The sequence below is a fragment of the Physcomitrium patens genome, chromosome 12 (assembly GCF_059467195.1).
Source record: "Physcomitrium patens ecotype Gransden chromosome 12, ASM5946719v1, whole genome shotgun sequence".
Taxonomy (NCBI): domain Eukaryota; kingdom Viridiplantae; phylum Streptophyta; class Bryopsida; order Funariales; family Funariaceae; genus Physcomitrium; species Physcomitrium patens.
The window spans coordinates 11,689,710-11,833,888 of record NC_143421.1 but is presented as its reverse complement, the minus strand read 5'-3'; the positions used below and the strand labels follow the sequence as shown (position 1 = coordinate 11,833,888).

At 36.0% G+C, this 144,179-nt stretch overlaps 12 protein-coding genes, 1 non-coding gene and 2 pseudogenes across 19 annotated transcripts; 6 read left to right on the top strand and 9 right to left on the bottom strand.

The window, feature by feature from the left end:
• The first annotated feature begins 26,298 nt into the window (after window positions 1–26,298).
• LOC149988036 (uncharacterized) lies at window positions 26,299–29,659 on the top strand. The gene is made up of 2 exons (XM_090254909.1): window positions 26,299–27,042; window positions 27,323–29,659. Exon 2 carries the CDS (start codon window positions 28,641–28,643, stop codon window positions 29,487–29,489), a length of 849 nt encoding a protein of 282 aa, XP_090111035.1. The 5' UTR covers window positions 26,299–27,042; window positions 27,323–28,640; the 3' UTR covers window positions 29,490–29,659.
• A 5,988-nt stretch (window positions 29,660–35,647) lies between these two features.
• LOC112289310 (putative inactive shikimate kinase like 2, chloroplastic) lies at window positions 35,648–39,649 on the bottom strand. The gene is made up of 9 exons (XM_073537513.2): window positions 39,563–39,649; window positions 38,778–39,025; window positions 38,224–38,432; window positions 37,874–38,068; window positions 37,381–37,442; window positions 37,110–37,176; window positions 36,792–36,910; window positions 36,376–36,552; window positions 35,648–36,156 (listed from the first exon to the last, which is right to left on the bottom strand). The coding sequence occupies exons 2-9, from the start codon at window positions 39,018–39,020 to the stop codon at window positions 36,041–36,043; spliced, it is 1,188 nt and encodes a 395-aa protein (XP_073393614.1). The 5' UTR covers window positions 39,021–39,025; window positions 39,563–39,649; the 3' UTR covers window positions 35,648–36,040.
• Window positions 39,650–41,536: 1,887 nt separating this feature from the next.
• On the bottom strand, window positions 41,537–48,072 carry LOC112289689 (uncharacterized). The gene is made up of 9 exons (XM_024535131.3): window positions 46,407–48,072; window positions 44,724–46,011; window positions 44,228–44,496; window positions 43,939–44,029; window positions 43,463–43,620; window positions 43,303–43,354; window positions 43,005–43,087; window positions 42,621–42,714; window positions 41,537–42,393 (listed from the first exon to the last, which is right to left on the bottom strand). Exons 1-9 carry the CDS (start codon window positions 46,797–46,799, stop codon window positions 41,570–41,572), a joined length of 3,252 nt encoding a protein of 1,083 aa, XP_024390899.1. The 5' UTR covers window positions 46,800–48,072; the 3' UTR covers window positions 41,537–41,569.
• A 10,082-nt stretch (window positions 48,073–58,154) lies between these two features.
• LOC112289193 (uncharacterized) lies at window positions 58,155–60,087 on the bottom strand. Its single transcript, XM_024534197.3, has 5 exons — window positions 59,904–60,087; window positions 59,544–59,568; window positions 59,281–59,355; window positions 58,885–58,989; window positions 58,155–58,714 (listed from the first exon to the last, which is right to left on the bottom strand). The coding sequence occupies exons 1-5, from the start codon at window positions 59,906–59,908 to the stop codon at window positions 58,598–58,600; spliced, it is 327 nt and encodes a 108-aa protein (XP_024389965.2). The 5' UTR covers window positions 59,909–60,087; the 3' UTR covers window positions 58,155–58,597.
• Window positions 60,088–62,008: 1,921 nt separating this feature from the next.
• LOC112289508 (1-aminocyclopropane-1-carboxylate synthase 6-like) lies at window positions 62,009–64,723 on the bottom strand (annotated as a pseudogene). Its single transcript, XR_016505812.1, has 7 exons — window positions 64,410–64,723; window positions 64,030–64,206; window positions 63,860–63,933; window positions 63,514–63,694; window positions 63,228–63,340; window positions 62,881–62,995; window positions 62,009–62,681 (listed from the first exon to the last, which is right to left on the bottom strand). The product of XR_016505812.1 is annotated as a 1-aminocyclopropane-1-carboxylate synthase 6-like (transcript).
• Window positions 64,724–65,374: 651 nt separating this feature from the next.
• LOC112289208 (uncharacterized) lies at window positions 65,375–68,473 on the top strand. Of its 2 annotated transcripts, XR_016505811.1 has the most exons (3): window positions 65,375–67,073; window positions 67,301–67,596; window positions 67,834–68,473. XR_016505811.1 is itself a non-coding variant. In XM_024534234.3 (2 exons), the coding sequence occupies exons 1-2, from the start codon at window positions 66,882–66,884 to the stop codon at window positions 67,430–67,432; spliced, it is 324 nt and encodes a 107-aa protein (XP_024390002.1). In that variant the 5' UTR covers window positions 65,375–66,881; the 3' UTR covers window positions 67,433–68,473. The 2 variants fall into 2 exon arrangements, 1 of the variants encoding a protein (XP_024390002.1); XM_024534234.3 differs by having other exon boundaries at window positions 67,301–68,473.
• Window positions 66,429–66,500, top strand: TRNAH-GUG (transfer RNA histidin (anticodon GUG)). Its single transcript has one exon. It is a non-coding gene; the product is annotated as a tRNA-His (tRNA).
• A 44-nt stretch (window positions 68,474–68,517) lies between the features above and the next one.
• On the bottom strand, window positions 68,518–69,909 carry LOC112289207 (uncharacterized). Its single transcript, XM_024534233.3, has one exon. It carries the CDS (start codon window positions 69,263–69,265, stop codon window positions 68,666–68,668), a length of 600 nt encoding a protein of 199 aa, XP_024390001.1. The 5' UTR covers window positions 69,266–69,909; the 3' UTR covers window positions 68,518–68,665.
• Window positions 69,910–71,493: 1,584 nt separating this feature from the next.
• On the bottom strand, window positions 71,494–72,677 carry LOC112289349 (putative small nuclear ribonucleoprotein F). The gene is made up of 5 exons (XM_024534503.3): window positions 72,555–72,677; window positions 72,226–72,313; window positions 72,022–72,059; window positions 71,844–71,908; window positions 71,494–71,714 (listed from the first exon to the last, which is right to left on the bottom strand). Exons 1-5 carry the CDS (start codon window positions 72,558–72,560, stop codon window positions 71,648–71,650), a joined length of 264 nt encoding a protein of 87 aa, XP_024390271.1. The 5' UTR covers window positions 72,561–72,677; the 3' UTR covers window positions 71,494–71,647.
• Window positions 72,678–75,427: 2,750 nt separating this feature from the next.
• On the bottom strand, window positions 75,428–77,695 carry LOC112289187 (putative histone H2A variant 3). Of its 4 annotated transcripts, none has more exons than XM_024534187.3 (3): window positions 77,293–77,695; window positions 76,737–76,888; window positions 75,428–76,075 (listed from the first exon to the last, which is right to left on the bottom strand). In XM_024534187.3, exons 2-3 carry the CDS (start codon window positions 76,872–76,874, stop codon window positions 75,776–75,778), a joined length of 438 nt encoding a protein of 145 aa, XP_024389955.1. In that variant the 5' UTR covers window positions 76,875–76,888; window positions 77,293–77,695; the 3' UTR covers window positions 75,428–75,775. The 4 variants fall into 4 exon arrangements, with proteins under 4 accessions (XP_024389955.1, XP_024389954.1, XP_024389953.1 ...); XM_024534186.3 differs by having other exon boundaries at window positions 77,135–77,692; XM_024534185.3 differs by having other exon boundaries at window positions 77,116–77,689.
• A 15,037-nt stretch (window positions 77,696–92,732) lies between these two features.
• On the top strand, window positions 92,733–96,034 carry LOC112289996 (sm-like protein LSM1B). Its single transcript, XM_024535825.3, has 5 exons — window positions 92,733–93,439; window positions 94,370–94,438; window positions 94,726–94,841; window positions 95,253–95,315; window positions 95,633–96,034. Exons 1-5 carry the CDS (start codon window positions 93,382–93,384, stop codon window positions 95,708–95,710), a joined length of 384 nt encoding a protein of 127 aa, XP_024391593.1. The 5' UTR covers window positions 92,733–93,381; the 3' UTR covers window positions 95,711–96,034.
• A 1,051-nt stretch (window positions 96,035–97,085) lies between these two features.
• LOC112289995 (mitochondrial import inner membrane translocase subunit TIM22-4) lies at window positions 97,086–99,151 on the bottom strand. Its single transcript, XM_024535824.3, has 4 exons — window positions 98,919–99,151; window positions 98,174–98,364; window positions 97,807–97,879; window positions 97,086–97,566 (listed from the first exon to the last, which is right to left on the bottom strand). Exons 1-4 carry the CDS (start codon window positions 99,049–99,051, stop codon window positions 97,481–97,483), a joined length of 483 nt encoding a protein of 160 aa, XP_024391592.1. The 5' UTR covers window positions 99,052–99,151; the 3' UTR covers window positions 97,086–97,480.
• A 2,763-nt stretch (window positions 99,152–101,914) lies between these two features.
• On the bottom strand, window positions 101,915–104,359 carry LOC112289544 (uncharacterized). Its single transcript, XM_090254908.1, has 4 exons — window positions 103,914–104,359; window positions 103,151–103,663; window positions 102,855–103,064; window positions 101,915–102,554 (listed from the first exon to the last, which is right to left on the bottom strand). Exons 1-4 carry the CDS (start codon window positions 104,109–104,111, stop codon window positions 102,111–102,113), a joined length of 1,365 nt encoding a protein of 454 aa, XP_090111034.1. The 5' UTR covers window positions 104,112–104,359; the 3' UTR covers window positions 101,915–102,110.
• An 8,932-nt stretch (window positions 104,360–113,291) lies between these two features.
• LOC141044454 (ABC transporter G family member 29-like) lies at window positions 113,292–115,361 on the top strand. Its single transcript, XM_073537569.2, has one exon. The coding sequence runs from the start codon at window positions 114,523–114,525 to the stop codon at window positions 114,940–114,942; it is 420 nt and encodes a 139-aa protein (XP_073393670.1). The 5' UTR covers window positions 113,292–114,522; the 3' UTR covers window positions 114,943–115,361.
• Window positions 115,362–115,854: 493 nt separating this feature from the next.
• On the top strand, window positions 115,855–121,193 carry LOC112289481 (ABC transporter G family member 36-like; annotated as a pseudogene). The gene is made up of 10 exons (XR_016505810.1): window positions 115,855–117,017; window positions 117,122–117,359; window positions 117,473–117,629; window positions 117,790–118,741; window positions 118,851–118,933; window positions 119,041–119,174; window positions 119,292–119,519; window positions 119,695–119,866; window positions 119,972–120,226; window positions 120,381–121,193. The product of XR_016505810.1 is annotated as an ABC transporter G family member 36-like (transcript).
• The last annotated feature ends 22,986 nt before the right edge of the window (window positions 121,194–144,179 follow it).

Below are 144,179 nucleotides of genomic sequence, written 5' to 3'. Positions count from 1 at the left end.
ATCGTGTTTTACAAGTATCTAAGAATCCTAATATGTATCACCTTTATATGAAGAATGCAATTTGAACTTTAATTCAAAAGTACTTAAATTGAATATAAAGTACTCAAAAATACTCTTCTTAGTAATCTCAACCATACATAAACTCCATTTGCCTTGTTACTTTCATAATTAGGCAATTTTGAATTTTCTTTGCAACCTTAACCCTAATCAGTAAACTTTAGAGAGCTGTAGCTCCTAATCTAACCATCCACTTAGAGCAAAATTTTTCACACAAATGCCACTATAAGTCTTTTATATGCTCAAAAATAACTCACTCCAATCCAACTTACAAATTGGGAGAAAACGCCCAAAAATTATACTGCTGTTACTTGGCTGTCAATGTGAAAGTTAATGCAAACGTTTTGGTAGCAATTTCTCCTTCTCCAACAATTAACTTCAATTCAAAATTGGTGTGCAGCTTAATCTTTAAGTCTTCTAATACCATGCCAAATTTCACCTTGATCCAACTAGTAGATCTTTAGATATCATAGAAATCCTATCCAACCTCAAACTACTAATTTTCGGTACCTTCTCATATCAAAACCCAGATATCTTCTAATTGTACTATTAGATTATGACAAAATTTTACATACACTTAGAAAACCTAATTAACTAAGCACTATCAAAATTTGAATTGTAGATGTTACACCAATTTTACGAACTAGTTGAGAGTACTAGCCTTAATTGTATTGTTTAAAACTCAAGTTATCAATACAAACCCTAACTTTCAACAACAATTGCCAAAAATGTACAAGTTCTACAAAAACCAGCCTTACATCTTTGAAATAAGCTCTAAGCTAGCTCTTCAATTCTAATCTTTGATCTTCAAATGAAATCCTATTTTGCCCTAGGCAATCGTTTTAGTTGCTAGATGTAGAATTTTGACCATGTCTCACAAACAGTCGACCCGTAGGTATCAATCTAATCTATCTTAGGGATTTTTTAGGCTAACTCTATCTTCAATTTAATCCTAATATCAACCATGTTAATTATTTATCTCTTCTAATTTGATTTTATTAATTTATGGTTTTTTTAAGATAGTAAAAGAGTCTCTATATCCTAGAAGGTAAAATTAGTAACCAACCTTCAATCTACTAACTATTAAGACAAGAAAAAAACTAAGAGGCTTTTATAAAAGCCATGTTTAAGTATCTTGAATTATTATTGAATCAAGATAATTAGATATTTAATTAGAAATTTAATTTTGATTATATTTTTACTATATAGTCGTACTACATCACGACAGCGTGCTTTGTTTCTTGATCTTAATTCCATTGAATATCTTTGAGAGCACCTCAAACACCAGCTCAACACTTGGAAGATAAAACCAAATGGAGTTTGGAAATTATGGAAAAGAATAGCTATGGAATAAAATAATTTTGAAGTAAATTTGTGCCAAAAGTTAATAGAAAGTATGCTTAGGAGGTTGAAAGTAGTTATTAAGGCCAAAGAAGATCCTATAAAGTACTGATATGTAATTAGATATTATATTCAAAAAAATATTTTAATATTATACAAAATTGAATTGGTCATAGTTCTACAATTAGATGATGGATTTTTTTTAACTTGAGCTCATTTAGTGGTTGTAAAAGAGTATTTTATTTGCTATACAAGCCACATGTCATTATTCACTATATTTTATCTATAATACATCATTCTTTCCAAAATATGTCAACATTGAAACAATTTTTTGAGTCATTGTATATGGAGATAAGAGTGAAGCTTTTTTCACTCTTATTAACACCTTCTAATCTTAAGTCTTGTTTCATGACTCTTTAATTTTCTTGTCTCGAGCAAGAGCTATTCTAATTCAATATATTACCATCTTTGAGTGATTTTTTAGTCTTTTTGAGTAACACAAAATGTATATTGAGATTTTTTTTTTTTGAGATTCATGTCCTTTACAATTTGATAAGAATACTAATTCATTGTTTTTTTCTTGTTTTAAAAGTGAATGGATTACCTCACTTCTATTGTTGTGTTTTGAAGATTGCGGACTATCCATCTTTAAACAAATAGTTTAATTTTCAAACACAGATTTTTCTGTAAAAAAAATGGATCACCTTTTTTTGTAAAATTTTTTATTTCACATTAGAAGTTATGGATTATCCTCCTATAATTTGACTTGTAGATTTACTAAGTTCTTTGAAATAAAAGAAAAAAATCATGGATGCTATACTTGGGAGAAATGAGAATAGATTTATAACTATTGCAGATCTTTATAAGCTTGTCATTACTTTTAGGATAGAAATTTCACACATCACCAATGTCAACCATAGAAGCACTATTCTTACACCTATAGAAGAAGTCTAAATTCTACATCAAGAAGTTGTGCAGTTGAGAGAAGCAAGTAGATCAGCCTCACAACTAAATTCAAAAAATCTTGCTTCTACAAGCATAAAAAAAATAAGGATTAGTATGCTTGAGAAGTTTGATGGAATAAGATCAAAATTTTGAGGATTTTTGCAATAAGTTAAGGTCTATTTAAGGTTGCATCTTTTTCAATACTTTCATGGATTTACTCAAGTTGGATTCACAAGCGTATTTTTTTTGGATTTGTTTTTTTTATTTATACCTTTAATGGAAAAAGATTCACCAATCATTTATAATTTGAATTTATTCTTAGAAGTATTTATAGCCAAATTTGAAGAAAGTAATTAAAAAAATAAATAAAGACCAAGCTCTTATCTTTACGACAAGAATCACAATATCATATTGTATAAAGTTTGCTTGAGAATGCACTAAACACCTCACTATGGAAGAAAAAATGGAGCTTGTAACAAGATGATTATAAAAATTCTAATAAAATCCTAAATAAATTTTAATTTTATTATAATAATATTGATTAATCTTTATTTAAATCCAATTTTTTTAAAAAATTTATAAAAAAAACATAAGAAATCTTAAAAAAATATAAAAAATAAAAATCTTATTTAAATCCTAATTAAATCCTAATATAATCTTCAACAAACCTCAATGAAATCTTAAATAAATCCTATTAAAATTCTAATCAAATCCTAATCAAATCCTAAATTCCAACTCTAGATTAAATTCTAATCAAATCCTAAATAAATTCTAATAAAATCTTAATAAAATATTAATAAAATTATAAATCCTAAATCAAATCTTAAAAAAATCTTAATCAAATCCTAAATCCTAATTCTAAACCAAACCTTAATCAAATCCAAATGAAATCTTAGATGAATTTTAATCAAATCCTAGTCAAATCCTAAAAAAATTATAAATCCTAACCACATCCTAATCAAATCTTAGATCCTAAATAAAACTTAATTAATCTTTAATCAAATCCTAAATTTTAACTCTAAACAAAACCTCAATGAAATCCTAAATCCCAATCAAAATCTATTAAATCTTAAACTAACCTAAAAAAATCCCAAATAAATTTTAATCAATTACTATAGCTATTTGAAACCTTAATAAATATTAATTGAATAGTAGATCTTAATTAAAATTTCACCAACATTTTAATCAATAAGCAATTAATAAACATACAAAATTTGAAAAGAATTGGACTTACCAATTGCAAGAAAAGCTTCCAAAACCTCTCGGTCATTGTCAACCCTCTTTCTCTAATTAAAATGTTGATCTCTCAACACCAATTTCTCCTAGTTGAACCATTTAATTGCTCTAAAAATTAGATTTTGTGTAGGTATTTAAGTCTTAAATACTTTTATTAAATTTTATTTTAATCTAATTAGCTAGTATTCCTAGATCTTGGAATCACTAACTAATCTTAAATCTCAAATTTTTGAGATCATAATCCACAAAAACCTTCATGTACTTCAAATTTCTCATACACATTTATAACAAGCATAACAATCAGCTTTCAAAATTTCATCCATAAATAAGCTTCAAAATTCACAAAGTCTTGAAATTTTTAAGCTTATTTTATTTTTCAAAATCTAAATCTATTAAGTACATCACCAACTTTGAAAATCCTTCAAAATCTCAATACTTATTTCGATGATATAAAATCAACTCTCAAAAAATTCTTCTTTCTAGTCTTCTCTTAAATCCAACTCTCCAATTGACAAAAGAATCTCCAAAATTAATGTAGGTACTCAATTTTATGCCTTGAGATTTAATTTTGATCCATATTAGCAACCAATCCTATCCAGGTATCAATTCTTACCTTCTTGAGATAATTTTTACTTATATCAACTCCTAACTTCTTTCTATTTATGCCTATATCTTTTATTTTTTTAATCTATCTTATTTTGTCTTATTCATGGTTCTATAAAGTAAATAGAATCTATTTTCATCAAAGGCAATTCTAATACTAATAGACTTTACTACGTACCTTTTATTTATCTATATTTTATTACTATATATTTTTAATTAGGCTCTTCTATAATAAAATACTTTTCTTCTTCTTTCATCTAATGGTTATGTTATTACATGACAACAATCAGCCACCATATATGTTGCTGAATTCCAAAACCTTGCTTGTCACATGGATTAGAATGATAAAGCCCTTATAAATCAATTTTAATATGGATTGAAAGATAATATCAAAGATTTTTTTATTAACAATGCCAAAAGCAGATTCTTTGAAACAATCTATTACTCAAGCCATTATATGTGACAATTGAATATTTGAAAGGAATCAAGAATAAAGATTTGGCTAAAAAAAAATAATTCAAGTAATGATGATAGCTCCTAAGCTTTCATAAACCTATTCATCAAGGTTAAAACCAATGCAAATTGATACAATATGTTTTAAACCTTTTATTAAGCAAGAAAAGACTTAACGTCATCAAAAGGATTTATACTTATATTATAGAGAAGCTAAGTATATTATTTAATATTGTCCAAAGAAGCAACACAATTATAAAATAAAGAACATGATTGCCAAAGAAGACAATGTGTCAAAAAACAAGTTTTTCTAGCTATAATAAGAACCATGCGGCTAGAATCATGTACATTACCTAACAGAGGTCTTATTCTCTCTTAAGATCTCTCATCTTGTTTTATAGTAGATATATGTTTAGGACCTAAAAATCATAATGTATTTGCCTTATTAGATTCAAGAGCCTTAGCTTATTTTATAAATGAATACTTTGTAAAAAACAAGAGATATTATTAGTCAAGAAAATTAAATCTATGCATATAAAAGCCATAGATGGTTATTTTTTGTCTTATGGAGATGTGTCAAGGACATGAACTGAAAGATGATGTATAAACCAATGAAATCTGTGTCAAAGAAGGAGTGACAAAATAGAAATAAGGAAGTATGTATATTAAAAGGAACTTGAATGGCTATTGCCAAAAGACAAGAAACTAGAGACTCTTGAAACTAGAATAGAAGCAAGAAAGGAGTTGACAAGAGTGAAGAAGGCTTCATTCTTGTCTCTATATATATTATCTAACTAGGGGCTATATGGCAATGTTCTATAGGACCTCCAATATGTGTTGACTTTATAAGACACATGCCTTGACTTACAAACCAAGTTTTTTTACGTGTGGGCCACATAATTAGCTTGATCTTCAAGCTAACAATATGTGTGGCACATGGCCAACATGTTGACCACATTTTTAATGCAAAAAGTTAATTATAGATACCTATAAAGTCAAAGCAATATCTATGAAGCTTCTAAAAAGTTTTTATGGAAGATATTATAGAATTAACTTTACTTTTATGTACTTCTACTTACTTCTATCTATTTATATAAATAAATGCTTGCTTATATGTGTGTGTCCATGACATTATCCCCCCTTCTAGAGACGAGTTCCACGAGGAGCAATCATCATATGTTGAAAAAATCTATCATGCAATGAATTGTATTTGCCACATATTCAGATCTTTGTTCTTTTCGAAGATGGTTGATAGGGCCTTTCAACCATTTATAATATCCCATACCAATGTGGAAAGACCACCTTGTTATTTGATCATTATTGAGGCCTTTATAACTTCCTTCAAATAAAATATTTGGAACATCGTCAGAAGTTGTTCCTACCTCTAATAGAATTATCAAACATCGGGAGTCTCTTCTAACGTTGTGATACTAAATGCATTGTATCTCGTCATCTATTCGAGAAAAAATATGTTGTTCTTGAAGATCTTCATCTCGATTGCGTCATCTTGAAGGTTGTGACAATTGCAATGTCTCATCCGGCAAATCTGCAAACAAAGGCTCTTCAGTCGAATCCGTTGATTGTTGGTTCTTCATCTCTTTAGCATCACAAATACAAAGAAGCCACAAACAAAGATTGAAAGTAGAATGTTATCTTACCTAGATTTTGTTTCTTTTGTAAGAAAGATCTTCATCTTGATTTTCATGGATGTCGTCGATGAAAAGCCTCCACTACCTTTGCTGCATTTGCAAGATTCTTTACTGGCTCCCATGTATGTCCACTAATATCATATCCACAAAAATGGACAAGATATTCTAATTTATTTCAGCGCCGCCTTGAATCTAGAACTTTTTCCACTTCGAACTCTTCATTATTGTTTACTTCTATAGGAAGAGGTGGAGTTTGTCTTCTTCTTGATATGTCTACTGTCTTGTATGATTCAAGAAGAAATATGTAGAATACTGGATGGATTTTCATTGACTCTGGTAAGTGTAAACGATATGCAATTGGATTGATTTGTACAAAATAGGAAATGGTTCAAGCCTACGATAGTCCAACTTGTCACAAGGACAAGTGGTCTTGATATTGCGATGAAGTAACCATACCTTGTCACCCTTGTGGAGTAGTGGTTGTTCCTTTCGATAGACATCTGCATTAATCTTTTGTTGTTCTTGAGCTTCTTTTAATTGCGCCTTCATTGTTGTATGTAGCTCTGACAAATGATTTGCCAAATCTTCCATCGTAGGATTATCAACTTTTGAAAAGTCAAAAGTATCAAGTCATGGATGATAATCATAATTGATAAAGAAAGGTGTGTATTTTGTAGAAGAATGTACTATGTTATTATAAGCAAACTTTGCTAGTGGCAAAAGAGTTGTCCAATCATCTTGTTGGTAGTTGATGATACATCTTAAATATTGCTCTAAAACTTGATTAACACGCTCCGTTTGTCCATTAGTTTGAGGATGGAATGTCGAAGATAGTTTTATATCCACTTCTAGAATCATGAAAAGAATCCGCCAAAATCTTGAAATAAATTGAATTCTCCTATCCGATATAATATCCTTGGATAATCTATGATAGCAATAGATGTTATCAAGAAAGAACTTAGTTGTTTCTTCACATGTGATGGATTTTGTACATAGTACAAAATATGCCATCTTGGTAAAATGATCTAGTATCACGAATATAGAGTCATAAGAACCTGAGGTTGGAAGATCTGTGATGAAATCCATAGAAACAAAAGACCATGGTTGTTCTAGAATGGGTAATGGTTGAAGAAGTCTGTAAGGTCGATGATGGAGAGTTTTTGATCTTGAACAAATGTCGCATGACTGAAGAAAGTCTTTCACACCCTTCTACATTTGTGGCCACCAAAAATCTCTAGATATAAGCTCCAAAGACTTGTTGTATCCAAAATGTCCTGCTGTTGGAAAGTCATGACATGCTTGAAGAACACGTAATCATGCTTTTCCTTTTGGAACATATAATCAACCTTCAAAATAGAGTAGGTTATTTTTGAATTCAAACTTAGAAGTATCTTAGGACTTAGAAGAATGATTCTTGATATTGTGAACAAGAAGATCAGAAGACATACTTGATTGGATTTGTTTCACAAGGGTTGAATGAACAATCAATATTGATTTTATTATTCGAAGATGAAAATACTCTAGCTTCAAGAGAATTGTTCTTTATTGATCAAAAGATGCATTTCCTTCTTTTGGTGCAAGATAAGAACGTCTAAAAAGGGTGTGTGATAAACCTTATTATTTTTTGGATTAATATATAATCTTGATAAAGACATGCTCCAATGGACTTGGCAATGGTTCAAAGTATGTGCTGACATGAAGTACTTGAGATTCTTGTGTTCGTATATATGGTGACTGGATTGGAAGGACCTTCTAGATGATGACGAAATTTTTAAAATGAATCCATGATTGTAAGAAGCTCTTTGTCATGGATTTCATAATTAATCTCGGTTGCTGAAAATTTTCTAAAATAAAAAGCTACTAGGTGAAGTTTATCATCTATTCCCATATGTGATAATACGGTGTCGTAGTGTAAATGCTTATAGTATGTAAAAATTAGTTAGAACATATTAAATGTTAATAAATCTAAATGTATGTTAAAGTAGTTAATAGATTAAATTAAAAAGAGTTGGTATGAAAAAATGTTATTTTGTTTTTCTTACTTATTTTGATTATAGCATATAAAGGTTATAGAACCTTAATATTAAGTATGAAGCCTTGAGAGGAGATAGAGGCCTAAAGATGAAGATTTAAACTAATAGAAGGCTAATTAGGAGGGATGAAACCAAGGCATGGTTGGATGAAGGTAGAAATAAGGATCTTCATCCCCATTGGTCGAAATCCATGCCCAATGGACTTTTAGGAGGCTTTCCGTGATCTTGATAAGGGTTTCGGTGACTTCAAAGAAGCCATTAGGAAATTGGAGGTAAGGATTGTAAATTTTAGAATTTTGGCTACAATTTGTGTGCAAAAATTTTAGGGTTTGGAGTTACAATGAATAAGTAATAGCCATTTGAAGTTAAGGTGTCAATTTGAGACCTACTATTATTCTTTTGAGTTTAAGAGAAGTTTTATTGAAGCTTTTGGAGATCGGATGATGTAACTCAAAAGGCAACTTCACGACTTATATCTTTTGTAAAGAAAATATTACATTTGGAGTTTAAGTGAAGGAATTATAGAGAGTTAAAGACAGCGCATTCAAATCAAAAGCAGTAAGTGAGCGGTTTGATTCATAGTAGTGGTTGGAGCCATAACTTGAGTTTTCGGATGAAATTTTGGCTCAAAGTTTTGGAGAATGTGAAAATTTGTATTAAAAAGCTATTTATATAAGTTTCATGGCATTTGGACTTGTGGTTTATGAGATATAAAGAAAATTACGTGTAAGTGTATAAAGATTAGGATTTCAAGTGGCTGTTAGGGTTTTGAAGATATCTCAAGATCAGCAATAAATTTGCAGTTGAAATTTGTTGTATAAATTGATAACAACACATCTGTACTTCATGTAAATTTTAATCTTGTTTGGATGGTTGGATCAAGAGTTATGAGGTATTGAGATTCAAGAGAATTTCCACACAAGGATATACAAGGTTTTAGAGTGCTTCTACCATATTTTGGGTGTTGTTGGTTATTAAAGACTTAAATATTTGGTGTAATTGCCTTAAAAGGAGAACCTATATATATAAAATTAGGATTTTCTTATTTTAAGCTTGATTGAGCAATTAGTGACAACTAGAAGCCTAGCGCTTTCTTGAGGCAAAACCTCTCTATCCCAACAACAACACCCAAAGCAAAGTTTGATGCATCTGTTTCCATAAAAAATCCCTTGGAAAAGTCAAGACGATACAAGATTGGTGCAAAAATAAAGACCGACTTCAAAGCTTCAAAAGATGCTTCATCTTCTTTGCTTCACTTAAGTTTGTCTTTGCAAGTCAAACATGTAAGTGGGGCTGCAATTCGAGAGAAGTCTTTGATGAAGATTTGATAATAGTTGACAAAGCCCAAAAAGCATTGAACATCTCTTATCATTTTTGGGATTTTCCAATCCATAATAGTTTGAACTTTTTTAGAATCCATCACGAATCCATCATTTGAAATGATATATCTTAAGAAGTCAACTTGAGTAGTATAGAATATACACTTTTTTATCTTGGCATAAAGTCTCGCATCTCTTAATTTTTGTAAGATACGACGAACATGAAGTTCATGTTCATCTATGTTCTTAGAATAGACTAAGATGTTGTCTACATAACAGACAACAAAATTATCCAAAAACTCTCAAAAAACATCATTCATAAGATGTTGAAAAGTTGCGGGTGCATTTGTAAGTTCAAAAGGCATGATGTTGTATTCAAAATGTCCATACATAGTTCGAAACGCACTCTTCCATTCATCTCCTTTAATACGTACTAGATTGTATACTCTCCATAGATCTATTTTTGTGTAGATCTTAGCTTGATTCAGTTGATCGAGGAGTCTGGATATCAAAGGTAGAGGGTACCTATTCTTGATGGTGATCTTCTTGAGTCCTCGATAATCAACACACATCCGCAATGATCCATCTTTCTTCTTCAAAAATAAGATTGGAGCTCCTGCTGGTGATTTGGAATGACGTATAAAATTCTTTGCCAAATTCTCTTCAATATATTCTTTGAGTTCAACCAATTCATTTTGCAATAAATTATAGATTGGTCGAAATGGTGGTTGTACTCTTTCTTGAAGGTCAATTGAGCAGTCATAGGAACAATGTTCTAGAAGAGTATCTGCATTCTTCTTTTCAAATACATCTTGAAATTCTTGATATTGGCTTAGAATGCCACTTGAAGTCTTTGCATCATTAAAAATAAGTGTGGCGTAAATGACACAAGGTGATCCTTCTTTTGCAGCATGCAAGAAAGCTCTCGCACCTACAAACAAAGGTTTTATTGTGTTAGACTTATGACTTTCTACTAGATTAATTTTCACTCTTAGTTATATTTTTAGAGAAGTCAAGAGTATGAGAAATCCAATCTATATAACGATTATATTTTTCTAACCACAATAAACCTAAAATGATTGGATTAGAGGGAGATCTAATTATATTAAAGATTACACAACTACTATGACTATTTATTACTATATCTATAGGAAGTGTTTCATAAGTAACATCTCCAAAAGACAATGAACGACCATCTATGGCTTCTATATGAACAGATTTAGTTTTTTGTACTAATGGTATTTTATGACTTTTAACAAATTCTATGTCTAAGAAACAAGCTGAGGCTCTTCAATCTATCAAGGTGGAGGCTTTATAATTATTAGGTCCTAAATGTACATCTATTATGAAACAAGGAGAGGGTTCTGAGGAGAGGATAGGACCTTCATTAAAATTTGTATAAGATTCTAGCCACACAGTTCTTATTGTACCTGGACAAATTCTTTTTTTGACACATTAACTTCTTTGAGAGCTGTGCTTCTCATTTTGTGGTTTTGTCACTTCTTTAGACAATGTTGAGCAATGTATTTAGGTTCTCCACAATATAAGCACAATCCTTCTTGACGGTGATAAGTCTTTTCTTGCTTGATAAGAGGTTTAAATCGTACCATATCAATTTGGATCTCCTTTGCTTTTGAATGTATGTGTTGAGGAGATGTTAGTGTTGCCATTGAATTATAGTAACGTTGAGGCCTACTTGTGCGACTCTTAGATCGAAATTCAAAAATTTGATTGTCATACTTTACAGCAAAGTCAATTGCTTGACTCAATATTTGAGGATCAGGTAAGTTTAGCATCAATTTCTTTACTTCATATTGTAATCTATAGAAAAATTGGCTAATAAGTGCAGCATCATCCTATTTGATATCAGTTGCAAGTTGTCAAAATTGTGAAACATATAATCTTACAAATCGGTTGCCTTATCGTAAAATATGGATCTTGTTCGTTGCAATACGAGTTGCATCATTTTTTCCATATATGGACCAAAATTTTACCAAAAATGCCTCCAAATTTTCCAATATTAGATCTTGTCGTTCAAAAAAAGATGAAAACCACGATAGTGCTGAATCTGAAAGAAGTATACTAATAAATCTAACTTGTGATCTTGGAATTGGATAGCTTTGAGATTGAAGTTTAATCACAAGTTTTACTTGATTGATAAATCCTCAAAATTTGGATCTTGTACCATCGAACTTCTCGGGTAGGACAATTCTTGGTTCTATAACATTTGAAGGATGTTCCATTATGGGTGGAGGAACATGATTTGGTGCAGATATTGAGATAGCTCTAATCATCTCTATATCCTCACTTCCTACCATTCTTGTTGATCCTTGTGGTAGTAAGCTAAGTTGATGCATCGCAAGCATCAACTCCCTCAATTGCTCTTGCATTTGTGCCATTGTGCTCTTCATTTCAACAAGCTCTGCCATAATAACAATCACAAGAAAAATATCTAATACTACTCAAGATAAGTAAAACAAAGGACTTGAGGACAAAGAAAATTCTAAGAACAATATCAGTTTAGAAGAGGGTAATCTGCAACTTCTAATATGCTTATGTCTTATCCTAAAAAATAATAATCCACTCTTAATGAAGACCAGATAAAGCTCTGATATTGTAAGTGTACTCTTGTCAATCTATTAAGGACATGAATTGAAAGATGATGCATAAACCAATGAAATCTGTGTCAAAGAAGGAGTGACAAAATAGAAATAAGGAAGTATGTATATTAAAAGGAACTTGAATGGCTATTGCCAAAAGACAAGAAACTAGAGACTCTTGAAACTAGAATAGAAGTAAGAAAGGAATTGACAAGATTGAAGAAGGCTTCACTCTTGTCTCTATATATACTATCTAACTAGGGGCTATATGGCGATGTTCTATAGGACCTCCAATATGTGTTGACTTTGTAAGACACATGCCTTGACTTACAAGCCAAGTTTTTCTATGTGTGGGCCACATAGTTAGCTTGATCTTCAAGCTAACAATATGTGTGGCACATGGCCAACTTGTTGACCACATTTTTAATCCAAAAAGTCAATTATAGACACCTATAAAGTCAAAGCAACATCTATGAAGCTTCTAAGAAGTTTCTATGGAAGATATTATAGAATTAACTTTATTTTTATGTACTTCTACTTATTTCTACCTATTTATACAAGTAATTGCTTGCTTACATGTGTATGTCCGTGACAAGATGTTATCAATTAAACTGTTCTTTTAGATGTAGTAATTAAAGATCATAATAGCGTAGTAATATTTAATGTAATAAGATCTCCCTCCAACTCAGTTATTTTAGAATTATCATGGTTAAAAAAATATAACTCTTATAGAGATTGGATTTCTTATAATCTTAATATTTTTTGTAGTCTAATCCAAAATTCCATTAGTCAAGTAGAAATATATAAGTCTAATACATCAAAATCCTTGGAAGTAGGTGGGAGAGCTTTTATGCATATAGTAAAAGAAAGGTCATACTATGTTATATATGCTATGCCTATTTTTAATAGTAGAGAGACCTTAAATGATATTATTAGTAATATAAAGATGTTTAGGATATTTTTTTTAAAAAAATAGAGATATTCTTTCAGATCATCAATCTTATAATTTTTCAATTAATTTGTAAAAAAGAATTTAATTATCATTTCAACCAATCTATAACTTATTACAAAATGAGTTAATTGCATTAAAAAAATATATTAACAAGAAATTTACTAAGAATTTCTTATGCCCTTCAAAATCTCCAGCATAGGCTCCTATCTTATTTGTAAAGAAGAAAGGTGGATCTTTGTAAATATTCTTAGATTATTGAAGACTTAATGTCACAGATATACTCATGTAAACTAGTAATTACATATACAAATATGTAAAAGTAAGTTAATTCTATAGTATTTAATATGGAAGCTTCCTAAAAGCTTCATAGACGTAGCTTTGACTTCATAGGTATCTTTAATTGACTTTTTGGATTAGAAACGTAGTCAACAAGTTGGCCAAGTACCACACATGTTGTTAGCTTGAAGATCAAGCTAACTATGTGGCCCACACGTAGAAAAACTTGCCTTGTAAGTCAAGGCATGTACCCTACAAAGTCAACACATATTAGAGGTCCTATAGAACGTCGCTACGAAGCCCTTAGTTAGATAGTATATATAGAGACAAGAGTGAAGCGCTCTTCACTCTTGTCAACTCCTTTCTTGCTTCTAATCTAGTTTCAAGGGTCTCTAGTTTTCTTGTCTTTTGGCAATAGCCATTCCAGTTTCTCTTTCAATACACATACTTATTTATTTATATTTTATTACCTTTCTTTGAGTGAAGGCTCACTTGTCTGGATTGTTTTTTCATCGAGTTCTTGTCCTTGACAGATTGACAAGAGTACACCTACAATATCAGAGCTTTGTCTAATCTTGATTAAGAGTGGATTATCCCTTTTTCTTGATAAGATATAAGCATATTAGAAGTTGTGGATTACCCTCTTCTAAACTGATATTGTCCTTAGTATTTTCTTTGTTCTCAAGTCCTGTCTTCTATTTGTCTTGAGCGATATTAGACACCTTCTCTTTTTTAAGTGTTATCATGACAGAACTTGTTGAAATGAAGAGTGCAATGGCACAAATGTAAGAGCAATTGAGGGAGTTAATGCTTGTGATGCATCAACTTAATTTACCACCACAAGGAGCAACAAGATTGACAGGAAGTGAAGATATAGAAATGGTTGGAGCTGCTTCAACATCTGCACCAAATCATGTCCTTTTTCCTATGGTGGAACGCCCTTCCAATATTAGAGAACCAAGAATTGCCCTATCCGAGAAGTTTGATGGCACCAGATCTAAATTTTGATGATTTATCAATCAAGTGCAACTTTTGATTGAACTTCAACCTCAAAGCTATCCAACTTCAGGATCGCAAGTTAGATTCATTGATACACTTCTTTCAGGTTCAGCACTATCATAGTTTTCATCTTTTTTTGAACGACGAGATCCAATATTGGATAATCTAGAGGCTTTTCTGGCAGAGTTTCGATCCATGTATGGAGAACATGATGCAATTCGTGTTGCAATCAATAAGATCCGTATTTTACGACAAGGTAATCGATCAATAACGTTGTATGCTTCATAATTTTGACAACTTGCAACTGATATCAAGTGGGATGATGCTGCACTTATTAGCCAATTTCTCTATGGATTACAATATGAAGTAAAAAAATTAATGCTCAACTTACCTGATCCTCAAACATTGAGTCAAGCAATTGACTTTGCTGTGAAGTGCGACAATCACCTTTTTGAATTTCGATCTGAGAATCGTACAAGTGGACTTTAACGTTATTATAATTCAATGGCAACACCAACATCTCTTTAACACATACATTCAGAAGTAGAGGATATGCAAATTGATGCAGTACGTTTCAAACCTCTTACTGAGCAAGAAAAGACTCGTCATTGTCAAGAAGGATTATGTTTATATTGTGGAGAACCAAAATACACTTCTCAACATTGTCCAAAGAAATGATGCAACTACAAAATGAGGAGTATGGTTGTAAAAGAAGACAATATGTTGGAAAATGAGTTTGTCCAGCTACAATAGGGACCGTGCAGGTGGAACCTTGCACAACATCTAGTAAAGGTCTTATTCTTTCTTCAAAACCTTCTCCTTATTTTACATTAAATGTTATTTTAGCACTTAAATATTACAAAGCCTCTGCCTCGTTAGATTTAGGAGCCTCAACATGTTTCTTAGATGAAGAATTTACCAAAAGACATAGCATATCTTTAGTAAAGAAAACTAAACCTGTTCATGTAGAAGTCATAGATGGTCGTCCATTGTCTTCTGGAGATATTACCCACGAAACCCTTCCTATAGAAGTAATAATCAATGGTCATAATAGCTTTGTAGTATTTAATATCATTAGATCTCCCTCTAATCCAGTCATTTTAGATTTATCGTGGTTAGAAAAATACAACCCTCAAATAGATTGGATTTCTCCAACTCTTACTTTCTCTAAAAGTATAACTAACAATATAGTTAATCAAGTAGAGAGTCATAAGTTCAATTCAATTAAACCCGTATTTATAGGTGCAAAAGCTTTCTTGCATGCTGCTTTGAAAGAATCACCATATATTATTTATGCCACACATGTTCTTACTAGTGAAAAGACTTCAAGTGGCATTTCAAGCCAATATCAAGAATTTCAAGATGTATTAAAAAAAAAGAATACGAATACACTCCCGGAACATCAACCCTATGATTGCTCAATTGACCTTCAAGAAGGAGCACAACTGCCATTTGGACCAATCTATAGTTTATCACAAAATGAGTTGACTGAACTCAAGGAGTATATTGAAGAAAATCTAGCCAAGAATTTCATACGCCATTCTAAATCTCTGGTATGAGCTCCAATTCTATTTGTGAAGAAAAAAGATGGATCATTGTGGATGTATGTTGATTATCGAGGACTCAACAAGATTACCGTCAAGAACAAGTATCCACTACCTTTAATATCTGGACTTCTTGATCAGCTGAATCAAGCTAAGATCTATACAAAAATAGATCTCTGGGGAGCATACAATCTAGTACGCATCAAAGAAGGAGATGAATGGAAGACTATGTTTCGAACTAAGTTTGGACATTTTGAATAAAACGTCATGCCTTTTGGACTTACAAATGCAACAGCTGCTTTTCAACATCTAATGAATGATGTTTTTCAAGAGGTTTTGGACGATTTTGTGGTCTGTTATCTAGACGACATCTTGATCTATTTTAAGAATTTAGAAGAACATGAACTTCATGTTTATTGTGTGTTATAAAAATTAAGAGATGCAGGACTCTATGCCAAGATAGAAAAGTATGTATTCCACACTACTCAAGTCGATTTCTTAGGTTACATCATGTTACATGATAGACTTATGATAGATCCTAAGAAAGTTCAAACTATTATAGATTGGAAGATCCCAAAAACGGTAAGAGATGTCCAATATTTTTTGGGATTTGCCAACTACTATCGAATCTTTATCAAAGACTTCTCTCGAGTTGCAGCTCTACTTACACGTTTGACTTGTAAACACAAACTCCAATGGAATCAAGAAGTGGAAGTTACTTTTGAATCTTTGAAGATAGCGTTTGTTTCTGCACCAATCTTATATCGTGTTGATTTTTTCAAAGCATTCTTTATGGAAACAGATGCATCAGACTTTGCTTTGGGTGCGGTTTTATCACAAATGAGAACAGATGACAAACTTCATCCAGTAGCTTTTCATTCAAGAAAATTCTCAGCAACAGAAATCAATTATGAGATCCATGACAAAGAACTTCTTGTAATTGTGGATTCTTTTCAAGAATGGCATCATTATCTAGAAGGCGCTTCCAATCCATTCACCCTGTATATGGATCACAAGAAGCTCGAGTATTGCATGTCAGTACGTGTATTAAATCATCCTCAAGCTTGTTGGAGCATGTCTTTATCAAGATTCGAGTTCATCATCACTTATCGGCCAGGAAAACAACAAGGTTTGTCTGATGCCTTGTCTAGACGTTCTTATCTTGTACTAAAAAAATGAGATGCAGCTTTTGAGCAACAAAGAACGGTTCTCTTGAAGCTAGAGCAATTTCATCTTCGAGTAATAAAATCAACATTGACTATTCATTTAACTTTTTTTAAGGAAGTCCAGTTAAGTATGTCTTCAGACCCTCTTGTTCATGATATCAAGAATAATTCTTCTAAATCTCATGATCCCTCTAAATTTGAATTCAAGAACAACCTACTCTATTTCAAAGGATGCCTATATGTTCTAAAAAGAGAAGCACGCTTATGTATTCTTCAAGCTCGTCATGACTTCCAAGCAGCAGGACATTTTGAATACAACAAGACTTTGGAGCTAATATCTAGGGATTTTTGGTGGCCTCAAATGTGGAAGGCAATGAAAGATTTTGTACAATCATGTGATGTTTGCTCAAGATCAAAAACTCCTCGTCATCGACCTTTTAGACTTCTTCAGCCATTATCCATTCCAGAACAACCATGGTCTTCTGTTTCTATGGACTTCATCATGGATCTTCCAATCTCAAGTTCTTATGACTCTATATTCGTGATAGTAGATCATTTTACCAAGATGGCACATTTTGTACCATGTACAAAATCTATCACAAGTGAAGAAACAACTAAGCTCTTTCTTGACAATATCTATCGCTATCATGTATTATCCAAGGATATTATATCAGATAGGAGAACTCAATTTGTATCAAGATTTTGGCGGACTCTTTTCAAGATTCTAAAAGTGGATATAAAACTACCTTCGACATTCCATCCTCAAACTGATGGACAAATGGAGCAAGTTAATCAAATTTTTGAGCAATATTTAAGATGTACCATTAATTACCAACAAGATGATTGGACAACTCTTTTGCCGTTGGCAGAGTTTGCTTACAATAATATGGTACATTCTTCTACAAAATAAACACCTTTCTTTGCTAATTATGATTATCATCCATGACTTGATACTTTTGACTTTTCAAAAGTTAATAATCCTGTTGCGAAAGATTTGGCGATTCATTTATCAGAGCTACATGCAATGATGAAGGCACAGTTAAAAGAGGCTCAAGAACAACAAAAGGTTAATGTCGATGTCAATCGAAAGGAATAACCACCATTCCTCTTGAGTGATAAGGTATGGCTACTTTGTCGCAATATCAAGACCACTCGTCCTTGTGACAAGTTGGACTATCGAAGACTTGGACTATTTTCTATTTCTGTACAAATCAATCTTGTTGCATATCGTTTACATCTATCGAAGTCAATGAAAATCCATCTAGTATTCCACGTGTCTCTTCTTAAACCATACAAGATAGTGGACATATCAAGAAGATGAAAAGCTCCACGTCCTCCTATAGAAGTGGACAATAATGAAGAGTTTGAAGTAGAAGAAGTCTTAGATTCAAGGCGGCGTCGAAATAAATTGGAATATCTTTTCCATTGGTGCGGATATGATATTAGTGAACGCACATGGGAGCCAATAAAGAATCTTACAAATGCAGCAAAGGCGATGGAGGCTTTTCATCGATGACATCTATCAAAATCAAGATGAAAATCTTCTTTATAAAAGAACCAACATCTAGGCAAGATAACATTCTACTTTCAATCCTTGTTCGTAACTTCTTTGTAGTTGTGATGCTCAAGAGATGGAGAACCAACAACCAGTGGATTCGACTTAAGAGCCTTCATTTGCTGACCTGCCGGACGAGACATTATGATTGTCACAACCTTAAAGACGAGACAATCGAGATGAAGATCTTCAAGAAAGACATGTTCTTCTTCGAATAGATGGCAAGATACAACGCGTTTGGTATCATGATTTGGGAAGGGACTCCCGATGTTTGGTGATTTTGCTAGAGGTAGGAACAACTCCTGATGGTGTTCCAAATGTTCTATTCGAAAGAAATTATGAATGCCTCAATAATGATCAAATAAGTGGGTGGTTTTGCCACCCTAGTATCGGACACTACCGATGGTTGAGAGGCCCTATCAATCATCTTCGAAGAGAACAAAGATAAGAGTATGTAGTGAATACAATTTGTTGCATCATAGATTTCCTCAACATATGATGACCGCTCCTCGTGGAACTCGTTCCTAGAAGGGGGGGTAATGTCATGGACATACTCATGTAAGCTAGTAATTACATATACAAATAGGTAAAAGTAAGTTAATTCTATAGTATTTAATATATAAGCTTCTTAAAAGCTTTGTAGATGTTGCTTGACTTCATAGGTATCTTTAATTGACTTTTTGGATTAGAAACGTAGTCAACAAGTTGGCCATGTGCCACACATGTTGTTAGCTTGAAGATCAAGCTAACTATGTAGCCCACACGTAGAAAAACTTGTCTTGTAAGTCAAAGCATGTGCCGTACAAAGTCAACACATATTGAAGGTCCTATAGAACGTCGCCACGTAGCTCTTAGTTAGATAGTATATATAGAGACAAGAGTGAAGCCTTCTTCACTCTTGTCAACTCCTTTCTTGCTTCTAGTCTAGTTTCAAGGGTCTCTAGTTTTCTTGTCTTTTGGTAATAGCCATTCTAGTTTTTCTTTCAATATAGATACTTATTTATTTATATTTTGTTACCTTTCTTTGAGTGAAGGCTCACTTATCTGGATTATTTTTTCATCGAGTTCTTGTCCCTGACACTTAATAAGATCACTATCAAGAATAGATATCTTCTACGTCTCATTTTAGAACTTTTTAATCAACACAAGCAAGCAAAGATCTATACAAAAATAGATCTACAAAGAACATACAATCCAGTCCATATCAAAGAAGAAAATGAATGGAAGACTACTTTTTGAATTAGTTATGGACATTTGAAATATAATGTTATACCTTTTGAACTCATAAATAGACCAACTACTTTCCTATATCTTATAAATCATATTTTTTATAAGTTTCTTAATGATTTTGTTGTATATTATTTAAATGATATTCTAATCTTCTCTAAAAATATAAAAAAATATGAATTTTATATTTTTTTTATGTTGTAAAAACTTAAGGATACAAGATTATATGTCAAGATGGAAAAGTGTGTAGTCTATACTACTCAAGTTGACTTCTTAAGATACATCATTTCAAATGAAGGCCTAATAATAGATCCAATAAATTTCCAGACTATCATACATTAGAAGATTCTAAGAATAATAAGAGATGTGTAATACTTTTTGAGCTTTATCAATTACTATTGGATCTTCATCAAGAACTTTTTTTAAATTGCAGCCCCACTTATACATTTGAGTTGTAAAAAAAAACTTGAGTGGAATAAAGAAGCCAAACCATTATTGATGCTTTAAAGAAGAAATTTATTAATGCACCAATCTTGTATCACATCAATTTTTTTAAGGTACTTTTCATGCAAACATATGCATTAGACTTATTCTTGGCTATTGCCACAAATGGGAGCACATGACAAACTCCATCTACTAGCTTTTCATTCTAGAAAATTTTCAGCAACAGAGATTAAGTACAAAATCTACAATAAAAAAAATTCTTGCAATTATGGATTTCTTTTAGAAATAGCATCATTATCTAGAATGCACTTTCAATTTAGTTACCATATATATAAATCACAAGAACCTTGAGTACTTCATGTTAGCACAGATATTCAATCATTGCTAAGCTCTTTGGAATGTGTCATTATCAAGATTTGATTTTAAGATCATATATCAATCTAAAAAATAATAAGGTTTGTTAGAAGGACTTTCTGCACATTTTTAATTTGTACCCAATGAAAGAGATGCAGCTTTAAATCAACAAAGAATGGTCATCTTGAAGCTTGAGAAATTTTATCTTTAAATAATAAAATCAACATTGAGTGTTGATTCAACCTTTGTCAAGCAAATTTAATCAAGTATGTCCTTTGATCCTATGGTTCATGGTATCAAGAATACTTCTTCTAAGTCTCATGATACTTCCAAGTTTAAGTTTAAGAACAACCTATTCTATTTCGAAGGTCGCTTATATGTTTTAGAAGGAGAAGTACGTTTATATGTTCTTCAAGTATGTCATGACTTTCCAACAAGAAGACATTTTAGATACACTAAGATTTTGCAGCTTATATCTAAAAGATTTTTGGTGATCATAAATATAAAAGACTATAAAAGACTTTGTATAGTCATGTGATGTTTATTCAAGATCAAAAATTCCTCGTTATTGATTCTATAGACTTCTCCAACCATTGCTTATACTTGAACAACCATGGTCTTTTATTTCTATAGATTTTATTATGGATCTTTCAGTCATAGGTTTGTATGATTCTATATTTATAATAATAGATTATTTTATTAAGATGGCACATTTTATACCATGTATAAAATTTATCACATGTAAAAAAATAGCTATGCTTTTTCTTAACAATATCTATTGCTATCATAGATTGCTGAATGATATTATATCAAAAAAAGGGGTTCAATTTGTATTAAGATTTTAAAGAATCTTTTTTAAGATTATAAAAGTAGATACAAGCTCTCTTTGGCTTTTCATTCTCAAACTAATAAACAAACAAAGTGCATAAATCAAGTTTTGAATTAGTACTTAAGATGTACCATCAACTATCAACAAGACGATTGGATAATTTTTCGTCGTTAGTAGAGTTTGTTTATAATAATATGTTACATTCTTCTATATAATATATATATATATATATATATATATATATATTTTTTAATTATAATTATTATCTATAACTTCATTCTGTTAATTTTTTTCAAAAGTTAATAATCTAATAGTAGAAAATTTAGCAAATCATTTATCTGTGCTACATACAACAATGAAGGCACATTTTAAAAAACTCAAGAATGATAAAAAACCAATGCGGATGCATATTGCAAGGAGCAACCTTAATTCCATGTTGGCAACAAGATATACTTACTTTGTCACAATATTAAGACTAGCTGCCCTTGCAATAACTCGGATTACTATAGGCTTAGACCATTTTATATTTGTGAACATGTAATTCCTATTGCTTCTTGATTAGATCTATTGGAGTCTATGAAGATCCATTTTGTATCTCACATGTCTCTTTTTAAGCCATATAAGATAGTGAATATCTTGGAAAGAAGACAAATGCTACCTTTTCCTATAAAAGTGAATAATAATCAAAAGTTTGAAGTAAAAGAAGTCTTAGATTTAAGGCGGCTCCAAAATAGGTTAAAATATCTTATTCATTGGTACATATATGATATTAAAAAATGCACATGAGAGCCAACAAAAAATCTTGCAAATGCAACAAAGGGGGTTGAAGCTTTTTATTGACAACATCCATCAAAATCAAGATAAAAAAAAATAGTAAGATTTATGAAAGATGATGACTACTCCTTGTGAAACAGTCAAGGACAAGAACTCGATGAAAAAACAATTCAGACAAGTGAGCCTTCATTCAAAGAGAGGTAACAAAATATATATAGACAAGTATATATATTGAAAGAGAAACTGGAATGGCTATTGCCAAAAGACAAGAAAACTTGAGACCCTTGAAACTAGATTAGAAGCAAGAAAGGAGTTGACAAGAGTGAAGAAGCCTTCACTCTTGTCTCTATATATACTATCTAACTAAGAGCTACATGGCGACGTTCTATAGGATTTCCAATATGTGTTGACTTTGTAGAGTACATGCCTTGACTTACAAGGCAAGTTTTTCTATGTGTGGGCCACATAGTTAGCTTGATCTTCAAGCTAACAACATGTGTGGCACATGGCCAACTTGTTGACCACGTTTCTAATCCAAAAAGTCAATTAAAGACACCTATGAAGTCAAAGCAACATCTACAAAGCTTTTAGTAAGCTTCCATATTAAATATTATAGAATTAACTTACTTCTACCTATTTCTATATGTAATTATTAGCTTACATGATTATGGCCGTGACATTACCCTCCCTTCTAGGGACGAGTTCCACGAGGAGCGGTCATCATATGTTGAAGAAATCTATGATGCGACGAATTATATTCGCCACATACTCTGATCTCTGTTCTCTTCGAAGATGATTGATAGGGCCTCTCAACCATCGGTAGTGTCCGATACCAGGGCGAGAAGACCACCCAGTTATTTGATCATTATTGAGGCCTTCGTAACTTCCTTCGAATAGAATATTTGAAACACCATCAGGAGTTGTTCCTACCTCTAGCAAAATCACCAAACATCGGGAGTCCCTTCCCAAATCGTGATACCAAACGGGTTGTATCTCATCATCTATTCGAGGAAGAACATGTCGTTCTTGAAGATCTTCATCTCGATTGCGTCGTCTTGAAGGTTGTGACAATCATAATGTCTCGTTCGACAGGTTAATAAATGAAGGCTCTTGAGTTGAATCCAGTGGTTGTTGGTTCTCCATCTCCTGAGCGCCACTACTACAACGAAGCTACGAACAAGAATTGAAAGTAGAATGTTATCTTGCCTAGATGTTGTTTCTTTTATAAAGAAGGTTTTCATCTTGATTTTGATGGATGTCGTCGATGAAAAGCCTCCATGGCCAAATTTGCATCTATAAAGCTACTAAGGAGCTTTTCCACAAAATGTTATTAAATTTATTTACTTCTAGCTAACTCCTTTAATCTAAGTATATACGTATGTTTATAATATTATGATATATCAACTAAAATATCAATAAAGAAATTAAAAGTAATAATTTATGTTTGAAAGAATATATATATATATATATATATATATATATATATATATATGAAATAATATTATTTATTACTTTGATATTTTATTATGAAATTAGAAAATTTTATGCTAATATGTCTAATATGTAATATATCTAGTATGCCAAATATTTAATATATATATATATATATATATATATATATATTTTAAATTCTTAAATTTTGTATTAGATAATTAATTATCCTTATAATTTTAAAGTATTTTTTTAATTAATTATGAGCTAAAGGATATTTTATCTCAGATATTCTTTTAAAATTTTGTTTAATATGTATTCACACAATTTAAATGCTATCAAGAAACATATACAATGAGATATGTATACTATTTGTTTATGAATAGGATAATAATACATTATGCAAATACAAATCACAAATATTTCTCACTGTAAATATGTCAATAGTTTGTAATCAAATATTTTATAATAATATACAACTATTAATTGTTATCTATAAGTTAATAATATATGTGCTTGGTGGGAATTAAACTACTATTTTTAATATACAATGATCTTTCCATTTATTGCAAAAAAAACATATTAATTTTTACAAGTTATTGATTATTATTACAACAAACAATAGAATTGTAATTATTGTTCCAAAATTTTGATTGATTATTAAAGGAGATTAATTTTCAGGGATTGACTATTAAGGGGACAACCATATATATATATATATATATATATATATACACACACACATACACTTTTACACACATAATTTGACAAATATTTTTGAAAAGTGCATAGAACCCTTCTCAATCTCACAATTTATTTCCAATCTTACTTATTTCTTAATGACAATTGTGTATGATCACCTGTAACCTCTATTTATTGTACAATACATGGCTTAGACAAACCGCAAACCTTTTGTTTTTTATTTTGACACTTATCTTTTACTGTTTATGTATAAGTTAGTCATAAAATAGAAAATCTGAAGTGAGAAATTTTGCTAAACCCGAATTGACGAGAGTCGTAAAGTTTCGATGCGTGATGGTGGTGTCGTTGTTGCAGCATTTGAAACTTCGTCTGATGCAATGTTTTGCAGCAATCGGTGCCGTGATTTCGCTCACGCGAGCTGTCTTCCACACAAGTGGATCACCACTTTGAGGAAGAAAGCCTCACACAAACACAGACACAGAGTTTCCATCGTTCACTTGTTGCTTCCGTTTTCGATGCGGTGTTTTGCTTTTGGAAAGGTGATACATTTTTGTTGTAGTGGGAATAGTGGGGAACGCACGATGATGCTTGTCTTGGATGAAGACCAACACAGTGGCCGAGATATCCGACACGCTTTGCTTGTGGCGTGTCGAAGTGCCCTGATTCCTACGCCCTCTGTTTTAGTTTCAACCGCAAACGGTCTTGACAATTCGACTGGGGTATCGAGCGCTCGAACGTCCCTGCTGGGTCAATTTGGTCAGCGAATCTGAGGTCCGAGGGGGGGGGATCATTGCCTCCAATTCGCACATCGGAATATGCATGGCTAATTTCGTGCGCCTGGCCTTTTTCTTCGATGCACTGAAAGGGAACAGAGCCATGGAATTGTGCGCGCGTCTCTCCTCCCATGATGCAGCTGCTCCGCCCCAATTTAGGTGATCTCTCCCGCTCGGGGGACGGCATCGATACTGGCGAACTTGGAAATGCAAGTTTTAGGGCAGTCACGAGGAGGTAGAATTAGCACGATGTGGGAGGAATCGAAGGCGATTCCAGAGAGGGAGAGAGAACGAGAAGCCTAATTCTGAAAAAGTTCTTGTCATTGTGACGTGAATACGTCCACCGTTGGGGACCATGTTATTGTGGTATAAACAAATGGAGAAATTATCCTCGATTTACGAGCAGGAGGGAAGCAAGATTGAAAGCCGCATTGCTAGTAAGATCCTCTGCATTTCCTGTTCAAGAATCTCCATAGGCGGGCCGGAAAACAAGCGTTGTTCTCCAGATGCTGAGGATCTATGAACCGCGGATGAATAAAAGGGAGGGAACTGGAAAGGTTCGTGTTCCTCTAGTCATAGATCGAGAAGCCTCTCAGTCTTCTTTGAACAAAGTACTCAAAGTTGGCAAAGGAACAAAATTAGACTTGCACAGTTGAAGGCAAATTTTGCGGAGTCCAACACCCAATACCAGGGAGGCTCCATGCACGAACAGGCCATCGATTGCAGTTACCTCGAAAGGCACCATAAATGCAGGAGTTTCCGCACACCACATTGCTCGGAATTGCAACGGTACTATTGTGTCGCAAATCGCGTCAACCACATGATAGTCCATCGCTACGACAGTCGTTGTTAATCCAAATCGCCACAACAGAAAAGGACAAATTTTCGACAAATCTCAAAAGGACAACGACAATTTCGCGTAACGTGAAAACGGGCGCTCAGTCAGTCAACCGGTCAATTTGCGACTAGGCCGCAATTCACTCCACCGCAATTGAAGGAAACACCGCTTGGCAAACTGATTGATACCGATTGGTTGTGAAGACATTTGAATGGATTGTTTCAATTTGCAAAGCGAACACTATTCACATTTACGAGCGGTAGAATTCGACACATCCTATGAAAAGTTAAAAGTTGCAGCCCGGAAACCATTGTGATTTGACAAGCACTAACAGTAAATGGAACGCCCTGAAGTAATGCGGTGATATAGCGAACCTAGCTTTTCGCCAATTAATGCAGCATAATAAGGAGATAGCGAGTTTTGTGGCTCATGCAAGCTCATCCAGTTTTTGACTTTCCCAGCAGCAATCGTTCCAATCGTTGTCTTGGGATGTGGGATTCGACAGGTTGAATCGTAGATTTCTATGTACGCTGCAGTTAGTTCAGTTATTCACCCCGGTAAATGCGCGGGTTGGCCCGGAGAAACTTTTCACTTAGCGAGGGGTCACCATGAGCGTCCCAAAGTTTCGACACCCCTTCGATTGCTAAACTTAGGAGCGTCGCCATAACCCAGGGAACAACAATCGGGACCTCCCCGCGCCCGTCGCCTCGAATGTCGGATCCGCTGCCCCAGATTCACGATGACTGCCTCGGAACCACGAATACCGCAATGCAATTCAAAACCGAATTTATGCCGCAGGAGCAAATTACAAATCGGAAAACTCAGCGCCCAACTGTGGAGAGGCCAAAAAGCGGTTTGGCTTGCGTCGTTCGTCATCGGGGACTCCGCGAATCTGTCTTGGCGACCTTTACGAGGCCCCATCTCACATTCGAATCAAACGAGGTTTCTTCTCAAATTCACATACACATCTACTTACATAATAGAAAGGTGTCTGTCCACAAATTGGCTGAGGTTGTTAGCACCCTTAAAAATCTGTGGTTGACACTTCATAAAATCAGTTCTGAGCATTTTGTAAAATCAGTGTTCCTAGTGTTCCCTGTGTTTCCAATGCTCACAACTCAAGCAGTGCTCACAAAATCACTGTTTCTTTGAAGTGAAATTAACTATGGATAGTTCTTGCTCTTCTTCGGATTTTCAAACTCCCAACACCAAATTGTCGCAGGCTGTGGGTGTTCACACTGCGCATGAGTCCCCAAGAGAGTCTGGGAAATAATTGATCGGAAAAATAAAAACATGAAACTATGTTATAAAAAATGTGATGTTAACAAAACCAGTAACATGTGTTCACCTCTTACCTCATTTTTTGTAAACATGTGGGTCACCTACTCTGAAGATTGTAAGAAAACAAATAAAATATATATTTACATAAAAGCCCAGATAATTTATTTCTAAAAATCCGTGACCAATGTTTCACTAGCTACAAATAATTCAATAGTTTAACGATTTTGACAATCATTTAGCTTGCTGACTAGATTTCTTCTAGTGTATATGTAGATTTTTTTTTTTGTGTATATATATATATATGAGAATGTTAAATAGACAAAGGTTTTTATTAAATTGACCTATCTATGATGATAATCATGATAAATGTGGTTGGTTTTTTTTTGGTTTTGGATCTAGTAGTGGAAAAATAAATCTTAATATAATTTCTTTTTTCTTTTTTGATGAATGAGTGGACCAATTTAGTAAAAGTATCTGTTCATATAACATTCTCTTATATATATGTATATATACATACATACATAAACAATGAATAATTAGTAGGTACGTCTAATGTCTATATCAATAACATAAAATAAAAAGTGATTGAGTTTCTCCAAGTTTTGTGAGTTCAATTCATTGATCAAGTCATGAACATCATTCTCAAAATAGTAGAAATTGATCAATGTCTCAATCAATACATCATGTGTTTCAAAAGAGTAGAAATAGAATAAATAATAAAATAGAATAGATCCGAAGATATGCTTTAATGCAAAAGGAGGTCTCACCCAAACCCACCTACAAAGGGGGAGAGGAGAGGGGGTGAATGGGGCCTCAAGTCACGGCCGAGGCTGCACGCAGCCGAGCACGTCCCCCGCCCCTTTGTCACGCCTGTCGTTGCCGCACCCGACGCCATCGCCGGTGGTGGAACAGCAACGCCATCATTGGTGGAGGAGGAGGAGGAGTAGGAGGAGGAGTAGGAGGAGTACAAGCTTCTATATATCACTCCCCTACCCTCCTCTCAGTTGTATTCCTCTCCTTTGCCACTTCCACTCATCGGAATCCACCTTCTTGTGTAGTGTTTCGATTGAGTGAGTGAGCTGGGTGTGGATCTATTATCTACACAAGTCTGTGAAATTTGGAATTCGTGCATTGGGGTTTTTCGCTGTTAGTCTTCATCGGTGAACTGAATGTTGCAGTTGCAACTTGATTGGTGCGTTTGAGTTGTGATCCCGGTGGTGGAGGTTAAGGATTGTTGTAGACTCGGCGGTGTGATTGATATGCCTGGGATAGAGAAGATAGCGATGGGTTACGATGGTGGTATCGCTGCGGCGGTGCCTTACAGTTGGGAGACAGCACCTGGGAAGCCTATTGCGGAGGCTGGTTCTGCTGCGTCTGAGGCGAGGATGGCTCCTCTTGCTCCACCTCCTGGCTCGAAGGGCGCTAGACGACCCGTGAACTTCTCTGAGTCTGCGTTTCATGGATTTGCTCCCGAGGTTGAATTGCAGCAGAAGTCTTCTGGGCAGCATTTTGCCGAGAAGCTGTTTAAAAAATTGCAAGGGAAGTTGAAGAAGAAATCCAAGGTCCTGGCTGCATCCCTCTCGGTCGAAAACCTTCGCTCGCTCACTGAGCACAAGAAAAGGACGAGCAGCCCAGAAGGTAGCATGCAGAGCCGATCATCCTACGATTCAGATGAGCGAGGCGAGGGGTCGTGGTCGTCCTGCAGCACCTTCGAACATCCAGATACTCCGAATACGGCGACCTCCACCAGCTCAATGAACTCTCTGAGCTCCTCTCTGTCGTGGGATTCCAATGGGAGCTACCCCAATGTGCCGAGCCAGGCAGGGTCTCAGCAGTTGGGGAGTTTGCCCCTCTCCGACGACGACGTGAGCCATGAATCCGACGACGAAAGCTGCCGTGCCGGTCCACGAGAATCCGCCTGGCATGAAGATTCCGAAGAAGAGGAAGAGTTGACGGAGCAGGAGTGGCAAATTGTCCGTTACGTGTCGATGGAACGAGGAAACTCGAGCTTGTTTTCCACTTTCGTGCGGCAATCTTCACTGACCCCGTTGGGCGATCACAGCTACCAATTATCGCCTCTGGCAGGGCGCAAATCTGAACATCAATAGGCAGGACCAAAAGAACTTTTAGATCTGTACACTAGTCAGAGCAAGACTAAACCAAAATTAACACTAACGCAACCCAACACTCGGATGTCAACCATGAGAACCGCACTGTTTCTGTGCTGAGCTCTCCCATGTATTCCTTACCCGGGAAGAAAAGCAAATTTTTCATACAATGTCATTACTCTTGCTCACCCAGTCGGGTGTGTGATTGTGCCAAATCTTGTCGAGTTTTATCAGTCGGAGCATGCAGCCTCATTTTTTTCGTGTTTTACGACAAGAACTTCGCTCCGTTCGCTTCTACGAAACACCGACACCGTTTTTATTCAAAAATCACGTCCTCGATACTACTTCGAGCTTAGCACAGAAGTAGCAGTGTCAGGCATAAATGCCTGCCGTGTGGTCTCTGTGTGACGACGAAATATTGATTGGGTGCCCAACACATGTGGTGACTATTGTTTACAATTAATCACGTAAAGTGTCCTGCATAAAACAACGGTCGTAGAATATCGCAGAAAGTTGTGATGGTGAGGGCACAAATTCTTCTTGTGACCTGTATCCCATGCTTTGGAACTATCATTTTAGCATCAGTCAATGCTCAAATTAATGAGGTGAAAATGCTTTTGTATAACAATTTGGTTCTGTTCATTGTTTGTTTCTAATCTAATGCCCTTCCCACCTTTTAGTTGATATATGTGTGTATATGTAGGATTCAAACTCACCTTGTGGTGGCATGTAGTGTCCAATTTTGCATGTTACCTCTCATGGATTTTAATATAGAACATGATGTGAGTTGTGCCCAAATCTGCACCTGAAAACACTTTTCCATGTTGGATGATTGAGATCAGAGTGGTGTTCATGGGTCATGTCTCCATGTTCCATGTTTGTGGTAATGTGTGCTCAATCAGGCTTCTGGAGAAAATATAAGAATATGAGCCCATCCTTAAAGTCAACAACTTATACAAGAGTTTAAAGTATATTTTATTTAGTGTATGTATGTATGTATACATCTGTGGGTTTTATAATTATTATTAGCTTTTATCATGATATCAAATTCAGTTTATAATAATATTATCTTTACTGTTAACTTCTTATAGTTTTTTTTGCATCATTTTGATGTAAGTGTTTATGTTAAGAGTTTAATTGAGAATATTGAATTTTTAACACACATAAATTTCAGATTTACAAACATACTAAATTGATCTAGTTTTTTAATTTTTTTAAAGAAAACCAATGGAAGTTGTTCTAAACTCTAAACTCAGACATAATAAAGCATGTAATTTTTTTATTGGAATTTCAGTTTTTGGTTTTAATTTTAAATTTATTTTTTTGAACATTTTATTGTAATTCTAAATAATATTATATGTTTTTTGAAAATGAAACAAGACATCTAACCAATAAAAATTTATAAAATATTGGTTTTTGTGTATTTATCCAAAAAGTAAATCCAAACTTAAATGTTTCTTTCTACAAGGTATAAATATTTTCTAAAACTTTTATTCAATACACTTGAAATTTAAATAGAATCAAAACCCTCTTAATATCTAAATAGATGGCAACACATATTTTAATTTAGAAGTACATCATAGAGTAGGTAAATTAAAAAAATAAATTAGATATTTATAGAATCATACAATGATGTTTAATTTTTAGTAGTTTTTTATAGATATTAATTCTTGTCAAATTCTTAAAAAGTTATATATGAAATTTAATAGAAGTGCTTGGAATTCAACATATGGAATGTCTAGAAATAGAGTCTAATTATTGGTAATATTTTTTCAAATATAATATGATAAGATAGTCAAATATATAAAAGAATATCTTGTATCCAAAATATTTTAAAAACATGTTAGAAGAGAGAAATTCTTTTTTTGCTACTAGCATCTTAATGGTAAATCTAAAGTGACCAAAAAAATCATAGAAATATCATAGATAAGAAATGAAAGGATATTGATACCACCAAGTACAATCAAGTTATGAAATTAAGTTATATGTTTTAAAAATCTTAAATTTAAAAAATAAATAAATAAATAAATAATTATACTTGCTTTAAACAAACTTGAAAAAAACATTGAAAAAATACAATCATGAGATATTTAGTATATGTAGCATGCATAGATATTAATATGTAACACTTTCTAAGGTTTTTTTTAGAAAATTTTTAAAGAGTGTTGTGACATAAATTAATAGCAAGCTAATACCACCTTATACAAATTACAAAGATACAATAAATAAGAAATTTTATCATAGAAGATTGGAAAGCTATGACTTATAAATGACTTAAATTTAGTAAATTATTAACTTTAAGTACTTCAACCATAGCAATAGTACTTCAACCATAGCAAGGTAGATTTTATGTACAAATATCTTCTAAATTTTATCATAAAATTGTGCCAATGAAATATCTAAATTTTAAAGAATATTTGAAGTGTTTTCCAAAACTATCACATTAATATTATAATTTTCTAATAATGATAAACCATAGGTTTCTATTTCATATAGATTAGAAAACTTGGATATTGGAATCCATTTCACTACAATCAATGCAAAGAAGCAAGACAAAGCTGATAATGGTTGGTTTTAAATTAGGACTAATAGTAGAATTTTCTAAAAATAAATATAATAGGCTATAATTTTTTTACAAGATGTAAGTTATATTTGCAAATTGTTTTTTTTTTCTTTTAAGTTAAATGCAAATACCTCTTAAAGTTATGAAATTAATTACAAATAAAAAAGATGAATTTGAGATTAAAATTTTATCTGTAGGATTTCTAAAATTGATTAATTTTTTTTAATGTTGTACTTAAAGTTTTTCATCTATTATAATATACCTTAAATTATTTATCTCAAATGATTCAAATTCACTTTTTTATTAGTAGCATTTGTTATATTTTGATAGTATATTATACTAAAAAATTAACCATTTTAATAAATAAGTTGATTTTTGAATTAATCTTTTTTATGTATTTTTTATAATTATATAATAATAAATTATATATATATATATATATATATACTAAATTAATGAATTGATCCACCTATTTACTAAATTGATCCATCTTATTGTAACCATCATAAGAAAAATAGATTATCTCAAGAAACCATCATTACAATTATGATCTTCATCCCCACCTCCTTGTTTCTAGCTCTTGCTTCTTCTATTATCATATAGTAACACAACCATTAGATGAAAGAAGAAAGGAAATATTTTATTATAGAAGAGCTTAAATAAAAATATTTTAGCAAATTTTCTTAAAAATATACATAATAGACAAGGAGGTAATAAAAATTAATAAGAGCTAATATTACCTTCTTATAGAAGTAACTTCTACTTACTTTATAGCAGCATAAATGAGCCAAATAAAAGTAAATGAGATAATTAATTAATGTAGATATCTTTAGGAGGGAGTTAAGAATATATTTTAGCAAAAATTACTTCAAAATATCAAGAATTGATACTTGAAGAGGACCAATTGTGAATCAAGGTCGAAATCATAGCTTGAGGTACAAAACCATATACATATAGTGACTCCAATTTTCTTTGGTTGATTGGAAAGGGGAGATTTGAGAATAGACTTGGGATAGGATTTTTGAAAGTTGATTTTATATAATTTGAAGGCATATTCAGGTTTTGATGGCTTTTCAAAAAGAGAGATATATTTAGTGCATTTGGATTTTAAAAAATAAAAAGAAGTTTGGAATTTTGAAGATTTTCTATTTGAACTTAGATTTCTATACATTAGCTAATTTTAAAGAAATTGAATAGCTCAATAAGGAAAAATTTCTATTGGAATATCAACATCTAGATTGGAGAAAGAAGACAACCAACATCCAAGCAGTTTAGGAGCTTTTTCTTTCCAATTAGTGAATTGATTTTTTTCAAATTTTGTGTATTTTTTACTTGCTTGTGGTTTGAGATGTAAGTAAAATTTTAGTTAAGAACAATGGTTCAATTAATATTTATTTAGGTTTTAAAATAACTATAATAATTGATTAAAATTTACTTAGGATTTTTTTGAGATTGTGTAAGATTTGTTTAAGACTTGATTAGGATTTAAGATTTAATTAGAATTTGGTTAGAATTTCATTAGGATTTTATTAGGACTTCATTAGAATTTGATATAAAATTTGGTTAGGATTTAATTAGGATTTGATTAGAGCTATATTAAAATTTATTAAAATTTTATTTTAAATTTTTTATTTTTAGAATTTCTTTTAAAATATCATTTTTTATATTTCTATTTTTTACTTCTTTAGGATTTTTTATTATTATTTTTTATATTAAATTATGACTTCTTTATATTTTTTTGGTAATTTTTAAAACATTTCTTTTAGATTGGTTAAAATTTGATTAGGATTGTTAAGGATTACTTAAAGTTTATTTAAGATTCTATTAGACTTGGTAGGATCTTGTTATTATATTTTCTATTTTCGTTCCATAATTAGGTGCTTAATGCATTCTCAAGCAAGAATTCACATTATATGGCATCATTCCCAGCTTTCTTCATTCCAACGCTCTTATTCCTCCTTCCTCTTGTTCCTTTGATGTTCCTCCTTCCGTATTCTCAACTCTCATCATAATCTCCTATATTCCCCTTGTTTTCCATAATATAATAGGTTAATTTAATAAATGATTAAATAATTTTAATATATATATATATATATATATATATATATATATTACTTTCTCCCAACTACATTGATATTTTCTAAGTATCTATGCCAAATTTATAAATGATATGTTATTTTTGAAGATTGTTACTTATAATTATATATATAAGATTTTTTTGATACTATTTATGTATATAATTTTAAATTCTGATTTATTATAATTATTAAGTAATTTCTATCATAAAATATTTGCTTTATCTTTGTATATATTTTTATTTTGATATGTTTTGAATGTATACATATATAATATAGTTTATAATTAATCTTTAAATTTTTTTAGTTTTATTTTGACCATCATAATAATAATCATTATTATTATTTAAGAATAATAATATTTGAGTCTTATTCATAAAATTTAAAAAAATAATAATAATAATAATAATAATAATAATAATAACAAAACTTTAAACTCTAAACTTGGTGGAAAGTTGTTATCTTCTTTTATTTTAGATTGGATTAATTTTTGTTCTCCTAATTATTTTAAGGTGTTTTTTTTCTTTGAATTTCAAAGTATATAAAAAAGTCACATTTTGATATGTATATAAAATTTAACACAAAGTTCTAGTTGTTATTTTCTACATTATCTAGCAGTGGTACTTGTAGAATTTGAATACCAAAGAATAATTGTTTCCATATTTCTTAATAAAGATCAAAATCTTATGATTTTTCTCATGATATGAAACCATCAATCTTAAAAATTCATATTATTTCTCTCAAAACAAATTTATTATTACCATAATATTTTATCCAAAAAAACTATTTTTTATTTTTTTTCAATTTTTTTTTAAATCAAATCAAATTTAGAGGATTTTAAGAGAGTTGGCAAAAGAACAATAGGCACACATAATAACATTACATTGGTTGCTATTTAAACAAAGATGTTGGTAATGCCACCACAATTTGCTAATGCCACAAGTTGCCTTGAACTTCCATTGTACACTACAATCAACTTTACAAAATATTGTTTATGCATATTACAATAGATTAAGTGCACATTCTTTTTGGATATATATGTTAGTGTCCCAAAAAATGCATTATAATGTGCTATGCAAATTTAGAGCAGCTTGTGACAACATTAACAAAAATTGTGATGTCAAGTGGTAGATGGCAAGAACAAAAATTGTAGTGGCATTAGCAACACCATTAAACAATAATATTTTTTATTAGTTTTTAATATCACTGCATAAATTATAAATTATGATGGTCAATGATATGTTCAGAAGCAGTGGGAGGGAAGGCACTTTGAATTCCATGGAGGACACCTAGTTTGAGACTCTTTTTCACCAATTGAGTAGAATCCTCCAGACATGTACAAAGATAATAGACCAATGACAAGGGCATTGGGTAGTATGAACGAGTGTTATCTAGTGCTTGATCCATCAAAAGAATCTAGAATGTGGCACTGAAAGTCTAGCTTCATCTTATTGGCTGCATCTGATGAAGAATAAGGGTATTGAAGATCATGAAATAATTCTGTCCAAGGTAACCATTAATTGAAAAAAAAATCTTTGTAAATATTGAATTTTAGAAAGAAAAAAATCTTAATCTTCGGAACTACAGGTGCTTTACTCTTACTTTGGGACGCCCTAAACTATTAGCACTATAAAGTTGACACACTGGACATTTCTGTAAGAAATGTCTGTACAACCATCTGATGAGAGCAGTAAAACTATCCGCAACTTCGCACTGAGCTTTCTAACATCATAAATGCTGTATGCAGTGAGTGGACTCTGGTGAACCACTGAAGCAACAGATCATTACAAGCATCTTAGCATCTAGGTCATTCGTCAGTTAACTAGAGTCTGAGAGAAAAAAATGCGCAGCTTCATTCCTCACCGTCATCGTCCAACATATCCCCGCTGATGAAATAAATAGTAAATATCTCTTTAGTAGTACGCAGTGCTTTTGGCTTCCTCCTTGCCACTAAGAGGATTCCAACCTGGAGGCATAATATCTGGCCAGTCCCCGCGACATCCAAGTCGAACATACATGCTCTTTTTACCTGCATTTACAGATAAATGAAACGCTTAGTAACCCAAAACCCGCACCAAGGTCTATCTGGCAACAGAAAAATTGGCTCAAATGCCGTCCACAGAGTGGTTTGTCACTGATATTTGAGACAATTCAATCGTCTAATAAGTCCTGGTCCTCATACAACAATGCAGAATCCCTAAACAAATTCAATTTGTTTCCTACAGTTTGAAAAGGTTAAGAAACAAACCTGGCAGCTCCTTGTCGCCTTCAAGAAAAGCCTTAAGAGCACGAAGTGCACCTTCCGCGGCAGGCCTAGCCGAGTTCTCATCCCAGCCACCAAGGGCTACAACAACATCAGCCTGTGCATACGCTTTTGAGCCATCTTGCTTCGCCCTTGCTGCTTCTTGTTCCGCAGTTTCCTCGTCTACAACACCCCACCAGGAAACAAATTATACACCCCAAAAACACAACTCACAAATAAAGTATTCTTACGGGAAACGGGCGTTTAGATTTGCAATACTTTCGCTGTAACATTGTACGCAGAACATGTCTGATAGACTGCTCTGAAAGGAGACGTAGTTGATTACGTGTACTGAAGATTTGAAAAGATATATTCAGATGAGACATCAGCTTGTAACAGATTTGGCTGACGTTAATTGATACCTGTAGCGGTAGTCTGGTTGATCCAGACAGTGAATCCAGCATGTAAACTTCTCCAATTTCCTAACTGAGCACCCACACCTGGGCTGCCACCTAGTGTTGAAACAACGCAGCGAACATGTCTGCGTACAATGTTACAGTTGAGAAACAGGAAAACAAATGTACGATTGAAATAAGTTGTTTCCTACTTGAACTAGACACAGCTTATGATATAAAATCCAGCAACAGCCATCAGAAACTTCGTTTATGCATTGCTGGAGGTGGTTCATTTCCTCCGTCATAGTGCCTGTCCAAGAACTCAATAGGTAGTTGTAGACTTACGAGCTAAGGCTATCCAATATTGCAGATTCAGTTTCTGTAACAGATTTATCGCCTTCTTCAGCTGCCACTGCACAGAAGAAGATAAGCATTAGCATAGAATATAACCCTTAAAGTGCACCCTCCAGATGACCTCAGTTGAGTCAGGGACTTCAATATACACACCGGAGGATCTTTCCTTCAGTACAGCTAGTGTTGAAACTAGTATAGTTATTTTTTAAATTGCGGCAAATCGAGAATTTAAAAAAGGCTTGCAGGGATTGCCTTGACTTACACTCAACTGGTGATTTGTTAATGTAATCTTGTATCAGCTGCTGTGTTTGAAGTGGTACATATCTGTAAAAGAGACCCAGTTTCCAAAACAAATTCCAATAAAATCAGCTCAATTCAACGACAAACATAGAAGTATTTGAAACTGATTTGTATGTGAAGAACAAATACAGCAAAGCCCCGAAGATGCACAAAATCAATGATCTGGCAAGAGATTTCAGAGCCAACAACAGATCCCAAAAAAGAGAAGTCTAGCCCTGAGTTACTGTTAGTTTTAGTGAACTCTTGCATGTATTAGCACCACTTAATCCGGTCAGATGCACGCAAGGTGTATTCTTAACATTAAATATCGACCTATGTTCAGGTGCCCATAATATAACAATGACATGAAGGATAATACTGTTGGTTGTCAAAGAAAAGGGTAAATTCAGTGCAGGAAAGAAATATTTTCCAAAACTTCAGAACAGAAACTGATCAACATAATGAGAAGCACTTACTCGAGACCAGCAGCTAGCTCCTTTGCAACAGCCCAATTGATATCCGTGGACCCCCCAACAACGTATACAGAAGTACCCTTCAACAGCTGTGATACCCCTTCTGTCAATGAAGCCCATGCTTCTTCCAACGAAGGCCATTTTACATCATCGTCCGTCTTTTTCAAGCTCAGAACGATTTCGCTATCATCTATATACCTGGGGACCAACACAACTGAGAATAGCATACATATTTGCAGGAAATCAACACCTACATTGTTCATGGTTTCCAATCTGCAATCTCGACTAAGCAAAGACCACATTTCATGCACGACTTAAAAGACAACCACGATTACTGCTAAAACTGAACTCACCAGACAGTTTCAGCCGGTTTCACACGGCCATACAGTCGCATAGCAGAAAAAATCATACGGGGTCCTTGAGGACTTCGAACAGCTATGAACAGAGCAGTATCCTGAGAGTCAACATTCACATGACGAGCACTCACAGGAGCGTGGTCTTCTCCTACCATCCCATCCGGTATTCGAACACGCACCTCCAGTTCTGCACCGTCATCAAAAAACTGGCCATCCCAACAACGGTTATCTATGTAAGCGCGAAGCAGTAAATCAGTGGAAAATGTATCTCGTTACAAAGTGTAGGTGAGAACAAAGACGCTTATCAGGGCTTAGAACGATACCTATGAGCAGACTTATCAGAAGAAACATTAGCTACTAGAAAAACTTGAATTTCTTTCAACCGATTAGGTAAGCTTTCAGCACATTCTTGACCATAGACAATACAAAAATTCTTAGTGAAAGTTAGTTTTCCAGGTAGAATATAGCCAAGTTTTAAAGTGTGATTCTTCTTAGACAACGTGCTAACTTATTCTGTCAAACAGAACATGCTAGAATCACTATGTCTGTACCTCGTGCGTAGAAGTATCTAGGGCTGCCGAGCAGACGAAAGATTTGGCAACACTACGTCTCAGATATTTCGAAACTGAATTTGAGGATTTCCAATTGGCCTTAGTTTCGGTGCACAATAGTGAGTGGCGGTCCGCGAAACGGACAGAAGACCGATTAGGCGACGCGCAGCGGGGGGATACCAAGGGCGCCCACAGTGAAGTGGCAGAATAAAGAGTAGCTCCCCTGACGCTCAATGACGCCATGGTGCCTGCTTAATATGCTCAAAAGTCAGAAGAATGTAACCTTGCACCTAAACGAAACAGGAAGAAATATTAATCCTGCAACATTCAAGCCAACGGACCCAAACTAACAAAATCCTCGAGGAAAGAGACTGTTGTCATCACCAGCCAAGACGGATTACACAAAGAACAACAAAGTGCCAAGCAGAATGCATTGCGGGTAAGACCACCAGCTATGAGATCCTACCAAGCTTCAAACGTGCTACACAAGATTTTATTGAACATAACAACAAAACATGAAGTAACGTGCTCATATTCTCTCTCGATTTTTCTCCTCCGCGTAAACTACTTCAGAGATTCCGAATTACGCACTTAACAAGGAGGAAAAGAGAATGCGACATACAGGGAAGCGCCTCCATTATTTGTAACAATTTATATGCTCTCATCGACCACAAACAACCTCTGGCTCAATTGAGATGAAAATTCCTGTCTCAAAATTCTAACAAGCAAGGGCATGTCGCCGCGAAAATTCAGTTGAGAACCAGAAGCGAAGTGAGTAGACTTACTTGCGGAGCTGTTGCAACAATTGAAGGTAGTCAGAGCGACTGCGTTCGAAGCTCGAGGAGATTGAGAGACGACGCCAATCCAGCAGCAGCAATTGTGTTGCAAGCAAGCCAGTGCAGGAAGGATTAGGCGGTAATGCCGGACTCTGACGCTGGTGCCGCTAACGCCAACGGCCGCTGCCGCCGGGCGGTTGCGGATGAATATAGAGATAGATATCGTTGATAAATGTCGTTGATGAATATAGAGGATGAATGTCGCTCGTTTATTTTTGGATGAACCATCGCTTACTATACTTAACCTAGTGAAGAATAAAGTAACCTGCTGTGGCACCACATCTTTTCTTCTTTCTAACATGAATGAGTGAAGATTTGATACATAATTAAATAAATTAATAAATTTTCATGCGTATTTTATGTTTTGAGATAACTAAGTCAATAATTAATTTTCACTTAAAATTTGAATATTCTGTAATTTGTCAAAATTACGGTTCATTTCTCAAAGTAATACTATTAGTTGGTTTGATGTAATGGCTTATCATGTAGTTTAACTGATGGTGTTTCATTCTAGCAACTTGAAATCTGTATAACATCTTACTATAAAAAATCACAACAATTTTTATTCTAAGCTTAACTTATATACTTTTTATGTAATTTTTGATAAATTTGAGTTTAAAAGGGAGGAATTCAACAATACATATCTTTTTTTAATCTAAAATTTATAGTTAAAAAATAATCAACATAAAAAACCCTATATCAAATTGATATATTTTTTTGTCTGAATTTGGTTAAATCATTCTTCAAAATATTGATTTTTTCTTTTAATTATTTAGATGATTTTTTGTGTATTTTCTTTCATTCCTTTGTCTTTTTGATGTTTTATTAAAAAAGACCAACCCAAAACTCAAAGGTTATCACTGGATTTCTCTGATGTGCTAAAAAGAGATATTAGGCACTTCACAAATAAAAATTACACTGCTAATTGACATATTTGTTTACAAATAAGTAAATAACACTATAAGATTTTCAAACTTTGTGGTTATTTTCACATCAAAACACCTTAAAATTTTCAAGAAACTGTGCACATGTATCCCAAATCATATTTACTATTACAAAAACTTGGATGACTTCTAAAATTATGTTTTTTAGGTTTAAGACCTGTTTTTATCTTTCTATATTTATTGATCCATTTTATTTTTAAGTGTCTTGATTTTGGGTTTGTTCTTAGAAATGAACAAGAAAAGTTGTCACTGAAGAGGTTGATGAGTAAAAATATCAAAAAGTGTCAACTTCAACATGCTTGAATCTGTTTTTATGCAATTTGAACTGTATTCTTCTATCTTATCGTGCAAACACACAATATGAATACATGAAGGTAGAGAAACAATCTATTTTTACATTAAAAATAATCTGTGATTTTTTTGAGTAAGATGATTCCTGCAAATATTTAGTTCAAAATCTGAAAGCATATTGTAAAGCTCTTGTTGAAGGCAACCTTCATGAGCTCCACCAAGGGCCATGGAGCTGCACATTGTCACTGCCATTTTGGTTTGTGCTTGTTAGTGGGCATTTTTCTTACACTGAAACATGGGATTGAAGTGAAAAAATATATGAGTTTTCCAGCAACAATGAGGAGGTTAGTATTCCTCAGCGTCTCTCGTTCACTCTACTCCCATCTCTGGCAGCAAAAAAGGTGAGGTTTTTAGGCATGCAGCATGTAGAGCGGCGTTTAAAGTGAAACCAACCTCGGTGGCCATTCCGAACATCTGGTCACAACGTCTACCTCCCATCCTCTCCATGACTTGGGGTGACAATTTGTCACAATCGTCACCAACAGCATTAGCATTAGATCCATGGACAAAATGGAACATCAACCTCAGTGGTAGGCGAAGAACTTCAGGAAAATAAACACGATTTAGTAGAACAGAAACCAAATATCATGTAGAGCTAATTCATCATCAAGATTGTGCCAAAAGTAAATGGGTTCCAGCGCTGAATCAAGCGCAATTTCATTCAAAGTCGGACAGGAAAGCCATAATTTTGAAATGCTGTTATTTCACCTCCCAAACCTGCTGTAACGATGACTAGCCCCCAAGCAGCGGAAACAGGAGCCAAGTCCCGAGTTGGGGTGGCCTCGGCTGTACTTATGTTGCTAGTGATGGAGGCTGCCTGCGTCATGTTGGGCCTAGTCATTCGTAAGGAATCAAGCTTTTCTTCAGGCCAAGTGGCAGTTCCTCTGAGTCCGCCCTCGGGAAAGAAGCTTGGACGCCGCTGCAGGTGAGGAGGAGAGTTTTCTAATGAAAGTGATTGTACTGGCACCTTAGCGCTAATATCTACTGGGGATGCATCAAGCTGATGACCGTGCTTTCCGAGATTTTCACACTCAACCTGCTTTGTAGAGGTGAGTTCGTCAGCCACGGCGACACTATTTTTTCTTCCAGATCCAAAAATTCCCAGAGGGGATCGTCCTAAACAGTACGATGGACATTTCGAGTTATCCTCTGTGCACTTCACTGCAACCATCGAAGACTCTTCCTTTGGCGGAGACGATTCGGACTCACTTGCAACCTGTACACTGCCAAACCTATCTGATCGACCGAGAGGTTCAGACGCTGAGCGAGCTGAAGAATCTGGCCAAGTAATTGCTACTGATACATGGCGTGCTGTGAACTCCTCACACGATAGTTGCTTGTCCCTTCGATAGAGAGATGTTTTGTTTGAAGTGTCTTTGTTAAAAGAACTCCATACAAGAACCCGTGAGTCCTCGCTCGCACTGACGATGAAATCTCCAGATGGTGAAAAGGATGATGAGATTTGACTTTTCACATTACGCAAGCCTGAAATGGAGAAAGTACAGGCGAGAATGAATCAGCACAGAAGGCAATTCAAAATTGCACAGTAAAATCAGCATAAACAAAATTACTGCCAGTCCAATTATGGAAGTTCTCTAAGGGAAAACAGTTCACCAGTAGAAAGACAGCAGTCAAGGTAGTGAGGATTGTACAAGAGGAAGTGCCGGTTCCAAAAAATACGTCAGACAAAAATCGCATGAGATACAACGTACCTTTGTACTTAGCAACCAAATTCAAGCCATCATACACACGGACGCGAGAGTCATTTGAAGTCACAAGAACTTTTTTAGGATCCCCAGGCATACACTGCATGCGAAGAGATGTCAATGTCAGTATCCTACATGGAAATGGATTAAGATCAGAATCTGAAGAATTTTATGTATCGAACTTGTAAAGCAATACCATTGCACTATCCACATGAACATAACCAAATTGAACAGTAAATTGAGATTGAATTGCTCGTTCGTTCAAGCTAGCACTTCAACAAGATTTGAATAGTAAACTTCAATTCACTGAACTCACAAATCGTAGATATTCCCTATTGACAGCTCACAGAACACACAATCATCTAATTAGATTGAGTAAGTGTTACATACATGTAGCCCAGTGATCTTCTTGCCCCGTGCCTTTTTACTTTCTTCGCGTACATCTATATGAGCTTCCAACTGCAACTTATTCCCTGCAACATATTGATTATATGCATTGAATTAGAGGAAGCAAAATGACAAGGTTACTTTAAAATGCTAAAATCTGTGCATAAACCCAACATTACCAATTAAACTTCTAGCAACCCTTCAGCAATTACCTACAATTCAGAGAGCAAGTTTTAAATGGTATCATCACACAATGTTCCTATAACAACTCAACACATGTAGTTTTAAAAAACGCTCCCACCTGTGGCGTTGTAGAAACGGCAGGTCCCTTTGTAAGAACCAACAATCGCTCTCTGAAACCCAAACACCATTACGATCCAATAACCCCTCAGTACCGCAGCGTGTAGCCAACACAGAAGCAAAAAAGGATTTACGCACAAAAAAGAGAAGAAATAAAATACCTTGCCATCTGCAGTGTAACATACAGCTGTGACCATTTCTTGAAGATCACTCCAGTCAACTACATGATGATCGGGAATGCTCCAAATCCGCACTTTGTCATCAAGCGACCCGCTAAGAAAGTAGCGATCATCAAGAGGATTAAATTGCGCACAAGTAACTGCCAACCAATACACAACCATTCCATGTCGTCAATAACGTTCAATAAAAGAGAGATAATATCCTGCACCCATTCAATCCATAATCTGAATACCAGCAAAAGTACAAATTCATAAAATACAAAAAAACTGCTTGTTGAGATTGTTCATCAACATATTCAACCTTGGATCAATTCATCAGCAACAAACCAGTATAATAACAGATATATCAAATATGTTCAGCAGTTCCTTCCGTCATCAGATGAAGAAAACAGTTTTAAGGATGCATACACGAAAATGGTTATCCACAAGATAACAATACATAATACATTCTACTTTACCGTAGTCATTGTGAGGAAAAATCCGTAAACATTCGTCGTATGAAATATGCCACAGACGTACTGTTTTGTCCATTGATGAAGACAATAGAAACTGACATGCAGGCCACACAACAGCTGTTAAGATCTGGTCATTTGACATCGTTTGTATTTTACAATATGGCCACATAGGGCGTAGATGGAAAGAATAGACCACAGTAGGAAGGAAAGTATGCCATGTAAATCAGTTCATTCGTGCGGGCAAACAGAAGTGAGGAAGTGAGGAGATTCGGTTGTGAACACAACAGCATACCTGACTTTGAGACCATGACAAGTCTAGTATATCCTCTGTGTGACCCTTGAAAGAGCACATGGGTTTCTCAGAGAGCCAGAAGAGCTTAGGAACTGGGCCCTTGCTAAGATTGGTAGATTTCTGTTTTCGAGAAGTCCCTTTTCCACACTTAGTGCTTCCTTCATTGTCGTTTTTGGTCGTATTTCTATCTTGCCCTGCCTTGGCGCTTTTGAGGCTATCTTCCATCCGCCCAAGCTCTCTGTCACTCTTTCCAAAGCCGCCCCAAAGATCTGAAACCAATCATTTCAGATTGATAAGCATCTTAAAAGGGTCATCTTTCTCAATTTGACCGTTCTGTAACTAAGCATACTTTCAGCAAAACGTCCTCAATTTGATAGAATGCAGATATCTTCCGCCTCTGTGATGATTTTGCTATTTTGTGTAGTTTGCGAATAGAAAATCCCGTGCTGTATATGACACCATGGCCTCTGGAGTAAGATGTTTACAGGAGGCTTACCTGACTCGGCCATCATTGGACTATCAACAACTTCCCATACATGGATAACCCGATCTTGGCCTGCGCTGGCAAGATAGCGCCCGTCAGGACTAAATTTCATCGTCCATATTGCACCTTGATGGGCTAGAATCTCTTGGGTCAAATGAAGATCAGAAAGGTCTCTCGAACTTTTCTGACGCAGTCTTACTTTCACCTTCAGCGGTTTTCTCCGAATAGAGTCGTCGATGTCATCTACAGGCAGCCCAGAGAGTGAGCCACGTTTAGTGAACTCGCCCCTATCCAGACCTGCAAACGAGCTGTCCCGTTTTGGTGATGCATCGCCGGAAAGACTGCCTGCCACTGAAGATGCATCTGTGTCATCAACACTATCAGAAACTGCAACACTTCGTGCACTTGTAGATTTGACCAGTCCGCCCTTCGAATTTCTCTTCATCGAACCCTTCAGCTTTCTCAACCAGCTCTTCCTTTTCGTGACAGCTGGAGCTTTGTTGTCTGTCTTTGATTCAGGATTCTTTGACCTGATCTGACCATCAGAAACTCGTTGGCGCCTTTTCATCTCTTGTGTGACTGGGGATATCAGGCCCAGAGCCTTCTCGAACTCAGCAAACGTCAAGTCCTTGCCAGTGCCAATCTCTCGAAGCATATTCAATGACCCATCTCTATTGAACTTTTTCATTAGAAATTGCTTTCCGCTATCCAAGTCCCGAATTTTGAAACGCTCCTCCATTAAATTCTCAACTGGATTTTGGCTATCGGGGCTGCCAATCTCGTATTCACCATCCGTATCGAGGAACTGAAAAAGTTTGTCTTGGGAACTGGACGCTACATGTTGGAAAATCGATTCTACACGAGGCGCACTTTCTAACGGTGAAGAACTGTTGCTGTTGAGTGTTTCATGAATGTTGCCTAGTTTAGAAATAAACTCGGATCCGTTTCCACGATTTTCATCCAAATGGTGGATTCCATCAATAGTTACAGAATCGGCGCAATCACATGTTTTCTGACCTGGAGATATGGAGAACCTGGGACCTGAAGGGTTGGAGTCTGGTTCACTATCTCCTTCCCGTGCAATACTATATGTGTCTGCAACTTTTTTTTCATGATTAGCTTGTGGGCCTTTGTGACCAATGCCCGAATCAGTTTTGAAACCATTCTCCGTAGACAATGAGCTTAAAGCTCGTTCTGCATGTATTCCTGAATCCTCGGGTCGAAAACTCTCCAAATGTGCATTGCCTTGTGTCAATACGCCCTTCCGCTTACTCCCACACTTTTCACAAATTAGCTTCACCTGCGTTCATTGCCCAGACATACGGTTTACTTCAAACTTAAAAAGAAACATATACAAACAAACAAATAAACAAAGAAGAACAGGAAGAAGAAGACACATCAAGGAACATAACAGCATTTAATGAACCTAAATTCAAATCAGTGCTTCACTCGAGTCACAGTAATTCCGACCGTGAACCCATTTGTCGAGCGAAGCTTCAGAATCCAAGGATCACGTAACCGAAAACCCAGAACCTGTAAAATGGATTAGAGCCTTCACCAGTAGCGAATACGCAAAAACGTCCTCCCTGGGCACTTTCTATTGCAAACTGACAGAATTTGGGATTAAGAAACTCTTTGAACAGTAATGTAGTTGCCCCCAATGACATGCTAAAGAAGACACGGTTGAGGGCTTACGTATTCATCAGCACGGATTCCTGTGGCGACTTTTTCACGCAATGTGCGGGAGGTTTTTAACCCCACCTCGCTTGAATCGAATCCCCCCACAAGAGTAGCATCATGCGCATCTGTAGAGTCGTCTCTGAAGCCCTTTAAACCCATCTGCTTGAAGAACCGCTCCCTGCGTTCATTGATAGTACCAGGGACATCCTTCCAAACAGAGAATTTGGATTTGAAAGCGGAAGACGTCCAGATAGAGGGACGATCAATGCCAACAGCAGGAGCGACTCCAGCAGCACGCATTCTTACGCATCGACCATTTCCTTCGTCCGCACTGTCAGAGCTTGACGAGGAAGTGATGTCTTCGAAAGTTTCGTGAAACTCATCGTCCGACACAAAATCCTCTCCCATACTTCTTCACAGGACTTGATAAAATGTCAACAAAAACTTCATATTGAGGAAAATGCAGCTATACATTCACATGTCAACGATGGAGCGCCCAGCTTTCGCGCCACCCCAACTTGACAGTTTAGCAAGCCTACAGCAATTGACGATTGGAGCATGAAGACAGCGCTAACTTCGATTGATCGGGCAAAATCTCCATTCCCGGTTTTCCCACATCTTCGATTTAAGCCCATTAAAAGCACAAAACGATTTTAATGAGTTTATAAGGGCGTCAATCCCCCCAACTGGCCAGTGGATTCGAGAAGCAAGAAGAAGCCCACCCAGACGCACAGACCCTAAGGCAGGTTAACGAAGGATTCTGCTTCAGGGGACGGCCAACCTCCCATAGATTCAATGCCCAATGCTCCTCACAGTGGCTTGCACTTAGTCTGGATTCACTCGGCAGCCGTTACAAAGTATTTGAAAAGCCAATGGGAAAGAAAGTTGTTGTCTCCAATGTCGACAACCTATGGTCGTTCGACAAACTCGAGGAGATACATGCGTAGAGAAACACCTTAATGCATCCATAACTATGGCCTCCACTTTCCGATGCACTCTGTCATAGTTGAAGCCGTCATCGTGTAGCCCTCGTTCGAATCTACTACGATCAGGTAGTACCTTGCCACTAATACATACCAATAAACAAATAGTAACAGTCTTTAAAATCTCTCGTCCTCCTAATCCTTCCAACTTGCATACGAATTCCAGATCTTAGTCACGTCCGGGAAATTCAATCCGGTTTCTGAGGACATTACTCTCTTCTAAACACCCACATGAAACCGATCGACTCATCGAAGAATGTGACGCAAGCGTAGAAGCCCTACAACACCATGACACTATTTCAACCGGTAACTCACAGGATACCATTCCTCGTAACCCAACTTATAACTGAAATGGCAACCGGATCCAAAATCGTAATCTCTAAAATAGAAACGACAGGTCACCTCCTCTCACTCCGTTACAAAATCTCGTCGTCGCCGCCGCGCCCGCTGCTGCCACTTCTCCTCACGCGTTTCATAAACACCCAAAACCACCCTTCCAAACTGCCGCCCATAACCAAGAAAGAAGCCTCGATCCTAACACTCGCCGTCTTTACACCTAATCGCAATCCACCACTCCACCCACACTCTTGTCCCTCCACTGCTTCTCATTCTCCTTCTCCAAACCCAATTACCGACACCGCACCACACGATGCCACGGCGAGCACCGAGCCCAGTCAAACCCCCTACAGCAACAAACAAACCCACGAAATCCCAACCCTCTTAAACACTCCCCAAATCTCCAACCCCAGATCTGCGACCCAGAAGCTCCTCAAAATAACACAGATCACTATAATCTGGATTCACCGTAAAGCACACAATGACCACCAGAGGTTCCACCCTTCAACACCCTCCTCCTTCCTCTCTCTCTCTCTCTCTCTCTCTCTCTCTCTCGTTCCAAATTCCCACTTCAAGCACCTCCCCACCTCCCGTTGGTAAAGAACCCAAAAAGCAGGAATGTACTACTTTTTGCAGCTAAAGGAAGAAGACAAGGATTGGGGCACGGCAGAAGGGGATGCAGACTCGAGAACGGAGAACGAGACAGATATGATATGATATGACAGAAGCAAGCAAGCCTGGTCTGCCCTGGCCTGGGCTGGGAAGGGAAGGAAGGGGAGAAAGGCTGGCTGGGAAAAGGGAAAAAGGCCCCAAGTGGCTGGTCTGCCAACTTATGGCCAGGATGCATGTGTATGTGTGGATGATTCCAGATAATAATAATGATTCCCCCCATAAACAATCAATCAACCCCCCAAGCTGCTTTTGCTGCGTTCGAGACGAGGGCAGGGGCTCTCTCTCGCTCTCTCACTCGCGCTCTCTCTGTGAGTGTTTGTGTATCTGTTCTGGTGTGCAGCCCTTCCTTCGAGGCAGGCACATTCACTGACGAAGCACATTGGCTTCCCTTTCTTCGATTCCTATTCCTTGCCCTTGATCCCCTTGCCCTCCCCTTCCAGCTGTTTTTCTAGCACACGTACCTTTGGCGCTCCCTTCCTGGCCCTGGACCTTCTTCCCTTCCCTTCCTCTGCCCCCTTCGTTCTTCGTTCTTCTTCACGTCGTCGTCGTTCTCGTTCTCGTTCGGCACGTTGTTGCCAAGGGTGAACGAAGCGGCTCGTCAACTGACTGGTTTAAGAATCGGTGTGGATTGATGGATAGATGTAGTGATACTTTTGGATGGAACGTTGAGTTCGTGGATGTATGTTTAGACTCGTCGTTCCTTTTGGGACCATAGCAAGTTCAGTTCACCTCGCCACGTCTTTTCTGGGGGTGTGGTGATGGCGTTGTGTGTTGTGAGCTATCATAATTTCATTCATCCGTGTGAATGTTCACTTTCGTCGCCTCTCTGTTTGACGAGGAGATGAGAAGAAGATCACGCTTTCGCCAAGTTTATGGAAAAAGAAAAAGGGAAGAAAACCATCGATTCTATATTTGGATTGTTGATTTAAATTTGTAGAATTTTATTTTATTATTTTATTATTTTTCTTGAGTAGCGCCCTCATATCCGTGGACTTGTAGAGTGTGCTATCAACACCGATTCTCTTATCTTGGTCTTCATTAGGCAAGGAAAAGACAACAAGATTCTTCTTCTTTTTTAATCTGGATTAGGTTTCGTATTTTTAATAAACCATACCCAAAAGCCTACTCAGGATCAGAAACCCAAAATTATCAGTTTGATGGTCTTAACATGTGAAGCAAAGAGCGGTGGGGATTACATTCAAAGCCATTCGACAGGACAAATAAAGGATGAAGAGATAAATCATCCATCTCCCAAAAGAGGACAGAATGGGTTTTTCCTTGGCACAATTTTGTGGTTGTATCATAGTTGGATGAAATATAGGGTACTGATTATCATCCATATTTGAATTAAATTCTTTCAGCAGATCCTGATGCTCTCACCCAGTTTTAGCAGTTCAAAAATACCCAACCTTTTTTTTTGGTGCTGATGGGAGTGTGTGTGTGTGTGACATCCTCTGGACAGGTCACACCTCTGTCCTCATGATCACAAAATATGCATATTTTAGTACTTTCAACTAGAAAAACTCACGGTACCAAACTCTATTTCTACAAGGAGAAAGACAGAAAGATACAACAAACAACATACTCTTGGAGAAAGACAGAAAAGAAAAAAGTAAAGTGACAATATATATATATATATATATATATACATATATACATATATTGAAAAGGGGAAGACAAATAGTGCTTTTTTATGAGGGTGCATAACTGTGGTGCACTGGGTTCATATTTATTAGTTGGTGTAAAGGTTCAACCACCCTGCATGTTCAGTGTTGGGTCTCTTTTGGCAGGAATAGTTGACTATGTCCAATTAACAAATATTTTATTTTTATTTCGATAACAAACTAAAAACTGTAAAAATAAATAAATAAATAAATAAATAAATAAATACACACACACAAACACACACTCAATTGTATTGCAGGAATGTTTTTTTGATTATGTTCAAATCGAAGTTCCAGGAGTTGGGATATCGATTTCCATTTGAGCTTGGATTAGGTTGAGGATCCAGTAGCCTCACAGCAATTTTCAATTTCCGAAAGAGGAAAATTTCCATAATCTCGCTCCTCAAACATATGGTCAAAGAATAAATAAATAAATAAATACTTTACAAATTTTTAATTTTTAATGTTGAAAAGATGTTGGCTAACAACAAAGGTTTGGAGCCTATGAACGCCAGGCGGATGAATGATTCAGCTGGTGACCACGACCCTTGCCCCAGGACAACATCCATCCGTGTCGGTATCACGGAACCCTCCAGGCTCTTACAGAAACAATTTTCAAACCGTGAAAAGTGTCGGCGACAGAGGGGCTTTTCAAAGGTCCCAGCTTTTGACTGACTCTGTTCAGGACGGAGAGCTCCAGCATTAGAGAGAGCCCGTCATCCATCATCCTCAATATAGATGAATGAATAAAATCGAATGAATACCGTCACTCATTACATTGATATCATCGAAATGGAAACATCGTATGAAAAAAATTAAAAAATAAAAAAAAAAACACAGAAAGGAATAGTTGGATGAATTATGTCAATTATTAGTCTCGCCACCACTGTGGGGCTGGATGGAGGGAAAACGGACCCATGCCAAGGCCTTTTTAGGGCACAATCGTCGATGCTATTAAGTTCCAGTTTATTCTAAAGAAGGAGATTGAAGAATGCTAATTGAATGGGGATGGCCAATTATGCTCGAATCTAATCCTCATTCTGGGAGGATTTATGCCCCAATTCGGTAAAACGATTAAGCATTAATTTCGGGGAACATAGGCAGTTATACCAAGCAAGCCTATAATGAAACTGACATAGAGAGAGGCTCTTTCCAGCACACAAAGTCTCAAGCCAAGGCAGGACCTTGCAGTTGGAATTCAAAAGGACACATTAGGCAGTATTAGTTCTATTCACTATTCATCCATCCACGCTGCCAGGAAAGTATTCATTCACATCCATCCATCCTGTAGACATAAACTCCAGGAGGGAGGGTAGAGCTGTGGCAATCAATCAATCAAGGGAGGACTTATAGCTCTAACCCATCCATCCCATGATTTAGGGTACCCATTTGTACACACATATATACACACACCATTGTGCACTTGGAAGCCCCATAGCTGGCTTCCTTCTACTCCTCCTGCTGCTGCTTGCTCCTCCTCACAAATGTAATGTGTTTTGTGTATGTTTATCAAGCTTTCTTATCCCCTCTCCCAGACATGAACCAACTCTCTTTCATGCCCCCTGCCTGCTGAGTGTGGGAATCCAAGTAAGGAAGCAAAGGAAGTGGTTCCCCTCCTCCTCAGCAGGGGTGAGTTGAAAAGCTTTGTTGTCAAGTGAGGTGAGTTGGTGTGTGTGTGTGTGTGTGGTACTGAACTATTAACAAAGAGGGGTGTAAGAACATGTTCAGTACTACACCCAACAAGGCTCAGCATTCCCCATCTCAATCATTTGGTGGCTGGTCAATGGCACTCAATGGCACTCTACGACCTCCTTGGACTGATCACTTGGGGATAACATGAAGAGATCATGATGTTGTCACTAAATTGTTTGGTTCTTTCTTTGGCTTATCTTTGAAGTCTTAGGACGTGAATAAGTTCTTCGAAGCATGCATAAAGAAGAAGCGTACATGTCTGTGCACGACTTGCATTAATGGTGAACATTGATGAACATCATCTTGATGTCATCTCCATTTTTCTTCCTATCTTTGTAGAAAGAGGGGGGAGACAAAGAATGGTATATCGAAAATTAAGACCATGTTAGGGACATACTTAGACTTGGGAAACATGGAACAATCGTGGTCAAAAGTAAGGTAGGTGCAATGTTGTCAACTAAGACCAAAAGAAGGAATTAATATCTTTCACCTAGAAAATATTATGTCAGTGTTAATGACTAAATGGATCATTAAGATGCTTGAACTGGGTCAATCAAACCTCCAACTCCTATTATAGTATTGGTTATATTGCTTTCAACCTTACATTTGAGCAGATGGCTACTCAATCTTCACTACTTCACTTTACCATCTCACCAAAATCATTGAGGCTCCACAATTTGGAATCAAATTACTACATCATACAAAAAAATTCTTTTAGAAATTATATTAAGCAATCTCAAAATTTCAAAGAATTGATGAGTTGTAGCCTACAGTACTATTTCACTATTTTGTTGATTGGCACAAGGTTTTCTTTTAATATCATAGTTTTTAATTATATTACTCAAGCATGCATATCTATATCAAAGTATGGAATGAAAAGCACTTCTTTATAGCTGTAAAAGTTAAGGCTGAGTTCAACTTATTACCAAGCAAATTGAAAGTATGAGAAGCCACCACCTAGATAATATACAATGCATAGAAATATAACCTATGTGTGACAATTAAGAGATTTATAGAAAGAAAGTAAGTGAGAATATATATATATCAAATGAAAATTCACCCCTTTATATTATAATACAAGCAAATGCATTATTTTTTCCGATATGAAGAAATATAACAAATTCAAGCAAACATCCATAACATAGTAGCCATTAATATGACTAACTATATAAGAATGGATACTCAGATTGAAATAGGGCATATTAAGAATTTTTTTTCTCAAAATATTATACATAAAATATGCATTGAGTAAGTAAAACGCATGTAGAAGTATATATATATATATATATATATATATACATATTATTGTTGATTGGCTTGCCTTCAATGGAATCAAGACCAATTTCCGTTGATTATGTTAGACTTTCTTCTTGATCTACTTAACATAAATGGGATGACATCTCATATTTTACTAGCTATTATAGATACCAAATAGGCATGTATCTTACTAGTTACATATAAGTTATGTTAAAGTAATATATGGAACAAGTAGAAAGAATGCAAAGAAGTTGATCTTCTTAGGTTTGTATGACATTAGTCTATAGCTATGAATGCATGGAGGGACAAAATTAATAATAGTATTGCTTAATGATATCATGTTTGTCTCATATGACAGCAAAAAACTATATTGCCTAGATTTTAAAAATAAAACATTGATTCTTTATGCATTGAAACAAAAAAGGTTTAATTTTAGAAAGATTGGGGAATGGTAATTTTTTAAAAAATAAACATAAAAAATAACAATTAATATGAAAATATAAATGTAAATTATCTGATTTTCCTTGAAATTTTTGTATTTCAAGAGATTGGTCCAATGGATTATAAAAATAAACCTAGTTTTTAACATTGTTGTGAACCTTAATTCAACTGGAAATTGCTCTTAAAAAATTAATCAATTCAGATCTCATATTTTAGAATTAATCATTATTTATTTCTAACTGTTTGGGCATGTAATTTACAACCTGAAAATTTTATTTCATTATATCATTTTATAAAATTAAATTGATAATTTGGAGAAATGTATATTTTGCAATGGATTATCCTTTAAATTTTAGTCACAGCCATTCCACTAATCACCTCAAGATTTCTTTGTAATGACAATGTATCAGATTTTTTTATGTTGGATAATGTTCCACCCAATTACAAGAAGTAAAAGAAAAAATATATTTATTTGAATATCTTATTCTTAAGTAGAAAGACATTAAATATTAATATCACTAACAAGATAAAAATGTTTCATTTTCCAATTTAATACCATAGACAACATTTTGAAGACAGTACTTCTACACCACGTTGAAAATTAGGAAATTTGCTTTCCTTTTAATTATATACATATACACACACTGGATATTGGTAGTATACAATGAATTTACCTGTCTTTGCTTATTATTACATATAAAGAATTACATACATGATTTAGAAAAAGGTCAAATAAAAATCTGAAAACACTAATCAATAAAATAAAAATCTTCACCAAGAAAAACTTTGATGTTAACTGAAACTAAACAAGTAAAAAAATCGTGTTTTCTAAAGAGATTTGGAGAAAATTTAATTCAATTTAATTAAATCATTGGATTAGATTACTATTAGTACTATCATTACAATGGTTGAGAATAATAGTAATGAAATTATTGTTTTAGTACTTTAATAGTGATAAAATTATAGTACTGTAACAATAGTAACAATACCATATTATTGTAATAATGGCAACATTCTTATATTGTTATAATAACATTATTATTATATCTTTATTACCGTTATTGCTATTAATATGGTATTTAAAACCACTATTTCTTAATAAGTTTGTAATTGAAGTCGAGTTGGCTACTATTGCTATAAAGAGAAACTTAAATATGAATAATTTCTACTTCAAGGGAGTAGATTGTTGCACAATATCGTAACTCAAGAATTGGGATCTTGTAGACTATCACCAGTATGCTTACCCTTCTTTTTAGATAATATCCACAGAGAATGTTTTGTCTTTATAGTGTTTCACATGAGTCTACTATCATTTATTTGAGGGTTTATTTCGAGTTACTTAATCTACTTGTATTTGATCCTTTATTCATATTCATGTAAATTTGGATGGAAGTCCTATTTTATTTCATTTTTTACATGTCAGTATCATGCAACATTAGTTTACTTCCACATCAATCTGTGGTGATAACAATAATCACAGTTGTACCTCATCACAATGCCATGCAACATGTGTATAATTTTTTTTATTGATTACTATTAAGTGCCCCACTTTCTCTTGGGTCTTGTTACTATCAAAAACTCTGAATGGATGTGATACAGCAATTTGGCCCCATTTGTATAATCATTATTACTGTTGCAACATTAACCCACCTTAATTATAACAACAACACCATCAAATAATACTTCCAATCCAAAATATACAAACAAAAAGCTACAGGTACATCTCATATAAAAACTTAATTAATTATCAAACATAGTTCTTGGCAATTCTTCTTCAAATTAAAATCTTGTTGTTTGTGCATTTGCTTCCAACTGCTCTTTTTTTTACAATTATTATTATTATATCTTCACATTTTTCACAGATTAATTTTTTTGTAGAATTTAAATTCAAAACTAGATTTTACTAAAAAGATCCTTTGTGTACAATTTTAGTCTATGCAAAAATGAACTGCCAAGTGGACAATTCCAGGAATCTGTGGGCGTTGAGAATGCCAGCAGGCCAGCGGTGACACGTGGCATCATGGGACCAGCCCCATGTTCTGGTTCATGCTGGGTTTTGCTAAATTATGGTTTAATAGGATTGGTGAATTAGGTTTTACTGGTATGGACGGATGAATTTAGGGTTTTGAGAAAATTGGATTCCGGTTTACAATTCCCAAAGCCACAGTCCAAATTCCAGTTGTCAACTGAGCTTTGTCTTATGCGATGCATGATGGTGTGAAGAGGGTATGACACGTGGCGTGAGTGTCTCTGCCAACCTGTCAATAATTGAAACAGTCAACTCGAAGATAGGCGACACGTGGGATGCCACCTGGGCATTAAAATCATAGAGCCGCATTCTAAAGTATTCTGACGAGGAGTGATTCATTGCATGGTGTGCTGACCTGGAACGTTTTGGGTTGCTGACTTGGACATCTTGGTTTGCTGGCCTGGAAACGGCCCAGGGGTGGGGTGGGGAATACGGGTACTAATACGTGGAGGTTGGTGCCTTCCTTGCTGGCATTAGGGTTTGGTCCAATAATTGTACCCCATTAAATTCCATATGGTATGCATGTATATATATATAGATATATATATGTGTGTGTGTGTGTGTGTGTTAATATTTAACTACTTCGGATCCAAATCATTCGTCATCCATTTGTGGGGCCTTGACAAACAACTCACAGGATTGCGTGAGTTCCTCTTCATGCATGCAGTATTGTTGGAATCTCCTATTGTGTGTGGGACAAAACCTTCCTGATTCTACCCCCCCTTTTTCTTTTATTGTGTAAGTCTGACGTGGAACAATATACTTCTGAGAAAAAAATAAAAATACTAATCTATATTAGTTGGATGACAGTGTTAGAATCATTGGAAAGATTCCAAGCTCTGTAGAATTGAAGAGTTAAATGTTTTACTTTGGATCATATTGTGGAAATGTGAGAGCATTTGAAGTGTTAAACAAAGGTGTTCAGCAAAGAAAGTAGGTTTTGTAATGAACGTGGAGCAAACATATGTTGAACAAATAGATGAAAAAATCCCTAATTTTGCTTTCAGTCTACCAAAATTAGAATAATCACTCTACAAAAATCGACATTAGAAATTGATGGACTTGTTAATAAACTTTATGTATGGTATCATCGTTGAAGAGGACTTAAACTTAACATTTTAAAAATCAAGACAAGATGGAAAATCAAAAGAGATAAAGTAACTAAAGAGGAAAAAAAAAAAGAAAAACAAATTGTAAGCTAATATGCAATTAATTCAATAATTTCCATTAAAGGATAAGAGAAACATGTAAAGTGAAATAAATTATTTAGACACTTGTGTTTTTGCAAAGCGTGGTGCTTTAAAATCAATCTAGTGATTTTTTAAATGTACTATTAATCTAATATTAATTCCAAACTTTAGTTTTTTAGTAGGACAACAATTGGACAAAAGAATATCAATAAAATTGTTGAATTACTACTTGATTTTTTATTAGAAAATAAAGACATGAATAAATTTTTATTCTTAAAAATCAACAAAATTTGATTTATTGATATTTTAAATGATTAAATGTTTCAAGAAGTACTAGTATAGTTGATATTGTTGTGTTATGTTATATATATACTAGCAAAAACTTGTGCGGTTAATCACTATGATCTTTGGCACATGTATCCATCTCCTTGTTCATCCATGCCCCCTTGTTCCCATGTCCTCTGTTTCCATGTTCTCCTAGTTCCTCACATTCCCTTCTTCACGGCCCATCAAAAAACTTCTTTTTCTCAGTGTTATACTCTGGATGTCTTATTTATGTATATATATATATATATATATATATGTTTCATAATTTATTTCTGGTTAGGCACAATTTTTTAAAGTCTATTGTAAGCTAAAAGCTTTGGAATAAAACTTCTTTAAAATTGGTTGTTAATCTACAACAAAATCCAAGATAGCTAAGAAAGTGTTTGCAGATTCTAAGGAAAGTAGAGCATAGATATTACTAATCAAAAGATACTTTAATTTTGTTATTGGCTAAGCGGATAATTGTAGCTCACTAACCACAACTATAATTTCGATTGATGTCTTTTAAGGGCTTTTATGACCGAAAAAGTGCAAGGAGTTTTGCTTCAGCTTCACACATGGATGACTAATACCAATCTTGGATTCTACCCACACTGCCCATGGGAGTGCTAGGGTCAGTGGCAAAGGAATATTGTGGTATTGTATTACGGTAGTATAGGGATCGGTGCTAGCCGTCCCCAAAAGAAACTTACTGTAATGAAATCGAATTTTTCCCTTTCTTCTTTCAAGGAACAGAAAAGAAATAAAAAGCGGTGTTCCAGATTGCTGTGCATTGTAATGCTGCATGTTACAGTAGTAGGGTAAACAGTTCTCTTCAATTCATCGTATAACATTTTTCAGAGCGTACACATCAACTACTACCACAACTATACTACACACGAGAAAATGCTACGAACCCCAAGTATGATGCATACGCATACAGAAAGTATAATCTTCCATTGGTCAGTGAGGTCAACATATTTTCTCAGTGGAGCAGAAACTGTTGTGAAAACCAATGATTCTTTGTCAAACTTGCGAAAACAGAACAAGAATGTGATCCTAAGTTTCAAGTTAATAAACTGCCGAACAAGTTATCTCTACTCTTTCTTGCACTTGATGTAGGCCACTGCTGGCCTTCCACCGGCAGTTTCGAAGCAAGAATGCAATACAAAACATCCAACACTGTAGACGCATTGAAACTTAACTCACCAAGCAATGTGTTCTTACTACTTCGATGGCTATGCCAGCAAACATGTCATAACCAACAAGGATAAAAGATGTATCACCGTGAACACATGCTAGCGAGCCTGATAGTACGCCTCCGTATCCCAACAGGCTACACCCAAATCAGATCACCCGAACTGTATTTGTGTCAGCTGAAGAGAGCAAAAACGGGAACGGTGTGTTGAGGCACACGGCCTGGAAAATCAAACTGGAAAAAATAATGCCTCTAATGGTAATAAGAAAAAAAAAGAAAAGAAAAGAAAAAATCGTGAATCTTTTGGCATCTATTACGCATGTACCTCTGGAAAGTAATTCAGTTTCAAAATAGAAGCCCATTTGTTCAGTAGGTCACAGCTCTCTTCGACTATACATGACACTACACATCCTCCCATTTGGTTCAGGCTTGAATAGATCATTTGGGGTTTCTCAAGACAATGATAACGGAATCCCCTCGCAGAAACATCTTACTGATGAAACGATCTTTGTTCACAGGCTTAGCTTTTTTCTTGCCTTTACCAGCCTTGGGTACCTGAAGCCAAAATCATGTGAGAATGATAGAGATTAAATCATGTGATAATCTTATTTTGAGGGACGTTGCAGATGACGATGGTATTCAGTTCGCGACGTTTATGAGTACAACAAGTAGTGGCAAAAACAAGATAATATAGAAGGACAAATGAACAAGGTTCTAACCGTTACCTCTGTCCACATCTCCTTCACGTTTTCCAGAACCATATTGCAGTGACGGTCAAACGCTTTCACTCGCCCTAGTAACTTCTTGTTATTTCGGCAATTAATAAGGACCTGCCACACATACACACACAGATGTTTACCATGCATGTGAAGATTATCTCCATACCCTGCTTTGCAGCAAAAATAAATGTGTGAACTTCACTAGGTGAACCAGACCAAATAGTAGCGCCGAGAAGGCCAAAACCAATATCTGTTTGTGTCTAGACATTCATCTGGATAGGCTGTATAAGCCTACAACTATCGCACACTTCCTTATCAATATGTGTATATAGAATATACAGCTCACGACTGTCATTCGAAATCAAAATGCTAAAACAATTTCCCAGCATGACAACCACGTACCTGAGTGTTGTTTTTCACAGACATCGTAAGGACGGACAGCGGACCAGTGGAGAACTCCTCCTCCTCCGTCTTTTCCTGTACACGGCAATTTTCGATTTACAAATTAAGTGGATCTAAACACATAACTCCGTACAACAGGGGAATGTTCCTAATAGTAGATGTTCTACTCAGCATAGACCCCCGCCATTGCTCAACTTATGCATAATCAAAAAACCCTAGAAAAAGAGAGAGAGGGAGAGGGCGAGAGGGAGAGAGAGGCTTACAGTGTCCTCCTCCATCGGCCTTGCACTGCGACAACAAACAGACCGCAATCCAACAGTTAGCAACCAACCCACAAAGGTGCCCTCAACGATCCGATAACCAAAATTTTGCAAAAACCCCCACGTTAATAACAAAACGACATGGAAACCCTAAACCCCAGCGGACTTTCTTCTGTGTCGGGATCATCGCACAAAAACCAAAACCCCATCAATAAGCATAAAAGCAGAAAAAAAAAAACGCAAACAACACTGATATTCTCTATAACACCAGCTAGGAGAAAACACATGCCCCAGAAGCGCCATTCCAACAAAACTCCAAAACACCACCACAGTCGGAGAGCAAGAAACGATTGATAGCAGTACCTCATGATTGCGGAGTTGTATAAGCAGGCAGGGTCTGCAACTTGGTATTCTCGAAGACAGCAGCAGCAGGGGCGGGGCTGTAGAGGCAGGAAGCAGCAGCGATGGAGTTGGGCTCCGAGGACGAGCGTGGAGGAGGAGAACGGCGTCGAAGAGCGGAGGAGCCTGACAACAAAGAGAGCCCTTCCCTTCCTTGCACGAAACCTCCCGTTCAGAAACACCAGCCTCATTCAGGTCTCGCATTTCCCGCTACCCGGGTCTTCAACCCGTTCTCACCCGCCCGGATCCCATCCCCTCTCGGATATACACCCGGGTAACAATGAAGGTTTCTCAGATCGTCTCCGGGGGCGATGTGTTTTCTTCATATTTTCATATTTCATCAATAGCTTCCTTCATTAATTTGCTTCATTGCCGTTCAAGTTACTATGTTTTTTTATTTCTGGGTTTTGTTTTGGTGTGCAAGTTCCAAATATGGTATTTGAGTTGGATTTTTGTTTGCAACCATGTTAATATTTTTTTTGATCCAAAGTGAAATCAAAAATCTTATCATAGCTATTTGAGTTGGATTTTTGTTTTCACTTTGGATCAAAAAAATATTAACATGGTTGATGTTAACATAATCATTTTTGAAGTAAAACTGTCAAAGGAGCTTCCTTTTTAAAAAATTTAATCTAATTTTATGCTAATGTAATTTGAATTTGGAATGAAATAGTATCTTAATTTCTAGAAACACTATCAAACTTTGAATGTTAAAGCCTAAGCAATGAATCTGTGAATGTATTTGAAATTTATACCTTGTTGTAACAAACGTTAATAATGTTCATTTTTTTTTAGTTACAAAGAGCCTAATGAAGTTGGAGGTTAAAATTTTAAGTTTTTATTTTATTTCATTTTTATTTTTTATTTTTTTATTTTAATGAATTTTTGTAAAATTATTTCATATTAAAAATTATGAATACCTTTGTAGAATAACACGTGTTGAAATTTTTATAAATCGCTTTATTCCATTTATTCAAAAATAAAATATGTAAATTAACAATTTTTTTTATATTTAGATGTATATGGAATCTTTTAAAATTTACCCATAAAATTAGATTAAGTTTTTTTATGACTATTAAACAATATTGTATTTTTTGTTGTACTCAATATTATATTCCAAAAACAATCTATGTCAAAAGAACATTTCTAACACGGTATTGCAAAACAAGTGTTTTTTTGTTAGAAAATAGTAGGGAAATATTTTCTACATAAGTGAACATACATTAAAAAAATGGACGATTTTTTGCAAAACAATCATACACAATAATTCATGTGTATACCAAGCAAAATCAATCTTGAATTACATGAATTTAAGTATATTCAATCTGTCTATTATTTTGAGGAGCCAAATAAAACAACTGATGATTTGAACTACATACCAACTATGTAATTTTCTATAAATAATTAAAGTAATTAATTGCATATTTATTCATTCGTACAAGTAAAATCTCTAGTAGTCTTCTATTTTGTATTTTGTATAACTTACCTATTATACTTATTGTAATAACTTTATAACACCATGAACATCAATACTACCATTTTGAAGTCCAAAAGGTCAATGTATAATATTGAAGAATGTAACTCACTTAATTAGCTAACTTATGACATAATCAATTTTAGATAATTTCAAAAGATATCATTCAAAATCAATACTTTTTAAAGAGATTTTTTTCATGTATCTGAAAAATCATTACAATACAAAATAAACTACTCTAGACAAGTTTAGATATTTCTACCTAAAAGACTCAAGTTTTGGTAGACATTATTTCTTTGTTTATTTGCTTTGTATAGCTACTGTACTGCTGATGTTTTTGTGGTGGATTGTTGATTTTTGAAATTTTGAATATTATTTTTTTTTTAATACTTTTTAGCCTCATTAATATCCAACTTATCTAAAGATTCATGTGGTGGTGAAACATGAGAAGATATGTTTTTATTCTTCCCATTCAAAATTTAATCTGTCTTTTGATTATAAGACGACTTTGAAACCCTACAACAAGTGTCAACTTTTTCAACTTTAAACTATTCCAGTGTTAGATTCCAGTTGAAGTTAGTTCGGTAGAAGTGTAAATTTTCAAAATGAGAAAATTACGGAGGCTGTTATTTAACAAGGACAAGACAAATCTTAGTATTAACTGTCAAAATTGCAGTGATTCTAACCATCACATATGCTTTCAACTACACACAAAGGTGCCTACAAATATTTCACTGCTGCGTAGAAAGTAATGGCCTTACTGTAATGTGGCTAGTAGAAAGTACAGTAAACAAAGAATCTCTTTTCATAATTCAATGTTCACTCCCCACTTTATTATCAACATCTGCACCACCACTCCTAGATTTCCTTTTCCGTCGCCTCTTTCCTGCAGAACTAATTAGCCGTGCACATGCTATTTCAAGGCTTGACGGTGCCATTGATGCATAGCAGACCCGAAAGAAACCTGGTTCTGTGTAATGGCATGCTTGACCTGAATGCCAGTGAGAATATTTCAGTCAGTGTGCTCAACCTGAACATACAAGCCCTATTAACCTGCTCGAGCTGAACTCTTCATGCAGACCAGATGATTTACGGATCATGGAATCAAGATGGGCTTTTACAGGTGGCTCTATGAAACAACAGCCTTAAAAAATTCATCATATAATTAAGCGATAGAACAACGAATTTCTTTCAATATCTGGCGCGAGTATTATTCGAGATTCATCCGGAATTTCCTTCCAGAGATGGTCTTCTGCCTCAAAGGTGGGCTGCAAAGAGGTTTCAATACAACTTCGTCAACCTGCTTAGATTACGAGCTAAACAAAGCTACACATAGCATATACTGTATTTGAAATCTTACCATCAAATCCTACGTCTAATAAAATTATTACTGTTATTAGGTTATGATGAAAATTGACGTTATCCTATTAAATATGTGGGTTCCATGCTATGAGGAGGTTCACATACCTCTGTTAGAAGGTTTCTCAAGTCAATCCTGCCAAACATAGCTGCACATCCAGGCATGTACCGAAGACCTGCTGCCTCAAAAGACTTCGTCAAAATTTCATAGTTCTTCAATCGCCTGAAGCGCCACTCACAATTCCACTTCATCCGTTAATGTGCTGGCACAAATATATGCATCAACTCATAACAGAATGTGGCAAGTCGCACAGCAGTATTCAGGAGGTTCAATCACTATTTTATGGGAAAATGACTACAAAACACTGAAACCTGCACTTGAAAAACTTCAATACTTGTGCGCCACTTCCACATTTTAAAAGAGTACCTCGATATTTACAGGATAAATCACAGACCTCTTGTTCTCCTGAACGTATGTATCAACAAAGTTCTCATCTTCCAGCATGATAGCCAGGGCATGCTGAGTGTCGTTTGAAACTGCGGCAAACATGCCCATATTTTGCCAAAACTGTATTCCACCACATCTAAGGTTAGATAGCATTCATGACAAACGCATTACCACTAATGGAACCCAATAAACTCGGCTTCATTCCGGGATATAAATGTAGGAAGGATTTCTTTCAACAATTTCAGCTTTCAAGAAAAGAGACTTAAAAAAGAACAAAATAAAGGAAACCTCACCTCAAGCAGATCCTTATTCTTTGTGTGAAGGCAACCCACACGAAACCCATTCATTCCAAAGTCTTTGCTCATGCCGTAGGCAGTGTGGACCAGCTCAGCAGCAGTTTGAGCAGATAGAAGGCCCTCCGCAAAAGCATTCTTCGCAACCTTTTCCATACTCACAAACTCGTCCATAGAGGGCCTAGACCAAGAACGTTTTTGGATTGAGAAGTCTGAACAACAGGCTACTCTTTCAGATAATGACGTATGTAGCTACTTCAGCTGTTATCTAAAGAAAATCAGCAAATCCAATTTACCAAAAACTGCAAAAACTGCGCATGAAATACCTCGAAGCCCAACCACGAACCCAAATTTGGAGTTGGCATAAATATCATCTGAGAGTACATGTAGACCTCGTTCAACAGCTCAAAGAAGTAGCTCCTGCTCATACATATACGCTTGAAATGAGCATGAAGTACAACTAGGCTTGCTCACCAACATCACATTCAAGAAAGACCCAATGTGTTAAATAAACACCTTGAGGGTTGCCTCTGGATAGAGGGTGCCCAGTGGGTTCCCAAGGTTTGTCACTAGCAGCATACGAGCAGTTATGCCTTTCGATTCTGCATCCAGTACAGCCTCTTCCATCTCTTTTGAAGTTAGGGTGTAAGAGCGAGTATCAGTTGGTTGGACTGGAATAGAAATGACGTCATTCTGCAATAACAATGCAAGAAATAAATAAATAATCTATATTTCACACTGCTGTAGCAAGCGCAAGGATACAAAGTAAAGGTTTGGTCATGGCATGGAAGGGAAGCAACTAAGGAGAACGAAGGGGCTCATGTGGAGATAGGAACATCGTCTGAGTTAGTGAAAATCTCCCTTCTAAGAAGTAAAAATCGTCGCAAAAGATTCACCCGAATAGACATGTCATTGTCGAAGGCGGGAAAGTATGATGCTGGTATCAAGCATCCGTCGCCAGCATTACAGGTTGCGAAGAAGAAGAGATCCAAGACACTGTCGTTACAACATAATGTGAAACACAAAAAATACACAAAAATACCTCTCAGCTGCTCAAAGAACATTAACAACATAACAGCTGTACTAATTGCCATGCCCAAGGATGTGCACTGCAGAACTCAGCCCGAAAATAGAGCAGACTGAAATGAAAAACCCAAAAACTTGCAACAAGAAACCGATCAGTGCTTCACAACAAGTTATCGTAGAGTGAACTATGGGTGCTTACGCTGTAACACCACTAGAGATGCATATATGGCTCGGATCAACCTGGAAACAATTAAGCATAAGATACGGTGATTTTAACTTCCTTTACTCATGTTAATTGTATCATCTAGCATACTCTTGGATGCGTAAGTCTAATATATATATATATATATATATATATAATTATAGATACGGTTCACTTTGTAAGTTAGCCTTGCTATTTGAACTTTATTGTTGCGATCTGCATGATTTGACATCGACGGTTTAAAATCAGCAAGAGCAGGAACTGTAGGGAAGTTCCTGCTACAGTTGGTTTGTATGGGAATTTTCGAGGATGTGAGAGACTGCGGAATGCCATTTCTCGAATGATGCAGAGAACTTTCATGGGCGTTGAGGTACTCGCAAGGAACTTTTATGTATCTTGATTTAATCATTTCCAGACGAGCCTAATTCTTCAATGGAGTAGGCTTTCATGGACGAGATCGAACGACAGCACGCTTTCGGCTGTGGCCATCTGTCCATTCCAACACACCACATTGCATTTGTATGAAGATGCATAGTTCCAATTCATCCTGCACCCAAGTGCTTAGGAAACTAATGCTGATCTTGACACAAAATTGTCACAAATGGAAGATCCAAAACATGGCAAACTGAATATATCAAATTGCATGACCGAGGTTATTCACTACGTTTGCAGGTCGTGGTAGAGTGACTCTAGAAAAGTGCTACAAAATAAAATTGAAACATAAGCTGAAAGAAGCAAGGTTCTCCTCCGATTATGCTTCGGGAAGAGACTAACCTGACGAGCATGATACGAAATACCAACACATGAAACCATTTCAACAGGATTAAGGCACAAAGTAATCAGATTTAAAAGTTGAAGGTACACATGTACAAATAATTTTTCAAATTTGTATCAAATCCATCAGAAGACTATTAGGAAAACGTTCCAAAAAATGTCTGTGTTTTAGACTGCAGGTGTAATAAAATAATGTCAACAAGAGACGAGGGTGATACCACAAAGTAACCGTCAAGGTTGGAAGGTGACCACGGAGTTAGTTGGCATCCTGGATGGGCATCGCATGCAAACGAACGGTAGCGTACAGTCATTGACGGGAAAGCGGAGAAGGAATCTCAGAACCCTTGACCCTAAACCCTCCGACTCTTCTCCATCACATATTTGTAAGCTCGCGTTTTCTTGCAGTTGAAGTGGAATGTTCTGCTCCGTGGAATAGCTTGTACAACCTCTTTCCGTTTGCGACGAACACAGCTCTGAACACAATGCATTTACTGAAGTTTTTATTCCAGTTGCTCGAGGTGAGTCTGTGCCCATCCCACTGGTTGAGTATGCAGCACGAATTCTCTCCAGCCTTTCTCAAATCCCTACTTCACTGATTCAGAACCAGGAACAGCATGAAACGAATTTCAGGCCACCGACATGTAGCGCCACGCACTCGTTTCGAAATTCGCCAGCACCCCTATGTGGACACTTTCCTCACAGCCAATGGAACCTTTACAGACAGATTCACTGTTCGTTGAAAAGCCCTGTTTTAGAATTAGGAAAGTGCATTCCACCGCCCAGTTTAACCTCGATTTGCTTCGCAACAACATTACAGGATTGTCTCCGAAATAAAATTATCCGATCTAATTATATGGGCTCGTTATAATTACTATATATAAATATTATGAAATGTACACACATAGACATCAAAGTGGCTGTAGTTTAGTGGTGAGAATTCCACGTTGTGGCCGTGGAGACCTGGGCTCGAATCCCAGCAGCCACAGAGACTACTTATCTCGTTTTTACCTCATTAACGTATTCTTAGTAGTGCTGTCGTATCTTCAGGACTGTCTGGGTTCAGTGTTGTTCCTGCTCTAACAGAATATAAGAGGTAACGTATGGTGTCACAAGCTTCGTGCTCAGTTGAAGTTAAGTTCAAACTTCTCCGCTGGCAGTCATAGCCGTCAATTCCGTACGCAACTCCTGTCGTTGCTTCCGAACGTAGTCATAAAACATTTTCCAGCGGGTCTAAGCATCTTACTGAAAGCTTTTCAAGGTGTTTGTTTTACTTCATTCTTCTGGACTCGTGTGTCTTCTGGTGCGTGGTTGACGGTCTCGGCAGCTTCGATTAAGCTTTTCTGTGGGTCTGGCCATAGCTTTAGAGATGGCAGATCAGCCATTCGGGTACCCTGAAACACCCCGAAGTGGAACTCCTCTGAAGCGCAAATGGTGGAACAAAAGTGCAAGGCAAAACAATCATGGGTACGCTAGAGCCTTTCACGAGGGGATGAATGAGCAGGGATACAAGATTACTCGACTGAAGATTTCGAAACCAGGACCGCTTGAAGACCAGAAGGTGTCAGTCTGACAGGAGATCAGTTCCTCGGACTGTCCCTAGACCCCCTTTCAACGACAGCTCCTTTCTAATGCAAGTTCGAAAGCACGGGGGATTTGCGCCTGTTAACTAGTCTCCTGCGATTTCTAGTTACAGTTAGAGTCCCTTTAAAGATTGCTTAGAGCATGGAGATTATGGCTATGGCTCCATGATTGGCCTCATCCATCTTCGTTCTACTGTTGATGCAGATGAATCGAGTCGTACCAACAATGCTGGACATAACCCTGATGAGATTAGCATGCGCAACATGGACCGGCAGCTGCCATCCTCCCCTGCAGATTCTTTGGAGCGATTGGAGCAGCGAATTGGTTGGGGGGTGAGCCGGTTTGAGATGAGGGAGTTGACGAGACATGATAAACACAGACAACAAAAATGGAAGTTGAGAATCTTGTCTTGCAGGATCGTCGTCCCTTGACACAGCAGGAAATTGGCGAGCTTCGGCAGAGATTGCCCCGACAATAATTTAGCAGCCCCGACGACAATGGTAACACGCGATATTGCCTTGTCAATAAAGATGAACTCAAGCATCGACGTTTGATGCATATGATTGTGTTCACTCTGTCTTAAAGTTTTCTTGTTAAGCTTAGTTGCAAAAGCGACTGGAACAACGCAGCTTCCGAATGTACAAGAGAAGAACAAGCTTGTTTCGTGGTGACACCTTGAACAATATGAGACAAGACTTCCTTAACAGATCACAATTTCATGCTTTGGTTGTGTCCAGGGTTATCATGATGAGTTTCACAATTTGGGTACGACTATGTTATTGAATTCGCCGATAATTTCAACAGGTGTTCCTCATTGATGTGAACAATCTCAAGGATGGGACTTGTTTGACTGAGCGGGTAAGCTTCCGACACGAAAGTGTAGCATGTAGACAGTTCCACAAATAGGATCGAGTTGTAAAGCATAGACCAACATAGTGTAGTTACTGATCCGAAGTCTAGACGCCAGCAACACTCACCTTCCAGTTGGTGAAAAAAGCTCGACAAGAAACATTTAGTAAATAGCGCATGTCTCCACCCTTTCAGGATACGGCAAGCTTGCTCCACTCAATCAATTCAAAAGCTTACGAAAATTATGCAAATAGAAATCCAAACTGGCATTTCGTGCCAACCATGATAGCCTGTATTCTTATCAGTACTGACATATAACAAATTCTAGAACACATTCGGAATAAAAGTTCAGCTGACAAAAGGGCAGCATGTCACCTCTATTTCGTGAGTGAGTCATTTGGTTCATTCTATAAGGCAGAAGGCAACAAGCTGTTCAAAGCACCAATTATTGCTTAAATCCATTCCAACCACATGGAACATCCACAGCAATAAATTCAGAACCCAACGGAACGAAATAGTATCACCATCATTTTAAGAAAGAAAAATTAATGGACTGTCAACAAGGAAGCATATAAACTCAATAATTACTCTGAACCCCAGTACTTCGTTGCAAATCCTCTTGTGAGCAAGATAGCTTGCGATTGAAATACCGAAACACAGGCAGAATTCATATAAGTTGCAAAAACTTACAAGCGATGTGCCACAGCACCTATCAAAGTATTATTCCATCGTAACTGTAGCTCCTACGGTCTTCAATTTCTCAATAATTTGCTCCGCTTCTTCTTTGCTAACTCCAGACTTCAATACAATAGGTGCCTTTTCAACCAGTTCCTTGGCCTCTTTCAGTCCCAATGCAGTGAACGTGCGCACTTCCTTGATAATTTTGATTTTAGAAGCTGCATCAAATTTGTCTAACTTCACATCGAAGGAAGTTTTCTCGGGCTTCTTCTCCTCTGCAGCAGGGGCACCACCACCACCAGCGGGCATTCCCATTCCTGGTGGCATCATACCCATAGGCATCATTCCCATGCCTGCTGGCAACCCTAATTTCTTCTTCAACAAAGTGGATAAATCCACGACTTCAAGGAGCGAGAGCGTCGAGATTTCGTCCGCAATCCGTTGGATCTTCTCCGAGGGAGCTGTTCTAGCTTCAGTAGGATCGTAATCGGGTTCAGCTGCGGCGCTGGCGAAAAACCTTGACGCCGGCTGGATTGACCTTGATGATTCATAGTGGGGACCTACAGAAGAAGGGCGAGACACAACATTCCGAAAGCATCGAACTAAAGAGGACGCATTCGAGTTAGACCACAACCGACTCATTGCACTTAAATACTTTGCACTTGCGCAAGGCTCGTTCTCAAATATCACATATGCAAGCAAATGATTACAAAACCCTTCAACCCTAAGAAAATTAGTCTACTCTCTCATCAATACCCTTCCCTCTCTTCTTCTTCCCCCAAACTGAACCCACTATGGCCACTCCTTATACCCTAAACCCTAGAACCCCTCCATTTCAGCTTAAACCCTGATCGAACACCAAACAGCCAGCAACCACGCAAAACCCACGTCGACAATGCACACAAAGGAATTCTCATGCGCTCTCCTCAAATATAAAAGGAATCGCCACAAGAGACACACACGAGAAGAGCCCGCTTTACACGATGAGACATGAAATGTGAAAAAGAAAAAACGGAGTGGCGAAAACCACTATCCCACCGAAAAGCAGAGCAGCAACTCCAATTCCCCGTTGAGAAGGCCAGAACGAGGCGTACAGAGGCCGAGAAACGCCACACGCACCGCCCACGCAGAGCGTCTCTCGATCGATCGAGCTCCGATTCCTCGACGAGGCCCCTTCTCTCTCTATTTTCCCGCAAAGCGCCGCTAGGGCTCAGCACACATCCAAGATTGTTACACACTTCGTAGATTCCTCCCAGTTTAGTTCATTTCGTGGATTGTTGTGGGGGCATTTGGTAGACGAAAAGCAGTCGTCGAATTATGTTCTCAATGTGCAGATGCAGACAGTGAAGGGTTCTCGAAACGAAGCTATTGTGTTTGGGGTTTATGGAAATTGGTCACTTTGTTTGAGATGGATGTTCGTTTTTTTCTCGTTGAAAGGTTTGAAATTAAATTTTTTCTTCAACTACTTCGACGATTGAATTCATTGTGGGTGAAATCTCCATTGTGTGCATGGGCGCTTGATGAAACAGACATCGATTATTATACATAGTTGATAAATTAATACATTCTAGGATTCTGTGAGAGAATGCACAGAATGTAATATATTTTTTATGTTTACGTGGGTTCTTTCTTAGTGAGAACTTATCACATTCTAAAACATATTTGATAAGCATGTGTATATGTGTGTATAAATATATGAGGTTCTGTATAGATACATTTTTTGCATAATCAAAATAGCTAGTCATCTGATATTTTATCTGATGATAATGAAGACATGGTAAAGTCATGTATTATTGTGATTTGATTGCTTGCAAATGATTGAATAAAGTAAAGAGGTTCCTAAGTCACGATAAAATTCTAGTTTTAATTAGTTTCGTCAGTGTTAATACGTTTTTATAAGCCAACTTCTATAAATAACATGTTAAAGATTTGTCAAAACGACTTGGTTGTTAGGCAGCTAGCATTTGCAATGCGATGTAAAGGGTTAACAACAATGGCTAAATAAGGTGGTCAAAATACATTCTTAAAAAGTATGTATTAACAACTGTGGGTCTCAATGATAATGCATTAAAACAATCTATTTTATTATCTTACAGGTACTGAGCTTAACACGGTTACGTGCGCATTTGTAGCTTCTTAAATTACTTGTGGATTCAATTGTATCCGTTAATGTCTGCTTTGCAATCTTATGCTAAGGTTTAGTTTCGGATGCATTAATGTAACCACAAATCAATGAAATTGACTTTTGTTCAGTCTAATGAGGATTTTATTGTTAGGAGGTATGCAGGTGGATATATGCAGAGGATACAAGCGTGACAAGTTTGTTTACAAAATTTGTATTTTATAAGCTGAAAGAAATTCAGATTAAAAAATTCTGTCCATATTAAAAAAGTAATATGAGCAGGCATAAAACCGCCGCAGCAGATTTTCTCGTCCCGGCTGGTATCAGTGGCACAACTCATCCAACCCAGGGATGATAAGGATAATTTTCAAGACTTTGAAATTGTTGAGTTCTCAGCAAGGAAAGGTTTCCTCGACCTTGTGCACTACAAACATTGTACTGACCAGATCGGATGACTAGAGGACCTGAACAATGAGCCAAAAACAACTTCTGGCAGTAAAAGAAACTTTCTTAAAAATCCAAAAAAATGAACAAGAGCATATTTGTAAGATTCAACTGAGGCCCTTCAGTAAAATACGCAATGCATCACAAAATTATGGACCATTTTGTCGAGGTGGATATCCATACTAATCCTCACACTTCTACCATGCTACCAAAAGGACCGAAAGGACTGTCGCACCTGAGACCGCGAAAAATCCAGAACCACTGACACGTTTGATAAAAGACAGAGCACATAACGCTCACCAAGTCCTTTGCAACAATGATTCCATTAATGCTCGCCGGTGGTTCATGCTCACTAGCACAAGCTACGCTTAACTCATTACAACGAGTAACTAAATGGACAGCTTCATCTTGAGCTTCGGAGCAGAACAGGCCCTAAAACAGTGCCTCATCAAGAATTATCAATCATCGTCTTCAGCAGCATCTTCGTCCTCAGGAACACCTCTCAGATACATGACATTGTTGCATCTGCAAATACAAGAAAAAATTAGGTCAAGAGCAAAAAGTTGCCTCTGGATGTGATTCTGGAAGGTCCAGGTATACAACATTGAATACAGCAATACGTAAACGGAACCCTAGGAGATTTGGAAGACGAACCTGATGAGGACTTCTCCCAAGTTGCCCGTGAATGCCCCATCCACAAACTCTTCCGTGCTTGCGAGCTGGTAGCCACACACCAACCACAATTAGGTCTGGCAAAAGCCATAATCATCATTCAACAACAACTTTGATTTTGGATTTGACAACTAAAAAAAGTTCCAGGATTGATACTTACTTGGAGATTCATATATGAGTCGACCGACACCAAATAACCTGTTCTCACCACACCAGACATTCAACTGCCACGATTAAATGTATTACCCTCAAATACATATGTATTCAAAGGAATCAACCCCTGGAAAACCCGAAAACCATAAGACCATATTGCTAACAAAAACAAAGCAAAATAAAAACAAATACAAGAAACAAAACAGAGCACCTTTGTATTCCATCCCCCACTTCAGTTTCACGATCACCGGCTTCCCTGTCAAGTCGTTCAAAAAGGGTTTCGGATTCACGGGGATGGTCTGCACAAGAGCTCACAAAACAAAACGAAAACAAAACAAAAATAATCACACTCACTTCAATCTGTCGAAAAACAAGTCATAAGAAAGTATGCAAACAACACCCACAAAAGCAACGACGTAGAAAAGGTAAATATCATAATTGAAATCAAAATGAAAAAACGCTCCAAAAAAGACTGCTGTAAAAAATATATATATATATATATATATATAACGCAAGGAGTGAGGTTGAATAACGTCTTACCGCCATGACGAGAAGCCAAGTAAAGGGAACGAGTGCCCTTCTGCGACGATGATGATGTAGAATGGTGCGAAACAATCTGCAGCAGCAGCGCTGAAGCAAAAGCTGGCGGCAGCACTCTCTCACTCTCACACTCACAAACCTCGGAGGAAGGGGGCTCTTCCTTGTCTACACTCTTCTCCTTCATTCGTTCGTTCCCGATTCATTCATCCTCTTCAACTTCCTCCGTTTCTTTGTTGGATGATGTAACCGTTTGATACCCGGACCTTCCCCCGGGCAACATGTAAACGTTCCTGCTGCGTTTACCCCAACGTATTAACTGTTAGAGTCGAATATTTTCGGCAGTGAGTGAGTGAGTATTCGTGATGTGTGAAGAAGATTACGAATTGAGTTGAAAAGTACCTTTTTTTTCAATTACGGGTTTTGGGTAAAATATAATCTTATATCATTGAAAGAAATAAAGTAAACAAATAAGCAATAGATACATGATAGAAATAGACTACAATGGTTATTGCCAATTACAAAGAATCTAGAGAGTCTTAAACAAAGGCTAAAATACAAGAAATATCATGACAAGACTAAAGTTTGGCCTTAGTATTGCCTTGTTTGTATATATATATATATATATATATATATCAACTACCAAGAAAGTATCATAAAAGCATCTTAGAAACCACAAGGTTAAAAGTTTGCAAAAACATTAAAAGTTTGCAAAAACCTCTTGCAAACTTTTAATGTTGTAACTACATCTATATATATATATATATATATATATATATATATATATAACTTATTCTATCTTGAATAAGTTATATTAATAAACTATGTTACCATATCTCTATTGTCTTCTTTTTTATGATTAATGTCTAAATTTCTAAAGCCATTCACAAATAATACATTTTTATTATAAATTTCTTTTAGATGTAATATTTTTTAAAATTTTAAATTATATATATATACACACATGTATTGTGATAATCTATTTTAAATAGTTTCTTTAAGTATTGTTGGCATGTCAGATTTTTAAAGTTAGCCTTGCAAGAAACATTATATTCCAAATATTTTTATATCACATTATTTACTAAGAACAAACTTATTCTAAAAGTGTTTTATAAAAGTAAAGTATACAAATAATTTTCATTGTATTTTATACTTCTTTATTAGCTCTTAAATCTAGAAACTATTTTGTTCAACCTAGTCTAAATCTAATTCATCTTTCTTTATTTTTTCTATTATCTTTTTAGCCATTTAAACATCATCGTCATTCATTGATATTGATTTAATTCTTTCATAAATTATGCTAAATAATTTATTTCTAAATGCATAGCCAACATGTAGAATAAGAAATAATAATTATTTAATTTTATACCCTCTATGCAATGTAATTAGTTCTACTTGATTTTAAAATCCACTCTTTGGTAGAAACCATCAAATTAAATTTAATACTTGATTGGGCACATTTTATATCTTGTACTTGGTCATTCTAATTTAAATCTTTAATTGCAATTCAACTTCTAATTTAAGTGTATTTTAAAAATATTGTGCTAAAATTAGAATCCTACAACTTATTTATCTTTGTTTTTCTCAGTAAAATCATATACTTATATTAAAAATACCAACCTGTCTAATTACAAAATTAGTCATTGTGATTAAACTTTTTTTTGATATGATCTATCAAAACAATTCAACTCTGATATTGTATAATATTCTTAGAGCACCAACATACAATTTATTGAATAATCTACTAAGTTAGAACAGTCTTTTATGCAGTTTATCATACTTGATTATTGCATTCAAATAATAAGACAGCAATTTTTCTTTAATTTGCTACAAAGTAAAGATTAAAAAATAGCATATTATGAAAAAATTAAAAATTGTTAACAATCATTGATATGGTTGTTTCAACAAATAGATAATACAATTAACATCTAAAAAAATATTTTTTATAAAATTCTATATAACTTTTGCAGTGTTTTGATTTTTAAACTAAAAAAAGTAAATAATATGATATCATTTTAGTTTTCATAAAAAACTTTACATATTTAAAATTAGCAAACCTTCATTTATCAACAAGCTACAATCTAAATTTACCTCTAATGGCTTCTAGCTTTTATGGCATCCAATATGCACTTTTGTTACAAAATAAAAATAAAAATAAAATGAATATAACACATTCAGCTGAAACAACAAGATGTGCTTGAAACACGAGGGATGAGGAAATCAAGGGATTTCGGAGGTGGGAAGCACTTTCGGGGATTGCCAATTTGTAGAAGGATGATAAGTGTCCAAGACATGCCCGCCCATCCATGGAATCAAATGGAAAAGTTGTAAATAGAGAGGTACACAAGAATAGGACTCTGAAAATTTAACGCTGTCAGGTAGACTCTCTGCACCCCGAAGAACAAAAGACCGACATGTAGTGGCAACCCTAGACAGCTAAGTATTCAATGAAGATGCGGCAATAGGATTATTTCCTACAATAACGTGATTGTTTGAGGTTTCAATTCCACGTCAAAGACTAATTCCCAAAATTAGCCATTAGTACGAATGTGGTACCATCAATAACCATCTCAAGCGGTCATTCGTCAGTTTCCAGAACAGATAACTCGGAGGTGAGATGCAAGATGCTTAGAAAGAGCACATATAGGCATATCTAAGGCCAACTTAACACACCGACTTTAGGACGGGCATCACTACTGAGCGAAACATATTTCATGTTAACAGATGCAAAAGGTTCGGAAGTCTCACCCTGGAGATCACGTTAAGACCGTAAATGAGGTGATAACCTAACAGCAAAGGAGTGCAAGCTTAGTCCTGTGAACGGCTGAGATGTAGAAAAAATTATATACACTCAAACATATACGCTCAAGCGCAAAGAACTGACAATTGGAGCGTTTAAGGCCGTTGAAAGCTGAAGTACACAAGAATTGGGTACAGTGAAGTACAAATGAAAAAAATCTGTAACGTTAGAGACACACCGAGAAAGCTAATGTCCAGCACACAGAGGGCTAACCCTGTACGCATCCCATCGTCTCATATACACAAGGCATTAACTAAAAAATCAGAAATCCCACACATCGACAGCCCGCAACTTCGTCAAGAATGCCGAAGAAGAGGAACCGTCTTCATGTATCCATAAAATTCAATTCCCTCTTCGAAATGATGGAATATTGATACCGCTGGACAAATCCTTCCTGAGCTATGGTACGGCGGGTACAACCCTTTCAGTCCTTCTTCGACGTTTTGTTGATTAGGGACTTGTGAATGTGGGGAATGACACCTCCTCCAGCAATAGTTCCTTTGATAAGAGTGTCTAGTTCCTCGTCACCCCGGATGGCAAGTTGTAAATGACGAGGAGTGATACGTTTCACCTTCAAATCCTTACTAGCGTTTCCCGCCAACTCCAATACCTCGGCGGTAAGGTATTCTAGGATGGCTGCTGAGTAAACAGCGGCAGTTGCACCCACTCTTCCATTTGCGGCCACCCTTGACTTAAGCAGCCGGTGAATACGTCCGACTGGAAACTGTTCTAAACACAACACATGTAAGCACTTATCGGAAGGATCTCCCTGAGATTCCAGGTAGTCAAAGCTTAACAAAACTAAGCCCGGGTTTAAGAGGACCTTAATGTGTACACAATGCCAATAGCTGCACTATGTTCAAAAGCTGCAATATTAATCGGTCGTGGTCCCAATTACGAGTCAATGAAGTGAACCCAACTTCAGAGTCCATTAAGAGCACATTTGCACTCAGCTCAACCAACACTTGTGTCCTAATGTGCTGACTGCAATTACTCGTGAACACAGCACTGACTCATTTTGCCTAATAGATCATCCCATTGCCAGTTAGTCCCGTCCTATCTGAAATCTTCAAGCGAGGTTCCTCAAACAGAAGTAGATTAACAGAGTCCTGAATTCATTTAAGAGCATCTAAGGGAAGGGAAACGCAGGTATCAACATCGACTTTGCTACGAACCGGGAGAGAAAATAGAAAGAGCATGATGAGGACCCCTGTATTTAATTGTGTACCATAGAAACCACGTAAGACAGGTTGTGCAGAGCAACGAGGAAGAAGGCATTTGGTGCACCCAAGTTAGAAGCATTGCCAAGAAAAGGCTGAATAAAAGCCCATGTACGAGAGAGGCAAATATCAACTCCAAACAAAGAGAAGGCTTCAACATCGAACCTGAAGACCGGCCCGGGATGATCGAGAAGTAGGCTTCTTCTTATCCTTGAGCTTGTCGTCTACAACAGCAGCTGCTGCTGCTTTACCCATGAGCAGCCCTTTGGCGCCTTTACCCGACTGATTCCCGCCAACCACCATGGTGTCTCGTCTCTCTGTCGCAAACTCCCTCAGATGAGAATTAAAAATAAGCTCAAGCAGCCAAGACGGTTATCGCCAAACGGGCACCTCCCAGCAGAACAGTTACTTTCCACAAGTAACCCCAATACTTATTTTACTTATTAAAAAACACTATAAAAAAACAAAAAACAAAAAACAAAAAACACAGAACACCCAGACAGTAGTTAGTTGAAAAGTTCGTAGCGAAATCAGAGAGACTCACATACAAACAAACAAACAACCTCGTAGGAAAGCCAATTCCTCGCAGCAACCAACTCTCCAAACTCCACCACGTAAACTTGCCTCACATGATCTCAGCGTAACGAATGCCAACGCTACAAACCACAAAATCAGGCGACTTAAGCGGAGACCGCCTCCACGCACACACACACTTACTCACATCCAACACTGTAGGCATGCAAACCAAAACTTGTCACATTAGCACTGTGCCCACTCTGGAAGGAGACGACATTTTTCCCGCCACAACGTCCCCACAACCCCCAAGGCCAGCCACGCGACGCCGATTGACCCGCCACAGCACAACAACAAATTGGTGTTTATTTTTGTTTTAAAACGAAGGAAGGCCCACAGAGAAAGTTGGAGACAAGGACATAAACTACTTGGTCGGGAGATGCGGAATCAGCAACGTAATCGTGGCAGCGCAGAATGAAGGATGGGTCGTCAGAAGGAAAGGCAGGTAGGCAGGCAGGTTGTGCTTGCCCACTACACCAGAACAGGAACACAACGAAACGAAACGAAACGGGGAAGGGAACAAACAAAACAGGAACGGAGAGCGAGCGAGTGAGCGAGAAAGAGAAAGAGAACGAAAGAAAGAAAGAGAGAAAGGGCGCGGGGCAGGGCAGGGCGGGACGGCAGGGCGGGGAATCGCGGAGATAGGGGATGGAACATGGCGCGCGTGGGGATGGGAATGCTGGCGGTGGTTCACCCACCCCCGCCGCTGCCCCTCATGCCACGCCCGGTGCTGATAACTTGTCCAGTCCAGTGTGGAAGTGGGGGAGTGTAACCGGGTATGTGGTGCTACTATACCCCAGAGGAAGGCCTCATCGGGATTTTGGATGATACCTGGGTTATGTCCATTCGCCGTTCGAAAGCACGTTCGCAACAAGCGATGTGTTCTTGGCTTCCACGGTTGTCAATCCAGTCACGAATATTTTGTAAATGAATGTGTTGTATTCTACATGCATCTGGATTGTATGAATCAATCTTATGTATGTTTTGATTTCTTTTCATGATATTTGGATTATATCAGTGTCTTTTTTTTTGAAGAATATTATGATGTTCAAATATAGCTAAATATAACTCAATATTTTTATTTTCTTATTTTCTTATTTGAGACACTGAAAAACTTTGGACTTAAAGCATTTTGATCTACATGCTAGAAATAAATTTAATGTTATTGTATCTTCAAAAATTCAATGGTTTCTTGTTTATTGACATACTTCACATTTGTTTTAAAGATCAAGAGTAAAAAATGAAATGTCATCACTTCATTGCATGTTTGTGATTGTTTTCTAAATGCATAAATACTTTTAAAATATAGTAAACATTTAAATATTACTACATTTCATAATTAAAAAAAATTTATATATACATATGTTCATATACATAGATACATATGAAAAATAATAAATTATCATGTGTACCTATTTATAAATATTTTTTGAAATATATAATTTAAATATAATTAATGTGATTGTTTAAATATTTTTTAATATGGAGATAAATTTATTAGTATTATTATTATTATTATTATTATATTTAAATTCTAAGCTATATTTTTGTACCATACATTTTTATAAAAATATTATTCAAAATATATAAATAAATTTTGATAATGCATTTTGAATAATATTTTTGTTGATATAAAATTATGTATTATTTTTTATTCTTTATATTCTTATCCTTGATTATTTTTATTTTAAATTTTACTATAAATTTTGGTATTAATCAAAATAACTGCAAATAAAAATGCAATAATTCTAACCAATTTAATGTCACGGATATATATCTACTGTAATTATTATCTAAATAATATGAATATGTAGAAATAGGTAAAAGTAGATTAATTTCATAATATCTTTTAGAAAAGCTTCTTAGAAGCTTTTTATATGTTGTTTTGTCTTTACATGTGTTTGTAGTTGATTGATAGGTTAGAAACTTGGTCAACAAACTAACCACATACCACATATATTGGTAGCTTGCAGAAGAAGCTAACTTTGTAGCATCCATATAAAAAACTTGCCTTGTAAGTCAAGTTACATGTCATATAAAGTCAACATATTTTTAGAGGTCCTATAGAACGTCGCTATGTTGATTCTAAGTAGATAGTATGTATAGAAGCAAGAGTGAAGTCTTCTTTACTCTTATCAACTTCTTTTTTCCTTCTAGTCTAGATTTAAGAGTCTTTAGTTTCTTTGTCTTTGGCAATAGCCATTCTATTTTTTTTTTTTTTTTTAAATACATACTTCTTTATTTTTTATTCTGTCCCTTTACTTTTGACAAGGATTTCACAGGTTTATGCATCTTCTTTCACTTCATATGTCAAAGACAAGAACTTGATAAAAAAGAAATTCAGACAAGTGAGCCTTCACTCAAAGAAATGTAACAAAATATAAATAAACAAGTATGTATATTGGAAGAGAAACTAAAATGGCTATTGCCAAAAGATAAGAAAATTAGAGACCCTAAAAATTAGACTAGAAGCAAGAAAGGAGTTGACAAGAGTGAAGAGGGCTTCACTCTTGTCTCAATATATACTATCTAACTAGGTGCTACGTGGCGACGTTCTATAGGACCTCCAATATGTGTTGACTTTGTAGGACACATGCCTTGACTTACAAGGTAAGTTTTTCTACGTGTGGGCCACATAATTAGATTGATATTCAAGCTAACAACATGTGTGGCACATGGCCAACTTGTTGACTAAATTTTTAATCCAAAAAGTCAATTAAAGACACCTATGAAGTCAAAGCAGCATCTATGAAGCTTCTAAGAAGCTTCCATATTAAATACTTTAGAATTAAATTACTTTTACCTATTTTTACTTACTTCCACCTATTTGTATATGTAATTACTAGCTTATATGAATATGTCCGTGACATAACCCCCCCTTCTAGGGACGAGTTTTACAAGGAGCGGTCATCATATATTGAGGAAATCTATGATGCGACGAATTGTATTCGCCACATACTCTGATCTTTGTTCTCTTCGAAGTTGATTGATAGGGCCTCTCAACCATCGGTAGTGTCCTATACCAAGGCGGGAAGACCACCCAGTTATTTGAACATTGTTGAGGCCTTCATAACTTCCTTCGAATAGAACATTTGGAACACCATCAGGAATTGTTCCTACCTCTAGCAAAATCACCAAACATCGGGAGTCCCTTCCCAAATCGTGATACCAAATGCGTTGTAACTTGCCATCTATTCGAGGAAGAACATGTCGTTCTTAAAGATCTTCATCTTGATTACGTCGTCTTGAAGGTTGTGACATTCATAATGTCTCATCTGACAGGTCAACAAATAAAGGCTCTTGAGTCGAATCTGCTGGTTGTTGGTTCTCCATCTCCTGAGCATCACAACTATAAAGAAGCTACGAACAAGGATTGAAAGTAGAATGTTATCTTGCCTAGATGTTGTTTGTTTTATAAAGAAGATTTTTATCTTGATTTTGATAGATGTCGTCAATAAAAAGCCTCTACCATCTTTGCTGCATTTGTAAGATTCTTTATTGACTCCCATGTATGTTAACTAATATCATATCCATACCAATGGACAAGATATTCTAATTTATTTCAGTGCCACCTTGAATCTAAGACTTCTTCTACTTCAAACTCTTTATTATTGTCCACTTCAATAGAAGGAGGTGGAGCTTGTCAGCTTCTTGCTATGTCCACTGTCTTATATGATTCAAGAAGAGACACGCGAAATACTGGATGGATTTTTATTGACTCTGGTAGATGTAAACAATATGCAACTGGATTGATTTGTGCAGAAATAGAAAATGGTCCAAGTCTTTGATAGTCCAACTTGTCATAAGAACGAGTGGTCTTGATATTGCGACAAAGTAGCCATATCTTATCACCCAAGAGGAATGGTGGTTGTTCCTTTTGATAGACATCCGCATTGACCTTTTGTTGTTCTTGAGCCTCTTTTAATTATGCCTTCATCATTGCATATAGCTCTGATAAATGAGTCGCCAAATCTTTCACAGTAAGATTATCAACTTTAAAAAAGTCAAAAGTATCAAGTCGTGGATGATAACCATAATTAGTAAAGAAAGGTGTTTGTTTTGTAGAAGAATGTATTGTGTTATTATAAGCAAACCCTGCCAACGGCAAAAGAGTTGTCCAATCATCTTGTTGGTAATTAATGGTACATCTTAAATATTGCTCCAAAACTTGATTAACATGCTCCGTTTGTCCATCAATTTGAGAATGGAATGCCGAAGATAGTTTTATATTCACTTTAAGAATCTTAAAAAGAGTCCGCCAAAATCTTGATACAAATTGAGTTCTCCTATCTGATATAATATCCTTGGATAATCCATGATAGCGATAGATATTGTCAAGAAAGAGCTTAGTTTTTTCATATGTGATAGATTTTGTATATGGTGCAAAATATGCCATCTTGGTAAAACGATCTACTATCACAAATATAGAGTCATAAGAACCTGAGATTGGAAGATCCGTGATGAAGTCCATAGAAACAAAAGACCATGGTTGTTGTGGAATGGGTAATGGCTGAAGAAGTCCAAAAGGTCGATGACGAGGAGTTTTTGATCTTGAACAAACATCATATGATTGTACAAAATCTTTGACTGCCTTCCACATTTGAGGCCACCAAAAATCCCTAGATATCAGCTCCAAAGTCTTATTATATCCAAAATATCCTGCCGCTGAAAAGTCATGACGAGCTTGAAGAATACGTAAACGTACTTCTCCTTCTGGAACATATAGGCATCCTTCGAAATAGAGTAGGTTGTTCTTGAATTCAAATTTAGAGGGATCATGAGATTTAGAAGAATTATTCTTGATATCATGAACAAGAAGGTCTCAAGACATACTTAATTGGACTTGCTTAAGAAAAGTTAAATCAACAGTCAATGTTGATTTTATTGCTCGAAGATGAAATTGCTCTGGCTTCAAGAGAACCGTTCTTTGTTGCTCATAAGCTGCATCTCCTTCTTTTGGTGCAAGATAAGAACATCTAGACAAGGCATCAAACAAACCTTGTTATTTTTCTGGCCGATAAGTGATGCTGAACTTAAATCTTGATAAAGACATGCTTCAACGAGCTTAACGATGATTTAATATGCGTATTGACATAAAATACTCAAGGTTCTTGTGATCCATATATACGGTGACTGGATTGGAAGCACCTTCTAGATAATGATGCCATTCTTGAAAAGAATCCACGATTGCAAGAAGTTCTTTGTCATGGATCTCATAATTGATTTATGCTGTTGAAATTGAATGAAAGGCTACTGGATGAAGTTTGTCATTTGTTCCCATTTCTGATAAAACCATACCTAGAGCAAAGTCTGATGCATATGTTTCCATAAAGAATGCTTTGAAAAAATCAACACGATACAAGATTGGTGCAGAAACAAACGTTGTGTTCAAAGATTCAAAAGCAACTTCTGCTTCTTGATTCCATTGGAGTTTGTCTTTACAAGTCAAACGTGTAAGTGGAGCTACAACTCGAAAGAAGTCTTTGATGAAGATTCGATAGTAGTTGGCAAATTCCAAAAAACATTGGACATCTCTTACCATTTTTGGGATCTTTCAATCTATATTAGTTTGAACTTTCTTAGGATCCATCATAAGTCCATCATTTGAAATGATGTAACCTAAGAAATCGACTTGAGTAGTATGGAATACACACTTTTCTATCTTGGCATAGAATCCTACATCTCTTAATTTTTCTAACACACGATGAATATAAAGTTCATGTTCTTCTAGATTCTTAGAATAGATCAAGATGTTGTCTAGAAAACAGACCACAAAATCGTCCAAAAACTCTCAAAACATATCATTCATTAGATGTTGAAAAGCTACTGGTGCATTTGTAAGTCTAAAAGGCATGACGTTGTATTCAAAATGTCCATACCTAGTTCGAAATGCAATCTTCCATTCATCTCCTTCTTTGATGCGTACTAGATTATATGCTCCCCGAAGATCTATTTTTGTATAGATCTTAGCTTGATTCAGCTGATCAAGAAGTTTACATATTAAATGTAGTGGATACCTATTCTTCATGGTAATCTTGTTGAGTCCTCGATAATCAACACACATCCGCAATGATCCATCTTTTTTCTTCACAAATAGAATTGGAGCTCCTGCCGGAGATTTAGAATGGCGTATGAAATTCTTGGCTAGATTTTCTTCAATATACTCCTTGAGTTCAGCCAACTCATTTTGTGATAAACTGTAGATTGGTCCGAATGGCAGTTGAGTTCCTTCTTGAAGGTCAATTGAGCAATCATAGGGACGATGTTTCGGGAGTGTATCCGCATTCTTTTTTTCGAATACATCTTGAAATTCTTGATATTGGCTTGAAATGCCACTTGAAGTCTTTCCATCAGTAGAAACGGGTGTGGCATAAATAATATATGGTGATTCTTTTATAGCAGCATGCAAGAAAGCTTTTGCACCTATAAATATGAGTTTAATTGAACTGGACTTATGACTCTCTACTTGATTAATTACACTATTAGTTTTATTTTTAGAGAAAGTAAGAGTTTGGAAAATCCAATCTATTTGAGGGTTATATTTTTCTAACCACAATAAACCTAAAATGACTCGATTAGAGGGAGATCTAATGATATTAAATACTACAAAGCTATTATGACCATTGATTATTACTTCTATAGGAAGGATTTTATGAGAAATATCCCTAGAAGACAATGAACGACCATCTATGACTTCTATATGAACAGGTTTAGTTTTCTTTACTAAAGATATGCTATGTCTTTTAGTAAATTCTTCATCTAAGAAACATGCTGAGGCTCCTAAATCTAACGAGGCAGAGGCTTTGTAATATTTAGGTCCTAAAATAATATTTAATGTAAAACAAGGAAAAGGCTCTGAGGAGAGAATAGAACCTTTACTAGATGTTGTGCAAGGTTCCAGCTGCACGGTCCCTATTGTAGCTGGACAAACTCGTTTTCTAACATATTATCTTCTTTCACAGCCATACTCCTCATTTTGTGATTACGTCGTTTCTTTGGACAATGTTGAGCAGTATGTTTTGATTCTCCACAATATAAACATAATCCTTCTTGACGATGACTAGTCTTTTCTTGCTCAGTAAGAGGTTTGAAATATACAGCATCAATTTGCATATCCTCTACTTTCGAATGTATGTGTTGAAGAGGTAATGGTGTTGCCATTGAATTATAGTAACGTTGAGGTCGATTCTCAGATCGAAATTCAAAAAGGTGATTGTCACACTTCACAGCAAAGTCAATTGCTTGACTCAATGTTTGTGGATCAGGTAAGTTGAGCATTAATTTTTTTACCTCATATTGTAATTCATAGAGAAATTCGCTAATAAGTGCAGTATGATCCCACTTAATATCATTTACAAGTTGTCGAAATTGTGAAGCGTACAATGTTACTAATCGATTACCTTATCGTAAAATATGATTTTATTGGTTGCAACACAAATTGCATCATGTTCTCCATACATGGATTGAAACTCCGCCAAAAAAGCCTCTAGATTATCCAATATTGGATCTCATCATTCAAGAAAAGATAAAAACCATGATAGTGTTGAACCTGAAAGAAGCGTACCAATGAATCTAACTTGCGATCTTGGAGTTGGATAGCTTTGGGGTTGAAGTTTAATCACAAGTTGCACTTGATTGATAAATCCTTGAAACTTGGATCTGGTGCCATCAAACTTCTCAAGTAGGGCAATTCTTGGTTCTCTAACAGTGGAAGGGCGTTCCACCATAAAAAAAAAGGACATGATTTGGTACAGATGTTGAAGTAGTTCCAACCATTTTTGTATCTTCACTTCCTGTCAATCTTGTTGCTCCTTGTGGTGGTAAATTGAGTTGATACATTGCAAGCATTAACTCTCTCAATTGCTCTTGCATTTGTGCCATTGCACTCTTCATTTCAACAAGTTCTGCAATGATAACACTTAGAAAAGAGAAGATGTCTAATATCGCTTAAGACAAATAGAAGAGAGGACTTGAGAACCAAAAAAATACTAAAGACAATATCAGTTTCTAATCCGTAATTTCTAATATGCTTATATCTTATCAAAAAAAGGGGTAATCCATTCTTAATCAAGATTAGACAAAGCTCTGATATTGTAGGTGAACTCTTGTCAACCTGTCAAGGACAAGAACTCGATAAAAAAGAAATTTAGATAAGTAAGCCTTCACTCAAAGGAAGGTAACAAATTATAAATAAATAAGTATGTATATTGAAAGAGAAACTGGAATGGCTATTGCCAAAAGATAAGAAAATTAGAGATCCTTGAAACTAGATTAGAAGCAAGAAAGGAGTTGACAAGAGTGAAGAGGGCTTCACTCTTGTTTCAATATATACTATCTAACTAGGAGCTACGTGGCGACGTTCTATAGGACCTCCAATATGTGTTGACTTTGTAGGACACATGCCTTGACTTACAAGGCAAGTTTTTCTACGTGTGGGTTACATAGTTAGCTTGATCTTCAAGCTAACAACATGTGTGGCACATGGCCAACATTTCTAATCCAAAAAGTCAATTAAAGATACCTATGAAGTCAATGCAACGTCTATGAAGCTTCTAGAAAGCTTCCATATTAAATACTATAGAATTAACTTACTTTTACCTACTTTTACTTACTTCAACTTATTTGTATATGTAATTACTAGTTTACATGAGTATGTCTGTGACATCATATCCTTGATAAATTGATAAGAGTGGACTTTCAATATTAGAGCTTTGTCTTCTTTTGATTAAGAGCAGATTACTCTTTTTTCTTGATAAGACATTGTCAAGGACAAAGACTCGATGAGGGAAAATATACACCAAAAGACTATCTCGATATAATAAGTCAAAATATAAACAAGTAGGTATATTAAAAGGAAACTGGAATGGCTATTGCCACAAGACAAGAAACTAAAGACTCTTGAATTTGGACTAGAAGCAAGAAAGGAGTTGACAAGAGTGAAGAAGCCTTCACTCTTGTCTCTATATATACTATCTAACTAGGAGCTACGTGGCGACGTTCTATAGGACCTCCAATATGTGTTGACTTTGTAGGACACATGCCTTGACTTACAAGGCAAGTTTTTCTACGTGTGGGCCACATAGTTAGCTTGATCTTCAAGATAACAACATGTGTGGCACATGGCCAACTTGTTGACCACGTTTCTAATCCAAAAAGTCAATTAAAGACACCTATGAAGTCAAAGCAGCATCTAGGAAGTTTCTAGGAAGCTTCTATATTAAATATTATAGAATTAACTTACTTTTATTTACTTTTACTTACTTCTACCTATTTCTATATGTAATTATTAGCTTACATGATTATGGCCGTGACAGACATAAGTGTATTAGAAATTGCGGATTATCCTTTTTCTAAACTAATGTTATTCTTAATATTTTCTTTGATCTCAAGTTTTCTCTTTTGCTTGTCTTGAGTGATATTAGATATATTTTTTTTTTAGTGTTATAATGGTAGAGCCTCTTGAAATGAAAAGTGCAATAGCACAAATCCAAGAGTAATTGAGAGAGTTGATGCTTGTGATGCATCAATTCAATTTATCACCACCTAGAGCAAAAAAAATGATAGGAAGTGAAGATTCAAACATGATTAAAGCCACTTCAACATCTACATCAAATCACATTTCTTTTCTAATAGTAGAATACTCTTTTAATGTTAGAAAATCCAAAATTACCTTACTTAAGAAGTTTGATAGCTCAAGTTCTAAGTTTTGAAGATTTATCAATCAAATACAACTTATAATTGAACTTTAACTCCAAAGCTATTCAACTCTAAGATCACAAATTGGATTCATTGATAAACTTCTTTTAAGTTCGGCATTATCATGGTTTTTGTCTTTTCTTAAATGATTATCTAATACTGGAGGCTTTTTTGGCAAAATTTTGATCAATGTATGGAGAATATGATGTAATTTGTATTATAACTAATAAAATTTATATCTTATGATAAGACAATGGATTAGTTAAATCATACACTTCATAATTTTGAAAAATAGTGACTGATATCAAGTGAGATGATGCTGCCTTTATCAGCCAATTTTTCCATAAATTACAATATGAAGCAAAGAAATTAATGCTCAACTTACCTAATTTTCATACATTAAATCAAGTAATTGACTTTGCGATGAAGTGAGACAATTGACTTTTTGAGTTTCAAATTTGAAAATTGCACAAAAAAACCTCTACGTTATTGTAATTCAATGACAATACCAATGACCTTTGAATCTAAATAATTGGAAGTAAAAGATATGTAAATTAATGTAATATATTTTAAACCTCTTATTGAACAAGAAAAATTTGTTGTTATTAAGAAAGATTGTATTTATATTGTGGAGAAGCTAAACATCCTACTCAATATTGTCCAAAGAAATGATGCAACTATAAAATAAAGAGTACGACTATCAAAGATGAAAAAATGTCGGAAAACAAATTTGTGTAGCTATAATAGAGACCATGTTGCTAGAATCTTATTAAAATGGAGGTCCTATCTTCTCTTCATAACCATCTCCTTGTTTTACAATAGATGTACATTTAAGATCTAATAATAATAAAACGTCTATCTTGATAGATTTAAGAGCCTCAAATTATTTTTTAAATGAAGAATTCATTAAAAACTATATAATAGCATTAGTACAAAAAATTAAATCCATACGTGTAGAAGTTATAGATAGCCATCTATAATCTTTGGAGATATTATTCATCAAACACTTCTTATAGATGTAGTAATAAAAGGTCATAGTAGTTATATAATTTTTAATATAATTAGGACTCTCTTGAATCCAGTCATTTTAGGTTTATCATGGCTAGAAAATTATAATCCTTTGATAGATTAAATTTTTTGTAAACTTGACTTTCCTTAAAACATTATTAAGAGTTTTGTAAAAAGTCATAAGTCTAGTGTAGCCAAACTTGTACTCATAGGCGCAAAAGCTTTCTTGTATGCGATAAAAGAAAGATTACCTTTTATTATTTATGCCACATTTATTTTTAATGATGGAAAGATTTTAAGTAGTATTCCAAGTTAATATCAAGATTTTTAAGATATTTTTGAAAAAAAGAATGCAAATATTCTTCTAAAGCATTGTACATATGATTGCTCAATTGATCTTTAAGAAAAAAATTAGCTACCATTTGATCTAATTTATAGTTTATTACAAAATAATTTGGTTGAATTCAAAAAATACATTGACAAGAACTTGGCAAAGAATTTTATTTGCTATTTGAAATCTCTTGTAGAAGCTCCTATCTTTTTTGTAAAGAAAAAAGATGAATCATTGCAAATGTAAGTATATTATCAAGGACTCAATAAGATTACCATAAAAATTAGGTACCCTTTATCTATGATATCTGGATTTCTTGATTAACTAAATCAAGCTAAGATCTATATAAAAATATATTTACAAAGAATATACAACTTAGTCCATATTAAAGAAGGAGATAAATAGAAGATTGCATTTTGAACAAGGTATGGATACTTTGAATATAATGTCATGTCTTTTAGACTCACGAATGCACTAATTGCTTTTCAACATCTTATGAAGTTCTTTGTAAATTTTAGATGATTTTATTGTTTATTACTTAAAAGATATTTTAATCTAATCTAAGAATATAAAAGAGCATGAAGTTCATATTTATCGTGTGTTACAAAAACTTAAAGATGTGGGATTATATGCCAAGTTGAAAAAGTGTATATTCCACACTACTCAAATTGATTTCTTAGGATATATTATTTCCAACAAAGGATTTATAATGGATCCAAATAAGTTTCAAACTTTATAGATTGAAAGATTTTAAGAACAATAAGAAATATAGAATGTTTTTTGGACTTTGTGCTAGGGACATGAATCTCAAAGAAAGAGAATCCTTGATACACTCTTGTGTCACTGAAGAGAACTAAAAAGTCACTCAAAAGGTAATATAATATTAATTAGAATGGCTATTGCCAAAAACAAGAAGACTACAAAGTCTTGAAACAAGACTAAAGACTAGAACGACGTTGACAAGAGTGAATAAGGCTTCACTCTTGCCTCTTTATATACTTATAATTAGAAGCTACGTGGTGATGTCATATAGAACCTCTAAAACATGTTGACTTTGCTAAGCACATGTCTTAACTTACAAGGTAAGTTATCTATGTATGCACCACATAATTAGTTTGTTCTACAAGCTACTACACGGAGTTAATTTGTTTCCTTAAGCTACCAATACATAGTTAGCTTGTTGGCGAAGTTTCTAATCTACAAATACATCTAAAGTCAAAATAGCATCTATGAAGCTTCTAAGAAGCTTTTCTAAAAGACTTTATGAAATTAATCTATATTTACCTACTTCTACCTAATCATATAAGTAACTATTGACATAAATGTATATGTCTCTAACACTTTGCCAATTACTATTGGATCTTCATCAAGAATTTTTTTCAAGTTGCAGCTCTTCTTATATGTCTTACATGCAAAACCAAACTTGATTGGAGCAAAAAAGCTAAAACATCTTTTAAAGCCTTGAAGTCTGCATTTATTTTTGTACCAATCTTATATAATATCCACTTTAAGGTATTTTTTTATGAAAAAAAATGCATCAAATTTTTCTATAGGTGCTATTTTATGACAAATAGGAAAAGATGACAAGCTCTACTTAGTAGCTATTCATTCCAAGAAATTCTCAGCAACCAAGATTAACTATGAGATCTACAACAAAAAACTTTTTACAATTATGGATTCTTTTAAAAAATAGCATCATTATCTAAAAGATACTTTTAATCTAATCATTATATATACAGATCACAAGAACCTCAATTATTTCATATTAGCAAGTATTTTGAATCATTGCTAGGCTTGTTGGAACATATCTTTATCAAAATTTGAGTTCAATATAAAATATCAGCCAAAAAAATAATAAGGTTTGTTAAATGCTCTTTCTAAACATTCTTATCTTGCACCAAAAGAAAGAGATGTAATTTTCAATCAACAAAGGATAGTTTTATTGAAGCCAAAACAATTTCATCTTCAAGTAATGAAATTAACATTGATTGTTGATTCAACTTTTTTCAAGAAAATTCAATCAAGTATGTCTTTTGATCCTCTTATTCATGATATCAAGAATACTTCTTCTAAGTCTTGTGATACTTCGAAGTTTGACTTCAAAAACAACCTACTTTATTTCGAAGGATGTCTATATATTCTAGAAGGAGAAGCATGTGTACATATTTTTTAAGCACATCATGACTTTTTAGCAATATGACATTTTGGATACAATGAGACTTTAAAGCTAATAACTAGAGATTTTTTATGATTACAAATATAGAACACTATAAAAGATTATTTTATTAAAATAGCATATTTTATATTATGCATAAAATCTATCACAAGTGAAAAAATTGTCAAGCTTTTCTTTGACAATATCTATTGGTATCATAGATTGTTGAAAGATATTATATTAGATAGACAAACTCAATTTGCATCAAGGTTTTGAATTTTTTTTTTTTTTTTTTTTTTTTAAGATTCTAAAGGTGGACATGAAGCTTTCTTTGGTCTTTCATCATCAAACCGATGGATACACAGAGCATGTAAACTAAGTTTTGGAGCAATACTTAAGGTATATTATTAATTATTAACAAAACAATTGGACAACCTTCTTGCGATTGATAGATTTTGCTTATAATAATGTATTCTTTTATGCAAAAAACACCTTTTTTTGCCAATTATGGTTATCATCTACAACTTGATACTTTTGACTTTTCAAAAGTTGATAATCTTGTGGCAAAAGATTTGGTAAATCATTTGTTAGAGCTACATGTAACAATAAAGGTGCAATTAAAAGAAGCTCAAGAATGACAAAAATTCAATGTGGATGCCTATCAAAAGAAGCAACCACAATTCAATGTAAGTGACAAGGTATAGTTACTTCATTGTAATATCAAAACTAGTCATCCTTGAGATAAGTTGGATTATTATAGGCTTGGACCTTTTTCTATTTGTAAACAAATCAATGCAATTTTTTATCAATTACATCTATTAGAATCAATGAAGATCCATCATATATTCTACATATTTCTTCTTGAATCATACAAGACTGTGAATATATCAAGAATAAGATAAGTCTCACTTCCTCCTATAGAAGTGGACAATAATAAAGAATTTGAAATCAAAGAAGTTCTAGATTCAAGGTAGTATTAAATATTTTTTCTATTGGTGCGGATATGATATTAATGAATATACATAGGAACCAACAAAAAATTTGCCACATATTAGACTTCATCAACATATGATGACTATTCCTTGTGGAACTCGTTCCTAAAAGGGAAGATAATGTCATGGATATATATCTATTGTAATTGTTACCTAAGTAATATGAATATGTAGAAATAGATAAAAGTAGATTAATTTCATAATACCTTCTAGAAAAGCTTTCTAAAAGCTTTTTAGATGTTGTTTTGACTTTACATGTGTTTGTAGTTAATTGATAGGTTAGAAACTTGGTTAACAAGTTAACCACATGCCATATATATTGATAGCTTATAAAATAAACTAATTATATATCGTCTATATAAAAAACTTGCCATGTAAGTTAAGATACATATCATACAAAGTCAATATATTTTTGGAGGTCCTACAGAATGTTGCTACATAGATTCTAGATAGATAGTATATATAGAGGCAAGAGTGAAGCCTTCTTCACTCATGTCAATTCCTTTCTTACTTCTAGTCTAGATTTAAGAGTCTTTAATTTCCTTGTCTTTTAGCAATAGTCATTCTAGTTTCGTTTTAATATACATACTTTATTTTCTATTTTTTTACTTTTCTTTTGACATGGATTTCATAGGTTTATGCATCTTCTTTCAATTCATATCTTTCACAACTAATGTCATTCTTATCTTCAACAACATATCCTTTATCTAAATTCCTTCTTGTCTTATATAATGGATGGATATATGTATGTATGTATATATATATATATATATATATGCATGCATTAAAATAACCATAAGATTCTATATTATGTTTTTTTTTGATAAAATCTTGTCTTAAAGAAGATATATATATATATATATATATATATAAGAACTTCAAGTGTAGAACAAAATATATTTGATAACTGATCCAACAATTAATAAATTCATGGAAAAATCTCTAGTTCTCAAAGTGATTTCAAATATATAATTTGTAAGTGTTCATAATTTGAATAGTTTTTATTTTTTAATAGTTTTAATTAACGAATGTAATACCAGCTATGCTAAACCGTTGCCATGTACAAACACACGAGGCAATAAATACAGTGGGAGAGAAGAAGAGTGGAGCAGCAGGAGGCGAAGAAGGGCGAAGAAGACAGAGAAGGAGCAGAAGAAGAAGTAGAAGCACCTTTTACTTTTTCAAAGGGGGGGGGCCGGAAGGCAGGGGACTTTGTCAAACCCTCCTACTACTTTTTCCGAACGCGTGGAGGGTGCCATGAGGCCAAGCACCCCATAAAGACGGAGGGAAAGAAAAACAAAGAAAAAAAGAAAGCAGAAAGAAAAAGGAAAAGGAAAAGGAAGGCATGAGAGACAGAGTAGAGTAGTGCACATGGGCCCCTGTTCCCGTAACTTTCTCTTCTTCTCTCTGGCTTGCGTTGCTGCTGTGCTGCTGTTGAGCTCTGTTCCTGTTCTGTTGTGGGTGCTGATCGCTCCCCCTCCTCCTTCCTTCCTTCCTTCTTTCGCATCATCATCGCTCAGTCCGCCCCTCACCCCCACCCCCATTCTACCATTCTCTTCTCTTCTGGTCTCTCTCTCCTCTCCTGTCTCTCTCCCCCTTTTCTGTGTTCAGCCTTCTTTGTCTACTGCTGCTGCTCCCTTCGGTGGTCGACCTTTGATATGTAGCTGTCTGTCTGTTAGTTAGTTAGTGTTGGGTTGGGTTGGGTGCCTGTTTTGGGTTTGGGTATTCCCTGAGATGTGCGTGAGTGATTGAGAGAGAAGGAGCAGCTTGGAAGAATTTTGTATGTTTCGAGGTCATTAGAAGCGAGTTGAGTTTATTTTGTTTCGATTTTGGTTTTGGTTTTGGTTTTTTTTGTTTTTGGGGTTCTGGGATTGTGAGGTAAGGAATTAGGTCAAGTGTGAGAGCGGTGGCAGACGAGGGGGGAGGATTAGTTGGGAAGAGTCTCTCTTTTTTTTCTTTTTTTTTTTTTTTTTTGCCCGTTTTGGTGTGGTTTGGTGGTAAGACTACGGTTTTTGCATCCGAACGTGGAACTGGAGGAGGTGGGAAGAAAGCGGAATGTCGTGGTCAGGACCTGACAACTTTCCTGCTACTTCTCTCGCAGACAATCTCGACAGTGAGTTCTTTTTGTGCCCTGTAACTGCTCGCACTTGTTAAGTATGCTTGGTGCTGCGTATTGTGCGGTAGTTGTAATGGAAGCAGAGCGATAGTGTAATGCCTCATGGTACCCCGAGATGGCATAACTGGGAAGTTGGATTATGTAGTGATTTTTATTTATATCCAAGGGTTTCGCACTTGGGTTCCGCCGTTACGCCTTTCTTTACCTTTGTTCCGCCAATGTAGCTCTGTTTCATCTAATTGCTGCTGCTACCGTCGCAAGCACACTATCAGTGAGTGCAATCATTTTTACCCTGCTCTGTTCGAATTAGGGTATCGGACATGATGTCTGGATGTTGAGCTCTTTCAGGCACCGTTATACGTTTATCCATCGAAGAATGGTCGTGCGCAATTGCTGCAGTACCTCCTAGTTTCTTGCAATAGCTGAAACGGAGGATTGTAGGGTTTCAAGGGGTCTACCAGATGATTGCTAGACTCTGTCTAATTGTTGAATCAACTCCTAGCTAATGCATATGACTAGTGATATTTGCTTCATCGGATGCTGTCTGAGTATATCTGTCACTAGTAGGCCATAATTTAAGGAAAAATTTGATCCACGTTTCAACGCCAACTGTCTATTTTTCGGAGGCTTGTAGTTGGTGATTGGGAAGAGCTTGGGTGGTCAGTACTTTTGGAACGGAGCCAATTTTTTTTTTTTTTATATCTGTGCTTAGTTCAGGATGTCCAAAATGTGATGTTCTTTGGAGGTAGTGGGTGCTGATTGGCATTACATTTGACAGCTAGCTACCGATCAGCCAGTCACTGTTTAGACGGGCATTTCTAGCTGTACACCCTCATCAAGTAGTTGTGGTGTTTTTTCTACATTTCTGTGGCATTTTATTTGTAGATATGTGAATTTCATATGCTGGTGCGAATCAAAATTTTGCAGAGAAGCTATTGGTGATATTGCGGGATGGAAGGAAACTAATTGGTGTGCTCCGATCTTTTGATCAATTTGGTATGGGTTCCCTGTCCCTGCATATGTAATGCAAGTTTGTTTATTATTGCACAGGTCTTTTTGTAGTGCTGAATCGCGTAGAGGTGTTTCTATTATGCCATGTAGTTATACTTTTCATCTATTCTTAATCATCTGAAGAAGTCTGTTTTGAGCACATTCATTAACGAAGCTTTTTCGTTGTTCCCATTTTGTTTAAGTTTTGAAACTTTGTGCATTCTTTAGGTTATTGGCTGTATGCAATTTTGTAATAAGCACTGAATGCACCTTCCTGAATATTGGCAAAACAGCAAATGTAGTGTTGGAGGGAGCACTTGAAAGGATAACGGTTGGAGAGCTGTATTGCGATCTTCCTTTAGGCCTGTATATTATCCGTGGAGAAAATGTTGTTCTCATTGGTGAACTGGTAAGATTATTCTGAAGCTGCATCGCAGCTATCCTTCATGACATCTTCACACCTACGACAGTCTCGTCTTGATTCATCACCTCAGCGTCTTAGGAGCAGTGGCAATAGATTATAAAAGGCGACGGTGCTTGGAATATTCACTTACCTGGTGCAAAGTGGAGCACAAATGGAATAGCGCATAGTGGTACCAAGATAGTTCAGAAACCAATATCAGATAAACATCTAAAATTTAGAAAATAACATAAATTTATTTTGTAGATTCAAGTAGGTATAGGTAGTTCATGTTCAGTTTTTAAAGGAGGTTTGAAGTTTCTTCACGTCTTACTTTCGATTCAAGACTGAAAATAAGTAATGCCAGCTTTTATTTCTTTTTGGGTAAAGAGGACTTATGAAACTAGTTCGTTGATACAGGATTTGGAGAGGGAGGAGTTGCCATCCTTTATGGTGCGGGTCACTCCCACCGAAATTAAACAAGTAAGCTCGTTGGTTTGTCTGTGTTTCCTTTCGCGTATACATACCAGGAGTTGCAACTTTTGTATATGTACTTGGTATGACGTTTTGAAATATGAAATGAAACTGGGGTATTTTGTGCGCTGCTCATAAATACTCTTTACTTCTTTCTTGGACCTATAAATATGTTATTTTCTATGTGCTCCTGGAGTTTTGTGCTGGCTACGAATAACGTCGTAATAGTCATAAAACCATGCCTTCGTTTTCGAAATACCATTCTGGATGTTCTCAAATTCTGTCGACGTAGCAGAACGTAATTTAGAAACCTTGTGGTGTTACAGGCACAGAAAGCTGAGAAAGATGCAACAGAGTTGAAGGGTACGATGAGGAAGCGCATGGAATTTCTGGATATTGATTGAACTGTGAACTGATTGAGGAGTCGGCAGGCCCTAGTTCTCCACCTGTACGAATGCGTACCAATTTATGCAACCTCACACAGCAAACGAAGGGGGAGCACGCTCCGCCAGTGTGGCGAGTTTAAAGTGTCACGGTGGCCCGCACATTTTATCGCGGATCTGCGTTCCTAGTGGTGGTATTCACCACAAAATTACCCTCTAGGGTGCCCCCAGTTTTTCTAATTTTCCTGTTCTTTTCTTGAAGTTATGGAGGGCTCAATGTAATCCATGCTCTTTGTCATACTTTTTCTGCGTACTTTCAGTGAAATGTCTTTCGTATCAGAGTTCCATACTTTTTCCGTATGTGTCCGTACTGGTTTCTTCCAATTCTGCTTACTTATACTGATTTATGTCCCAATCGTATTTAAAGCATTATGCTGTAACCTAATTCACACTTGCATAACTACAGACACTAAATGGTGTAGGTCCTTTAGGAAGCATCTGAGCCAGTTACGTGGTATACCTCGACATTCACACAACCGTGCCACGCATGTTTGGTAATTTGTGTAGTAACTACGGTCACAGACGACTTCCACTTTTTAATTCGTGAAAGAAAGATTGTGACTTTAAGTAATGAGCTTTTTGAATCAGGATGTGTATTATTTTTCTATAGCCTTTCTGTTGCTTCAAATATTTCACATACCAATCCGTTTTCACTTACACTACACTTACGTCCTTAGATTGTGGAGAATCTCCAAACTTACCCCTTTTGTAAATCTCTCAGAATTATCTTACATCGTAAATGTGAAAGTCATCACTGAAGACAAAAAGAAAGTTTTTAGGTATATATTCCATGGGCAAGCCTAGCACCTTATATTTGATCTATGCATTTAAATTAGAGTAATGAATCTGGTCTCATAGATTGTTTAATCAAGAAAGATAATGGTTTTTTTGTGAAAGTATGCCTAAGGATGGTTCAGTGTAAGTTTGGGGTTCGTTGAAGTCCCAAATGAATCCACCTTATTTGACTTATGCCGCAAAATATGGGTCGTGTCTTTTTTCGGCCTTCCTCAAAGATGAAGGTAGATGCTGATTTGTGCAAAACACAAAAATCAGTTTTGCACGAATGTGTTTGTGCCTTCATTTTTGCAAAGCGTAAGACTACATAATCTCCTTCCTTTACAAACCTGTTTAGGGGAACAAATTCACAACCACACAACGAATAAAATTTAAAAGTCTCGCCCTAGCATCTTTTATGTACAGGCAATTCGGTCGCTAATAAACAAATTCTACAAATGAGCTCTTGTTTGTATATTATGAATAAACACATTCAACAATTTGGGGGTCAAGTTACAAAAATAAAGCAATGGATGTTCAGAATTTTTACATACACAAGAGATTAAAAATGAACAGGTAACCTTGCAACAAGTCATGCTTTTAAATGCCCCAAAGCATGCAAATCATAAACCATTCCAACAAGGTCAACCAATGATTATGAATCCATCTGCTTGGGCATATTATAACGAAGGCCTCGCAAGAATGTCTACCCTATGTCCTGTTCGAAAAATTTCTCATTGGAATAGACTAAAGAATAATACTACTACTGCAGAAAGAATATCATTATTTCTATGAATGTTGTGTTGTCTAGTGTAGCACAAAGCTACAGTTCTGTAAGAGGAAAACCATCTCTATACACTGTTTGAAAGGGTCAAAATTTTGTATCGAGGGACGATGTGCATGAACACCCCTTGAAGCAGAGAAGACCATCCAGTGACGACATGTCATGTAAGCGAACTAATTGTGACGGTCAAAAACCTTTTCAATGGCTACAGAGAAGGCTGCAAAGCCTGCACATCCAATACAGGCTGCCTGTGGTCCAGCTGCAATACACAAAACAAGGTGGCTTTGGTGTAAGATTTCCAAGTCAGATGACAGAAAGGAAAATCACTATTAACACAAAACTATTAGGCTCCAAATCTCAAACAAGAATGCTCAAACGATCAGAAACCGAAATGGCTCGCTTTGGATACATTGCGGCTAGTGGTCATCATGGAGTGATATTGTTGAATAAGATCCTACGAAAGAAGTAATGGAAAGAGGAGATAAAAAAAAACACGAACCCCTTGCTGACATGCTCCCTCCAGTCGCACACCCAGCTAATACTGTATTTGTAGCATCGTGTTTTGCTCTTGCCTATACAACAGGTGTAACAATCAAAAATCAAAAAAGCAAGATTACTAAGAACAGAGAGAAAGCCATTTATATATAAAAGCCAGTACAAGTCCAATGATCACTTGGTCAGTTATGCCAGGCGTGGGAACCTTGAATGGCAACATGGTCCAACATGTATTCAAGCTGTTTAATTGCAATTTAAAAAAACAACATATAAACCAAGAGTTCACGAAGATAAGTCAAAATTGTAAACCAGGAATTGTGAGAAGGCAAATTAATGCTTGAAAAACATAATACTCAGTTGTGACATTCTACCTTCTCAAACACGCATTCAGTTCCCGCGAAAATAGCACCCATGACAGTAAAAGTTTTAGCCATTTGCACACTTTTTGAGCTCATCGTTCGAGCTGCATGTACGAAGTGTTGTCGAGCTGTCATGGTATCAGTGTGAAGGGGTTGTTCGAGTGCTCCAAACAACATCCCCATGAAGATTCCCATTCCACCGCCTGCAATATAATCCAAAATGAAAACCATGAAGGCATGTAAAACCTGATCACCAGCCACTACGCAAATGAAACAACCTACATAGGTTCAATTCGGTACTCTACTTAAATTGACCGCGATGGTACTAAAATTCCAAACCAGTAATTACTGCGGCCTCTTCTATGTAATTCAGCTACATTCTGACGACCATACGCCCCAGAGATTGCCACAATTCAGCAACCAGAACGTAATGAGAATATCGCGAGAAGACAAAGAGCGGAAATACTACAGGAAGCATCTCAAGCGGAGACAACGACAAAGACACAAATTGTTCAAAGCCTCACACGACTACACAATCTCCAATACCAGCGCGACGATCAGGAAATCGCAAATTATCCAAAGAAATGGACTTCCGAGGAAAATTCCACTAGCAGAAATTCAGATAGCTGGAGACAGAGGTTCAGTACATTAAACAGAGCCGCATGAATCACAGAACTGTACAAATAAAAAATAATAATAATAAAAAAAAACAAACAAACAAACAAACAAACACACACACACACACACACACACTCACCCATGACACCACTGACGGCGGTTCGCACGGCACAATTATTGAAAATGTCTTGGGCTCGGATCTCATCGGGCGAGGGGAGACGCAAAGGGGATTCCCCGCTGCTCGACGGACCTGCATCCGCGTTCCCCGCCATTAGCAACACCGCGGGGACAATTCGCTTCGGGTGTAGAAGGCCACGAGTACAGCAACACCTGCAACAGGGTTCTCTTCAACAATCTCTGCACTGTCCGTCTGCAACGATTCCGAGACCCGGGAATTGCACCTATCGAAGACCATAAAGGGGATTAGGGTTAGGGCTCTTCCTCTGTTCAATTTATACGTATGAAATACGCATACGATATGCGTGCTGATTACTCCAAGTATTCCCGTGTTATCGACGGTCTCTGTACAGACCTCGGCAAAACTACACTACGAAGTTACTCTCAGTAATCACCGTATTTTTTTGCTTAATATAAAAGTATTGGAAAAATTACCCACTTTTGGTCCACAACTCTGTACATCGTTCGTTCTTGACGATGTATCACACTTCAACATTGATTGCTTCAAGGTGTTATTTTTCAAGTTTAAAAATTATATAATGATAATATTAATCATAGTAGTAATGTTCATGTTTACCGTCATTATTATAGTTCCTTCACAAGTATAAGTGAAACTTGTATTATACTGTTATTTCTTGTGTTATGATATATAGATTCACGTTATGCATTACCCAACTTCTAAAAATTTGGATCCAACAGTCAGAATCATAAATGTTTGGTTAAGGTTTAACTCATGCATGTTACAAATTTTACACAAGTGATTCTATGATGAGACGAATTTTCCACATGTGATTCTCACATACTCAAGTACCAAGTGCAAAATTTTGTATATTCATGTTTATTGTTTGTTATGTAGACCCATACCAATGATGACATTAGCCAAGATTTTGTGAAAAATTCAAACTTATTTAAATAGGAATATATTAACGCTTACTTGTTCACATGTTTTCCACCAGAATTTACTAGGAATTTGTAAAATAAAATAAAATAAATGTCCTGAGTAGTTTTGCACATTATATATATATATATCGGAATCCCACACCGTATATATATTTTCATTAGGTTTAGAAATTTGAATTCTGCCTGCCTAGTTTTAATGATTATGAAATTGAGTAGCTTGAGCACAAACACGCTTTAAGTAATACAAATGTGTGCAATATGGCAAAATATGGCAAATCAAAGCCTTATGAAGATATTGTACTTACATTTATTTTTTTTACTTATTTTTTGATTCATGGATCTTGTAATTTATACTCCTCAAAGTATGTTGACCCCTTGGATTGTTTGGTTGTTTGTTTGTTTTTGTTTTTTTCCAGCAAATATGGCTGTGCTCTCTTTGTGAATCAATAATTTTTTTCATCAAAACTCTTTGTGAAGAAGAGAAAATGAAAATATTGCAGTTTTTACATGCACACTATCTTTTTTACAAAACGTTATGCAATTAATCAGTTTATCACCTCAATAAACCAAGAACTGACTTAACAATCACAACTATTCTTAATAAAAATTCAATGTAGTAATATATGTTATCATAGTTACACCTAATTTAGAAAAATTAAAAAATTAAAAATTAAAATTAGATGATTAAATCAACATTATACAGACAGTAAGCAATGATTTCAAATAAATAATAAAAAAGCACAAGAAAGTATATATATATATTAAAAAGTACATGAATATTAATCAACCCTTTGTTCATTATTGTTTCATTCCTTAATTTTTCTTAAAAAGAATCTCTTGATTCAGAGACATGCAAGCCCTAGACAAAGTGACTGCAAAGCTATGACCAAGGGGAGGGCTTGCCCACGTCCTTTGTTGATTTCCTTGTAGTTTGTCTCCCAAGCAAAACCGATATGAGCATTTTACACAGACACATTTATTGAATAATGGTTCTCATCAGCAACAGTAAAACCAAAGCTTGACTATAAACAGTTAGGGTCAATCCCATCTCCTATGCCAGAGATGCATAGATTCTTCAACTTTGAAGAGTAATACTATCATATTTCCCTCCTCTTGTTGGAGCTGCACAGTTTCCTGTCACCAGCACTCACACATGCATGCTTGGTGTGTGTATTACGGTGAACCTTTACTTGGGTCTTCGAAGAAAGTTGTCCTGTTCCTGCAGCTTTGATGCGTGAGTTGGTGCCCAACTTCCCGGGCCGCACGAATATCGCAAGCTCTTAGGTGCTATCTTCAACCATGTTAACCATAGAAGTGCATATTCCACTTGACCTTTGTTGACACAACCACCCAGTCTGTCGCCGGCTGTTTGCTGTTGGCGGCGACTAAATGCTTGCAGCCTCTTCTTTGTTGCACAGTTTTGGCGCGGAGCTGTGGACCTTGAAGTTTGCTGATGAAATACATATTCTCGGAGACCGCGTCCTCGCAGAAGTCTACTTTTGCTTTAGTATGATTAGCAAGAGGAAATATCTAGAAACAGTCTGGGGTTTGGGATTCATATCTGTATTTCGTGTAGGAGTTGGCAGAGTTTGTGCCGAGTGTAAAGATGTAAAGCATGGTTTCTGATGACCATGTTGTACGAGCGTTCAGTTTATGAGTAGCCTACAGAACTGAGGGATTTTTATGCAACAGTCGGTTTCCCGAGGACACGTTCTGCACACCAGCTCCCAATATCTAAAATCTGCAGGAATTACACTCGTTACAACATTTTTCAAAACAACCATCGTCCACGCAGTTAACCTTGAGGACATGAACCTGGTGTTCTTGAAGTCCGTGAAATTCCTGTAGTTGGAAAAGTCTTCCTTCCGGCAGGCAGATCAGTTCAAGAGTCAGTGAATGTCACTGTACACTTATCCAGCTCAAAGTGAAGGTTTAAACCTACGATAGTTGTTTTAATAACTAGTGTGGCACAGGTGGGTGACTCAGGATGAGACGCTATTCCGACCACAGGGCGAGGAGTGATGGCGTCTCAGGACATTGTACTGCTTGCATTGAGGATTAGATATCACTGCGGGAATGTATCAATAACCAAGGTTGAAGAACTTACAATTCGAGCTCAATGTATCCTACAAGGGCTTAGTGTACTCCTGAACGTGGGTGAGCGTTAGTTGCTCATGGAAGCTTCGAAATAATACCTCATTTTATTGTCGAGCTGGATCTGCATGAGTCTGGTGTTTTGTGCTAGTCTGCTTTTCTAAGGAAAAGATATCATGTGCTCCTGATGGTCTCCTCCAGCATGTTCCGGGCTTTTCTGCAAATCCATACAAAGTTCTGGTGGGGTAAAGAGAATGTTTTCAATCTCTTGTAAAGGTTCAGGAACAACATCCCAATTTCGCGGTCCTTGAAATGCAGATGGCATGGATGTCCCCACTCCTCGAACGACGTGGACATCGAATTCGGACAGTTTCCGAAGATTGAAAACAACCGCATCGCCTATTCGTAGACCACAAAAAGTGGCAAAATCCTTCCATCCAGCGGTAAAAGCCACCCGTGGTGAGAAATTTTCACATTCTGGTCTTCTCCACATTTTGACGACGACATTCCATGGCTGCCACGGTTTTGCAGATGATCCGGACCGAAGTACGACAGACCTTTGAAACTTGTCTCCATGCTGTAGAACAAACCACTTGGGCATAAGCTGGAACAAACAAGGGCACAGATATAAGCGTCGAAGTTAAGTGCACCCCTGACAGATCTAGCACACAATATTCTGCATGCTGTATCAGAGTGACAGTCAACGAAATCAGCTTTTCACATGATGGTGCAAGACTCCTCCGCATATCAGAATCCACATGTAATCCACTGTAAACTCAACAAAATTATCGCCGCAAACGCACATGTCTGAGCGGTTATCAGCTGGTCGACCGTCACAAAGAAATATCTAGAACCGATTTGACAAAGACAAATCGAGGATCAATTTCTGCGATCGATTGCATACCAAGGAACAAAATTTTTTATTGTTCCGATCCACATTTGAAGGTGTTATTGTCTTCTTAAAATAAGCGACTTCCGGCGATTTACTGGTATGTTGTCCGAATCTGCCAGTCTTAGGGAAGTGAATCGCGTTCTCTTTGTGGTGAACTGTGGGTTGCACTTGGCATTCCAATGTGCCAACAAGGGTTCTCATAGCAGTCGATTGCTCATTTCCCTGCGCCAAGTGCGATTTGAATATTTAAAATTCAAGATTGAAGAATGGTGAAGTGGGTGAACTTTGTGGAAGAAATATATGCTCACCTTCGTAGTCATGTTGCAGTTGGAGTTTTTGAGTGACGTACCACCCGGGGAGGCAGAAACTGCACCCTCACCTCCGATAGTCCCCCTCTTTTCAATTGATCCACAGGAGTCATGTGGCACTAACTCCACAAAACTTTCGGTAGGCATGTATCGACTTGTGCTCCCATGGGATTTACTTACTTTCTCCCGAAAAAGATCGGAATCATCCCCCTGATTTTCCCCTGTTAAAAGAGAGGATACATCCGGGTTTTCAGTCCTCCGAAAGACGTGGACTTCAAATTCTGAAAATTCCGTGAGAAGGAAAATCAGCGAATCGCCCACCCTGAGGTCACATGCGGCAGAAAAACCCTTCCAGCCATAAGAAAAATTCACATCCGGATATGTAGAATATCTGACGTGGACGCTGAGCCGTACATCCCACGGCATCCATGGTTTCGGGGACGATCCAGATCGAAGAACAACATCTCTTTGAAACTTATCCCCATGCTCCAGCACAAACCAGACGGGCAATCCCTGGAGCAGACCCGGTTCAGGAAGTTCAGAAACACGTTCCAACCCGTAAATACTATCATCGTGTCGACAAACAGAATAAACCCTTCAAGTCACTCGGCAGATTCTTCAGCCCAAGTAAGCTGTCACAATTTCAAGCAATCACAACTCATAAACACCCTTCACAAGGAATAATCAACAGGTGGGACAACTAGCACAACACATCAGGAAGAAGCCAATCGACGAGGCTCAAGCTACCAAGCCATCAGCATACCAACAAACAAGATTTTTTCCCAGGCCGGTCTGTATTCGACTTGGTCAAGATCTTCTCAAAATGAATGCTGCCTTGCAGCGACTGCAGCAACTGTTCTCTCTTCACGTTGCCTCGGTGAACTTTCCAGGCCTCCTCCTCGTCCTCCTTGGCGTCGACATCCACATCCCCCACCGTCGATGCACCATGCATTCTTGCCATGACTGGACTGATTTAGTGAGACTCAGGACTCTCAGCTTCTGCAACAAGCTGCCGAAGATAAAGTAGCAACAGCAGCAGCAACATCAAACACTGGTTGCAAAACCAACACAAGCAACAGCAACACTATGGCTTCATGTTTGCCCAATTCTGCAGTTTGTCTACCAAGTGTGCTGATGAGGACTCAAATGAGGTCTTTAGTGGGGTACCCCACAATCCGCGTGCAATCCCATCAAACAGATTTGCAAAATGGGAGCAAATTAAGATTCAATCATCGCTCTTGTTGTGTGTTAGAAAGTGAGTGTGTGAGTGTGAGTGTGAGTGAGTGAGTGCAGCTTCTCAATTGCTTCTGCACAGATTTGCCATGACATGATATGTCCACTTGGCATGTCGCATCAAGTTAGGGTTTTGATGTTCACCCATGCCACAATGGAAGTCTGTGTCACGGCAGCAATTGTATGTGTGAGGAATATATATATATATATATATATATATTGAGATTAATAAATAAAGATGTTCATGGGTTTCTTATATGTGTAATGAATGTATGAACAAACTTTTACATAGGCTAGGATATAAGATATTTTAGCATTAAAATTTTATTTATTATATATATGTATAATTATGTAAATATTCATTTATGTATACATACGTACATACATACAAAACTGGTATTCCATTGCACATCTTCCAGTGTTTGTTTTTTACATTATAAAATGTTTGCTTTTCAATGATGATTAATATTTTGTTCTTCAAGGACGAGTTTATGTGGGTCAATCCTAGGAATTGAGTATACTTCCATAAGCAATAAGTTTGCACATTGGAGTGAATTCACTTCATAAACCATTTCAAGAGACAACATTTTATTTTATTTATTTATTTTTATTTCATTTTAAGTTTACCAATTTGAATTTCATGTTGCAATTGAATCTTGTTAGGCTCTACATAATCTATCTAATCTTGCTAGTTTGAGCTCACAGAATCTTTACATAAATATTTAGTATTAGAATTATGTATTTTACTTGCTCATTCATGTAACAATAAAATTGAATTCTGGATGTTTTCTTTGTTCTCACATTTTAAAAAAAACTTTTGTTCTCAAGGAACTTAAAGAATTTATTCAACATAACAACTTTGTTGATTCATGATGCTTCCACCATTTACAAGTAAATATTACAATTTTATATACCAAAATTATTTCTTACACAAAGACATACATAAACAAAGTTCTTACGAAAATATATTATTAGTAAGTCTTTTAATAGAATATCAATTTCATCAATTCAAAATAAATACTATACTTAATAATGTTAATAAAAAATATTGGTTATGAGATTAATTTTATAACATGCCTGCAAATCCTAATCAATTTTTACTTTAAGTAATACCATTGGTGCTTCTAAATAATGGATCTCAAAACATAAATTAATAGAACAGTTTTATGATCCAAATTATTGTACTTCAAAATGTACTTTTGTTTTATGTTATAATAAATAAATCAATCAACCATAAATATAAAATCTATCATCAAATGTCAATTTAACCAAAGATCTTGTGAAATGATATATTGTATTAATACAATCATTAAATATTCTACCAAATTTTTCACAAGGGAAAAAAGAAAAGAAAAAAGTATTACTTCAACAAGTTAGTTGTATTTACAAATCTTGAAGAAAAAGAAGCTTTATTTAGGCCATCTAGGAGGACAAGGAAGGGTCTCCAAACCTAGTCTGATTTTATTGCACTAGCTGATTGTGCTATGCTACATGCAAAGAGCATTGTTGTGTTATTATTTATGACCTCATCTTACAAATTTTTGGATCTTACTATGATTGTGCATTGTTTCTTGTCCTACTCAACCTTTAATTTATATATATATATATATATATATATATTACAATGAAAAAATATTAAATTCTAGAATTTGAAATGTTTTAAGTTTTAGAGTTTCTTGTAAAAGTTAGTGTACCAAGGTAAAAATTGATTTGAAGAGAATTGAAATTATTACTTTTGAGATGTGTGTTGAGTTAGTTTTTTCTACTAGTCTTGTTTAGCTAATTTTTCTACAGGTTTGAATATAAGGAGACATTCTGTCAAAGAGGGAAATCAATACAAATAGAAACATTTACCAATCAATTTACTCAAATAAAGTGTTGTAGCAACTTGGTACTTTTAACTAACATCAATTGGTAATAAATATGACTTAAGAACTTTGTTCTTTTGTAACTAACATTCTTTGTCCAGTTTTTAATCTACACTGGACTTTAACCAATTGGAGCAACGTATTGACAACTAATCATATAGACATTGCACTAAACTTCCACAACTCTACATAGTCTCCTCAAAGAAACCTTAGATTCAATTAGAATATTATTAACATTATATTCTTATATAGAATTGCTACTATTGTTCTTCCAATTGTTAATAATAGTCCACTTAATTCGTACCCAATAGAAACTATATTCTCAATAGCAAGTCTTTCTGAAACCTCATTAGTTTACAGATCCTTGTGAACATAGTAACTTCCTAAGCTAGCAAATATTCTGTGTGGAGCTTTCAGAAACAGTGCTTGAAGAAACTGCAGACCGAATATCACTATTCCTTCAGCATCTGTTGGTATCGGTGATATTTCCCAACATCTTGTCCAACTGTGCGAGCAGTGATCAGTTTGTTATTTGGGAGAAGAAGGGCAGTGAATGAATTTTTTCTGGCTTCTTTTAATCGTTTCTTGAAACATGTCGACATCAGAAGTGTATTTTCTATGTACATTGGCAACGTCCATGTACATAGAAAATACCGTTTTTTCTGTGACATCTCCTGCACAGCATGCAGCTGATTCTAAAGCAGTAACAAGGATTAGGCTGTCACATTCAGGATGAGATAAAAACTCACGTGGCTGTTTTCATCAACAGATTCCAACCACCAGCAAAAATAGCAAGAAGCCAAGGTTATAATCATATAATTGTTGGGATAATTTTTGGTCTGCATCATATTTCGGATTTGCGTCCTTAAGCAATAAGATTCTCACGTTGGAGAGGTTCAAGTCGAAAATATTAACCTCTTATAGTGAACTCTAAACAGTTTGATTTTACCAGGGGAGATTTTTACTTCTGATAAGGCGTCATTCTATTATGCAGTGGCGATCTTCCTGAAATGCAGTGGAATGATGTCTCAGGGCTGGTTCCGAAATCAACCGCAACTGATTCACTTTTCCCTCTTGAGCGACAGTCATGGTCCGAACTAAATTGCATTCAGTTCTGCTAAATCACTAACATGTCTGGCTTCATGCGGGTGTTGTTTACAAGGCTGTGAGCAAGCTGAGTGTCGCTGATCCATGACTTCTGCTTTGCACCTCAGTGGTCATGTATCTGATTTAGAGCCACGCCGAGTCATCGCTTCGTGGTTTCACAACAAGCAAACCTTCAGAGGTAGAATGAATTTCTGATCGGTGTATTTTCTGACATTGAATTCTCCTTGATGATATTTTCGAAACTGGTCTGTTCATGTGAAGAGCTGACATGAGGAGGTTCCATCACGTCAAGTATCTTTGTGTTCACTTTGATTAAGGTGTGAACCTCACGAGGCATTTGAGTGGTCCGGATTCTGTGGATTAGACACACTAATCCATTTGTAGAATCTGTAATTGCCATGAAGTGGCTTTCCGGACCTGTGAACAGGGCTTTTCGATTAGTTCAAGCTGCGACACAAACATGGCTCACTTGTGTTGAGATATCCTGCAGGTGTCCGATTTGTCAACGTGTTCCTTGGCATGCCACCGAAATTGTCGAAGAAGGAAAAACCGGCCAGAGACAGGGAAGTACACATGAATTGCGTTAAAAACAGCAACTTGCCGCATGAAGTATAGCCCAACGAAACTGGTTCTCAATAGTTGAGCAACTTCATATAATCCAGTTTTATGGAAATGGGTTCTAATGTTGTTAATCACCGTCGACTAGCTCCAAGCAGCTTACACCCACCGTCAGCCAGGTCTCTTCTAGCCACGACAAGACGTGCAGACTCTGGCTTGCCATGCCTTCAACATGTTTGACCTGGACACAAGACAAACCAGAAAAACGCTTGTGGAAAAAACCTGCTGATTATTGTCAGCAACTGTGAAGTGAACTCTGAGCCCTGAGGACAGAGATTGTGACATCCCGGAAACAACCCACTGGGAGGTTAGCAGTACAAGTGATCAGCAGGCCAAAGTAAAACACAGTAGCAAGAAAGAATGAAAGAAAGGGAGGAAGATGATGAAGCAGAAGAAAGCGAGATAGAGAGAGAGAGATCTTTGCATGTGGTCCTTGTGAGATCTAGAGATATTAGCTCTTGACAGCCTTGTCCTGTACCCTCATAATCTGGCCTCACATTGGGCGATTCTCACAAAGCTCTGCACAAGTTTTGTCTTTCTGTTTGTGTGCCTCAAACTTTTGTCTAAGATATGCACTGATATTGATGTACAGATATATATATATATATATATATGTATCTATACACACACACATATATTGTAAACAAAAGGAGGAGTTATTGTAACAAACAAGGTATGAAGAAATAAACAAGGGATATAGGCATACCCTTTTTTTTATTATTAAATTTTAGGTTTACATTGCATTAACAACCATTGTCTTCAACACAAGAACATTACAAAACAACAAAAAATAACTTAATTAGAGCTACAAATGTTAGGTTTTTACTCAACGGCACAAGTTTCCACTCATTTGTATATATATATATATATATATATATATTAAGGAAGTGTGATTACCACAGAGACAACCTTTTGGCACCTGGAAGGGAGAATGACTCTGTTTGTACTGGTGGCAGGTGGGTACCTCCCTTGTTTTTATTTATTTAATTATATTTATATTTGTGTCCAATGAGTTTGTGGGAGTTTGAGAAACTTAGACCCCAGATCTTTGTGGATTAGGTTAAGGCATCAGTGCAGTTAATATTGATGATTCTACTGATTGCAAGGATATTGTTAGATACAGCACAGGCCATGTGAAAAGCATTAAGTTAATTGTGTAGCAATGGAGAAAGATGGAACCAAAGTTTGTGAGTCAACTTTTTATTTTAACATTTATTAGTTTAACCTAATTAAAATTATCCTAAACAGAAACTAAATAAATAAATAAATGGGTTGTCATTACCTACCTGATTCAACTGAGATGGAAGTTCATGGAAGAGCCCATGAGTAACAGCCCTTCACATGATGATGAAAGATTTGGTGTGAAGAATGTTTTTTAAAAGGCTGCTACTAAGTTACCAATAACTTAATACAAACAATTTACCTTAATGATTTGTTAAAATAACAATCGAAATAAAATAAAATAAAATAAACTTAGGCCTTGAAACTAAATGCAGACACAAGCCCTTTTACAGAAACTCTCATTAAACAAACATTCCACAAATTTCATTTTTGTTGTGAACACAGCATCAGAGCTGCAATCTTTACAAACTCACTCTCTTGCCAGTCCCTTTTCTCACTGTCAAGATGCCCTGGAGCATGATAAATAAATAAATAAACAAATAAACTCTGTCTGATTCAGCATATGGAGGACATCATCCCGCCCTATAATTAAAATAATTCTGGATTATGCCACTGTGCACCATCATCCCTAAAACATGGAGCTTGAATCTGGATAAATCCCAGCATGCAAAATCAAGTTTCAACCCACACTACTATAACCTTACAACTTAGTTCGTAGACACGGACAGCTCCAAAACAAAGTTTGCAATTCCAACACACAATCAAGCTCCTTCAATGCCCATCACAAGGTTATTCTACTGTGTGATGCAACATGTAGATTGATATAAAAATAAAAATAAACAAAAAAAAATAAAACAAATCTAATAAAAAAAAATTTACTCTACACTCTTAGAACACAGTGGACTATGTTTAAAATAAAGTTCTTAAAGCTGTCAACAAGTTCTCCCTCACACAAACAACTCACCTCAAAATTTTGGTATCATTTAGTTTTTTTAAAAAATAAAATAAAATAAAAAATAATAATTGTTCACTCTCCTCCCATGTCCTTGACTATGAATCCACTCTTCTTCTTTCCACCATAGGTGATTTTTTATTCTATATATATATATATATATATGTATATATACATACATATAGATTGTTGGATTGCATCCCTTTGACCTAATGTTTTTGACTGCACTTGCCCAACTCCACTCTACTTACTATACAGATGAAGCATGATGTAGAAATACACACCAACACCTGGGCCAGCAGCAGCACCTTCTTCCAGGGACTGGATTTTCTGAAGGATTTTCAGGGGGCCTCATGTTGTATGCTTCTGAAGCAACCTCGACCACCATATACACAACTTTTGTTTATTTCTTTACATAAGTTTCTATCTTAAATAGTTTTTGTTTCTTTGCTTGTTTGTTTTTTTGCTTACTCCTTACAATAATTTCAGCAAAGAAGGCTGCTCATTATATAAGAAGCTTTCTTGATCTTGAACTTGGAGCCAAAATAATTCTTAAATGAGTGAATCGTAGTATGTTTCTTCACCTATTTGTAAACAAAGTTCATCTCTTAATGGTCTAGAAAATACAAGGTTGTTAATTTTGTAATATTGAAGCCCAGTTACAGTAATAAAAGTTTGAAAAAAGTATAGAGAGATCTTTTTGGACAACGTATTTCTAGAAATGTAATCATGTAAATGAATGAAGATTCAATTACTAGAGCAAAAACATTACTTGTTGGAAAGAAAAATGATGCAACAGTAAAAAGTCTTGGAGACTGTTTTATAATAAAAATAAATTATATTAATAATATAAATAAAGCTAATTACAAAAAAAAATTAAAGCAAAAAAGAAGGAAAAATTTGTAGGAATACAAAAGAAAAAGCATAATCGTTGATATTAATTATAAAGATTTCAATTTTGAAAAAAATAAAAATAAGTAAAGAACAAAAAAAAATCACAACAAAATAAAATAATTTTGATGTGGACTATTTGATTTCTATTCACAAAAAATATAAATTAAGTGAGTATCTATTTTTTTTTTTTTTTTTTTATAATTTACATAATCTTAGATTTTTTATTTAAATGCTTTAGATATATATATATATATATATATATATATATATAGTTTTTGTCTAAGGATTGAAAAAGGCTGAAAGGGCTCCATTATGATTTTTTTTGCTACTATTTTCTCTTTAGAATATGTTTGATGCATGCAATAAGAAAAAGAACTAACCAAGTTTAATTCTAATGGCTTTGCTCTTTTTATCTTATCTCATGTCTACTACCTTATACCAAACCACTATATCTTTTTAATGTCTCATATTACCATACTATCCACTTAATAAAATCCCACAATCAATATTATTGTAGGAATTTTTTTATTCAAAGTATTTTAAAGCCATTTCAATAATTCTATTACTATTTCAGTCTTTAATTTTTACCAAATTAAAATAGATGATTTTATGTAGATATATTGTATGATTAAATTTTTTTAAAAAAATTATGGAAATAATATTTAAAATTAATAGATTATAAAAGTTATGAAAAAAGAAGAATAAAAATAAATCATATATAGATTGTAAGAATGATAAGTTGATTGAAGAGTTTTTAAATGAATTGCATCAAAAGTTTCACCAAATATGCCACATCTCTAAGCAATTTGTATGATAAATATTTTCATTTTTTATATATATTTTTTAAAACTTTTCTTTAAAATATTGTGTAATTGTCAAGACTACTTGCTCATTTATATTTATAATTTCAAAAACCACAATGTGCATCTACAGCATCTTGCAGAAAAGTCAAATAGAATAACTTATGGTATTAGTAATTTTAACCATCAATTGATGAAGTATTATAATGTACAAACCATTTATAGCTCTTACTACATAAGTTATGTGATATAAAGCTTCAAATTTTCTTACTAAAACCTTAAATTTGGCATTATATAGAAATCATAAAGCAATTGCAGATGTATTCTTGTAGTTTTATAAGATATTCTAAAAAGTACTAATGCTATTTTTTTTGGAAATTCTGAAAAATATCATGTACATTGCAATCCATCTTTATTTCAAAATTGATATAATAATATTACTATTCTCATTTCATCAAGAAATATTACTTTTAAACATCATATTTGTTTGTAGTTTTTTGTATTTTTTGTATTTTAAAGATTGTGTATGTGTTTTTATGTTTTAATATTCTGAAATTCTATTTTTTTAAACAAATAAATAAAAGTAACATGAAAAATATCTATTTTATTTCTCAAACATCTTCTCAATTTATAATCCCAATTAAAATTGATCTTCAAAACCACAAGGACTTTTATGCTAACTAATAACTTATTATCTTGTATCTAAACTATGAGGAAAACTAGTAAAAAAATATAATATCCGACCACTCTTTTCATACCATAAATTCTTCTAGCATATTGACAAGTTTTTATTTATTAATATATACAAGTACCAATACATTACCATTACAATTACTATTTTCTATCTCTCATCTTCTATAGTGTCAGAGTTTCTTTTCTTTTTTTTAAAAAAGAAAAATAGAAAAAAAAAAAAGATCATGCAAAAAATAAAATTGAGTTAACATGAGAATAGAGCGGTTAATGGAACAATGGCAATTATACCACAATCTACCTTCTATTGAATTATAACAAAAAAAGAAGTCATGTTATCCCACCAATGGCTTTGTCTTGCTTAATACTATTCCCAAAGATGGCTTTTGTTCAATAAATAGGGACCCTTCATAGCGCTATTGTGCAATAATCTTTTAAACAAGGTTTTTGGGTACACCCCCCCCCCTTTTTTGAGATAAAAATTTAATACAAAGCGTAATTGAAATGGACCAAGAATGGGGCTCGACTCCAATGCAGAACATGAGATTTCTTCTGGTGCTGCCCACGCTGCCCGCACTGCCCCATCGAAGATCTCGCGCATCTTCCGAAGCGGGAAGCACGAAAAATTCCTAGGCCTGCCCGCAGCTTGACATTGATGGGGCAGCCGCCTCCTCCTGCAGCTGCCCGCTCTGCTCAGGGTCGCTACAGACTAGCGGCAGTAGCGGCAGCGACAGATGGCCTGCGTGCGTGCCGGGATGCCATGGCGAGACTTACCGACAAGACGAGACGCGACCCCCTCCCAGGAATACGTAAAATCGCAGCTGAGCAGCTTGAACTCATTCCGTTGTCGCTGCATCCCCAGGTCTTAATCGCAACTCAGAGTATTCGTGACGGACCCCCTAATCAATGCAGCAAGCAGCGGAGAGGTAGCGGCTGGGAGAAGCTACTTGAGTCGTGGCGACGCTGCTGTCATGGATCTGCCGCCACAGCGTGAGAGTGCAAGTCACTGATACGCTGCAGTTCAATGCTTGGGGCACATCCTGAGTTTGAAACTGTCCGCTTGTGTGAGTCAGCTCGCTGGTGGGAGTCCCCGCGTGTGTCGCTGTTCACAGAGGCTTCTAGCTTCTGCAGACCGTAAATCAGTCGCACGCCTGTCTGTAGTTTAAAGACTGGCGACATTGTGCAGGCTGGTGTGGTGCGTGGGAGGTCGGAAGGAAGGAAAGAAGGACGGCGGTGCAGCTTGGGTTTGTGCTCTTGGCTGTTGTTTCGAGGCTTCCAAAATGTTGTTTGGGTGGGAACAGCTGATCGGGAGTCGCGGTTTGGCCGAAGGGTTTCTGGGATTTCCAAATCGCTGTGCACTGTAAACGCGAGGTTCAGTGCCGGATCTGACCGAGGAACATCTAGAGAGTCGCCAAGCTTGCGAATTTACTTGCAGCTTGAGGGGTACACGATGAGTCGGTGCTGCCATTTTAAGCCTGACACTGACATTGACATGGACTCTACATTGCCGGCTGCAGTGAACACACTCTGAGTGTACAATGTTTGAGAGGAAGGTGACCCTTTGAAACATTTCCAGGCGGTAGCAGTTCTGCCTTGCTAATTTATTTTGCCGTTTGAGAGGTACACCAGTAGTTGGTCCACTTACTTAAAGACTGACACCGATATCGATATTGGCATGGCATTGCCTGCTGCAGTACTCGAAGTGAGGAATTTTTGAGAAGAGGGTGATACTTTGAATCAATTCCAAGCAGTAGCGGTTCAATGAAAAGACTCGATTGCAATGTCAGGCACAGTTACAAATTGCCATGCTTGGAATGAGTTGCCTTTATTAATTTGACGGAGGGAAATTCACATTGCGTAAAGAGAGAGCATTTTAGGAAGAGAAATTTGAGGTGTAACTTTCAGTGAATAAGCTGAGAATAGGTGAGAAGATGTTAGGAAAGTTGAGTTCTACAATGGAATTTGAGATGATTTGAGTTTTCAGCGAAGGTGGAGCATCAGCTACAGAGAGGGAATAGCTCAAGCTTCCTGATGATGCGATGAAGGCGTTGTAAGAATCGCTTTAATCAAGCTAAAGCTTTGCTGACGATGGATGCATCTACCTCACCGGAAGGTATTGACATATGGGGGAGTCGTCAGGCGTCGACATCTGGAGGAGCTGCCTGCAGGTCTAGATCCAGGGCCTTCAATGTGGGCTCCGACATGTTCATTACGGGAAACACAACGCCGTCCAGGAGGCACGAGGAGGCCGAGCACGATGAGGAAGCGCTCAAGTGGGCGGCCCTGGAGAAGTTGCCTACTTACGACCGTCTGCAAACCACCATTCTTCAAAAGAACCTTGGAAGCCGAGTGGTGCACGAGGAAGTGGATGTCTCAAAAATCGGGTATGACAAGCGCCGAGAGATCATTGACAACTTGCTGCGAGTTGCTGACGAAGACAACGAACGCTTCTTAGCGAAGCTTCGAAATCGGATAGACCAGTACAGATACTTCCTCGGGTGGTTGTGAAGCAGAAATGCAGCAAATCAAACTGCACTCTTCCTCTACCTGGGGTGTCTAAGAATAGGCAATAGGCTTTCGACCAAGTTGCAGATTTAGACCTCATCTCAATTCGTAAGAAATGGACAAATGGCAAAGAAATCTCTATGGATCAAGTTGCTTCATTAGGCACTGAAACACAACAAGTCTTGTGTAATGTTTTACGTGGGTGGTCTGTAAAATCTTTTTGTGCAGGGTTGGAATTCAGCTTCCTACAATTGAGATTAGGCACGAAACCTGATAGTTGACGCCAAGTGCTTCGTAGGATCACGAGCATTACCGACACTCAAGAATGTCACAATTAACGTCTTTGAGGTCTCAAAAACATTTTATCCATGTTCCTTACAATTTAAACTGAGTTTTTCTCGCATCTATAAGTAAGCCGGTAATCTAATTGTAGCTGTTCTTGCAACAAAGAAGTATCAGATGGATTATTCACTTCCCAAGGCCAAAGATTTTGAAAGCTCTAGATAGACTAGTTAGTTTCCTTCAAGAAAAGGCTATTCTTCGTTCACCTTAAGTACTGAATCTTATTGTGATGATGTAGAGTATTCTGGATTCTCTAGGTTTGTCTACCGCAAGAAAAACGAAGCTGAACATCCTTCGTATTGTTAGTGGAATTATCAAACCAGGGCGGTACGTTTTTCCTCCAAATTCACCACAGAAGTTACTAAAATTGTGGGGATTACTTGCAATAAAACTGGAACCAAACCCGTAATCTTGGGACTCGCACTGAAGAATGACATTACTGCAGGGACCACCAAGCTCAGGGAAAACCACACTGCTGCTTACTCTCTCCGGAAAATTGGACAAAAGCCTGCAGGTAGTACTTGTTTCAAATCTCAGTATTGGAACTTGGCTTCACGCCGAGGTGCTCATCAATGTTATTTGAATGTGTATGTTATAAGTTTTACATCGGAGGTGTAGAAGGTCCTCCGATGTGAAATGACCGCTCGTGAAACTCGTTGTGCTCCAATCACTCGTCGGCGATAGCATGCACCGAGGCATCTCAGGTGGCCAGAAGAAACGCGTCACCACTGGTATGGTAAACAAACTGCAGTGAATTTTAATTCGATTGTGGTGCGTTTTGGGCTTTGTGTAACTAGAACATGCTCACGAAGAGGAAGAGGCTCACTCTGTGCAGCGGAAATGATAGTCGGCCCCACAAAAGCGCTCTTCATGGACGAAATCTCGACAGGCTTGGACAGCTCCACCACTTACCAGATTGTTAAGTGCCTTTCACAGTTCTGGCATGTCATGGATGCTACTATTATGATGCCACTGTTACAGCCAGCGCCCGAGACATTCGAACTCTTCGATGACGTTGTGTTGCTCAGCGAAGGTCAAGTTGTTTACCACGGGCCTCGTGAGTTCATTCTCGAGTTTTTCCAGTCGTGCGGTTTCGTATGTCCCGATCGCAAAGGCGTGGTGGATTTTCTGCAAGAGGTGACGTCGCAGAAGGATCAGGAGCAGTATTGGAGTGACAAACTGCTGAAGTACCGGTATGTGTCGGTAAATCAGTTCGCGGAGAGGTTCAAGTCGTTCATTGTCGGAATCGACTTGACGGAGGATCTCGCCCCCCCATTTGAGAAGGAACGCTCGCACAAGGCGTCCCTCATCTTCGATCGCTATGGCGTGAGCAACATGGAGCTCTTCAAGGCCAATTTCGCGAAGGAGTTTCTACTCATGAAACGACAGTCCTTTTACCATATCTTCAAAGCGTGCCAGATTGGGATCATGGCCTTCGTCGCCATGACCACTTTCTTCCGCACCACGATGGATCACGAGACGGAGGTAGAAGGTGCAGCGTATCTAGGATCGTTATTTTTTGGCATACTCAATGTAATGTTCAATGGCTATGCTGAGCTTTCGATGATAATCTTCCGCCTTCCAGTGTTCTACAAGCAGCAGGACCTGCTGTTCTGTCCACCATGGGCTTTTGCTTTGCCAAGCATGGTGTTGAGCATCCCCTCGTCCGTTGTGGAGGCGGGAATCTATACACTCATCTCTTACTACGGAATGGGGTTCGCTCCCGAAGCGAGCAGGTATGCATGCCAGCAGAGTTGTTAAGTGTTCTTCTCACGAAGGTACAATTGAATTCGAGGTATTTCTGGACAGTGTGTTTCTAATAATTGATCGGCCATTTCAGGTCCTTCAGTTTCTTTCTGTTGCTCACGTTAGTGCACCTCATGTCGAGAGCCTTGTTTCGGTTGATTGCGAACACCGGCGGAACCTGCGTGTTGATCATCTTTGTTCTCCTTGGAGGATTCATCATTCCAAAAGAGAAAATCAAACCTTGGTGGATCTGGGGCTACTGGTCATCGCCAATCACATATGTCGAGACGGCAATCACCGTGAACGAGTTTCTCGCACCCCGATGAACTACAGTCAGTAGTTTCTATTCCTTGTCTGCAACTCACAATCTGTATTATCAGAAACTTTTCTAGGAGCTAGAGATATTGTTAACAACGAATCCTGACCGTTTTTTGAATTTGGACAGGAAACACCGAACAGCACCGTGACCCTTGGTCACAAGGTGATGCGCAATTTTGGAATCCATCAAGATGCTTACTGGTATTGGCTCTGAGTGGGGACGCTTGCTGCTTACACACTGGCTTTCAACATGTTGTTCACCCTCACTCTCACGTATCTGGATCGTAAGCATCTAGAACCCAATTTATTATTCGCTGTTAGTTTACAATGATGAGGGATGCACTGCGATGTTCGAGTATCAACTCTGTAGAACCACTTGAGGTGATCTGGTCGACTTGGCTTTCGAACTTATATATCTATTAATTTGGCTACTGCCTTGCATAGCCTTGGGAAAGCCACAAGCAGTCGTATCGGAAGAAGTACTCGCTCAGAAGAATGCCAATCGGGCAGGGGAGGAGATAGTGGTGTCGACCAGCCATAAAACGAAGAGTCTTCGACCAAGGGCGACGGACTCTGTGAGCATGTACGAGAGTGTCTCTCGAAACAGAGAAGAGCATGTTCAAGAGCACGTTCTGAAAATAAGCAATGACAGTGGTGATGGCACGGCTCCGTTGTCTACTCGAGAGACAAGACATAAACGGGGAATGATACTGCCATTCAAGCCGTTCGCGATGGCTTTCAGGGACATTAAATACTATGTGGACATGCCGGCAGATATGAGAGCTAAGGGATGGCGGAAGAAAGGTTGCAGCTCTTATGTGGAGTGATGGGAGCATTTCGGCCTGGAGTGCTTACAGCGTTGGTTGGTGTGAGTGGCGCCGGGAAGACGACGCTCATGGATGTCTTGGCAGAGAGGAAAACCAACGGCTATATTGAGGGAGAGATTCGCATATCCGGCTTTCCGAAGGTGCAAGAAACATTTGCGGGGATTTGTGGGTACTGTGAGCAAAACGACATTCACTCGCCACAAGTGACCGTCAGGGAGTCGCTCGTTTTCTCGGCTTGACTGCGTTTGTCTCCCGAGACTGAAGCAGGAACTCGGATGCAATTTGTGGAGGAAGTCATGGAATTAGTGGAGCTGAAATCTGTGGAGCACGCCCTAGTTGGCTTACACTGCGTGACTGGTCTCTCCACCGAGCAAACGAAGAGACTGGCTATTGCAGTGGAACTTGTTTCCAATCCTTCTATTGTCTTCATGGATGAGCCTACAAGTGGCCTTGATGCTCGTGCAGCTGCCATCGTGATGCGGACTGTGAGGAACACAGTCGACACAGGGCGCACTGTTGTTTGCACCATCCATCAGCCAAGCATCGACATATTTGAATCTATTGATGAGGTGAGCATCATAGTGAAATCAATCACACTTGCATTCAAGTGCCAATCATAACGCTAAGCACAGTACGTAGAGTTGTTCGTTCATGTTGATATCCTTGGGTTTGTGGCAGATGTTGCTGATGAAGCGAGGAGGACAGGTGATTTACATGGAGCGTTGGGACGGAATTCGGAGACTCTTATCAAGTACTTTGACGTAAGTCAATTCCAATCAGATTGATATTGGTTATGTGGGTTTTCTTATTCCGGCCATGAGTGTTGACACTATAGAACAATCTGAAATTCTTACACGCTGCTCTGCAGGAAATTCCTGGAGTGCCCAAGATAAAGGAAGGCTTCAATCCAGCGACATGGGTGTTGGAGTCGACTAGTGCAGCTGTGGAATTACAACTACAACTGGATTTTGCCGAAATATATAGGCAATCCTCACTCTGCACGTGTGCTACTCGCATAGCCCACACTCTTCTTATGAGGCGTGAAGGATGTCCAGCGCATTCTAATCTGCAAGGTTCCGATTACACTTGTTAGTCGACTTTGAAACTCTTGTGAAGCAGGCATAACAAGGAGATGGTGAAGACTCTCAGCAATCCGGCACAACGAGCAAAGGACTTGAGCTTTCCAACACAATACTCGCAATCATTCTGTACCCAAATCGTTGCCTGCCTGTGGAAGACGAAGCTAACCTACTGGCATAGCCCCGATTACAATTGCGTTCGGTACTTCTTCACATTCATGACGGCCTTCATCATAGGCTCAATGTTTTGGCGCGTTGGCAGGAACATGTTAGCTTGCAAACGATTCGCTCTCAACTCCCTCTTGACTAGCAGCTTGCGAACGGGACTGATCTTGCAGAACCCTAAAGCATAACATTATTGGCAAAGTTGTCAACAAAATGCTTCCTCCTATTACTGCGAAGTTGTTTTTCCACTAGCTTTATATAACCTGCCGGATGTGCAGCAACGATCAGGTGAATCTGTTCAGCGTCTTGGGAGGTCTGTTCGCCGCCACATTGTTTCTGGGTGTCAACAATGCGTCCAATGTTCAGCCCCTAGTGGCGATTGAAAGGACGGTCTTTTACGGAGAGCGCGCAGCATAGATGTATTCAGCCGTCCCATACGCAATTGGCTAGGTGACAATCGATCTCTGCGTCCATTCTCAACTTGACGGCTTAACCATCTTCCGATGCTCAATTTCTTTCTGGCTTACTAATGCGGGGTTTTTCTTGAGGTTGCAGGTGTTGATAGAGATTCCTTATTGCTTGATACAAAGCATCGTGTTCTCTTCACTCTCCTACTCAATGATGAGTCTAGACTGGACATCCAAAAAATTCTTCTACTACATCTTCATCATGTACTTCACCCTCCTCTACTTCACGTACTACGGCATGATGCCGGTGGCCCTCACACCCAATCACCAAATCGTGGCGATTGTTTCCTCTGGGTTTTATTCCATCTTCAACCTCTTCTCAGGTTTCATGGTCTTCAGACCTGCGAGTTCTTGATCTTCACTTTGTCCCTGCTTCTCCACGACGCTTCCTTTCTGTGTAGAGCACACGTCGTCGCTGATGTTGATTCGAAACCAATTAGGGTCAATATTTGTTTTCACATCTAGACTCGTTTCCAAATTCCTCATGCAATGTGCAGAATATCCCGGTGTGGTGGGTGTGGTACTACTGGGCCTGCCCTGTGGCGTGGACACTCTACGGGCTAATTATCACCCAGTTCGGAGACGTGGCTAGTATTATAATCCCCTCGGACGGGTCACCTCCGATCATGGTGAAGGATTACGTGGAGAAGACATTTGGAATGACTTCGAACATAATTGGGCCTTCAGTTGCCATGCCTTTGGTGTTCACTGTGGTTTTCGCTGCTGTTCTTGCGATTGGAATCAAGTACATCAATTTTCAACAGAGATAATCTTTTGAAACTCAACACCGTCTGATGCACCAAAAACAATTTCAGACCTTTGTACAATACTTTTCCTCATACGGGTAAGGAAACGATTCCAAAACTGGCATGAGAAAGTGTTCAATCCAGTCATGCCATGGGCAATGAAGGAGACGCTAGCTTTTTCGGAGAGGTAGAATGAGGACGATTCCTTCAAACCAACCACTTGACCCTTCGGTAGCAAAAACAAAACAAAAAATGAACTAAAACTAATCCTAAAACTTAAATCCAGAATGTTCTCAGTAAACAGGTTATTATCGACAAGTCAAACTTCTTCCACCCAATGCTGTTCAACGACTTATACTGTCTTTTCTAACCATGGTGTTCATACCGACATAATGTAACTCATACAGACTCTGCATGAGTAGCCGCGAACTCAAGCTATCTGATCAACGCTATTGCTGATCCCAAGTTCGCTACAACACAATCTAGAATCATAACTGCTGGAAACAACAAAACTCAGAAGTCCACTCTGGGTGTGAACCCATTTGAGAGGATGATTCCACAACACTGTCTCTACTTGTTTACTTCTTTCTCTTCCATAGGCTCGTTGCTTTCACGGAAAAACAGCATATACAATACTCTTTGATGGACTGTGCAGTGTAGTGTGTGCTTCATTTCCTTCATGATTCCAGTCTCTTCATCTTTTTCTCTGTCGCTATCTCCATGTCCATTTCAATTTCATGATCGGCCGCTGCATTGCGAAGAACCTGACGCCCCAACTATTCTTACGGATCCCACATTCCTTTCCCTTGCAGGGATCGCCGTCTTGTGGGTGTCGAATACCTCGGCTTGTGGGCGTTGAGTGTCGTTACCTCTTCTTGTACCAACTAGCTCCATCCATATCAACAAGTGGCGGAAATTTTGTTCCATAGAGCAGGAAAATAGATCACATAAATTTGATTAAATTTCCTAATTTGGAGGATTTTATTTTATTTTATTTTATAGGAAGTGAACTTTTTTTTTAGAGAGAACTAAATATTGGAGGAAAAGGAGGTTATTATTATTATTGGTAGTAGTAGTAGTATCATTTTCTTGAAATACTGACACTTGGTTTTAAGTAAAGATTTGCCACATGTTTTGTGAGAAGGCTCATTTATAGAAGGATGATTATTTGAAATTTTGTATTTAGGTGTTCAAATTGTAAACTTATTAATTTCTTGATATATTTATAATCGTACTCAATGGCAAGTGAAGATGAATCATTTAAAATATGTCTAGGCCAAATGAAATGACCCATTGACCTTGATATAATGGACATTGGGATTGAAGATTAAAACAAAGTGAAACCATTTTTGTTTTAAAAAAATATCAGTAATATACAAAAATTCTGTGCAATGCAAAAATGTATGGTTTTATGCCTCATTGACTATTTATGAAATGCATATTAGCACATACCATATATCACAAGAATACAAATGCACATATAATCCTTGACCATACAAAGAATGCAGTTATTGATTTCTTTATTTCTTTTATTTTATTGTTGGAAGCCTTATCTTCATTAAGTTTTTGAAAAAGATCTTCAACTTTATTACAAATCTTCTGTACATCATTTGTCAAAAGCATGCTTTGAGAATTCCACCACTTTGCTTTTACCTATGAAACAAAGATGATATGTTTCATGACAACCATTCCAATATTTGTCAATGCATTGTTTTTGTTTTGTTATTTGTTTTTGTAAATCTAATGCTTAAATACTGCAACTCTTAGGATTCTTAATATATATATATATATATATATATGTGTGTGTGTGTGTGCATATAATTATCTACCTATGTTTTTGAATACAATACTTTGTGAGCTGTATTTTAGTCACTATTTTTTCCCTTTCTTTATATAAAGAGATGTAAATATTTTAACTTGGCTTCAACAACATAAGTTCAAAGTTTTTTTTCTTTTTCTTTTTTTTTTCTTTTTTTGTAATCAACTCATAATATTGTTGTTGTTTTGTTAGAGGATATATTATATATGTGCACCAACTATTGTATTTATTGCATTTGAAACCAACTAACGAAATGCACTTCAAGTCCTTAGAATACTTGAATACAATTTTTAAAATTCAAAATATGTATTAAATGGAAATAGCATTGCAAGTGAAGGTAGACACAAATAATGTATTACGCCAACATGAAAAATGCAGTAAAAGTGGGGCTAGACCTAGAAAGGATAAAAGTGAATGTGCACTAGAGAAATATTCCATTTACACCCAATGATTAGCAATGATTCACAGTTCAACAAATAAATGTTGAAACTTTAAGAATAAATTTATATGTTCATTTCCCATGGTCAAGGATACCATTCAAGTGTATTACCAATGCATGCAAAACACATAAACAAATAAATAGACAAAGAAATGAAGTCCAAACACATATTTCAAAAATTTTTTTTCTTCTTCTTATAAATTCTTTTTAAATTTTATATTCTACTCTTTTTCAAAATTTTATAAAGATGATAACATAGTTCATATTTTTAAAGTATGGGGGCAGAATAATGAAGTCAAAATATTCCTGAAGGAGGGTTTCGGGCACCAGATATCCCATAACGATAAGGCCACCTCGTCATGACCCCCCCCCCCGCCCAACAAGAATTCCCCACTACTGCGGCACATGTTTAAGAAGGACCACCAATCAACGGCGACCTCCAGCTCAGCATTTTAGGGGTGAGTGCGACCCCATGGAAATGCTGAGGTGGACTCCGGGGCCACGTCGTCCGCTAGACGACACCGGTTCCAATCCGGCTTGTCGCGTAGCGCCTGCAACGGTATTGGCCAGACGGTGGATGCGTCGCGGAGTTTGTTTGGCAAATTGAGGAAATGTGCGCAAATTTGTAGCTTGAATCCCCATATCCTGCAGGTGGGCCTTCTCTCCGCAATATCTATTTTTCATCGCCACCCCCTTTTGAGAATCCAGACAAAGCATGCCTCAATTCCCGATGTAGCTCTGAGCTTACCCTGTGGACTCGGCCCATGTCTTGGAACCGTTCTCCACTGCTTCGACACAATCTGAGCTTTCGATATCGATCACTCGTTCGTGTTCCCCTGCTTGTGGCACAAGGATCCTGGGTGCTTGCTTTGTTCCCAAGTGGAAAGTACCCGACCTTGGATTGTCACTTAGCGAGTGGAGTGCCCACTAGAACCCCAGCATAGCTCCAGTTGGAGTCTCTGGTTTCGAATTGACAATGGTCCTGGTTCTTGACCACTGCCTCTTATGGTGGCGTAGCTCAAAGGCCTGGGCTCGTGCTCGGTCATTGTGTGCACTGGCTGCGAGGATAACATAACGTGCACTTGAGTTCATCGGCGCGGATGACCCTGCCTGGTTCTAACACGTCGGAAACAGCAATAGTTCATGAAGGATTGGAATAAGATGGGTTCGTGAGTACATATTATGGCGCTGCTGGTTGTTTGGAATGTAGTCGATGAAAGCTACTGCTGACTTCCCCGAAGCGAAACACAGTGTAGTTATTATCTTGTTTGTTTGTTTGTTTGTTTTTTTTTTGTTTTGTTTTGTTTTTTTTTTTTTTTCTTGTGTTTTTTTCCTACCAGGTGGATGTGAAGCACCTTCATGGAGTGCCGCGGCTCCCTCTGTCATTCCTACGGCACAGCGAGAAATCGGTTTGAGATTCCTAGTTTACTTGTGGGATGTTTATGTGCATTTCACGAAGATGATTGCGAGGGATACAATTTGCAGCCCAGCACAGATGGAGCCAAGACATGGACACAATGGATCAGAGAAAACAAATTCTAAAGAATTTACGTGGTTTAATGTGTGGATTGGGTTCCTTGTGATGTCCTTTTAAAAATCCAAAAATAAAAAAAAATGAATCTCATACTTTTTTAAGAATTAATTCCCTATTTTCTTTGGAGAAATCTGCATTCTTTAATTATTTATGCATGCAATGTTTATCTTTACTGTAGTATTCTTAAATTTATCTGTTTTTCTTTTGTCCATTTCTTCCTTGGATGGCTCTTTCAAAAAAAAAATACAAGAAAGAATTGAAGTAAGTAAAATCTAATAAACCATGTGGGCAAATGATGAAAAAGGAGGTTTGCATTACATTGAGCCTCTACCAAACTTGCAAATTCTTACTTTAGAGAAAAGAAATTGGAAACATGAAAAATAGATAATAAATAAAGAAATAAAGAAAAATGGAAGATTGAAGAAAGGATGCCTTTAGATGCAAAGTATCTGTATTGTGCAATTCAATTCTAGATCATTCTACATCCCCTCATCAATTAAGTGACTTATTGTGCTTTGCATAAATCCAATCTTGTATTTTGTATAAGTCTTGATAAATTTAGAAGTTGATGTATATATTGACATCTGCATTATCAAGTTTTTTGAATATTACATTTATGGAGTAAGTTATTTCATATATAATTTTGGCTTTATTGCTATAAGATCAATGATTTCCAAATCATTGTTAAATTTGGCTAGGTAAACATAACTAAGAACAAGAAGATTGCCAAATTTTCGCATACCAAATCATATTCATATAACAAATTAATGAAAAATTCTAACAATGTTTCTGTAACATTCAAACCTAATACTATTTATTCAATATCTTATTTTGTAATCTCAATGTCATTATCAAATTTTTCCTATTTATCTTACTTAGTTATTATATTGATTAGCATAAAATATTTTTAATACTATATAATTATATATAAGAATATTTCATTCCATACATGTCTTGCCTAATGCATTACTTATAAGACATGAATCTTGTAATGGTTGTTAGTCATGTTTTCAAATTTATTGATAGCAAAGCACATTTGGATGTAAAAAAAATTACTTTTTGAATGAAACAATAAATCTAATATCTATTGATTGAAAAATAAATGTTGTATTGAAAAGAAAGAAGTGAAAAGTGATATTTTAGGATTCAACACTATTCAAGCTATGAATTGTATAGTTCTCAAAAAAAAAAAAAAAAAAAAAAAAATCAATTTTGGTATCTCATTTTACAATTATTTTACAATCAAAGTATTTGAATAATTTAATAAATAAAATAGATATTATTTAATCTTTTTTTATTTCAAAAATAATTAATTCAAATTTCTCTTTATACTTTCTTTCAAATACAAATGATTTTTAGACTTTATCAATTATAAATGGTCAAAGTTTTTTAGTTTCTAAACTATTGGCTATGAATGTGATAGAGATGTGTTACTTGGGTGTTTTCTTAGGAAGAAAGAAAATAGATGTTGTATTGGAAAGAAAGAAGTGGCAAGTGAGAAAATATATATTTCTTCTTAAAATATATCATTTAGCGATTTAAGGATTTAGGCCTTTTTTTCTTTTGGGATGTTAATCATTTTTTATTGAAATTATTTTTTTTCTTGTGGATGAGAGGTAGTTTGATGTTTTATAGTAGTAAACCCAATTTGCAAGTTTGATGTCTATTGTTAAAAAGTGTAGCTTATATTTGCAGCAACTAGTCAATTCTTAGATGGTCTTTTTTATATTCCTTATGATATAAAAAGATGTTTAAGATTTCTAATTGTGATGAATTTTTTATAAGAAAAAACTCATATTTTATTTACTATGTAAGAGTTGATTGTATTATGCATGCATGTATTATTATTATTATTATTATTATTATTATTACATTAAAAGACGTTCAAGTTTTTTAGATTCTACATAAAAAAAACTATCAAAAAAATAGTTGTGCATTGTTACAAGTTGTTATCGAGGACATGAATCTCGATGAAAGAAAATCCTCAATACACTCTTGTGTCATTGAAGAGAACTAAAAAAATCACTCAAAAGATGATGTATTATTAAACTAGAATGGTTATTGCCAAAAACAAGAAGACTAAGGACTAAAAAGGCATTGAAAAGAGTAAATAAAGCTTTACTCTTGTTTCCATACATACTTTCTATTTAAGAGCTACGTGGCAATATTCTATACGACTTCCAAGATGTATCGACTTTGCTAGCCATATGTCTTAACTAGCAAGGCAAGTTATTTATATATATGCTACATAGTTAACTTATTCCACGAGCTATTATACAGAATTAACTTATTCCATAAGCTACCAACACGTGGTTAACTTATTGGCCAAGTTTTTAACCTACAAACACATCTAAAGTCAAAACTGTGTCTATGAAGCTTCTAAAAAGCTACTCTAAAAGACTTTATGAAATTAATCTATATTTACTTACTTCTATATAATCATATAAGTAACTAGTGGGATAAATATATATGTCCATGATATTACCCTTCTTTCTAGAAACGAATTCCAAAAGGAGCAGTCATCATCTTTTATGGATCTTTATAATTCTTCATCTTAGTTTTGATGGATGTTGTTGATGAAAGGCCTAAACCTTCTTTATTTCATTTGTAAGATTTTTTATTAGCTCCCATGTATATTTACTAATACCATATATATATGCTAATAAATAAGATATTCTAACCTATTTTGGCACCGCCTTGAATCTAAGACTTCTTCCACCTTGAACGCTTGATTATTATCCACTTCTATAGGAAGAGGTGGCATTTGTCTTCTTCCTAAGATATTTGTTGTCTTATACACTTCAAGAAGGGATACGTGAAATACAAGGTAGATCTTCATAGACTTCAATAGACATAATTGATAAATAATAGGAATTGATTTATTCACAAATAGGAAAAGGTCCCAGCCTACAATAGTCCAACTTATCACAAAGATGAGTAGTCTTGATATTGCAACAAAGTAAGCATACCTTGTCATTCACATTGAATTGTGGTTGTTTCTTGAGATATGCATCAGTATTGGTCTTTTGTTGTTCTTGATCTTCCTTTAATTATATCTTTATTATTGCATGTAGCTCTAAAAAATGATTTGCTAAATCTTTTGTTGTACAATTATTAACTTTTGAAAAGTCAAAAATATCAAGTCATAGATGATAACCATAATTGGCAAAGAAAAGTATTTGTTGAATTGAAAAATATACTCAATTATTGTATGTAAACAATAATTGTCAAATCATCTTCATGATACTTGATGGTATACCTCCAATACTGCTCTAGACTTGATTTATCTGTTTTATTTGCCCATTAGTTTGAAGATGAAAAGCCAAAGAGAGCTTTATATCCACTTTTAAAATCTTAAAAAAGATTCTCTAAAATCTTGATACAATTTGAGTCCTCCTATGTCATATAATATCTTTTTGTAATCCATAGTAGCCATAGATATTGTCAATAAAAAGCGTAGTTATTTCTTCACTTAAAATAGGTTTTGTACATGGTACAAAATATGTCATTTTGGTGAAGCGATCTACAATTACAAATATAAAGATATATAAAATTGAACTTAGAAGATCTGTAATAAAATCCATAGAAATAGAAGTCTATAGTTATTCGGGTATAGACAATGGTTGGAGAAGTCCATAGTTGTTTGGATATAAAAAATGGTTGGAGAAGTTGATAAGATCGATAACAAGGAGTTTTTGATCTTGAACAAATGTCACATGACTAGACAAAGTCTTTTACCGCCTTCTATATTTGTGGTTACCAAAAATCTATAGATATAAGTTTTAAAGTCTTATTGTATCCAAAATGTCATGCTATTGAAAAGTCATGACGTGCTTGAAGAACATGTAAACATGCTTCTCCTTTTGGAACATATATCAAGGACATGAACTTTAAAAAAAGATAATCTCAATACACTCTTGTGTCACTCGAAAATACTTAGAAATCACTCAAAGGTGATAATATATTGAACTAGAATGGCTATTACCAAAGACTAGAAAATATGACGACTCTTGAAACTAGACTAGAAATAAGAAAGGAGTTGACAAGAGTGAAGAAGGCTTCATTCTTGTCTCTATATATACTATCTAACTAGGGGCTACATGGCGACATTCTATAGGACCTCTAATATGTGTTGACTTTGTAGGACACTTGCCTTGACTTACAAGGCTAATTTTTCTATATGTAGGCCACATAGTTAGCTTGGTCTTCAAACTAACAACATGTGTGGTACATGGCCAACTTGTTGACCACGTTTCTAATCCAAAAAGTCAATTAATGACACATATGAAGTCAAAGCAGCATCTATGAAGCTTCTAGGAAGCTTTGATATCAAATACTATAGAATTAACTTACTTTTATTTAATTTTACTTACTTCTACTTATTTATATATGTAATTACTAGCTTACATGAGTATGTCCATGACAACATATAGGCATCATTCGAAATAGAGAAGGTTGTTCTTGAACTCGAATTTTGAAATATTATGAGACTTAGAAGAAAGATTCTCAATATCATGAATTAGAGTATCAGAGGATATACTTGATTGAATTTACTTGACAAAGATTAAATCAATAATCAATGTTGATTTTATTGCTTAAAGATGAAAATGCTTTCACTTTAAGAAGATTGTTCTTTGTTGATCAAAAGATATGTCTCCTTCTTTTGGTACAAGATAAGAGCATCTAGAAAGAGCATTTGATAAACCTTGTTGTTTTCTGGATCAATATGTGATCTTAAAATCAAATCTTGATAATGACATGCTCCAACGGACATGGCAACGATTTAAAATACATTCCAACATAAAATATTCGAGATTCTTATGATCTATATATATTGAGACTAGACTTGAAGTGCCTTCTAGATAATGATACCATTTTTGAAATGAATCCATAATTGCAAAGAATTCTTTATCATAGATCTTATAGTTAATCTCAACTACTAAAAATTTCTTGGAATAGAAAGCTATTGGATGGAATTTTTCATTTGTTCCCATTTATGACAATATTGCACCTAAAACAAAGTCTGATACATCTGTTTCCATAAAGAATGTTGTAAAAAAATCAATGCAATACAAAGTTGGTGCACAAGTAAATTCCTTCTTCAAAGTGACAAATGATGCTTTAGCTTCTTTATTCCACTCAAGTTTATTTTTACAAGTCAAACGTGTAAGTAGAGTTGTAACTTGAGAAAAGTTCTTAATAAAGATTTGATAATAATTGGCAAAACTCAAAAAGCATTGCACATCTCATACTATTCTTGAAATCTTTCAATTTATGATAGTTTGGACCTTTTTGGGATCAATTATAAGGCCTTCGTTGGAAATGATGTACCCTAAAAAGTCAACTTGAGTAGTTTAGAATACACACTTTTTCAACTTGGCATATAATCATGCATCTCTAAGTTTCTGTAACATGCAACATACATGAAGTTCATATTCTTTTTTATTCTTAGAGTAGATTAGAATGTTGTCTAAATAACAAACAACAAAATCATCTAAAAATTCATAAAAAAATATTATTCATAAGATGTTTAAAAGTGACCAATGCATTCGTGAGTCCAAAAAGGCATGACATTATATTCAAAATATCCATACCTAGTTCAAAAAGCAGTCTTCCATTCATCTCCTTCTTTGATACGAACTAAATTGTATGCTCCTCATAGATCTATTTTGGTATAGATCTTTGTTTAATTGAGTTGGTCAAAAAGTCCTGAAATCAAAGGCAAAGGATACCTATTTTTGATAATAATCTTATTGAGTCCTCAATAATCCATTCACATCTGCAAAGATCCATCTCTCTTCTTCACAAATAAGATAGAAGCACTGATTGGAGATTTAGAATGGCATATGAAATTCTTTGCCAAGTTCTCATTAATGTATTCTTTTAATGCAGCCAACTCATTCTACAATAAGCTATAGATTGGTTTGAATGGTGGTTGAGCTCCTTCTTGCAGATCAATTGAACAATCATAAGATCGATGCTTTAGAAGAATATCTACATTTTTTTTTTTTTTTTTTTAAATGGCTTAAAATTCTTAAAATTGGCTAAGAATACCACTTGATATTTTTCCACCATTAAAAATAGATGTAGCATATATAGCAAAAGATGATCCTTCTTTTGCAACATGCATGAAGGCTCTTGCACATATCAATAAAGGTTTGGATGTACTAGACTTATGTACTTCTACTTCACTAACTCAATCTTGGATTATACTACCAGAAAAGTTAAGATTATGAAAAATCCAATCTATTTGAGGATTATATTTTTCTAGTCACAATAATCTTAAAATAATTGGATTGAAAGAAAATCTTATTACATTAAATACAACTACGTAGTTATGATCTTTAATTGTTACATCTAAAGGAACAGTCTTATGGATAACATTTCCACAAAATAACAAATGACCATCTCTGACTTCTACATGTATGGCTTTAGTTTTCTTGATCAAAGGTATTTTTTGATTTTTGACAAAATCTTCGTCTATAAAATAAGTTGAAGCTCTTGAATCTAATAAGGCAAAGACTTTGTGATTTTTAGGTCCTAAACACACATCTATTGTAAAGCAAGGTGAGGAGTCCAATGAGAGAATATGACCTTTATTAGATGTTACACATGATTTCAACGGCAAAGTCCCTATTATAGTTGGAGAAACTTGTTTTTTGATACATTATCTTCTTTGATAATTGTACTTTTCATTTTGGAATTTCTTTGCTTTTTTGGACAATGTTGAGCAGTGTGCTTAGCTTCTCCAAAATATTAACACAAATCCTTTTGGCGATGTTAAGTCTTTTCCTACTTTGTGAGAGGTTTAAAATGTAATGTATCAATTTGTATTAGTTTCAGCCTTGATGAATATGTTTGAAAAAACATAGGAGCTGCCACCATTACTTGATTTGTTCCTCTCTGGCCAAGTCATTGTTCTTTACGCCTTTCAAATAATCAATTGTCGTATGCAATATCTTGAGTAATAAATTGTTCCAAAGATTTTTCTTTTAGTATTATTAATAATAAATCTTTGACGTTATCCTTCAAGCCATATCAAAATTGATTGATAAGTGTTTTATCATTCCACTCCACATCGCAAGTGAGGTTTTGGAATTCAATAGCATGTGTGGTGACTAATCGTGATTTTTACCATAAAGATGAGAGTTTGATCTTTGCTACTCATTTTTTATCATTATTTCTAAATATGGTCGTAAATACTTCTAAAAATAAATTTAAATTATAAAGAAGTCATGAATCCTTTTCTATCAAAGGTGTAAACCGAGAAAGAGCACTTCCAAATAGAAGTGTGCCTATGAAGCCAACTAGAGTAAATCCATCTACATATTGAAAAGGATGTAACCTTAAGTAGAGCTTAACTTTTTGTAAAAACCTTCAAAATTTTGATCTTATTCCATCAAATTTTTTGGGCATACTAATTCTTGACTCTCTTAAGCTTATGGAAGCAAGACCCTTTGAATTTGATTGTGAAGTTGATCAATTTGTTTTTCTCAATTGCATAGCTTCTTGATATAGATTCTAGACTTCTTCCATAGATATAGAAGTAGTGCTCTCATATTTGATGTTGGTGATGTGTGAAATTTCTGCCCTAAGAATATTGACAAGCTCATAAAGATCTGCAATAGTTACAAATCTATCATCACTTTTGATAGGAGTAGCATTCATAATCTTTCTCTTCATAGACAACTCAAATAAATCCAAAAAGTTAAATTAGAGGAGGATAATCCATAACCTCTAATAAAAAAAATTACAAAGTAGAATAATCTACTTTCTTTAAGAAAAAGATTAATATTAAAAAATAAGATTTTTTTTTTAAAGGTGAGTAGTCTGCAACCTTCAAAATACAAAATAGAAGTAGAATAATCCACTCACTTCTAAAACAAGATAGAAACAGTATGTTAGCATTCTTGTCAAACTATCAGGGACATGAATCTTGAAAAAAGAAAATCCTAAATATACTCTTATATCATTGAAGAGCACTAAAAAGTCACTCAAAAAGTGATGTATTATTAAACTAGAATAGCTATTGCCAAAAATAAGAAGAGTAAAAAGTCTTAAAATAAGACTAAGAACTAAAAAGGCATTAACAAGAGTGAAGAAGGCTTCATTCTTGTCTCCATATATATTCTCTAATTAAGAGCTATGTTGCGATGTTCTATAGGACCTCTATGATGTGTTGACTTTGTTAGCTACATGTCTTAACTCACAAGGCAAGTTATTTATATATACGCTATCGTATTACGTGCTTTCCTGCTCAAGAACGTGCCATGCGTCTGATTGTAGAAGGTAGTATGGAGATTCGCTAATATTCAAGCAGTCAATCGGTTTTTGACTGTTGGAATATAAACAACTATAAGAATATACCGTAAATCTATACGGATGTCCTTTGACTGCTCGCCGAAACCCTTTTTGCCCCAGCTGGTAGGTCTCTAGACGTTACAGAGAACCCTGAACAACCCGATCTGCTAATCTCCGATACCGCTTTATACTCACGACCTTGTATCCACTGACTGTCTTGTTAGATTAACCCAATAAATTTCATTTACTCCACATACTCAATCCTATAGACACCCTTTTAATTCTTCAATCACAAACTTAACTTCGATTTTACAAAACAATCAAGAGTAATCACATCCACTTCATTAAAATCTCGATTCACCGCTACAACACTGACTTCAGCAACGATTGCCTCCATCTTCTCGAAATCCTATGAAGAAAAAAAAATCCCAAATCTCTATCTTTTTTCCCCGCCCGAAGCATGAAGCTAGCTCTCCGATCCTTTAAAAAACCCCCAAAAAACCTCTCCCCTTCATTTCTTAACATATCCTCTCCTTTAATCCTAATTCTCCCCTCTTTCAAACCCTAGCCTCTGAATTTCTTCAATCTTCCGTCTTGGATCCGGAATTGGCTCCGCTATCAGAGCTTTCTCCCTCGTTTTTACCTTTAAGACATCTTTTTACCAAAAGGACGTTCCCGGAACAGCACAAAGGACAGAACAACCTGAAACGGAATCGGAGTCCCATAATCGGGACCACATTGAGTCGCCCGACCAATTCAGGTCTCATATTGGCTAAAAGGCTCGTACTAAGACCTAGATGTTCCCGTAATAGGACCGCATTGGGTTGCCCGACCAAGTCAGGTCTCATATTGAGTAAGAGGACCGTAATAGGACTTGGATTGGATGTCTTGAAATTGGATCCAATTGGCTCTTCAAACGAGGTTCACCCGTCATTGAATTGGTCCTTTCTTTTTCTGCTGACTCTTGTTATTGGAATCGAATGGAGCATTTCAGTATGCCCCGGCTAATTGTAACGGGCTGACTGAACCTAGCCTCTCAGTATTTGCCTTGGAATTGATCGTTGCTCCCAATATTCGAGGTAATTGAACATTAATAAAAGTCCCCTTTCTTTATATTTTCACGTTATACTCGTGTTACAACACGACATTCACCCCCTCTGAACCTGTGCATCTTCCGATATGCACCAATTTATCTAATTGTTATTTGATTTATAATATATTCTCTACGTCTTTGTCCAGTTCATCTTCGTCACCTTCATTATCCAAATCACTTTCATCTTCTTGCTGCGGAATCTCTATACCTTCATTAAGGTCTTCCATATTCATCTCTGTGTATCTTCGTTTAAATATTTTTACTCGCTTCCCTGCAATTGGTATTTTCAATTTTGTACCATTTAACTCGCGTAATGAGTAAGTCGCATTATCATGAACAGTTGTTACTACATATGGTCTAAACCAACGTTTTGAAAATTTCCGCAAAGTACTATGTTGATTATCCAGACTATTGTCATAAACAAGTACCCAGTCACCTTCCTCGATTGCTTTAGGTCTCAATCGATGTTGCTTATCGAATCGCGCCTTGTTTTGTAACCTTGCGCTTTTTAACCTTTTCAATGCTATTTGCACATCTTCCGATCTTTGCTCCAATTGTCGAATCCTAATAGCCAAAAGTTCTTCTCTTGTCAATCCATCTTCCCATGGTAGCATACTCCAAGTAAGTACCTTTTCTTCAATCGGCATAATTGGTTTTCGACCTGTCATAAGTTCTACTGGCATATATCCTATCACCGAACTATGTGTTGTTCGCTCAGCCCATAATGCAAATGACAAAAGCCGTGGCCACTCTTTAACCTTCCCATTACAAGCTTTAACTAATGCTTTCACAATCGGTGGGTGACCACGTTCGCTTTTTGCATTCCCTTCCAGATTATAAGCAGTAGTCAGTGATAGTTTAACTCCACATCTTTCAAAGAACTTACAAGCTTCTTGTGCATTTAATTCTCCACGATCTTCAGTGATTTTTCCTACGCATCCGTCGCGGCAAATGACATCTTCAAGCAAAAACCTACAAATCTCCTCTGTAGATTTTGTCCTCAATGCTCTTCATTCTACTTGATTTGATAAATCTTCACGAGCTAAAACCAAATATCTCATATGCCATAACCCAACCGACATAATGACCAAATCAATAATTCATTTAAAATGAACAGCCAGAGGATACGTAGGATGAAGACTATCTCGATGTCAGATATTAGAATATACTTGACAGATTTCACATGACTCTACAAATGAGAGCACATCTCGATACATATTTTTCCACCAATAAAGTTCCTTGAGTTTAGCAAAAGTAGCCCAGATTCCTCTATGCCCTACCCATAAACTATCATGGAACTCCTTTAATAATTTTAGTTTTTCTTCCTTTTTGCCTATCACTCATTGTGGCATCCCAATTCCTTTCTTCGGTCTCTTCCATAAGAATCCATCTCGAAGCAAAAATCCATATGCTTTTTTTCTTATTTGTTTGAATTTTTCTGTAGACCAATTCCCCTGTTTAGTCATGGTATTCAAGTAATGACCAATATCCAATAATTCTCCTTCATAAGATTCTTCAAGAAATAGCTTGTCTTCCCTGTTGAGATTTGATATTGAATAGAATTTCAATTCGACATCATCAATGTCTTCAACCATTTCGTCCTCCCTCTCCTATCTTGCTCGAGATAGCATGTCTGCTACTAAATTGTCCTTCCTAGTAACATGCTTAAATTCTGGATTTAGTAACTTAATATAAGCAATCCATCTCAACATTGCAATATCTGGCTTTGAACAGTTAGTAATCATTCCAAGCAATGGCAAGCAATCTGTTTCAATTACTACTACTGCCCCAATCAAATAGTCCTTTTCAACTTTCATAGCCGAAACAACTCCCCAAAGTTGTCTTTTGACTTGCGAATATGCACACTGACAAATACTTAAAACTTTAGCTCCAAATCGAACTGCAAATCTATTCCCACTTGAATCATCTTGATCCACAGCCCATCCAATGGCAATTGGACTAGCCTCCACAGTAAGGATCACTGGTCTATTGCACTTATAATCAACCTTCCTCAATATTGGAGGTGACATCAATAATTTCTTCAATCTTTGCATTGCCTGAATATGCTTTTCCTCCCATTTAAATCGGTAACTCTTGTGTAACAGTTCATATAATGGATCCGCTATGTGAGCATAATGAGGGATCCAAATTCGATAAAATACACATGCACCTAAAAACCTGCGAATCTCTGTTAAAGAATCACAATCCTCTTTCATCCTTCCAATTGCATCAACTTTAGTTGGATCTGGTTTTCTTCCGTAAGATCCACATAAATGTCCAACAATCACAACCTCCTGTACCCCAAATACGGACTTCATACCCGATAATGTAAGATGAACTTCTCCAAGCCGAGTTAAAATCTTTTCACAATCTTGTATATGATCAACAACATATATGCAACATCCCCTCTTATCTAAAGTTTTATCCTTCTCTCCTTCTCTGCACCCTTTTATAGAAACATCATCCAGAAAAGGCAAAGTCTTTTCCGCAATAAAATCTCTCAATACCTTATTCATCCCATTCATCATATGCGCAATTGAGTTGGTCGCACCTTGAGGAAGAGTGCACATTCTAACCAATCCAAGTGGTGTCCTCATTGTCATCATATCTCTACTTCCTTCGGCAAGTTGAAATTGATCATAACCTGAATACAAGTCACCCATTGAATAGATCGCCCTTCTAGCAAACACCTTAGCAAATTCATCCACAATAGGTCCAATTCATGCATTCCTGACAGTTACTGCATTCACCGGTTGCATATCTTGAATAAATCGTAGTGACCCATTCTTCTTAGGTACCGTAAACCATCGACTAGAATATGGCACAAATGAAGGTTCCAATATTTTCATCTTTATCTTTTCTTTTAATAATTCCACCAATTTAGGTAAATGTGCCCTCGATACTGGAATCGATCTTAGATTCCAAGGTACATGCGATACAATGAAGATAACCATAGGTGTTATAATATTCGGATCCACACATCCAATTTCATGAGATTCGAAGGCAAACGATCTATCTTGTTTAGCCAACATCTTTTTGAAGCAAGTAATTTCCTCCGGCAATAAAGAACCATCAGAACCAATCTTCAATTCTTCAAAAGTCTCTTTAGTAAACTAATGTTCAATACTCATTGGATCTCTTAAATTTGCTTCTTTTGATGCTTCTCCCATTTGTTCTTTAGAATCTTCTGGTAATGGTCCAGCAACAGGCTTTACTTCCTTATCTGCCGTTTTATATCTCGTCTCTATAGTGACTTCTGGTGCTTGAAAAGAATGAAGTATGGTATAAACCTCTCTTGAATGAATCTCAACAATCTTATCATTATCTCCTAATCCAATAGATATAATCAATTCCAATGAATCTTCCAGTCCATTTTCTTTATAAATACCTAAAATCCTCTCATTATCTTGCAATGTACCTAACTTGCGTAATTCTCCTTCAATATTATATAATCTTTTTCTTTCTTTTCTTTTAAAATCATCAACTTTCTTATACATAATATTTCCATTCTCCAAAATACCAATAAAACTCGCATTAAAGGTACCTTCATGTCGCACAAGTACCTCCTCTTTTGTACCTCCATAATCTTGCTTTACAGTGGTACCTCCCCAAAATCCTTAAATCCTTCAACAATCTTTGGTAATGGTTTCTCCCTCAACGTATGTCGATTCCATTCATGGTTAGGAGGTACTGTTAGAAATTGTACAGCTTTCCTCCCATCTTCCCTACGTACCCTTGCATAAGCAGAACCATCGTCAAGTACTTTTATTTCCATCCGTGTTGCCGTAATATAAGGTTGTCCTAAAATCAACGGATAAGACATTGTATCTTGAACAAAGAAATGTTGCTTCGTCGCAACATCCCCAATCCGAATTTTGACATCTTGACAAGCTCCATATAATTCGCCCCGTGTGTTATTAGCTGCTCGTATTGTCCATCCATGTTCCATATCAATTGGCCATTTTTGCTTCTTATAAAGATCTTTAGACATAAGATTTATTTCAGAACCATAGTCGACTAAAGCAACAATTGGTTCTTCTATATCTCCTACTTTCACCAATACCTCAGTAGTTGCCCTTGCCCAATGCTTTCGAGTATAATGGCTCAAGGTTTCCATTTCCTTATCACTCTAATCTTCGAAACGTATTCGTTGATTATACCCATTCTTTTCATTTGTTGGTTGCTTGTAACCAATATCAACCTCTTCTTCATCTTTATATATTCTTGCATCAATAGCATGACTCATTCCAGTTTCGCCCATTAATTGCCTCTTTCGCTTAATGCTGTCAATGATAACATCATGAAACTCCTTCTTTGTAATTCCCAAAACTTCTTTCAATGTGAATTCCACCTTAGCGTTTAATATACGTTCTTCCAACACCCCTTTCAAATTTGTTGCCGCTTTAATGTCAGAAAGTAGCTTATAAGCAATTGATTTGCCCTTATCTTTTGTCTCCCTTGTTTTTTCTTCGAATAATGTTGAGGTATCCTTTACAGGCAATTCTTATGAAGCTGCCTCCCGAGCCTTGTCTCCTCGAGTTTGCCTCTTAGAAGAATTCCCTTCTCTAGTATCATCAAAATTTTCTCCTCTCTTTTCTTCCATCAAAGCTTCATGTTGGCTCTTAGCAATATACGCATGAACTGAAAGAGACTCAACAGGATCCTCCCAACCTGTTCTACCTCGTATTCTAGCTGCAGTCCTCAATAACGCTTCTCGAGGTAATTTCCCTTCTTGCATTGTAGAAACGGCAGAAGCCCAAAACTCACTAGTTTTCGTACTTCCACCAAGGTCATCATCTACTCTAGCACCATAACTTCTACTTTCTCGTGCTACTGTTTCATGCTCTTTTAAGTAATCTTGAACCAATGCTCTCATTCCTCCCTTGCCAAAATTGGTTTGAAGAAGATCCTCCCTATCTTTTAATGCTATCTTTCCTTCTTTCCAACAAATAATTCCTTGCCATATCATATTATTAAATTCATTGCAATCTTTTCTAGTGTGTGAAGCGTCATCACACCAAATGCATCTTTGTACATATCCTTGTTTTCAAATATTCTTCAAATTATTTATAGAAGTATTCTCTTCAAGTCTTGCTAATTTGATTTGAAGATCTCGCATTCTTCGTATAATTTATTCCATCCCCATATCTGCTTTCTTTGATAAGGATGTTGAAGGTTGAACTGTAGGCATTGTTGGTGGTGTTGTACGTATTGGAGCTTTGGGTGCTTGTACTGTTTTTGGAATATTGCTCCTATCCTTCTTCCTTTCTCTTTTTGTAAGCAACCCTACTGCATCTTCAACGTTCTTCGACTTTGTTGTCAATCCTTCATCTTCTTCTTTGTCTTCAAGAAGGAGTTTCAATTTCCCTTGCAATTCTCCATCAGCAGCTTGAAGAAATAGATCAACTTTATTCGGCTCCAATGTCAATTTTTCTACCTTCGATAATTGAGAGTACTGCCTCTCAAATTCCCTTAGTAGCTCTGTTGCTTGCAAATTCTTATTAGGCCGTTCAATCCATTCCAGAAATAACTTCTTAGTAATGCGATCAACATCTTCCAAGAAATATTCGTCTTTCAATGCATGTAAAAAAACGTCCCATGAATTCCCATAACGATCCGTAATAGATGTAATATGATTTCTTATCTCCGGTATCGTGGCAAGTACAAATAATTCAACCATTTTTTTCTAAGAAACCCGATTTAATTCCATTTCACAAACATAACATCTTAAATACCTTGAAATATTCCTTCCATCAAATTGATCAATTTTATTGACCACTGCTTACAATGCTTTGGTTGGCAAAGCTTCCTTTCGATCATTGCTTTGCTGTTGCTGCATTGATAATGAGAAGGCTTGAAACATACTAGCAATAGACGGATCCATGTGCATACCTTGTCCTTTAAAAGAACCCCCACCAGAAACTTCTCCCAAAGATCCTTCAAAATTTTTATTTTTATTTTCCATAAAATAAAAATAAAATCAAACAAAATCCAATACCTTCCACCTCAAGCTTTCACATCAGGTTCACCACTTGTGTTGTATTAGGTGCTTTCCTGCTCAAGAACGTGTCGGGCATTTGACTGTAGAAGGTAGTATGGAGATTCGCTAATATTCAAGCAGTCAATCGGTTTTTGACTGTTGGAATATAAACAACTATAAGAATATACCGTAAATCTATATGGATGTCCTTCAACTGCTCGCCGAAATCCTTTTTGTCCCAGTCGGTAGGTCTCTAGACGTTACAGAGAACCCCGAACAATCCGATCTGCTAATCTCCGATACCGCTTTATACTCACGACCTTGTATCCATTGACTGTCTTGTTAGATTAATCCAATAAATTTCATTCACTCCGCATACTCAATCCTATAGACACCCTTTTAATTCTTCAATCACAGACTTAACTTCGATTTCACAAAACAATCAAGAGTAATCACACCTACTTCATTCAAATCCCGATTCACCAGTACAACACTAACTTCAGCAACGATTGCCTCCGTCTTCTCAAAACCCTATGAAGAAAAAAAAAAAAAAAACCCCCAAATCTCTGTCTTTTTTTCCCGCCCGAAGTACGAAGCTAGCTCTCCGATCCTTTAAAAAATCCCCAAAAAATCTCTCCCCTTCATTTCTTAACCTATCCTCTCCTTTAACCCTAATTCTCCCCTCTTTCAAATCCTAGCCTCTGAATTTCTTCAATCTTCTGTCTTGGATCTGGAATTGGCTCCGCTGTCAGAGCTTTCTCCCCTGTTTTTACCTTTAAGACATCCTTTTACCAAAAGAACGTTCTCGGAACAACACAAAGCACAGAACAACCTGAAACGGAATCGGAGCCCCGTAATCAGGACCACATTGAGTCGCCTAACTAATTCAGGTCTCATATTGGCTAAGAGGCCCGTAGTAAGACCTGGATGTTCCCGTAATTGGACCGCATTGGGTTGCCCGACTAAGTCAGGTCTCATATTGGCTAAGAGGCCCGTAGTAAGACCTAGATGTTCCCGTAATTGAACCGCATTGGGTTGCCCGACTAAGTCAGGTCTCATATTGGGTAAGAGGACTGTAATAGGACCTGGATTGGATGTCTTGAAATTGGATCCAATTGGCTCTTCAAACGAGGTTCACTCGTCGTTGAATTGATCCTTTTCTTTTCTGCTGACTCTCGTTATTGGAATCGAACGGAGCATTTCAGTATGCTTCGGCTGACTGTAACGGGCTGACTGAACCTAGCCTCTCAGTATTTGCACTGAAATTGATCGTTGCTCCCAATATTCGAGGTAATTGAACATTAATAAAAGTCCCATTTCTTTATATTTTCACGGTATACTCGTGTTACAATACGACAACGCTACATAGTTAACTTGTTCCACGAGCTATTATACAGAATTAACTTATTCTATAAGCTACCAACACGTGGTTAGCTTGTTGACCAAGTTTTTAACCTACAAATACATCTAAAGTCAAAATTATGTCTATGAAGCTTCTAAGAAGCTACTCTAAAAGACTTTATGAAATTAATCTATATTTATTTACTTCTACATAATCATATAAGTAACTAGTGGGATAAATGTATATGTCTCTAACATTTATATATGAGTAGTTTTAAAATCAAAAAATAATAATGCCTTGCAATTTGTATCTTAGACTTTTTAAACTACAATCTCACTTTTTGACTCTAATTATGTAGTTATCAAAAAATTATTGGTGGTTTTTTTTCTTTTTCTTTTGATAGGTTATTATAGATTGATACTTCATCAAAGAGCTTATTTTATTGTTAAATGTAAAATTAGAAGATTGAATTAATTTCTTTACTTTACATGATAAATAACTATTTTTATTTTTTGTATGGCCTACCAAGCCATATCACATTTTCTCCTCAAATTCCTAAGCCTTTACCAATTTTAGAGTTTCTTAGCTATAATAAGAGTCATAATATATCATTTCATATTATTTATATGAAGTTTTTTATTAGCATGCTCTGGATTTTTGTGGCACCTTCTTAAATACCTAATTGATAAAATTTTCAAGGAGAACTTTGTAAATGAATTGAGAGTAGTGACATTAATAAGAAGCTTTGTGTTTGGTTACCAACAAAGAGAGTGAAGGAGTAGGTAAAGCAAAAAGAAGAAGAAGAAGATGAGGAAGAGGTTAAAGAAGAAGAGCTCATGGTGAATAATAATGATAATAAGATGGTGGTGGTTCATGTTAATTAGAGATTGATTAATATGCACATTGTTGGAAATCTAGTGTCTCATTATTTCTTCTACTACCACCACAAACACACTTTCTTGCTTTTTATTATTAGAATTTAGTCCTAGCTTAGCAAAGAAGAAATATTTATATGCAATAGCACTTCATTCACTTTGATACTTCCACATCTATTGGCAATTTGTGACATGAAAAAAGGTAGAAGGAAATAAACAAGAAAAGAAAAGAAAAGAAGTATATATATATATATATATATATATTCCTACAATACATATTTTATGCACCCTACATTGTCCACATAATCCTTTATTGCCCATATCAAATGAGAACTATCAAATTTCATGACACCACATAAACAATAAAACCTTGCATAATATAGAAATTTCCATCTAGCAAGATTATTAACTAAGCCAGATACATTTGTTTAATAGATAACTAGGAAAAAGTAGAAGATGGCATGTTTGTGTCCAGTTGTACAATATATTGCGAGCCACAGTGTATGTCTGACAGTGTATTTAGCAAAGAATGGGAGGAGCACACTCTTTGAACGGACAGGATCGGATGGGAACGGGACAACGTTTGGGGCGCCGACGCACCACGATGGCGGGAGAAAAAAAATGTGCCGGGGGACCAGGCAGCTTGTGGCGGGAAACAAACATTTTGTCACCAGTCTTCACAGGAGGCGAACCTGCAGAAGCGTCGCACGCATTGACCCAATTGGGTATTGCCATGAAATCCACAATTATTAAGGGGAGAAAGAGAGAGAGAGCACAAGGGGAATGAAGGAATGGGAAAGGAAGGAATGCGCGAGGGGAATGAATGAATGAATGCCAGGGTCGCGCTCGTTAGTTTCCTCGAGCTGGGACAGACGCCGGCGCAGCCAGACGCACACACTCGATGAGCGGGCAGTCGGAGAGGAGGAGGTGGAGCCAGCCGCCCATTTGCTGCCCCGAGGTCCCGATCGTAGCAATGGGCCGAGAGAGCGCTGTGCGCAGGGAGGGACCTCTCCCGGATCTATTCCTCCTCCTCTGTGCTGTGCTGCTCCTCACCGTTTGCCGCTTGCTGCCGTCATTCTGTCTGTGTTTCTGTCTTTCCTTGACTGTCTGTATGAGTGAGTGAGTGAGCGTGTGAATCTCGTTGGCGACGGTGTGATCGATGCATTCGATCTGTCGGTAGAGCGTGGAGCATGTGCCAACGTGGGGATTAGGGTTTGTGGGCATTCTGACTTACAAGAAATGGATGTCCTGCACTTATTGTGGGTGGGTTCTGACTCACCCCTCATGGATATTTTATAGTTCTTTTAGGCTTTAAGATAACATTTTTACTTTTTATTTTTATTTTTTTGTTCACTTATAAGCATCTCTTAATAATGATGGAAACCTCACTGAAGCATTTTCAAAACTGTGCTCAGTTGTTCACTGTCAGTGTTGTTTACACCTATTTTTCTCTTAGAACAAAGGCTTTTAAGAAAGTTCCTAACAATACAATTCACTTTTAGTTGGTAATGCTAAGCCAACAGTCAGAAAAAGTTTTGCATTGTTTGTATTTTTAGACCAATACAAGGATTTTTAAAATGTGCTTGTAGAAGAAAAAAATGTATACTCAAAATCATTCAAATATTAAAAAAAAAAAAATTGTGGTTTTATTTTATTCATTAATCTTTTATATTTTAATAATGCCCTTAATGTTCTTTTGTCTAAAACATTTCTCAATATTTATTATAAACGAATATAAATAAATTAAAAAAATTCTCAAAGAGAAAAACAACTTGTTTTTTTAAGATGTCAAAGGTGTCAAATTTTAACTTAAATACATATATATATAGGTCAAAGTTCTAAAAATATCATTATGTTTTAATGAAAGCTTTATATTTTAGAAATTAAATTATGAAAAGATATTTATTCTAGTAGATTTAGAATAGAAGAAATGTGCATATTTATAGCCTTGCATATAAAACTTTATGTTTATAATATCAGTTCATTGATAAAAAAACTAAATTAAAGTAATTTACATTTAAATTATTCTATAAGATGTACTTGCAATAGCAATGATTCATACGTCTAAAAATATTACAAATACATTTATCTATGAGTTGATTTGATAGATTTTTACAGAACAAGATTTAATAAATCTTTAAAAATAATTGGAATATGAAAATATTTT

Bases quoted from the DNA above. Each gene is read 5' to 3' on its own strand.
- LOC149988036 (XM_090254909.1), top strand. From the start codon at position 28,641: ATGCCTGGGATAGAGAAGATAGCGATGGGTTACGATGGTGGTATCGCT.
- LOC112289310 (XM_073537513.2), bottom strand. From the start codon at position 39,020: ATGGCGTCATTGAGCGTCAGGGGAGCTACTCTTTATTCTGCCACTTCA. The intron at 38,433-38,777 runs GTACAGACATAG...TGGGATGGCCAG, and splicing joins TAGATACTTCTACGCACGAG to TTTTTTGATGACGGTGCAGA. The intron at 37,177-37,380 runs GTAAGTCAAGGC...TCTTCTGTGCAG, and splicing joins TAACAAATCACCAGTTGAGT to TGGCAGCTGAAGAAGGCGAT.
- LOC112289689 (XM_024535131.3), bottom strand. From the start codon at position 46,799: ATGGGAGAGGATTTTGTGTCGGACGATGAGTTTCACGAAACTTTCGAA. The intron at 46,012-46,406 runs GTAAGCCCTCAA...CAATGAACGCAG, and splicing joins GAATCCGTGCTGATGAATAC to GTGAAGCTAATTTGTGAAAA. The intron at 43,355-43,462 runs GTATTTTATTTC...TTTGGGTTTCAG, and splicing joins GTTACACTGCAGATGGCAAG to AGAGCGATTGTTGGTTCTTA.
- LOC112289193 (XM_024534197.3), bottom strand. The intron at 58,990-59,280 runs GTACGTGGTTGT...TATGTGTGGCAG, and splicing joins CTGTGAAAAACAACACTCAG to GTCCTTATTAATTGCCGAAA. The intron at 58,715-58,884 runs GTAACGGTTAGA...TTTTGGCTTCAG, and splicing joins TGAAGGAGATGTGGACAGAG to GTACCCAAGGCTGGTAAAGG.
- LOC112289208 (XM_024534234.3), top strand. From the start codon at position 66,882: ATGGCAGATCAGCCATTCGGGTACCCTGAAACACCCCGAAGTGGAACT. The intron at 67,074-67,300 runs GTGTCAGTCTGA...CTGTTGATGCAG, and splicing joins GACCGCTTGAAGACCAGAAG to ATGAATCGAGTCGTACCAAC.
- LOC112289207 (XM_024534233.3), bottom strand. From the start codon at position 69,265: ATGAGTCGGTTGTGGTCTAACTCGAATGCGTCCTCTTTAGTTCGATGC.
- LOC112289349 (XM_024534503.3), bottom strand. The intron at 72,060-72,225 runs GTGCTCTGTTTT...TGGTGAGAACAG, and splicing joins GTGGGGGATGGAATACAAAG to GTTATTTGGTGTCGGTCGAC. The intron at 71,715-71,843 runs GTTCGTCTTCCA...TTGTATTTGCAG, and splicing joins TTGGGAGAAGTCCTCATCAG to ATGCAACAATGTCATGTATC.
- LOC112289187 (XM_024534187.3), bottom strand. From the start codon at position 76,874: ATGGTGGTTGGCGGGAATCAGTCGGGTAAAGGCGCCAAAGGGCTGCTC. The intron at 76,076-76,736 runs GTTCGATGTTGA...TGTTTAGAACAG, and splicing joins CATCCCGGGCCGGTCTTCAG to TTTCCAGTCGGACGTATTCA.
- LOC112289996 (XM_024535825.3), top strand. From the start codon at position 93,382: ATGTCGTGGTCAGGACCTGACAACTTTCCTGCTACTTCTCTCGCAGAC. The intron at 93,440-94,369 runs GTGAGTTCTTTT...AAAATTTTGCAG, and splicing joins TCTCGCAGACAATCTCGACA to AGAAGCTATTGGTGATATTG. The intron at 94,842-95,252 runs GTAAGATTATTC...TCGTTGATACAG, and splicing joins TTGTTCTCATTGGTGAACTG to GATTTGGAGAGGGAGGAGTT.
- LOC112289995 (XM_024535824.3), bottom strand. From the start codon at position 99,051: ATGGCGGGGAACGCGGATGCAGGTCCGTCGAGCAGCGGGGAATCCCCT. The intron at 98,365-98,918 runs GTGAGTGTGTGT...ATTATATTGCAG, and splicing joins CGCCGTCAGTGGTGTCATGG to GCGGTGGAATGGGAATCTTC. The intron at 97,880-98,173 runs GTAGAATGTCAC...CCTGTTGTATAG, and splicing joins CTGAATGCGTGTTTGAGAAG to GCAAGAGCAAAACACGATGC.
- LOC112289544 (XM_090254908.1), bottom strand. From the start codon at position 104,111: ATGGCAAGAATGCATGGTGCATCGACGGTGGGGGATGTGGATGTCGAC. The intron at 103,664-103,913 runs GTATGCTGATGG...GGTCTGCTCCAG, and splicing joins GGAAAAAATCTTGTTTGTTG to GGATTGCCCGTCTGGTTTGT. The intron at 103,065-103,150 runs GTGAGCATATAT...CACTTGGCGCAG, and splicing joins ACTGCAACATGACTACGAAG to GGAAATGAGCAATCGACTGC.
- LOC141044454 (XM_073537569.2), top strand. From the start codon at position 114,523: ATGGATGCATCTACCTCACCGGAAGGTATTGACATATGGGGGAGTCGT.